Genomic DNA, 144,179 nt, shown 5'->3' on the forward strand with positions numbered 1-144,179 from the left:
CCTCATTTAAATTAATAAACTAGTTCTACCTGTATGCACAACATGGATATAACAATAATAATGTTTCATGAAAAAATATATGATACAATAGGACATCTTCACGAGACCATTTTTTAAAAGTATAAGTACTTGCAAAATAATATATTGTTTGTGGATATAGACTGATGAAGCTAAATTATGAAAATACAACTGAAAAGGTAAATATCCACTTCAGAGGAGTGGTTCTACCCCCACCCCCAACCCCCAACCCAGAGAGCAGAGAAATCTGCTGGACCCTCACAGGGGACCAAAGGAAGGATGCTCTACAATCAGGGAAAGGGGGCTATAGGCCCTGGGAAAGTTGGCTTGCCTACCTGCTGTTCTTCTCACAGAAATGCCTCTTAATTTTTTGGAGACTGAGTCTCGCTCTGTCACCCCAGGCTGGAGTGCAGTGGCACAATCTCAGTTCACTGCAACCTCTGCCTCCCAGTTTCAAGTGGTTCTCCTGTCTCAGCCTCCTGAGTAGCTGGGATTACAGGTGCCTGCCATCATGCCCGGCTAATTTTTGTATTTTTTTTTTTTTAGTAGAGAAGGGTTTTTTCATCATGTTGGCCAGGCTCAACTCGAACTCCTGACCTCAAGCAATCCACCCGTCTCAGCCTCCCAAAGATCAGCCACCACAACCGGCCAGAAATGCCTCTTTAAAAAGACATCTGATGAAATACTATAATTTCTAAGTGTTTGAATGTTGTTATAATTATTAATCATTGATACGTTAATCATTTCAATTTAGCTTCTTATCCATCACTACAATTCTTAAGAATAAAATGTCTGCCCAGAAATAAGAATGTGGAGTTGGAAGAAGCTTTATTACTAGAAATATTAAATCAAGATGAAATTGCAGAGTTGTTCCAAGACAAAAATGTAAAGGCACTTTCTGGCCCTTTCTATTGAAAACTAAAAGGAATTTGAAAGGGTAGTTATTGTTGTTAATGTTTCACTGCGCGACAATTTAAGGAATTTACTTCGTTATAATACATCTGACATTGCCTCAACTCCCGTTCCAATCACAGAAATGCCTCCAATAAAATACCTGCCAGGAATTAAAAACACTTTATTATTATCATTATTCCTTTAAAGGGGATATGGGGAGTTCTTTGCGCAGTCCTTGTGATTTTTCTCTAAGTTTGAAATTATTTCAAAATGAATTTTAATTTAAAAAAAAGGGGGTGGTTCTCTAGGGGTTCTCTGGATGGAGAGAAATGGAACACAGTGTGGAAGGGGAGACTTCAACTGTATTTGTGATGATTTATTAAGAAGGAAGAGGAGGAGAGGCAAAAGAAATTCTAAGACGAAAACTCAGGCAGTTAACAAATGACTACATGTCAGGAAGCCCCTTGCCTGAAGAACACCATTTGTTCAGCCTCTCTCTCCTGTTAGTTTTGAAGGAGCAAACCCATCCAGTGCAATTCTTTTTCTTTCTCTCTTTTTTTTTTTTCGAGACGGAGTTTTGCTCTTGTTCCCCAGGCTAGAGTGCAATATGGAGCAATCTCGGCTCAACACAACCCTGCCTCCTGGGTTCCAGTGATTCTCTTGCCTCAGCCTCCCGAGTAGCTGGGATTACAGGCATGTGCCACCACACCCAGCTAATTTTGTATTTTTAGTAGAGATGGGATTTCTCCATGTTGGTCAGGCTGGTCTCGAACTCCCAACCTCAGGTGATCCGCCCGCCTCGGTCTCCCAAAGTGCTGGGATTACAGGCGTGAGCCACCGCGCCCGGCCACAATTCTTAATCTATAGAGTTTCAGATAAGCTCCGAACCAAAAATCTGTTTTCAAAGGTAGCCCACCTTCCCACATGGCAAATCTGTCCTTCAACGACACTGGCTTGGAGAAGGTTCAAGAAGCACAAAGGGGTAATTGCTAAATATTGAACTTACTACCTAGACAAGTCTGGGAAGAAACAACTTTCTGAACCACCTAATAATTTAACTTAAATGGAGCATGAAAAGGAGTGCCTCCACAGTTTACTCAATCTGTAGGATTTCTACAGAGAGCTGTACCCAGAATAAGAAATTTTTAAGTAATTAATGCAAAGTCACTTGTCCTGCAGGCATTTGGATTTTAATACAGTGCTTACAGAGGATTTATTCCTAGACATCTTTTCTAATCAACATCTCCTAACCCATCTGTGCTTCTGCAGTGAGGTTTCTACTGCTGAAGTGCTATGACTATTTCCATTTGCTCCATTATAATTATGCAAAACCATGTGTTTTGTTCTGCCTGATCCCAGTTCAATTTAAACACTGATTAAATTGGAAATAAATTAATGTGGTGCAAGTGTTGATGGAATCATCATAAACTGGCACTTACCCCTGGAAACAAACCATCCTCTAATGAATTAATTGTACTCTTTATTTAGGGAGAACATTAGATGTAATCAAATGGAGTGCACACACATTCACAGGCCCAAATAAATGGGTATGTTACAAGTGTGATAGTAAATTAAGTTAATTTCAAGAGGCTCTCTAGCACAGGATACACAGGCTGTAATTGGAAAAATAAGGAGTCCAGTAAAAGAAAACATATGATCTGCCTTGCCCATTTGATAACACCTTGTCCTTCCAAGGTAATGTGACTTTCAATCAAAGAGAATGGGGATGATTAGTTCCTTGATTAATAACATGTACACATTCAAAGTAATGGAAATTCTAGATATTCACCAGAGAAAGTTTCTGTAGACACCACAGGAGTCTTCTACAAACCAGTGTAATGCCACCGGCCCTGGGTTCCTTGCAGATAAAATGTGGAAGCTCATTAAAGGTATTTTATGGCTAATCTTTATTTCCATGAGGGTCTTATAAAGAGCAGATAGCTAAATTAGCAAGTGCATTTTGACTCCTAGAAATCACAATATTCCAACCCAAACAGTGAGACAACTCTACCCCAGCTTTTCTGGAGATGAGCCTGCATTGGACCTGAAAGGGTGGAGTTCTCAGCAGTTGAGGCATTCTCTGGGCACCCTGCCTATCTTTGGGGACCCTTGCTGAAGGATGGAAGGAGTCCCTCTAGCTTCCTTCAATTAGAACCCATGAACTTCTAAGAACACGCTATTCAAAATAAGGAACACATTACTTTCCTGGATGGATAGAGCTCACAATTAAGTGGGCAAGTACAGCAACCCATGTTATGGGAGTAAACCAGGCCCAGGCATAACCCAGTTTCCATCCAAATAGAGGCATCACAGATACAGGCAATGAGGTATGCACACGTAAGGAGAGCAGTAGGAAAAGAAAAAAATGCCCGAACCTTTTTAGAAAAAAACCTTCTCAGGCTGAGATAGGTCCAAAAATTTAGCACCACTTTTTAAAATAGTTTTTGTTTTTAATTACAAAGTCAGTACTTCTCACTTAAGGCAACATCTGAATTAACACGCAAAGAAAAATAACATTTAAAACATCCATAATGCTATTTATTCAGAAAATATTTGTCCTTGCAATGGTATTTGTAATTGTTTAAAAGCAGGATTCCTAAATCTCAGTACTACTAACATTTTGAGCCAAATAATTACTTGTGGTAGGGGGCTGTCCTGTGCATTGCAGGATATTCAGTGGCATGCCTGACTGCTAATCACTAAAGGCCAGGAGCACCAACCTCCACACTGCTTGTAACAACCTAAAGTGTCTCCAGACATTCACAAATGGCCCCTCAGAGGCAAAAAATCACTCCTGCTTGAAAACCACTCTTTTAGAGGAATCATATCATACAATTTTGAAACCAGCAATTTTCATTTAATGTATTGTAAGCATCTATGTCATTAGAAACATGACTGCAGCATCTAATTTAACTAGCCCTTAATCAGTCCTTAACTTTATTTAACCGGTTCTTCTTTTCAATGTTGTGCTAAAAATATAGTGAATATTTTTGTATGTGCATATTTGGGCACATAATTATTTCCTTAGGATCTATTTCTTAAGTAGGATTTCTGAGTCAAGTTTTTGTATATTTTTTGTGTCATTTTTCTTTTAAAACCCTTGACACACCTTGTATCATTTTCCATTTGTGATTGGTGTCAGCCTCTGTGACTTTCTGTCCCTCACTATTCCATGAGTGCAAGGATTGCCATCTGTTCCATTTACTATAACATCCCCACCATGTCTAGAAGTGCCTGGCACATAGCAGCACCTCAATAATATTTATTGAATGGGTGAATGGATAAGTGAAAAAATAGCAGTTAAACTTTCAAACACTTTGCAGGTTGCTAGTTTTGTAACTCACTCATCTTATCCAAAAATAAACATTTGAAGTTGATCCCAAAGTAATAAATAGGCTATAAATATATCTTGCTTTTAGAGAAGAGGGAAGGGTATTAAGAAGAGGTAGATTGAAAGTCCAAAACCTAGATAGGAGCAGTGTCATGCCTGTAATCCCAGCACTTTGGGAGATTGAGGTGGGTGAATCACTTGAGCCTAGGAGTTCAAGACCAGCCTGAGCAACATGGTGAAACCCCATCTCTACTGAAAATACAAAAATTAGCTGGGCAGGTGGTGGCAGGAGCTTGTAGTCCCAGCTATACTCGGGAGGCTGAGGCAGGAGAATCACTTGAACCCAGGAGGCAGAGGTTGCAATGAGTCGAGATCGTGCCACTGCATTCCAACCTGGGCAAGAGTGAGGCTGTATCTCAAAAGAAAAAAGAAAAAAAAAAAGTTCAAACCCGAACACTTGGGTCTCAAGGCTGCAGTTAAGAGTGAAGAAATTTTGGTGGAGATAGGGAAGCAATGAACTATTTATTAAATCCCCATAGCTCCAGAGCTTCTTTAAAAAGTAATACTTATTTACTACCCTCATGACTGTAGAGCTCCCTCCTGGGAGGAAAATAATAAAGACAGAAAGTGGTTTATCTGTTTTTACAAGTCAGCTAAGAAATTCAGAAGATGCTGCTTTGACTAAATCATTTGTGTTTTATGATGGAAACCCTCCAAAATGAGACTGAATAGTTCATCCGCACTAACACACTGTACCTGTCCATATCTCACTAATGGAACTTGAACTCCAATGTCATTGGGGAAACACAAATCTGATGGTAGAATGTCTTAGTCCGTTTGCCGCTGCTAAACAGACTACCTGAGACTGGGTAATTTACAAGGAAAATAAATTTGTTTCTTACAGTTCTGGAAGCTGGAAGTCCAAGGCTGAGGGGCTCGCATCTGGTGAGGGCCTTCTAGCTGCAGCATTCCATGGCAGAAAAGCAAAGGGCAAGAAAGCGCATGGCAGAGACAGAGCCCACTCCCAGAGCCATTTTTTAAAGGCGTTAGACCCACCCACAAGGGTGGAGCCTTCATGGCCTAATCACCTGTTAAAGACCCTGTGTCTCAATACTATTACAATGGCAATCAAATTTCAACATGAGCTTTGGAGGGAACAAACATCCAAACTGTAGCAAAGAGGTTCTGATAAAATGCTTCAAGTAATATTCCACTTTCTGCTATTCCTGACCACAGATGGTACAACTCACTTATCTTGGAATAAAAACCCCAATGTCTTCCCTGCATATGCCCTCTTCACCTCCTTTTAAAGTTAGGTGAGTTTTAAAACTAACTTTAAAACTGTGTGTGTGTGATAAACCATGCACCAATGGAAGGGCAAGATTATGATGAGTGCCTCATTTAGGATCCAAGCAGAAGTCTTAGCCAGGCCTTCATAATTGGGAGAATTTAAGATAAAATATGTAGATCCTGGCAAATGGACCACGCAGTCCTCACTGTTTAATTCCAAGGTCACATCGACCCAGAGAGAATATTAATCAAACTCCAATAAAAAATGAAAATGATTGTCTTTGTACCCTGTTTTACAGCTCAAGGAACATCCAGCTAACTATCAGAATGCAGTCATATTAGGTATTTGGAAAATTATGTAACTGCTACTGTAGTTATCCAAGCATCAATCTAAAAATGTTCCCATTATTTTGGTGAGCCACTTGATAACATAAAGAAATACAGTGTTTCACAACATGCCTCTTGAAAAGGCACTATTTGAAAACACCTTTACATTAATTGCCTAAACTAAGAAATTCCAGCTATTACATAGATCAGTAGTTCTGAACCTTGGGAACACATTAGAATCACCTGGTGGCTTTTTAAAAATACCAGCACCTGGGCCCCAATCCCAGCGATTTTCATTTAATTCTTCTGGGAGAGGCCCAGGCACTGGTAATTATAAACCTGCCCCAGATAATTCTAATATGCAATCAGATTTGAGGCCTCTCTCTCAATGCTACTGTAGCTCATCCTCTGCTGCTTTGACCCAAATCTTCCTGGATACCTAATCTCCAATGGAGACTTCTCAACTCAAAGAAAGAAAACTTGTTCAGTAAGGTAAACTTTATTTCTGTGAGTCCATATAACTAACAGTGGGGATGAAATATTGTCATTTCTGTGGTGCAATGAGAGAACATCATCTGAGATTCTTTGCCACATCAGTTGTTAGAAAGACAATTCAAATGGCACACTAGTAGTCGGGAGGATAAGGCAGGAGGATTGCTCGAGCCCGGCAGTTTGAGTTTACAGTGAGCTGAGACTGCACCACTGCATTCCAGCCTGGGTAACAGAGCTAGACCCTGTCTCTAAAAAAAATAAAATTAATTTTTTTTTAAAGAAGAAATCAAGTAACACATCAGGCAACTTCAAAGCCTACTTCTCACCTTAGATGAACCCTGACACTTAGCATCCAAACTTTCATGCCCTGGAACAAAGACAATATTCTTATTGGCAATAATCTCAACAATTTGGAGAACTTGAAAACTGGCACAAGTGCAATAAATAACTATAGATTTAAACGGTCCTAAAAGACATGAACTATAACTAGAATACACTTCCCTATGATTCAAATTTCTCAAATATAACATGAACTAATTATTTTGTTGCTAAATGAGGCAAGCAATGCCTCGCACATAGCGGACACACAATAAACATTTTTAAATCTAATTAATGCTGAAATTGCTCATAAAGTGGGCATTGATAAAATTTAGAATTCTTATTTGATAACAAGATTAGCAGGCATTTCAGCGCTGACTGTAAGACAGTTCCTCCAACAATTATACTAGAATTAATGTCATTGCTGTACTAATTTTTTTAAGAACGGTAAATTTCAAAATTCATCATTTCATTAAACTTGCTGTCTTAATTATACTTAACCTCAAATGATATCCTGTCAGTCCTGAAAGAAATAGTAAGAAAAAGTATCCATTCTTGTCACAAGAAAAATTAAACTACTCCATAAAATCCATCATTTCCCCAAGACATTTTCTTTTACTGCTAGATTTTTTTCCTCCAACGAATAAAAAACGTATATTGAGGACCAACTATGTGCCACGCAGGCCCCATGCTAGATGCTGTTTAGGATATCGGCTAGTGACAGACCATGCTTGAATCTAAGCTCTGCTAGTTGTTAGTGACATAGATCAAGTTATTCAATTTCTCTAACTTTCCTGTTTCTCATCTGCACAATAAGAAGGGCCAACTTGAGGGGTTGTTGATATTGGGAGACAATATATGCAATGTACCTGGCCTTAATTATTGCTCTGTCACTGGAATCTCACAACTCTGGGACTAGGGGGTACTATATCCTGTTTGCAAATGTGTAATAAAAGGCACTAAGAAGTTGTGACCTAGATACTTTATCTTTTGAGATGCTTTCTCCCTACACTTTTTTTGGGGGGTTGGGGGCAGACAATGTCTCTCTGTTGTCACCCAGGCTGGAGTGCAGTGGCACAGTCATAGTTCACTGAAGCCTTAATCTCCTGGGTTCAAGCAATTCTCCTGCCTCAGGCTCCCAAGTAGCTAGGACTACAGGCATGTGCCACGGTGCCTGGCTATTTTTTTTTTTAAGAGTCAGGTTCTATGTTGCCCAAGCTTTGCCTTGAACTCCTGGCCTCAAGTGGCCCTTCCACCTTTGCGTCTCAAAGCACTGGGATTACAGGCGTGAGCCACCGTGCTATTTCCATTGTATATTTTTTTAATGCATCTTCTGGTAATTCTTGTGTCTTCTAGAAATGGAGAAATTGTATCTCTACAGAGTCAAAAGGCTTCTAGCTCTTGTGTTCTGGCAGCATGAAGAATCTGAGAATAGTGAAGAAAAACTCAGGGGATAGGATTGTATGCAACTGTAGCTTAACACAGCATGAACAAGCCTTTTGTATCCTCATCTGCTTTGGGATGGCATACCCTTTTCATCAGGTGAACTGCCTTTAATAGTTGCTTGCTGCCTGCATTGCATTTTCTGATACCAGAAAAGGAAATACGTGACAAAATCATGAAGTACAGACTAAGAAACTGTATGGGGCAACTGATTAGAATAGCATTCTCACTGGTGTTCCTCTTAAGATTCCACGGCTTGGTGTCAAACCAAATGTATAGACACTTTCTAAAATATAGTACACTAAACAAAACAAGTATGTAACAGTTGGCATTCTGAAAACAAGGAGTTTCTTACAATACTAAGGAGCCAATGTCCTATATTTTTGTCTTGAAGAAAAAAATCTGTTTCAACAGATTCTCCCTAATTCGTTCTCCTTATTTCTAATTTTATACTCTGGCTATTGAAGTAAAGGACTATTTCCATCAACAAAGCAAGTTCCAGACAAAAGTTCTTTAAGAAACTTGCCAAAAAAACAGCTCATGCTGTCTTTCCTGGGATTCTTCGACATGTGAATGCTCCAGCCAGACCCAGAAATGCAGCTTTGTTTTACTACCATCCGATAATGATCTAAGCAGCAAAATCAGGTATGTAACCCTAAAGCCAGCACCGCTCCCCAGCAAGCCTTCCCAACAGCAGATTTCATTAATGTCAGAGTCACACAGGCTGCTTCTGTTCTTGGTATATCTCTCTGTTGTTATTCTTTGTATCTTTCAAATTACTGGTTATTTTTAAAATAGACCAATGTAAACCTAGCATATGGCTACACACTCATTTTCCATGTAGTTGACATTGACTGAGCACCTTCTATGGTCCTGGTACCCAACACACGCCTGGGATAAGAAAGAAACAGTCCCTGTACTCTTGGAAATTATGATAGAAATGCATTACCTGGATATGTTGGAGGATGCCTTCCAGTTAAGATTTTGGGCTGCAAACTTTGATAAAAAGGAACTTATTAGCAGGATCATAGGGAGACACAGAATCAATCAGAGGCTAAGGAAAAAGGCCAGGTAACTGGTACCCCAGGGAAGATTATGTGGCAGAAGAATCACCTCTCCCACATGCTAGCTTCAATTGATTAAGACTGAAACGGGAGAGCTTAAATCAGAGGTCATCCTATAGCACCAGAAGGTAGACTCTTATTTAGCATAAGGAATACATTCTTCAAAAGAGGTAATTTCCCCTTTTATAGAAACGATTCATATAAACATGAAGACATGCAAGGTACAATTTGTGGATCTCCTGTTCAATCCTACAACATATTAATCAAGGAATATAGACTGGGAAATCCTTCCAGAGTCCTTGAAATTTAGTTTTTAAGTTTTTAATGTTGATGTTTTTCCCCTTGTCTTTTCAACACAATTCAGCAAGCTGCCATGTTAACTTTTACACAAAACTCTTCATTGGATATTAGAATTTACATTAAGCTGTGAGCAATTAAAGTCTGATGTCTTTTTCCAGATCTCCATTTAAAATGTAAATTAAAGGGCAGAGGGAAAAATAACTTCCCTTATGTCACTTAAATTATCCCTTAAGATTACGCGAAAACTATTCATTTTTTCAAACTAAGAGGAACCAAAAATGTATTTCCCCTTCCCAGTCTTCACAACAGAAAATGCTGAGGCAATGAGATGCTCTTCTTAGTAACAGAACTTTCTGGCTGACTTAAAGGCTAAAATTGACGTTTTAAACCATACATGTCCCTGTTTTTGTTGATTAAGTGGACTTCACTCAATTTAGCCACAGCTATCCCCAAACCTTAACACTCTCCACCTTTCTCCCAAGCCGAATCTCATTGCTGTTGTTTTGTGTGGCCACACACAACCAATCCTAATAGCTAACATTTTAACACTAGCTTACTATGGTGGTGACCTTTAAGTATTTTACATATTAACTGACTGAATCCTTGCAAAGAATTCCAGAGTTGGCTCTATTATTATCTTCATTTTTCAGATGAAGAAACCAAGTCACAGTCAAGTTGAGTGTCACTCTCTTAGCTGTTATCTGGACTTGTGAAGACTTGATACACAAGGCTCTGGATAAAATCCTACATAAATGCAGGGAAACAGACTTGTATAAACACAAATCACTAACACCTTGATATTCTAGTTGTGTGGTAAAGGAACAAGTTACCTAGTCCTCAAATTTTTCTACCTATATATTTAAATGGGAATAATGCTATCTACTTCATGAGATACTGTGAAATAAGCCAATCTTCTCAAACTCTTCTAAACTTACTCTTCTAAACTCTTCTCAGACTTTTATAGATACAGAAGTTTATCTACAAGATAAACTTCCTAAGGTTTCTATTTTTAAAAATAAGAATTTTCAAAAATAGTTTTTCTGTATTCTTACAAGGTATTGTAAGGTATACGTGTTAAGGATATTCCTTCCCATGATTTCCAATCCTGTATTGTTCCAACCTGGGCAAAATGGTGAAACCCTGTCTCTAAGAAAAAAAAAAATAAGACAAAAATCAACCAGGCAAGGTGGTGCAAGCCTTAGTACCAGCTACTTGGGAGGCTGAGGTGGGAGGATGACTTTAGCCAGGAAAGCAGGGGTTGCAGTAAGCCAAGATCATGCCACTGCACTCCAGTCTGTGCAACACAGCCAGACCCTGTCTCAAAAAACAAAAGTTCCCTGTAGTAAACATTATGCTTTGTTTCACTGCTAGCTACTCAGCACAGGCCTCTACCAAACAAGCTAAAACAAGGTAGCCTAAAAGTATTATACCATAACAACTTCTCAGGCAACATTTTCATGGGAAGTGATCCAAACAAGCTTAGAGGGTTATGGTGGGATGAAAAAAAAAAATTATGGCATTTGTATCCATATAGTTTATAATGAGATCTGGGTTCTCAAAATACTATGAAATCATGACAAGGAAGAGAACTGTTTGGATGCTAAACTTAAGATGCAACATCAGCTCTTCAATTCAGCCCAATTTCCCCCAAATTGATGGTTGCAAGGACAGCTTGCTCCTTTGCTGGCAAGGTAGGACACTTGTTTCCTAATAAAATGTAACTTTTAAAATGTTTCTTTCTTTAAAAAATGAATATGGTATGTAGTAAAAACTCAAGAAATTTTACAAATGTCTTTCCTCACATGTATCATTTCCCCTAATCTTCAATCAATAATATTGTTTACAAATAAGAATACCCAGGCAAAACCACACTGGAACTCAGGTCTCCTAACACTTGGTCCAGGGATTGGTCTACAGCCTTAGTTTTCCTATCTAATACTGAAACAAAAAATGAGCCATTACTTTATAATTATGTAAGGCTTAAGAATTAGTGATTTTAAACTCTACCCTAAAAAACCATTATGCAAACTGATAGTTACTTAATGTATTTAACATACTTAAAACTGTAAACAATGTAAAAACACAGAAACATTAAGTATTAAGTATCTATTTCTCTTTAATTAAATGTATCTCCTACTTAAATGGGATGTGTGGGGGAAGATTTCTTCTTCCAGGTAATCAGTATTTCATATCTTTGTTCAGTGCCTTTAATTAATAAATATCAGCATTACTTTTTAAATGGTTTTATTTTATGTACAAATAATGAACATATGTTGTACCCATAAATTCTACTTTCCAAAAACAGGAGCTTTTTAAAAGAAAACCACATAATAACTTTTAAAAGGCGCTGGGATTCCTCTGCTTCTAGATCATTGCTGGGCTAGAAAAATAAAGTTTGTTCTACCAGGAATCACAAGTTAGAACTGAGTATTCTCCAAAGTGGAAATTCTAGAGTGTAGTGTCACTCCAGGAAAAGATTATTCAGTTCTCATCCCCAACATCCACAACTACCTATCAGAAGGGTTAAACCAGGTCAAAACAGTCCAGCATAATTAGGCTTCATCAAACAATGTCAGTATGCTCTTCTAAGATGCAAATAAACCAAAACAGGAAATACTAAAATAAAAATAATATCTCACACTGCCTTACAAATTGTTAGTTCCTTTTTGTATCCCCCCTTCCATAACATTAACAAAGGGAATATTTTATTTTACTGCAAAGAATATTTTATTTTATACATCACTAGCCATGAATTTTTGCCATTAGTTACTATACAAATGCTGCCTAGTGCCATTATCCAAATAGCACAACCATTTTACGTCCACAATTCACTTCTATAAGTAGAATTTTCATGATTTACTTAAGTACATCTATCAGTAAAGATTTAACACTGAGATGCAATCTAACATCCGTAATATCTGATATTATGTAGATGGCAATGTAGGAAAGATGTATTTTAATCGCTTTTCATTTAAGTGACCTTATGTAAAAAATAAAATAATTTAGCAGTTCCAAGTATCCAAAGGGCATTTTCAAATGTACATAAAAGAAATGGTTACAGAGATTTTTAAGGAGCATCTTCCATGTCCACATCCTCTTGTAACTGCTGTACCATTTTCTCTTCCAGCTGCTTCCCTTTGCCTTTAATAAAAATAAGTAAAAAATAAACAACTTAATTCAATGTGACCTTACAGAATTCACATCAACACTTTATAAAGGATCTTGCATGTTTTCAAGTAACATTAGCCACTCCTAAGAAATTTAATAGTAGCTAAACTAACATAGGTCTTATGATATGCCATGCATCAAATAAACATTCTACATACATTTGCTCATTTCACCCTCATAACAACCCCCATTTTATATATGAGAAAACTGAGGCTTAAAGACAGATTAACTTGCTGAAGGTCACTCAACTAGAAAGTCATGTAAGTCAAAGCACTGGCATGTGAACCTCAGCCACCTGGATCCAAGGTGCCTGCTCTTAACACTGTTCTATCTACCTCAAAGAGGATTACCTAAAAAATTAGGTAACAATGGTTCATTTCTGGTGCTTTCTGACTATCAGTTTGTTATCACGTATATGTGAAACAAATGCTCCAGAATTTTGTCTATTTTAATAAAATTTGGTACAAAAATAATACAAGTAGATTTACACAAATGTACTCAACATGTGATTACAGAATTTGACCTTTACTAAGATTTCTTTCCCTTTAAGTGATCTACATAAGTAAATTGCATAAGAGACTGTACTGGTGTTAGCTGAGCAAAAGAAGCAGTAGTCCAAATTTTAGTATCAGAATCATCTGCAATGTTACTGAACAGTGGCCCAGACTCAAAGAGCCTGGGCCTATGTATTTATATACTAAGTTCCCCAAGTTGGTAATTCTGATGCCAACCAAAGTTTGAGAACCACTAATAAAAAATATTGTCCTTTAATCAATACAAGTGCAAGACAAAAATCATCTACAAAATTATTACTCAAATCATTTTGCATAACTTGGGGGGACATGGAACATAGAATTCAGTGAAGGGAAAAAAGAAACACCATATAAATAGATTGACTGCAACTGGGAAATACACTGAATAAATTACATTTTTATAGACTAAATCATATCATAAATTTACTATGAAAGATAATATTTAAAGGAAAAAATACTCAAAGTTAGTTGGCACCCAAATACACAGACCACAAAAATCTAGATGTGCAAAGTAGTACTCACCGGCAAGAGGGGCTCGGATAAGATGGATGTTTTGCTTGACTTCTTTGATATCCTGAACTTTCTGTAGCTCTTTATTTTTCTTCAATCTGCAACAAAACACATTAAAGCCAAAATTTCAGTTACTAATACTGCTTTAAGAGGCATCAATTCACAATACAGCTTCTAAATTTTGTTACTTAAGTTAGCCCCACAGATGGGGAATGGAAACATGATGGCTGCCCTTCTGTTCACTCCCCTTTCTTCTCCCCACAACGCCCCCATCCAGCAGGAGCATCAACACCAAGTGAACAGAGCCTCTCAGTTCTCTCACATTATTCCCAAATGGCAAGTGGTGAACTTAACCTAAAAGAGATATATACCTTACATTTATTCCCAAATCTAAGGTAAGGTCACCTGTTAAGCCCTCACAAATGTACCTTTTCTTCCCTAACAATTCAAACTCAAAGTGGTTTTTTAGTTCGTAATTAGCTCGAAATAGGATTCCTACCCTACCACAACACTTGTTCGTTCATTCATTCTTTGTACCTAGACTGGCACAAAATGAGAGCTCAATACATAATTGCTGAGTAAATGAAGGATGTGATTCATGAAAAGAAGTAGTGCTCTACTACATAAAACAACCTTTAACTGTTACAGTGCCTAGATCTTTTCTCCTCAAATAGGTAAGTCTCTGTTATATAATTTTTAAAAAACTATTGGGTAATTACAAGAGCACAAAACACATGATATTCAATAGAAATGCTAACAGACTAGTTTTCAAACATTTTTGTGAAATGCTTTAAAATTTTTAAGCCAGAAAGCTGCTGGCACGTGCTTCTTTTCCATGACATATTCCATAGCAATTAATTTAAAAGCTAATGGTCCTGCTCTGAAAAAAATAGCTGATTCCAAGCTGGGGAAGAGGAAACATCTTGTTAGCTATAAAACATGAATGCACTCAAAGAATGAGGAGAATTGTCAAAATGACATGACAGTCTGCCTGAAGGAACTCCCACAGGCCAAATTTGGGCCACTTAGAACATCAAAATAAATAATGACAATAAAGAATTATAACCCAATGTATACCATAAGAACCCATGAATACCACAGATGTAATATGAATAAAGGAATAAATCTTGAAATTGATGGAAAAGGGAAAGCTCTTTCTTACATGAGAAAACCAAAAAATGTAGAAGAAATGATGGAATTAGAAAAACCACCATTTGGCAACAATCACAACAATAGTAGTAAGTGATTCAGGCAAGGCTCTAATGAAAACCAAAACCAGTAGGTACAAGTTTGAGGAGTAATAGGCTTTTTATTGAATCTCTATGTATCTCCCCCAAGATATGTACTGATTATAAGGAAAACAAAATAGTAATCTTCCAGTGGAGAAACCTGACAGACATCACCTTAATCAAGTGATCAAAGTTAACATCACCAGCAAGGTGACATCATGTGCTTCCCGATATGATGCATGAGAAGGATACGCCATCATTTCTGAGACATCCCTGCCAAAGGTGCCTAGCCAAAATCTAATGAGAAAGATATCAGACAAACCCAAACTGAAGAACATGCTATACAATAACTTGACCTATAGTCTTCAAAACTATCAATGTCATGTAAAATAAAGATGAGAAACTGTCCAGATTAAAGGAGCCTGAAGAAATATGAAGGACTTTGTGTTGCTATGGGTGTAATCAGAATAACTGATGAGGTCTAAATAAGGTTTATAGCTCATATAATAGTATTACATCAATGTTAATTTCCTGACAGATAACCACACTGTGTTTATTTAAGAGAATGTTCTTATTTTTAGGTTACATACACAAGTATACTTAGAAGGAAAAAGCATTATGTCTTCAATACATTGTGACAAAGATAAAGTAAATGTAAAATGCTAGCAGAATATACAAGAGTTCTTCATATTATTCCTTGAAGTTTTTGGTAAGTCTGAAGTTATGTCAAAATAAAAAATTAAAAAAAAATACTAATGCCTCTAAATATCTACTAGTAATTATTTTCCAAAAGTTACTCCACACAAATACTCATACCTGTTCATTATAAATTTAGCTTGGCGCTTCTGTTTGATCTCTTCAACTCTCTTCATTGCATCAACTACAAAAAAATTCATAAGAGTTAGCAAATGTATGCACATTCAGGCGGTATGATCAACAAATGCATTAACAAACACTTCTTTATTATTCTGATTTAGAAATGAATTTACATGAAAAAAATTATTACAAAAAGGATCCCTACTCAAAAAGCTGAAGAAGGTATATACTCATGGCCATCATGACTCTCAACATTCTCTTTCACAAGTATCATTTCTCTAATTTTTATCTGACAAAAGTCTCTACTGCTGTTAAATTTTCCTTCCACTTTAAACCAATCCAATGCTTTTCAAATTTTACTATAAAGAGAACTTGGACTATTGACAACTAATCGCATTCTTAACTTGTAATTTCCATGAATAAAGACAGCATCTTTCTGGTTATGAACACTTAAAAGTGCCTGGGATATGGTCAGCACATGATATTGGCAGAATGAACCAAACAATCAATACTAATAAGTTCTCGACCACAAAAATCCAACTGTTTTAGAAAATGTCTACAGGAGTGTTGGCTAAAAGGGGGCTGAGTCCAACTATGCTCTAAAATCTCTATCAGTACTCTCCAATGAAAGACAAACCACATACGAAATTTTAAATTTTCTAGTAGCCATATTTTTTAAAGTAAAAAGGAACAGGAGGAAATTTAATGATACATTTTATTTAACCCAAATTTCCAAAATACTGTCATTCAATATGCAATCTATATAAAATTATTAGTGAAATACTTTATCCCTGTTTTCATATTAAGTCTTCAAAATCCAGCATTCATTTCACATTTACAGCACAACGCAATTTATACTGGCCACATTTCAAGTGCTCAGTAGCTCAGACACTTCTGATCTAGCTCTTTAAAGTGTAGTCTGTAGATCTAAAGAATAATAAGATATTTATATAGTCTTAAAATATCTCCCAAAAGTATACTTATTAATTAAAAAGAGTAAAACAGTAACTCTTCAGTGGAAAAACCTGGCAGACACCACCTTAACCAAATGATCAAAGTTAACACTGCTAGTAATGGAACTAATGGACAGCTTGTGTCTCCGGACAAAACACACTGAAAAAACTCGGCATCAAATCTCTGGTGCTCTTGCCAAATGTGCATTATCTAAACCTAATCTGAAGGAAACACCAAACAATCCAGTTAAGAAATTTTATACCAAACGCCTGGCCCATATTGTTCTAAACTGTCAATATCATGAAATATAAAGACAAACTCAGGAAATGTTCCAGATTACAAGAGATTAAAGAGACATGACATGTACTATTCTTACAAATTTTGCTATAAAGGATATTACTGGGACAATTGGAGAAATATGAATAGGACTAAGATTAGGTAATAATAGTCTATCAATGCTAATTTCTTGATTTTAATAATTGCAGTGTGGTTATGTAAGAGAATGCTCTTATTTCTGGAAATACATATTAAACTAGGGATCAAGAAGTATTTTGCATGCTTAAACAGTTCAGAAAAATATACACTAAAGGGAGAAAGGGAGAAAGAAGAGAGACAGAGAAAAAATTAATTTAACAAAATGTTAACATTCAGGGAGTCTGGATGAAGGATATCAGAGAACTCTACTCCTGCAACTTTTCTGTAATCTGAAATTAGGTCAAAATAAAAACTTTTAAAATGTAGCCTGGGACCAGTAACAGTGGCATCATTTGGGAGCTTGTTAGAAATGAAGGATTTCAGGCCCCACACAAACCTACTATATCTGAATCTACATTTTAACAAAAACCACCAGGACAATCTTTGAGACCTCTAGTATTAAAGTAAAGCAATGTTTGTATAAATAACTCTAAGAAAATGTCAACTATAAATCTGCATATGCTGTAGCTCAGAATTAATAATATGCTGGACATGTAACTTTTTTTCTTTGTCTTTCAGCAAAAATAAGGACAAGTTCTAGTACTCAAAAGCATTTCCACATTTTAAACTTATTTAGAAGGGAAATAAACACAAGTGGCAGGACGATCCTTTCCGAAGAATAATATGCTGTATTTCCAAATATTCCAGAATATTGAAATATTTTGAACCTAAGAAGCATCTAACTGTACAATTCACAACTGCAAAGATATGGAACCAACCTAAGTGCCCATCGAACAACAAGTGGGTAAAGAAAATGTGGTATTTATACATGATAGAATAGTACTCACCCAAAAAAAGGAACGAAATAATGTCTTTTGCAGCAACTTGGATGGAACTGGAGGCCACTATTCTAAATGAAGTAACCCAGGAATAGAAAAGCTAACACTGTATGTTCTCACTTGTAAGTAGGGGCTAAGCTATGGGCATGCAAAGGCATACAGAGTGGTATAATGGACTATGGGGACTCAGAAGGGGCAGTGGGGTGGGGTAAGGGGTAAAAACTACAGATTGGGTACAATGTGCACTACTCAGGTGATGGATGCACTAAAATCTGATTCTGACAACCTACAATTAATCCATGTAACCAAAAAAACCACTTGTACCCCAAAAGCTATTAAGATTTTAAAAAGTTCAACAAAAATAAAATATGTAAAAAGTTCAAATAAAAAATAAAAAAAAATCTGACAGACATTAAAAATTCACCTGCAACACAGACAGCCATGAGGGACAAAGTGCAAACTATTTTTCCTGGTATTTTTGAAATTCTAACATACTACTGTTTCTACAGACATCAGTAACTTAATAAAGGTTGTTTAATCCATATCCTCACATAATTTGATAATGTAAGTAATGAATATACAACTCTTGTCAACAGATTAGTTTGTAGACAAAATGATACTGAAATATGAGGGGTGTGGAGAATCAATAAATCTCTTAGAAGAATAATATATTTTTCTGGAACACTACTGAAAACAACTTTTATTAATTGTATAAAACACCAGGAAACAATCTTAAATTCCAAAGATTCTCATACTATATACCTAGCACTCATACTGTACACTTAGCAGATCTTCTTAGGAAAATCTATTTTTAGGATCCCAGTAAAAAGGAAAGCAGAATCAGTGCAGGAAAAAAAATCAATAGAGCAATGCTTCTTACAGAATTTACAGATGTATAAATGTGGGGGGCAAGAGAATGAGACTCTGTAATAAAACCTAACAGAAACAATAAAATAGGAGTACTCAGTAAGTGCACCAAGAGGGCAGAGACTGTGTGTGACCTGTTCATCTTTGTATGCCACAGGCAGTGCTTAATAAATGTGCACTGAATTAAAATAAATTAAGAACTGCAGAGAACATTACCATTACAGTATGTGAAGTCATACAGAACACAGCAGTATTTCTCTCAAGCAATGTAAATAACATGACACCAGCATGGAGGACCATGGAACTGATTATTCACGTATCGCTAAAACTGGATATGCACCTCTTTTCAACAACAACCTAAATACCCACTAAGTAAAAGTAGTTACAAAATATGTAAAAATGATCTGGAGCTGCTGTCTTCAAGTAATAACAACAACAACAAAGGTCAAAATGAAATAAAACCGAATGAAGTCCAGAAATGCCTCAGGACTGGCCGAGTGCGGTGGCTCACGCCTGTAATCCCAGCACTTTGGGAGGCCGAGGCGGGCGGATTGCCTGAGCTCAGAAGTTCACCACCAGCCTGGGAAACATGGTGAAACCCCGTCTCTAATAAAATACAAAAAAAATTAGCCGGGCGTGGCGGCGTGTGCCTGTAGTCCCAGCTACTCGGGAGGCTGAGGCAGGAAAATTGCTTGAACCCAGGAGGCAGAGATTGCAATGAGCCGAGATCGCACCACTGCACTCCAGCCCAGGTGACAGAGCAAGACTCCCATCTCAAAAAAAAAGAAATGCTTCAGGACTTTCCAATAATGTCGTGATAAGGGTGCCTTTTGAAATCAATTCAAGAATCCTGTAAGTTAATCTCTTTAGAAATCCTTGAGTTTGAATAAGTGTTACTTCCTTACCAAATAAACCCAATAAAAATCAACTGCTTTTCAGAAATTAACTCCTCCTCTAATTATAAAGCAGAAGGAAACGACCTTATTTTTTTAAAAGGGGCTGGGGGAGACCCAAAGGGTACAATAATTAGGACTAAGCATAGAAAAGGCAATTCCAAATCTAAACTCCAGTTTCTCCACATGGTCCAGGGTAAACAAAGCTTTAGAACAAGGTTGACCAACCCATAGCCCAATATAAATTGGTAAACTTTCTTAAAACATAAAGAGATTTTTTTGCAATTTTTTTTCCCTTAGCTCATCAGCTGTCATTAGTGTTAGTGTATTTTATGTGTGCCCGAAGACAATTCTTCTTCCAATGTGGCCCAGGGAAGCCAAAGATTGGATGCCCCTGGTTTAGAAGGTGTAAATACTACTACAAAAGTCCACAAATTTACAGTTCTTCCCCTGAAGTCTCATGACTGACTGGAGTACAGAAAGGGATGCCCTGCCTATAATCCATCAGCAGAGTAATAATGTTTGTGGAATTCTAAGCCTTACAGACTCTGGTTAACAAACCACATCACCCCACACCCAATACTAGAAATAGCTACAGGCTGCATAAAGGTAGCCATAGGAAGAAAAGGCAGGGCCGGTGCCAGGCATGGTGGCTCATGCCTGTAATCCCAGCACTTTGGGAGGCCAAGGTGGGAGGATCACTTGAGGTCAGGAGTTCAAGGCCACCCTGGCCAACATGGCGAAACCCTGTCTATTAAAAATACAAAAATTAGCCAGGTATAGTGGCATGTGCCTGTAATCCCAGCTACCTGGGAGGCTGAGGCAGGAGAATTGCTTGAACCTGGGAGGTAGTGATTGCAGTGAGCCAAGATTGCGCCACTGCACTCCAGCCGGTGGGACAAAGCTAGACTTTCCAACTCAAAAAAAAAAAAAAAAAAAAAAAAAAAAGGCAGGGCCAAGGGTCCCAAACATCCAAACATACACAAATGTGGTAGAATCTACAAGCTAGCTCAAGGGATTAACTTTTTCTACATATGAGACTTTTTTCATTAAAGTCTCTGCCTATTTCAGGGAAAACAAAACAAAACAAAACAAAACCAAAAAAAACAAAAACTAGATATTATTGCTTTGAATTTCAGAAGATTATAACTTCATTTTTTACCTAAGTCAAACACTTAGAAATTCTCTCAGAACATTTGTAATGATGACCTTAAGCACTACACTTTTTAAGAACAACTGAAGTTTATAAGGTATACAGAATACAAGTTTATATCCTAAACTACATGGTCTAAACATGTAAAGTGTGTTAGGTTTTGTGTGTATTTTAACTGTCCCACACTCACCCTAAAACAGTATTTTCTGTCTCTATTTTTTTCAGCCATTTTTATGTTTTTACATCTCTGTGTGGGCACTTCAAGTAGTACCAAAGTTAATAATTACATTATTTTAAAATGAACACACCAGCCAATTGCAAAAAAAAAAAAAAAATGAAAGATATGACTACAACAGAACCATTAAAATGAGGATAAAATAATAAAAGCCAAGGAATGATAAACAGAAAATTCAATATTTAAACAACAAACTGACACTTAAAGTTATAGTATTATCCCAAACCAGTCTCTCCTCAAAATTACTGGTATTTCTTTGTGACTTACTAGTTTTATTCCATAGCTCTCGCTGGTATTTGATAGGTTCATTTCTACGTTTTTCAAATTCAAATGAATTATCCTGTAAGAGGGAACAGAGGAGATAAAAATAAGGTTTTAAGAAAGGTAGAAAGGAAATATTTCTTAAAATGTCTTCTTTTCGTAAGTGTTCTGAATGAACATACAACTAGATTCACCCCTCAGGGTGATCTTAGAGAATATAAGTTTTCAAACTTTTTCTCCTTTACACACCTCCCTATTGAAACATCTCTCTATATACTAGTGATTCTCAAAGAGAAAGGAAGAGACAGTAACACCCCCATCCCTCAGAAGGGCATATAACAATTATCAGGATTACGAACTAAAAAACCTTCCCAATGTCCCATTCCCAGATAAGATTCAAAGCCAGAAAATTTTGAATTATGTTGAACCATATGAAACTGCCATTTTTTACAGATCAAAAAAAGTCAACATCAAGAATTCCATGTCCTTCCTGTAGGAGATGAAAAAAAAAAGAGAGAGAAAATTTCATGGGTTCAACCTAAATATCTATGTTATAGCAAAAAGGTATGAAAACTACATATATCTTCAAATAAATGAGGTGCTACTCTGCAAAATAAAAGTCAGGCCCTACATTTCTTCAGATCCCCTCCAAACATGGTTACCATTGCTAGTGGCTGGTATTTTTACAGTTAATGATCCTTTTAATCTTAAAACACACAAAACAATTTTGGAAAAGCTACAGGTATTTCTTGGTTCTCAAATCTATCTGACAGGCATATAAAACAGCACTACCTGTGGATTTAGCTACTATTTCTTTTATATATACACACCTTTATTCAGATCATAATAACCTCAACCACAAGGTAAATGGCAATCAGTAAATGACTGTAACTGGCAGTCTTTCCTCAGGCAGTTGCCACTTACATTTGGGCTGCTATGCTTCTTCTCATCCAGAATGAAAATTATTTTTGTGACAGTAATTATGATTTGGCCTTGCATCTGGTCAAACAATAGTCTTTATATTCATTGCAAAGCTCTGGTATTAAGGAGGTCAGGAAAGGGCTTCATGGAAAATGCTTGTAGATACTGCCCTTTAGCAATAAAAAGGTGGGAAAGGGGTCATAGGTTTGGTGGGTAAAGGAGGCCATGGACAGAGGCGACAGTTTAAAAGATCTTCCTCCCTCAAAGGTAGCCTGTACTGCATTTTCATCTCCTTCCTTTGCAGGGACTGAACGTGGACAGCTTCAAAATATCCTTTTATCAATTCAATATAACAATATAATGATGGAGGCTCACTCCATTAAATCCTCTTTCCCCCTGACTTCTCTCTAGTTCTCCTCACACCAACACTACTAATTTCTCTGCTCTCAGATACAAAATCCTGCTAAGGAAATCCAGAAACTGATAAATGAGTCTATTATAAACTTCACCTGAGCCTTGACTGCTGTTCAGAAATCCTTTATCTCTTAACTTCATCTCAAAATCTTTCAGCAGCAATTCCCAACTTCATCCCAAGCCATTTAAGTGATTTTCCTCTTTGTCTGCAAGAGCTAAAAATAGTAGCTCCACAGAATTACAGTTTTAAGGATCATATGAGAATGAGATTATTTCCACAGCCAAATACAAATAAGGCACTTATTAATCATGTTATAGGAGGCCTTGTTATGATTCATTAGATGACATACACCCTTCAAATACTAAAACTATGAAACGTGTAAAAACTATATTGATAGCTAACCATACTCACCACTGTAAGCTCTTTACCAGCTGCTTTCCGGAATGCTTTGGTCCACCTAACTTTGCGAGGATTGCGCCTCTTTTTAAAGTTTTTATGACATTTAGATTTGCAAAATCTGAACACCTACAAGAAAAGTTAAAATATTGAGAAGTCAACATTAAAAACTTTTCTAGCATAAGACGTTACCCCTACTAGACAAAAAATACTTTCCCTTCTAAACTGCCATTTAGAAATGTGTAAGAAATATCAGATTAAATGGAAACAACTATTTTTTGACTATCAAACATCATCCCAAGCAAAGGCTAAGGGGCCCTGAAAATATTATTTTAAATTACTAATCATTTATATAGAATAACAGTAAAATTATTTCAAATAAAGGGAACGGTTTTAAGTAAAGTCATTTATTTAAGTCCTTTCTTAATTCAGGATAATTTTCAAAATTCACTGTCTCTATACCTCAATGGGGATAAAAGTATCAAACAACCATTCTGAAATCTCCTTTGAGTCTTTCCATCTTCCTTGTTGAAAGCACAAAATAATTTCAAAAGCAACTAAAACTGGTGATACAACAGATTTGTTTTTGACTTACTCATAGATCTGCTAGCAAGATTCTTTACTACTTTAACTCTCCACCTTCATCCTAAAGGATTTAATCCTTTAATAGTGCTAACTTACAACTTGACGCTTCAACATGTTTCTGAAATGGCTTATTAGGACTCATTTTATAAATCTAACAGTATTATTTTGTTACTTTGTAATGCCTTAGAACACACTGCAATTTGTGTATGCCCTGGAGGAAATGGGAAGAGAAAAAGTAATTATTTGGGGTTTGTGGATCTTGGTAAAGAAAATTAAGTTGAATTATCACACCTAAAAGGTATGACAGATAATTAAATAGGTCAAAATAAACAGTACAAACACTTCAAACTAAATAAGCCTGTGTATGTATCACAAATCACAATACTTTTCACCTTTTATATATGTTGCCCTATAGGGAACTTCCAAATAGGTCACTACACACAGCAGGACAGTTTTCTTAGAAACTGTTGCTATTAGTTTAATCTGATCCAAGCCCATACCTCCTACAGAGCTTTCTCCTAAGAGACTAGAGTGAAAGCATGTCTATATCCTTGAGTTCATTTCAAATAGACTAGAAAATATAAGAACTACTAGTCTCCTGGAGTAGCCTACTATAAAATCATAAATAGAAAATGAATATATGAAAATCATTGTGAAATGAATTATATTTCAATTGAGTATTTGCAGCCCAAAATACTATTACTTTTTTAAGCAAAAGCCTTCCACATTTAATATCTACTAGATAACCCTTAGGCAAATTCCTTTTTCTACTATTTATCTAATGGGAGGACTAAACTTGTTTTGGCTCCTCTCAATTCCAAATAGACCCAATGAGGAATCTACTTGGTTCCTTATCTAATAGGTATTACCTGAAAGGCACAATGAAGGATCTAAAGAGACCTGGAACCAGAGGAGGTGCAAAGGAGATTCAATCAGCAAATAAAGAGCATCTATGTGCCTGATGTTGTACTAGTGCTAAGGACACAAGAACAATTAAAATTTGGTACTCTACCTTGAGAAGCTTAGTCTAGCAATGTGATAATCTCACTTTGCAATCAAGAAAGATCAAGATCTGACTAGGATATAAACAATGGGATAAAGCTATAATCATGTATAATGTAATATGTAAACACATATGAGGAAGTGGTTAAATCTGTGGTGGGGTAAGAGGTGGACGGCTTATGTGTCAGGCAAAGCTTTATGGTTTCAAGTTTCTCTTTTAATTTAGTCCCCCAAATGCTAACATGCTAACAAATGATGCCCCATACCTTGGACTCAAAGTTCTTCAAACCTTTCTTATTCCACTAATTCAACGTTTATTAAGCCCTCATTAAGACTGTATTTTCCCTGTTTGCAAAGTATGTGCAAATATGGAGAATTAGCATTAATTCTACCCTGAACCCATTTATGCCTAAGAAGAGTAAAAGGTGAAGTTTCTATTAAAAACAGTCTAGAAACTAAGAGAATAAAGGCAGAAAGACTAGTTAAAGCCTGGGAAACATAGCAAGCCCCTGTCTCTACACACCTATATACACACACACACACACACATACACACACACACACACACACAATGTTAATCTCCCCGTCTCTACAAAAATTTTTTTTAATGTTGGGCATGGTGGTGCACACCTGTAGTCCCAGCTACTCAGGATGCTGAGGAGGGAGGACTGCTTAAGTCCAGGAGACTGAGGCTGCAGAGAGCCATGATCACACCACTGCACTCCAGCCTGGGCAATAGACAGTGAGACCCTGTCTCAAAAAAAAAAAAAAAAAAAAAAAAAAGACTAGATAAGAGGCTATAAAAGTGGTAAGAGCCTAATCTGAACTAGGACAGGAAAGTAGAAAGAAGGCAAAGCCACCACTATCTTTGCAGAGGCAGGATAGGTAAGACTTGATAACTAGATATAAAAGGTGAAAAGATTCAGATGACTCTCATGTTTCTAGCAAAACTATCCGGGCACTTAAGAGTGGTATTAACTCACAGAGCAAAAAGATCTGAGGTACTAAGGAATGCTCTTTCAGTAGGCCCACTGTACCTACTGTTAGGTACATCCAATGGAAAATTCCGATTTGGAGCTCAAGAGATTTAGGTTTGGAAATCAAGAATAAAAAAAGATTAGATACTTGTTCTTTGTTAGTGCTTCAGGCCCTCTTTTATTTCCTCCAACAACTCTTCTGGATCCACTGGTGACTCCCAACCAACTCTACACTGTCCTTATTCTTCATCAACTTAATTTCCACTGTGTCTACCAAATCAATACCCAGGTCTTGACAGTTCTCACGATCTGTTGTTCTAATTCCAATATCCAGCCGACAAGCATCCTGGACGAAAATCACAAAATCGTAACGAGATCATGTATAAAACCATACTGCCTACTCTGAATTAGACCCCAACCTGGCAACCTTTTGGTTCATTTTTTTTAACTTATCATGTTCCTGAGAGCAAGTATTCAAAATCTTCTAGGTTCTTTTACGTTATCAAACATAGCTTTGGTCCCTCACTTTCAGCTGAATCCCCTGGATCTAATTAATGAGGTCAATATCTTTGATCTGTTACAGAGATATAAGGTGATGAAGTCAGACTTGTAATTATTTAGCATGTCAAATTTACCTTAATATACAGATTCTTAGACCCTCTTCCCCTCCCCCAAAGATTCCAACTCAATAGATTTGGTGAAAACCAGGAATCTGTAAACGCCCAGTAATTCAGAAGCAAACGTAAGAGATCAAATTCTGAGAAACAATGTGTTTCTCTGAGAAAGAGAGGAACGGGATTCATTCTGTAATGACAGGATAAATTCATGTACCATTCAAAACGTCTTTCACAACTAGGACTCATATTTATTATTTACGTTTACAGACTTATTATACTTGTGGCCCTACGCCCAAGGCTCTATCATCATTTACAATCCAGTCACTTCCTCAGACAAATGTATTTGCTCCGCTCTCTGCCTTTTCTCAAAATGTTCACTTTCCTTCCACTTAGAAGGCCCCCCTCCGCTTTCTTCCGCAAAATTCAGGATCCAAGATAAATATCACCTCCATGCTGAGTCTTTCCGTACAGGACCCTCCCCAACTCACCTGCAGTAACTTAATACATAACTCTACCATTAAGCAATACGGAACATTTCCATCAACCTCTACACTTTAGTATGGACCTTAGTACAATGCCTGACAGGGTATACACTCAACAAAGTTTACTGGATTCAAGAACGTGGCCCACGTACATGAGTGGCCAAACAGCCCTCACAGACATCTAAGATTCCTGGTAGGCGCTAGCTGGGATCGCTCCCGAAACTCCTCGCTGCCAACGCCACCCAAGGGTGGCCTGGTGGCCAGCGCCGCTCGGAAGACGGGAAAGGAGAAACTCCCGAAGCGGAACGTTGAGAACGGAGACCCAGTTAAGCCACCCTCCCAGGGGAACAACGGGAGAAAACCGGGCCAAACACGGCAGACGCAGAAGCACCCGGCACCGAGCCGCCGCGCCCAGGAACCACGGGAGCTAGGCTGAAGTAAGGACTGGTGTCGACCGCCTCACCTTGCAATCGTTGCGGACGAACATCATGCCGTGTCCAGGATAGATGGGCCCCGAACAGAAATAACACTTCTCGATACGCATGTTGATCCGGCGTGGGACCCACCAAACAAACGCCAAGCTTGAGAGGAAGTGATGCAACCCCGTCACCGGAAGTTACCTTCTTCCCTCTTCCCCGACCGGAAAAAGGCAAGCGTCCTTCGTTCTCGCGGGTCTGTTAGACCAGATGCGAACACGACTGTGCCTCCGGCGGTCGTGTGGTCAAAAGCGCTGCCGTTTGACGCAGGCGCAGAGCTGCAGACTAGACCTGTTCGCTGTTACTTTGGGGAAATGTGGTTCTGCGCCACCTTGTGAACTTGCTCTCACAGCGCCTAGTTTTTTCTCTCTGTGTGTCGGCATTTATGCACGTATTATGTATCTTTGATTTGTGCTTCGCCTCGGAGTGCTCTCGAGAGCACTCTCTTAACTCATTTGTCTGCTGCCTGCCTTAGACCAGCCCTCGATTTTCGTCCCACAGTGATTTGCAGGGTATAAGCGGCGAAGACCCTGCAATCCAGCGTTGCTTCGAACATTGCAATGAAAACGGTTGAGTAGCTGATGCTCCAAGGACTTTACCAGCAATTTTTTTAATATAAAATCGTGTTATCCGCCTCCCCCCCATTTTAATTAATATACATATGTAGTAAACAAATATTTTCGCCGGAAACTACGACTCCCTACCTAGACCTGCGGTCTTCCTCCCCAGGGGCAAAACAGTTCCATTTTTTACCTGCCAGAGCTTTTCTGTGCGTAGGCAAACATGTATATTTGTGTGTTTGCTTGTCTCTACGTCCTCTTCTTTATAATACTAGTTAATATGCTATTTACTCTTTTCTGCATCTTGCTGTTACCTTGTCTCCCTTCATTGGAATGTGAGCTCCATGAGGGGCAGGGATTTCAGTTCGTTTGGTTTACAACCGCATCCCAGTATCTAGAATAGTCCCTGGCACATAATAGGCATTTGATACATATTTTACTGTAAAAGGGTATTTAACATTCTTTTTCATATATATATGCCATTGTATGAAAGTATTTTAATTGGTTACTAATCGATGGGCATTCTTATCTTTTGATATAATAAGTATCTTTATTGGTACGCTTTTTCAAGAGAGGGTTTATGTAGAACTGCTGGATCAGAGGAGCTGGATATAGATATATAGTTTTAAAATTTGGCAGATAATACTAAATTGCCTTCCAGAAGTTTTTACCAATTAACACTCAGCATCAACAAATAAGATGTCTGTTTCACTACACCGCTGTGAAAAGTGATCTTTGCCAACCTGAGATGAAAATTTATCTTATTATTATTTCAACTTGAACTTAATTACAAATGATGTTAAGAATCTTTCACAATGTTTTTCAACTTTTTTCTGTGAATTGCCTGTTCAGGTCCTACGTAGTTTTCTATTCTTTCGTTGATTTTCAACAGCACTTTACACGTTAAGGTTAGTCCTTTGCTGACATGCATTTAGAAATTATTTCCCTATCAATGTTTTAAGCTTTGCTCATGGTATTTTTCCATGCAGAAATATGTTGTTTATATATTCAGATTTATCCAATTTTTTATGATTTTGGATTTGGTACTTTCCTTTAAACTGTACTTCTCACTCCAAAATTGTTTTTCAAAATGTTTTCTCTTATGTTTTGTAGTTTCATTTTTTTGCATTTGAATTTTCAACTCGTCTGGAATTTAAGTATAAATGATATAGGACTCCAGTGTCTTTCCCTCAGTGCTGTATGTTGATAAAGCATCCTTTCCCCCACTCACTCATAATGTCACATCTATGGCTCCATTTCTGGACTCGGTTTCATCATTTTATTTATTAATGTGCCACTGCCCAAATATTTAAATTATTGTCATTTTTTGAATAACTGGGTTTACCTCCTCTCCCTTTCTATTAGTTTTCATGCTGCTGATAAAGACATACCCTAGACTGGGCAACTTATACAGGAAAGAGGTTTAATGGACTCACAGTTCCATATGGCTGGGGACACCTCACAATCACAGCAGAAGCCAAGGAGGAGCAAGTCATGTCTTACATGGATGGCAGCAGGCAAAGAGAATGAAAACCAAATGAAAGGCAAAACCCCTTTAAAATAATCAGATCTCGTGAGACTTACGCACTATCATGAGAACAGTGTAGGGGAAACTGGCCCCATGATTCAATTATCTCCCACCAAGTCCCTCCCACAACACACAGGAATTATGGGAGCTATAATTCAAGATGAGATTTGGGTGGGGTCACAGCCAAACCATATCACCCTTCCTTCCTTGTCCTTTTATTCATTTTTTATCTGGTTATTCTTCAACATTTATCTTTTCATTTTAACTCTAGAATCAGTTTGTATAGTTATAATCTTCAAATACACACATTTTTCCTTTTATTGGATACTTTTTCTTGTCTAGTCATTCAACCAGTAATTCCAGAGTAATGTTAAATAACAAAGGCACATACCAGAAATTTTAGTAATAAACATCTGCCCAATACTTTATTGTCAACCAAGAGACTGAAAATTATTTTACTTGGCTTTATTCTTCCTCTCCTATCCTCCTCAACAATTATGGAAGAGCCTCACCAATCTTTGCAAACTTTACACAGTTCCTTCCCAACTCTCAGTTTGCTCCTACTACTTCAAGAAATTTTATACCCTTCCCATATACATGAACACCCAGGTTTACCCTCTTACCTTTGATGTCAGAGGCCACATCCTTTATCTGTGTTCTTAATTCCATACCTTAAGGCTTCATCTGAGACTTTGTTCCCTTCAGTCTATGAACACATTCAGTGCTTCACTTTAGAATGAGTGCGTGTATAGCCAGCCTTAGAAATTGTTCTTTTCTTTCCACCTATTTTAATGGAATGCAAGATTGAACTGAAATCTTGGAAATATGATTCTATTTATCCTTCTTAGGGTTTATGATTCCTAAATCTAAGGGTATGTGTCTTTTATCATTACTGGAAAATTCTCAGCTATTATCTTTTCATATACTGCCTCTTCCTTCAGTTTCTCTAATTTCTCCTTATAGAATTCCTACTAGATATAAGTTGGAGCTTTTTTTCTTCCCTCTGTGTCTTTTAACCCCTCCAGGACTTTCTCCTTATCTCTGTCTGCTGAATTATGGGTAATTTCCTCTGACCTGCCTTCTAGAATTTCCTCTTTAACTCTGTCAAACCTGTCATTTAACCTCTAACCATTAAGTTTTGAATATCAATGGCTATATTTTTCATTGTTGGAAGTTTTTGTTTTTTTTTTTTAATTCAAACCAGTCTGGTATCTTTAATATTGACTTCTTTTCAGGATTTTTTAGTTCCTTTCATGTTTGTGATTATCTTAAACACTTTGACTTTATGGTCTGCTTCTGATAAGTATATTATTTGAGGTTCTTAAATGCCAAATCCTGCTGGCTGTTTGGTCTGCTGGCCCTTGCTAATGATTGGAGGTAAGAATGAAGAAGAAATAGATTGTAATTTTTCATTGTAATCTCATCCATAGTAGGGTGTTTTTTGGCCTGTGCAGAAATGTTCCATCTGCAAACATTTTTGCTTTGCTTCCACCAAGTAATCCAGAACAAATCACTTCTTTAAAATGTTAATTTTTGTTAATTTCTTGATTGAACATACCCAGAAAAATTAGGTATTATACACTTTAACCTTAAACCTGTGTTCAAGCCGACTTGTGGTTGTAAATTTTCACAAGAGATTTAAGACATAGACTAGGTCAGCCGGGCATGGTGGCTCACGCCTGTAATCCCAGCACTTTGGGAGGCCAAAGTGGGTGGATCACCTGAGGTCAGGAGTTTAAGAGCAGCCTGGACAAGATGATGAAACCCCATCTCTATTAAAAATACAAAAATTAGCCGAGTGTGGTGGTGGGTGCCTGTAATCCCAGCTACTCGGGAGTCTGAGGCAGAGAATTGCTTGAACCCGGGAGGCAGAGGTTGCAGTGAGCCAAGATCGCATCACTGCACTCCAGCCTGGGCGACAGAGCAAGACTCCATCTCAAAAAGAAGAAGAAGAAAAAAAAAAAAAAACCATAGAGCAGGTCCTGGATTTCTGTGTGTTTGGGGACAGAGGGCTGCAGTTTCAGCACCCTATTCTCAAAAGGCCCAAAGTTTTCTTTACTAATTCTTTGTAGCTATTATAACAAAGCATCCTGATTACCGATACTGGCAAAACCAAACCAAAAGCAAACCACAATCAGCATCAGGTTGTTTTAAGTTCCATCTGTTGTCTGTTTTTAAGGGGAAGGAGGTGGTCTTAGGGCATTGCCCATATTTTTTTGAGAAATCATCGGTACATTTTTAAAAAATATGTTCATACTTTATCCAGCATTATCTAAGTATCTTATAATGGAAGAGCTTATTAGTTTTATAAATACCTATATTACCAATAACAGAAGAGCTGGAAATACCACCATAGAGATTTCCAATTTATAAAAATACCAAGTGAAACATGTCTTAAATAGATTGTTAGCCATCTTGACATCAACTTCAAAAGATCAGAAATTATTTCTCAGATTTCTTAATTTTTTTTTTTTTTTTTTTGAGACAAAGTCTTGCTTTGTCACCCAGGCTGGAGTTCAGTGGCATGATCTCGGCTCACTGCAACCTCTGCCTCCCAGGTTCAAGCGATTCTCCTGCCTCAGCCTCCCAGTAGCTGGGATTACAGGAATAAGCCACCACGCCCAGCTAATTTTGCAATTTTAGTAGAGACTGGGTTTTACCATGTTGGCCAGGCTGGTCTCCAACTCCTGATCTCAGGTGATCTACCCACCTCAGCTCCCAAAGTGCTGGGATTACAAGCATGAGCCACCACACCTGGCCTAAATTTCTTGATTTCTTACAATAAATTAGTATGGACTTACTATATGTGAACCTTTTTAAACATTTTTAACGCTGTTTTTATTTTCAAATTGTATTCTTCTGTCTTTTAACATTAACAGTGGCCCCTTTTGAAAACTCTTTCTCTTGACCCTGCTGCCTCTTTAAGTCCTTTACTCAGTCAATCAACAAACATTTGAGTACCTATTGTGTACCAGGCCTTTTTCTGAGTGACGGTAACAGTTTTGAAGAAAACTACCTAAATCCCTGTCCTTGTTTGTGGAGCTTATATCTTAATGGATGTAGACAAATATATAAATATGTCAAGTGAATCACTTGTCAGCCTCTTGGCTAAGAATAATTGTAAATACATCAAGTGGTGAAATATTTACATTGAGTGATATGAAGAAACGCAAAGCAGAACAACAGGTCAAGGAGTGACAATCTGGTTGGGGCCCATGAAGGGGAGTGACTGCTCTTTTTTATAAGGTGGTCAGTAAAGTTCTTTGGACAAAGTGGCATTTGAACAGTCTTAAAGGATAGGAGAGGTATACATGGAACACTAGCATTCCAGACAGAGGGAACTGCAAATGCAAGAGATCTGAGGCAGGAACATGCTTGACTGCTCCAAGGAGGCCAGTGTGCCTGAGAAGAGTGAGGTGGACAGTGGTAAGAAATAAGGTCAGAAGGTCAGAGAAGCCATCTCTCCACATATACCCTCCTCATCCAATCCATGACTGTACCCTCCCCAGCGTCTCTTGCATCATCTCTCACCCCTGCCTGATCTTAGTTCAGGCCTTAATCATCCTTGTTTTATCTGAGATTGTCTACTACAACACTTCCGAAATATAGGTGCTCAATACATGTTTGATAACTTTTTTTTTTTTTTTTTGAGACAGTTTCACTCTTGTTGCCCAGGCTGGAGTGCAACAGCACAATCTCGGCTCACTGCAACCTCCGCCTCCTGGGTTCAAGCAATTCTCCTGCCTCAGCCTCCCAGGTAGCTGGGATTACAGTCATGTGCCACCACACCCAACTAATTTTGTATTTTAAGTAGAGATGGGGTTTCTGCATGTTTGTCAGGCTGGTCTCAAACTCTCGACCTCAGGTGATCTGCCTGCCTTGGCCTCCCAAAGTGCTGGGATTACAGGCGTGAGCCACCGCGCCCAGCCTGATAACATTTTTAATTACTTTTCCAGAATATGTTGTCTTGGCTGGCCCCTCAGTGAGCACCTAATGGAATGTGTATCCCTGAATTTCATTTCCTTTGGCATTACAACCTCTGTTATAAAACTTTGTAATAATAAAGTTACATTCACACACAAATTTGACAGACTAGACCACTTTTTTATTACAGCTTAATTGGCACATGGTTCACTGAAGATACACTTCACTTTTACATAGGCTTGTAAATAGAAAAATACACTGATGCACAAAAAATATAGTACTTCAATACCAAACTTAAATGATTTCCAAAAAGAATACAGGTTATTTCAATAATTAAAGGTGGCTCTTGTGTGTGCGCTATATCATGTATACACTTAGTTGTATGTTTAAGGCCAGTGGAATCTATAGCTAATTACTCATTTGGTTCTTGAAAACTGAAACATGCAAACATTCTTATTTTTATGTTTAAAGACATTTAATGTGTTATTCTAACACAAATACACCATATAGACTATGCCCTGATATGTAGCTGTAAAATTATGTTGTACTCCACTGAAGTCTTATGGCAACTATATAAGGCACTGCTGTGTGATTATGACCCTGCTCTTTTTTTTTTTTTTTTTTTGAGATGGAGTCTTGCTCTGTCGCCCAGGCTGGAGTGCAGTGGCGCGATCTCAGCTCACTGCAAGCTCCACCTCCCAGGTTCACGCCATTTTCCTGCCTCAGCCTCCTGAGTAGCTGGGACTACAGGTGCCCGCCACCACACCCAACTCTTTTTTTTTTTTTTTTTTTTTTTTTTTTTTTTTAGTAGAGACCAGGTTTCACCATGTTAGCCAGGATGGTCTTGATCTCCTGACCTCGTGATCCACCCTCCTCAGCCTCCCAAAGTGCTGGGATTACAGGTGTGAGCCACCACGCCCAGCCAAACCTGCTCTTGAAATGTCTAAATCTTTTCCTCACTAGCATATACAATTCAAATGCACAGGCCTCCGTGACTTCTTTGGAATTTAAAAGAAGCCTTCATTTCAAGGATAGAAATATGTAAAATGTTACCAGCCATGGCTAAGTTTGTTATGGGAGTAGTGGAAGGACAGTGGAAAAAAAATAGGCTTTTTCATTATACTTATATTTTTCCTTTTTCAAAAATAAATTTAGGGGGTACAAGTACAGTTTAGAGACATGAATATATTGTGTAGTCATAAAGTCTGGGCTTCTAGTGTAACCATCACCCAAATATACTTGTATTTTTCTAATTACAGTTCTACCAAACATTTGCCACCACAAAATACATGTATTTTTATTCTTTATTTAAATTATGGTGAGTGATATTTCTTCCTAAATAGCCATTAAGATCTCTGGAAGTTTTGATCTACTTTATTCAAACCACTTTAATAAATAAGACTTTTCACCTAAATGAAATATCTTTGAATTTTATAAACAACTTCCATGAAACATATATTAAAACCACCTTTAATTTGGTATGAAGACACTTTGGCAATGCAGCAGAATACATGATCTTGGCAAGACCCAGCAAGTACAGTAAGTGCTCATGAGCTCTATGAAAAATACAAGCTACAGAATACTACATTTTTTTTTTATTGAACTACAGTACAAATGTAACTGCTTCAATGTGAACATCTATCTTCCACCAAATAGCAAACAGGCATCTTATGTAATTAAAAACTAATTATTTCAATTCCACCAATGGAAAAGCAAAACAAGTTGCAAATATCAACAATACAGAGCCTGCTGGTAAAGACAGAGACGAGTAATTTATAAGCTAATTAAGCTGCAGCCTGAGGATGCCACATCAACATTATAAATATGAAGAAAAAGAAACTAAATATTTACTCATCACAAGTAACTTGGCATAAGCACCAGCTATGTTCAGATGTGGCCAGCACACAGGCCAAGTATAAATGTACAATCACAGTGAACTAAAGCCATAAAATCTAGTTCCCTGACCCTTCAATCAACCATTCAGAGCAATGGGAATATAGCGGGGAGCCAGAAGTCCCACTTTGGTTGCTCATATTACATTAAGCCACCCTGCCCCACCCCAATCCCCTTCCCACCAACAAAAAAGTCACCATGAGTGTACAATTGGTCAATCCAGTTTATCCAAGGTCTATAGATATGGCCATGATTTCTCCTATATTCATGTTAAATAGAATGCTTACATAAAATTAATACTCAAAGACATTGAGCTGATGTGCATGTATATTAAGTGGCTTTAATGGTACTTTAGAATGTCACCTGTGGCATGAGTCTTTAAATCTGGATTGAAGACTGTGGCGGTTTTATAATTGCATGTAAGATCTTAAATGTAAGACTCTGGGCCTACCTACATTAAGGCAGGTGACAGTACCCTCATTCATTCCACATAATAAATACACCCTTCTGTGAACGCAAAATTCTGAGTCCTTGAATGATTTACTATAATAGGCTAAGGTTTTATAAGGCACTTTTGGCTCCGAAATATTTCTCCTAACAAGCTGAATCTTAAAGAAATATTTACAAAGCTGCAACAAATTAATTTTAGAACCGGATGCTTTATTCGTAGGTCTAATGGGGATGGTGAGAAGCAATTTGTACACAATGCCCATTAATCTCTCACTGTGCCATGTATCAATCACAGAGAAGATCCCAGGCATGGGCCACCTGAACTACTATGTCGCTTACTTGACTTCTCAACAGCCACATGCCCCTTTCTCCTTTTCTTCACTTAACTGATCCATAGAGGCATGACCATTTGATCGCACCACTCCTTCAGGAATCCAGGACTTGTCCACACACCGTTCCATTCGCTTCATTATCAGGTCCAGAAGCATCTCAATTGCTTGGCTTATGTTTGTCCCATTGGCAGCACTAGTTTCAAAGTAGGGGATTCTGGAAGACAGAGACAACTTAGGTAACAACATGTGGAGGGAAAGGACAGTGACCTTTGCTCTTGATAATTCAAATTAGAGAATCGATAGAATACAAATATACAAGACGACAAAACATTTTACCATCCCAGAGTACATTAAAAAGTGAAAAAGACAATAAAATACTCACACTGCGTTTCCAGTAGATATGCAAAACTGGAAATTTTAGACTCTTCAAAATATCAATTTTCGGCTAGGCGCAGTGGCTTACACCTCCCAGCACTCTGGGAGGCTCAGGTGGGCAGATCACCTGAAGTCAGGAGTTCAAGACCAGCCTGGCCAACATGTGGAAACCCCATCTCTACAAAAAATACAAAAATTAGCCAGGAATGGTGGCATACACCTGTAATCCCAGCTACTGGGGAGGCTGAGGCTCAAGAATCACTTCAACCCGGGAGGCAGAGTTTGCAGTGAGGCAATATTGTGCCACCGCACTCCAGCCTGGGCAATAGAGTTAGACTGTCTCAAAAAAAAATCAATTTTCTTTTTTTTTAAAGGAACATATTTATGCAATATATATTTTGGTAATACATATTGATTTACTATAAAAAATTTATAAAAAGATATAAGTAGGGGATTCTGGAAGACAGAGACAGAATTAAATCTTATTTGCTGTAAGTTTTTGGAGGGTTTTTTGTTTTGAGACAGAGTCTCTGTCACCCAGGCTGGAGTGCAATGGCACGATCTCAGTTCCCAGGTGACTTCCCAGGCATCGATCCTCCTACCTCAGCTTTCCCAGTAGCTGGGACCACAAGCGCACACCACCACGCCTGGCTAATTATTGTATTTTTTTGTAGAGACAGGGTTTTACCATGTTGACCAGGCTGGTTTCGAACTCCTGAGCTCAAGCTACCCACCTGCCTTGGCCTCCAAAGTGCTGGGACTACAGGTGTGAGTTGCTGCACCCGGCCTAGTTTTAAGAATTTAAAACTTGATTCTTGGTATGAAAGCTGTTTAAATTACTCTAAGTGAAAAGTAAAACTTGAAAACTTTTAGAAGAAAATATAACAGACTTATCTTTTTGACACTGGAATAAGAAAGGATTTCTTAATATAGCTATAAAAGCTCAAACCACAGAGAACAAGTTTGATAATCTTGACAATGTTAAAGTTTAAAACTTTGGTGCCACAACATATATCATAAGCAAAGTTAAAAGATGAGCGACAGGCCAAAATATATGGTGTTTCATATAACTTGCAAATGGGTTAGCATCCGAAAAAATAATTCCTCAAATGAATTAAAGTAATAAACAAGATAATACGAAACAGACTAAGGATATGCACAGGAAATTCTAAGAAATTACATTTATGAAAAAATGTTCAACCTCACCCAAAATAAGGGAAATGCAAGTTAAAATAATGGTATATTAAGTCACACCCATCAGATTGGCAAAAATATAAAAATCTCCCAATATCAAGTATTGCCAAGGAGAAGAAAAGAGGAACTTGCATTTACTGCTTATGTAAGTATAAACTGTTATAACTACTTTGGAAAATAAGACGGTAATATCTGGTAAAATTGAAACATGCATGCACTATGATCCAGCAACAGCACTCCTGGGTATACATCTAAAGCAGAGCCAAGGCATGTTGATGGGCAGGAAATGAGTTACAGGGATACCTGAGACATCAGCAATGCCTCAGTCCTTAGGGCAACTGAGAAGGTCTTCGGGCAGCCAGAGTTCCTGAACCAGTCTCCTCCAACCTTGAGCAGCCTTATCTATTTATCCCAGTGAGCTGTACCAATATTATCCTTTTCTGCAGGTGCCGTACTATGAAAAATATTCAGAAACCCTGTCCTGGAGCAGCACTATCCAACAGAACCTCCCACAGTGATAGGAACTTTCCATATGTATATCATCCAGTACAATAACTACTAGCCATATGTAGCTATTGAGCACTTAAAATGTGGCTAATGCAACCAAAAACGCGACTTTTTTGTTTTTGTTTTTGTTTTGTTTTGTTTTTTAGAGGCAGAGTCTCGCTCTGTTGCCCAGGCTGGAGTGTAATGGTGTGATCTTGGCTCACTGCAACCTCTGCCTCCCAAGTTCAAGTGATTCTCGTCCCTCAGCCTCCCAAGTAGCAGGGACTACAGGAACATGCCACCACTCCCAGCTAATTTTACCATGTTGGCCAGGCTGGTCTCAAACTCCTGACCTGGAGTGATCTGTCTGCCTCCCCTCCCAAAGTGCTGGGATAACAGGCGTGAGCCACCACACCTGGCCAAAAAACCTGAACTTTTAATTTTAACTTAAATAGCTACATGTGACTAGTGGCTATCATACTGGATAGTGCAGCCCTAAAGAAGCTCTCATATATGTACACGTGGCATCATCTAATGGAATAGATATTGCAGAACTATTTGTAATAGGGAAAAAATTAACCTAAATGTCCATCAATAAGCGCATGAATAGTGATATTTTTATACAATGAATTATACAATGCTTAAACTGTACCAACATGGCAAAAATTAAATGTTGAATTAAAAAACCAACTTGTATGATACAAGATCATTTGTGTGAAGAACACAAAATAATTACACATCATTATAAAAACATCTATGTAGTAAAAGTACAACTTCTTGGACTAGAAATATATCATTTTGACTGCTTTTAGCTAAAAGTAACTGAAAATTGTGGCTCAAATTGGCATGAATCACAAGTAGGAATTTATTGTCATGCATAATGAACACAGAACTAGAGAGTTTCCAGTGTTAATTCGGTCACCGAATAGTAGAAACAAAGAGCCTAGATTCATCTCATCCTTCTGTTCTGCCATCCTCCACATGTCAGCTTTGTCCACAGTCTGACTCCCTTCATGACCCCAGAAGTTAAAACATTCCAGGCATCACATCTCAACACACCAAAGTTCCAAGGAAAAAAGGACTCTTCCTCTGTGTGCCTGTCTCAGGAGAGAGGAAATCTTTCCCAGAAGTCCCTGGAAGACTTTCCCTCATGTCTCATTGGTCAAAACTGTATCACATGCCAATGCCTAAACCAAACTCTGGCAAGAGGAATGGTACACCACCATCATTGGCTTAAACCAATCAGTCTTCCTGGGCTGGTGGCTGGCACCTGCCTCTCTTAAGTAGCAGGTCCTCTAGAAGCAGAGTAGATAGCTAAAGAAAATTGAGATTCTATAAATAAAGGCATGAATATTGTCTAGGCAACCAACAACATCTGCTATAGGAAGCAGACATAGTGTGGTTCCCTCTGAGGAGGTAGGAAGGAGAATGGAATCAGCAAGGAATTTTAAAAGGAGCTTCAATTATATCTGTAAGAAAATTTTATTTTTTATGTATGCATAATATAGTTTCAGAGTAAATATGATCATTTAATACACTGATATAATCTGTAAAGATTAGTATACTTGGGATAGCCATAATCTTAAATATTTGTCTTTTCTTTATACTAGAACGATTTGAATTTTTCCCTCCTAGCTATTTCAAGATATACAATAGATTGTTGTAAACTATAGTCACCCTACTGATCCTTCTAACACTACATCTTATTTCTTCTATCAAACCATATATTTGTACCTATTAATCAATCTCTCTTCATCCTCCATTCCCTCCTACCCTTCCTGGCCTCTGGTATTCTCCAATCTACTCTCTATCTTCATGAGATCCACCTTTGTAGCTCCCACATATGAGTAAGAACATGCAACATTTGTCTTTCTGTGTTTGGCTATTTCACTTAACATAATGATCTCCAGTCCCATCCAAGCTGCTGCAAATGACGGGATTTCATTCTTTATGGTGGAATAATATTCCACTGTATATATAAACCATATTTTATTTATCCGTTCATCCATTGATGGGTACTTAGATTGATTTCATATCTTAGCTCTTGTGGATAGTGCTGCAATAAACATGGGAGTACAGACAGCAAATATCTTTTTGATATATCTGATATACATCTCTATATATCTTTTGGATATATATATATATCTCCAAAGAAAACTTATATAAAACTTTTAAGAAAACTTCCACTATTTTATATATATATATACATATATATATTAGTGGAATTGCTGGATCATATGGTAGTTCTATTTTTAGTTTTTTTTTTAAGAACATCCATACTTTTCTCCATAGTGCTTATATTAATTTACTTTCCCACCAACAATGTACAAGGGTTCAACTTTCTCTGCATCCTCACAGCATCCACTATTGCCTGTATTTGGGTTTTTTATTTTTGAAGGGGGGGGATTACTGCCTATATTTTGGATGAAAGTCATGTTAACTGGATGAGATGTTATCTCATTGTAGTTTTGCCTTTCTCTGAGTAGTGATGTTAAGCATTTTTTCATACACCTGTTTGCCATTTGCAGATCTTCTTTTGAGAAATGTCTACTCAGATATTTTGCCTATTTTTAAAACAGATTATTTGTTTTTGCTATTATTTGAGCTCCTTATATATTCTGGTTATTAATCCCTCATCAGATGGGTAGTTTGCAAATATTTTCTCCCATTCTGTGGGTTGTCTCTTCATTTTGTTGTTTCCTTTGCTGTGTAGAAGCTTTTTAGTTTGATATAAATCCCATATGTCTATTCTTGTGTTGGTTGCCTGTGTTTTGTGGTCTCATACAAAAAGTTTTTGTCCAGACCAATGACCTGGAGTGTTTCCCAAATGTTTTCTTCTAGTAGTTTCATAGTTTCAAGTCCGATATTTAAGTTTTTAATTCATTTTGAGTTGATTTTTACATATGGTGAGAGATAGGGGTCTAGTTACATTGTTCTGCATGTGAGTATCTGGTTTTCCCAGCATCATTTATTGAAGAGAATGTCCTTTCCCCATTGTTCTTGGCACTTTTGTCCAAGATGAGTTGTCTGTAAATGCATGGATTTATATCCGGGTTCTCTGTTCTGTTCCATTGGTCTATGTGTCTGTTTTATGCCAATACCATGCTGATTTGGTTCCTATAGCTTTGTAGTAAACTTTGAAGTCAAGCAGTGTGAAGTCTCCACCTTTGGGCTTTTTTCCTCAGGATTGTGTCAGTTATTGAGGGTCTTTTGTGGTTCCATATAAATTTTAGGATTTTTTTCGATATTTGTGAAGATTATTGGTATTTTGATAGGGATTGCATTGAGTCAGTAAATTGCTTTGGGAAGTGTTATCATTTTAACAATATTAATTTTTCCAGTCCAAAAGCATGGAATATTTTTCCATTTTTGGTGTCCTCTTCAATTTCTCTCATCTGTGTTTTATAGTTTTCCTTGTATAGATGCTTCACTTCTTTGGTTAAATTGATTTCTAGGTATTTTATATTCTTCGTAGCTATTTTAAATGAGATTGCTTTCTTGGTTTCTTTTTCAGATTGTTCCCTGTTGGTGTATATAAATGCTAATGATTTTTGTATGTTGATTTTGTATCCTAAAACTTTACTGAATTTGTTGATCAGTTCTAAATGTTTTTTGGTGTAATCTTCAGGTTAGAAAAAAACTCTTAAAGCAGGCCTGTGGCAAGAAGGCCCAGAAAAATTAAGCAGTCTGATCAATGCCATTCAGCTAATGAATGACAGAGAAGCAAGCAGGCTCTTCCTGTTTTCCTGTGCAGGTCCTCATATACTACACTACGCCTTGTAAAACAAAATAGGAAATGTCTTCTCAGTGTTTAGTTCATAGAATACTGATTTCCAAAACTACTAACTAGAAGAAAAAAAACTGGGTGAATTCAAATTTTTGCAACACGCTATTTCACTAAATGAGTTTTCTGGACTATAACTATTTTTTTTTTTTTAGCTTTTCCCCCTTTTTTGCTTTAGGGATTTCCTGTATATGCTCTTCAAAGTGTTCTGGTTTGCCTGAATTGAAACAAGCTGATATATATGAGTCATTTAAAATTGAAGAAAAAAATAACAAAAAAATTACAAAATAACAAAATTATAAAATTATAAAAAATAACAAAAATTATTTCTTGAGCTACCCAATACTATGTGTCTTACATGCATAATTCACTAAATATAACCACTACTGTATTCAGGTACACTATATTCCCATTTCACAAATGATTAAACTAAGGCTGAGAAAGATGAAAGGAACTTGCCCAATTCACAATGCTAGAAAGTAGCAGAGTTAGGATTTGGGTCCACAGCTAATTCCAATGCAGCCAGCTTAACCATAGGTTCTACTGGTTCCAAACTAGTATGAGGATTTTTTAAATAAATAAATCTTATGCACTGCACAAGAAAAAAACTCTGGCTTTGGGGAGTAATCAGAGGTCACTGGCCATGTTCATCAAAGGCTTTGCCACTTACCAACTCCAGACTATGTTTCTGGACCATACACTTGAAGACATTCTGAATTTTACAGCATCAAGTTGCTCAAGAGCATCAAATCTTTTTTTTTTTTTTTTTTTTTGAGACGGAGTCTCGCTCTGTTGCCCAGGCTGGAGCACAGTGGCGCCATCCTGGCTCACTGCAAGCTCCGCCTCACGGGCTCACGCCATTCTCCTGCCTCAGCCTCCCGAGTAACTGGGACTACAGGCGGCCGCCACCACACCTGTCTAATTTTTTGTATTTTTAGTAGAGACGGGGTTTCACCATGTTAGCCAGGATGGTCTCGATCTCCTGACCTCGTGATCCACCCGCCTCGGCCTCCCAAAGTGTGGGATTTACAGGCGTAAGCCACCACACCCGGCCCATCAAATCTTAAGTATATATTTGTTTTGTTATCCAAAGACCTGTGGTACAGGTATAATTTTTAAATAACTCACAAAACATTGCTTCAAAACCGTATGGCTGTTTTTCACATAATCTTAAGAAATCAGTCTTCTTGTCGAAGTCATCCTTTATACATTTGAGATGGTCTTTGCAACAGGATTAATCAACTGACAAATTCATCTTGCTTTTCAATAAAGCCATGAAAGTCGTGATAACATTGTATTTCCTTCAACTGTTGACTTCATTGCCGCCATTTGTGAGGAATCTAACCAACACGCTCTTAGAATTTCAAAACAACAAAGCAGTTATTTTATCATCTCAGGGAGTCCTGCAATTGAATTCAGTAAAGTATTTTTTAAATTTATTAGAACTTTAAAGTCCTCCATGATTACTTTTCTTGAAGAATGTTTTTGTTTTTCTATATTCCCATAGCATGTTAACAACTACATCAGTGACTCTGATTACAATTTACCTTACTCTTTTATTCTTTCTTGGCTAGTAACACCTTCTATATGAGAGCTTGGTAAAATTTTCTTTTTTAACTTCTTAATGCTTTTACAGATCTTTTCAGAACTTTTTCACTTCTGATGTTACTAAGAAGCATATTTAGATCAGGGGTTCCCAGTCCCCAGGCCACAGACTGGTACCAATCCACAGCCTGTTAGGAACCAGGCCACACAGCAGGAGGTAAGCAGGGGGCCAGTGAGCAAGCGAAGTTTCATCTGTATTTACAGCTGCTTCCCATCACTCACATTACCACCTGAGCTCTGTCTCCTGTCAGATTAGCAGCATCATTAGATTCTCATAGGAGGACAAGCCATACTGTGAACTGCACATGTGAGGGATCTAGGTTGCACTCTCCTATGAGAATCTAATGCCTGATGATCTGTCACTGTCTCCTACCACCCCCAGATGGGACTGTCCAGTCACAGGAAAACAAGCTCAAGGCTCCCACTGATTCTACATTATGGTGAGCTGTATAATTATTTCATTATATATTGCAATGTAATAATAATAGAAATAAAGTGCACAATAAATGTAATCTGTTTGAATCATTCCGAAACCACCCCCACCTCCACTGGTCCATGGAAAGATTGTCTTCCATGAAACCAGTTCCCAGTGCCAAAAAGGTTGGGGACCACTGATTTAGAGGATATATGTGTAGGGACATAAGGCTATTTTTCCATTATGATTCCTCAGTAATGCTGTCTTATTATTTGATAACTTCCTCCAGGAGGTGATAAGGCCTTGCAACTGAATCTCTGCAATTCTCTGTTTTAGCACAGCTATCAAAAACTGGTTGAGGCCAGGCACGATGGCTCACGCCTGTAATCCCAGCACTTTGGGAGGCCGAGGTGGGCGGATCACAAGATCGGGAGATCGAGACCATCCTGGCTAACACAGTGAAACCCCATCTCTACTATAAATACAAAAAATTAGCCAGGCGTGGTGGCAGACGCCTGTAGTCCCAACTACTTGGGAGGCTGAGGCAGGAGAATGGTGTGAACCCAGGAGGCGGAGCTTGCAGTGAGCCCAGATTGCACCACTGCACTCCAGCCTGGGCGACAGAGCGAGACTCCGTCTCAAAACAACAACAACAACAAAAACTGGTTGAGAAACTATCACCTCATTTGAGTGTTTATCCACCCACCTGTGAGTTCTGCAAGGCAGAGTTGCTCCACTAACTCCACCATGCTCATGTTCTATCATCCTTTTATTTGCTGACTCTAAAATATCTTAATCAGAAAAAAGTTTGTTGGGAAAAATGACATGGTCTTCGCAGTTTTTAAACCTCCTGCTTACCTCTTTGTTACTGTCAATCTTTTTTCCTCCATCTATCACCTTGCCCACAAAATGGAGATAATGCATCTCTGTCCCCCACTAGTCACATGTAATATTTGATTAACAATTTGAAGAGGCAATCCTTTGTGACTGGAGTCAATATGTGTTTATTTATCAAGAATCTATAACATCATTGAGCTAAAATCCTGGGGATAGCTTGTGATGCCATTGTTTCAAGAATAGAATTTTATAATGAGATTTTTCAAAATGTAAATAGTTACATTTTCTTCATTATGATCTTTCTCAATTATATCCATTAAAAATCAGTTAATGTCCACAGAACATTTCTCATACTTAAGGAGAGGGCTTGACCATTCTATCACCTTTCAGAAATACATTATAGGAAAAAGCAGTTGAAAAACTCAGATCTCCTGCAACAGAATAAATTGGAAAATTTTTTAAAAGTAGCTGAACAGTAAGCTTTTTTAAAATGCTAAATCACAATAATGTATACTTCATTTTAAACATTCTCTCAAAATCAGTTACAAATATCTTTCCAACTCCAGAGTCTCCAGCCTCATTTGATTCCTTAATTTTCCTCCACAGCTCCTGAAAATTACTTCACCATCATTTTTGAGGAACAAATGAGAAAACATAGTGAAAGTACTTTGAAAACTATAAAACCTACGCATGGAAGTTATCGACAACATGGATCAATGGTTAAGAGTCATAACCTCAGGCCGGGCGCGGTAGCTCACGCCTGTAATTCCAGCACTTTGGGAGGCTGAGACGGGTGGATCACCTGAGGTCAAGAGTTCAAGACCTGAAACCCCGTCTCTACTAAAAATACAAAAATTAGCCAGGCATGGTGGCAGGCGCCTATAATCCCAGCTATTCAGGAGGCTGAGGCAGGAGAATCACTTTAACCCAGGAGGTGGAGGTTGCAGTGAGCCGAGATCATGCCACAGCACTCCAGCCTGGGCAACAGAGGGAGATGCCGTCTCAAAAAAAAAAAAAAAGTCATAACCTCTGGAGTCATGCTGCCTGGCTTCAGATCCTAGTAGTACACCTTACCAACTGTGATTCTGACAAAAGTTTAACCTCTGTGCCTCCGCTGCTTCATCTGTAATACCAAATAACATCAGTGTCTTCTTGTAAGGATTAAATGAGTTAATATTTAAAGCACTTAGATCAGAACCTGACACAAAGTACAAACAATAAATGTTTCTTATTTCCAACACAGAATTGGGTTAGGTGATAAAAGCTTATTTGTAATGATGTTATTTAAAACTTAGAACACAGCCAGGCACAGTGGCTCACACCTGTAATTCCAGCACTTTGAGAGGCCAAGGCAGGGTCGGAGTTGAGGTCAGGAGTTCAAGATCAGCCTGGCCAACAAGGTGAAACCCCATCTCTACTAAAAATACAAAAATTAGCTGGGCATGGTGGCACGTGCCTGTAGTCCCAGCTACTAGGGAGGCTGAGATGGGAGGATCTCTTGAACCCGGGAGGCAGAGGTTGCAGTGGGCCAAGATGGTGCTACTGCACTCCAGCCTGAGCAACAGAGGGAGACTGTCTCAGAAAAGTAAAACAAAAACTCAGAATACATCATCCCAAAAAAGCAATGTCACTAGCAACATGGTAAACATTAAATTCTCAATCTGTATGTTGTATGAAAAAAAAAAAGAATAAAAAATAAAAATAAATTTGCAAACTAACCCACAAACTGGTTTAATCCACCATGTAGCTGATCTATAAAATCTACAATACTGCTCTAATTCTGGTACCTGGGACCATGCCTCCCTACATCAGAGATGCTGCACTCAGACCTGTCCTGGCCAAAGTGCTTTGTGCCCCAAAACATTTGCCTCCCTTACTCCTCATTAAACTCCTCACTTTCCAAGCAATCTTCATGAAATGCTGCAAGAAAATGGATCTCACTCTACTGATTAATACTGAGGTATAAATGATGCTTCTAGCAGAGCTGTGAGCTACTGTCCAATGTTTATTAACTTAAGCAAATATTTAATTGGTATAATTTCAACGTATAAGAGCTCTAACTTTTCAAGTTACTCATGCTAAAAGATGCACAATATTAACAAGACATAGTTTAGATTTGTAACTCCAAATTCAAGTAACAAATTTCTTTCAATTAAAAGTATATTCTCTTGCCATTTGTAAACCTCTAGGTCATGGGACCAGGAGTCAGGTTAACAACTTTAAAATCCTTAGACTAATCATTCAGAGTTTCCTGAGCAATTTGAGGCAGGAAGATTTTCATTTCTACAGGAATAAGTGAATAGAGTTCATTCCACTCTCAGCTCTGTGCCAGTAATTGGGCTGTAATCTCATCTAGCAAACTAGATGAGAGCCATAGAAAAGACCCTGAATTAAGACTTTCTTTCCATAAGTAAATGATGTTCCAGGCTGGACACGGTGGCTCACCTGTAATCCCAGCACTTTGGGAGGCCGAGATGTGTGGATCACTTGAGGCCAAAAGTTCAAGATCAACCTGGCCAACATGGTGAAACCTCATCTTTACTAAAAAATATATATAAAAATTAGCTGGGCACAGTGGTGCACACTTGTAGCCCCAGCTACTCAGGAGGCTGAGGCAGGAGAATCGCTTGAACCTGGGAGGCAGAGGTTACAGTGAGCTGAGATCGTGTCACTGTACTCCAGCTGGGTGACAGAGCTAGACTCCATCTCAAAAAAAAAAAAAAAAATTCAAGAGGATGTATTGTTCCCATTTTAACCAAAGAAAGATTGCTATTGTTCCTTTTCTCCACATGGTGGTGCTAATGTAGCACCACCATGGAGCCGTATTGCCAAAGACGAAAAAATTCAGTGCTGCTAGTCATATTATCAGTCTGTAAGTGGCCACTTAAAGGCCATTTGGAGTACATGCAGACCATTAATTATAATGCATTTTCCAAAAATAGATTAATCATAAATTTTAAAATAAAAAATTTAAGTAAACAGATTCAAATCAATGACAGGGGCATGAGCATTAGCAGTTTTTCACCAAGATCTTGCTTGTGGCGTAGGTCAGCATCCTGATTTCTTTTCCATTATTTATTCTCACAAAACTAGAAGATCCTAAATCTCAGTTAGAGGTTGCCAGGAATAACAGCAAGTATGTTTGGTGGTTCTGTCAAATGGCTCTAGACATTTGGCTCACATGTGGATCTAGAAATTATGAACAAATGTCTCACTAAAGTGAGAAGTGAGTTTCACACTACTTTTCATAGTCTGTTGGATGCTAATTGAACAACATTTACAGGAAATGGCTGGTGTGCTGACTGTTTGAACCTGGGAGATTGCAGCAAATGAAATCCAGATCCTCTGCTGAGTTAAATGGAGCTCTGCAAATCAGTCTTGTACGTTTGATTATGACATTTGTGTACTTTTCAAACATGCCCAATGCTACATCGCTATTTCTCAAATCAAGAAAAGATGTAATCAAGTTTGTAAAGAATTAAACTATTAGAGATCAAGCTATTTGTACCACATTTCATCTAGTTCAAACTGGAGAAGACATGAGCATGCTGTTGAACTAAGCTACTTGAAATCCCTGAAATGATCCATACTGATATTATTAATGTTGTAAATAAATATTTTTAATTCCTCTTTCATTCCAGAAACTCTTGAACATCTTCCTCAGCAATAACCAGCAGCCTTCAGTAGGGAGAACATCATCTTAAATTTGTTGCCCATTTCTTTGCATCGTACACAAAATACATACATTCAGTTGTCATTCTTAGTTCATTTTTTTTTTTTTTTTAAAAGATGGAGTCTCACTCTGTTGCCCAGGCTGGAGTGCAATGGTATGATCTTGGCTCACTGCAACCTCTGCCTCCTGGGTTCAAGCGATTCTCCTGCCTCAGCCTCCCAGGTAGCTGGGATTACAGGCACCCACCATCATACCCAGCTAATTTTTATATTTTTGTAGAGACGGAGTTTCACCATGTTGGCCAGGCTGGTCTCGAACTCCTGAGCTCAGGTGATCCACCCACCTCAACCTCCCAAAGTGCTGGGATTACAGGCATGAGCCACCATGCCCGGCTTTAGATAATATTCACATTTTTCTCTATTTTCCTCAACTCTGAATCAAGAACAAAGGCTTATTATGACCACCAACTATCCTTTGTGAATAAAGTATGGACAGACATTTCAGTGCAACCATATTTAGTCACAGAGTGAAGCCCTTGTCCACTCACTTGTGGTTGGTGCTCCCTCACTACCAATGCCAAGGTCCCTTCCCAGCCTATATCATAGGTGATGTAATTAACTGGGTGAGAAAAAAAACTTCCTCTCTTTAGCATGGATTTTCCAATGAGAAGTCATTGAGCATATTTCACTCACTCATGCATGGCACAAGTAGACAACTGGTTCATATCCTGTACAAGAATGACTTTGTCCAAAGAAAATATCTGCTAGCATGCTCACCTGTCAAGCAAAATGTCTGCTAGCATGCGTATTTGATAGGAACTCAAAGTGTTGTCTTGAACCAGCAGCACCAACATCTGGAAACTGATCATCAGTATACATTTGTGGGCTCCAACCCAGACCTACTGAATCAGAAACTGTGGGACCCAGTGTTCAGGTGATTGATTCTGATGCACACTGAAGCTTGAGATCTAATAGTGTCTTCCAAAAGAGGAATGTTGCCAATATTTCATTCTGCTTTCTCTTCTATTTGTCACTGACTTCGTAGCTATCTTTTTAAAGTGTTTCAGCAATCATGTGAACTATAATCACTTGGCTGGCAGGAGTGCAAATTTGAACAACTTTCTGTTTTATTCTCTTCTCTAACTTCATTGACAATGTCACTCAATATAATATATTGGAAACGATTAGGTTGCATTTGTTCCAAGAAAATTCAATTGGTTTACCATAGAGATCACTTCGATTTGTTAGAAGTGAACTAAGAGCTTCATATTACAATTTAACCAAGTTTCACAGCAAAAACAAACAAACAACAACAAAAAAAAAAACCATGGAAAATTAGGGGTAGACTCTTAGGCCACTACAAATTTTTTTTTCTGATATTCATTATCATGCATACAATTTGCCCTTTACATTTTTGTCTGTTGTATGAAGTCCTCATTCTCAAATTTACTTGTCTCAGCACACACAGATTAATATTCCATATTCGCACTGTAGTGTTCTTTTTTTTTTTTTTTTAGACGGAGTCTCGCTGTATCGCCCAGGCTGGAGTGCAGGGGCGCGATCTCGGCTCACTGCAAACTCCACCTCCCGGGTTCACACCATTCTCCTGCCTCAGCCTCCTGAATAGCTGGGATTACAGGCACCCGCCACCGCGCCCGGCTAATGTTTTATATTTTTAGTAGAGACGGGGTTTCACTGTGTTAGCCAGGATGGTCTCGATCTCCTGACCTCATGATCCACCCGCCTCGGCCTCCCAAAGTGCTGGGATTACAGGCGTGAGCCACCGCGCCCGGCCTGTAGTGTTCTTTATTAGGCTTACAAAGTTCTTCTGAGACATGGTGTTTGATTCTTTGAATGTATGTCTATTCTAGAGAACCACTTGTAAACCAACGATCTGGGGTTTTTTTGTTTATTTTTGTTAGTTTTTTTTTGTTAGGTTTTTTTTTTTTTTTTTTTTTTTTGAGACAGAGTTTTGCTCTTGTTGCCCAGGCTGGAGTGCAATGGTACGATCTTGGCTCACTGCAACCTCTGCCTCACCAGGGTTCAAGCGATTCTCCTGCCTCAGCCTCCCAAGTAGCTGGGATTACAGGTGCCCGCCACCACACCAGGCTAATTTTTTGTATTTTTAGTAGAGATGCGGTTTCACCATGTTGGCCAGGCTGGTCTAGAACTCCTGACCTCAGGTGATCCACCTGCCTTGGCCTCCCAAAGTGCTGGCATTGCAGGCATGAGCCACCGCACCTGGCCCCAATGATCTGTTTTTATGAATTGAGAACAGAAGACAGCATAATAGTAACAAAAAATGTAAATTTATCAAACAACATACAAATTATATGAAGATATGCCATAAACTTTATCCTGTTTTCTGATTGTTAGCACATGGATAAACTAAACAATATAGTCCTTTAGTGCATGTGCAACCAGTGTAAATGTTCTAAGAATGAAACAAAACATCTGTGAAAATAATCATTAAAGTTATATGCCGTATTTGTGAAATGCATGTGAACCAAATTGTTCCAACATATTTTCCTCTAAAAGTGTCAAACAGCCTACCGAACTACATGTTATGCTCTCTGTATCCTAAGGGACTCTGTTTCCAGCCCTTTCCTTTCTTCAAGAGTTTCAATCATTATCTGCTAAATCTTCTTTCCTCATTTTAAGTCAATTCGAAAACTATAGATTGAGCTCCTCTCTATGAAATACTCCATAACCATCATGACCTGGGCACAGGTGAAAGATAGTCCCCTACATCCCTCAGATACCCCATATGACAGAAGGCAGGGTTAGGCTCTGTGATACCAGACAGGCTGTAGAATCCTAAGAACCAGGGCACAGGAAACAAGAAAAGGGCTGAAAAAGCCCACAGGGGCAAGAAATCAAGCCTGACCCTCCCCCAGTACTTAAGAATATACTTGAATGTGCTTGTTTGATCTAGCTAACTCCTCTAACTGCCTTTTTCTTTTTTTTTTCTTTGCATTTACTGACATTCTCTCAAAAGAATGCTCTAGATCCATGGTTTCCATTGCTTCATCACTTACTTCCTCCTTACCCATTGCAACATACCTCACAGTTTCAACACTTCAGTATTCTCTGTGGTATTTGATCTCTCCCTGTTTCTTTTCCACTACATTACATGAGTGCCTCTCAGGGGAGCAGGGGGGCATTTCAGAATGGCCAGTAAGGCTCTGTCAACCTCCACCTCAGAATCACCTAAGTCACTGGTTCTCAACCATTTTAAAAGATTTTAAAAGATACCAATGCCCAGGCTTTGTAATGAGTCAGCTTGGCTAGGCTAAACGACATTTTCCAGAATGCCCTTTCTGGTTAGGGTGGGCCACAAAAGAGATTTGGGGGCAATTTTGGGGGTGGGAAGTGAAGCAACATCCATTTCATAGCCCTCATATATTGTCGCTTATCTGCTGGCTCATCTTGTTGGCATAAACCTGCAACTAGACCTGCACCTGGACCAGGTGAATGTTGTTAGCCCTGTGACAAAGGGCCCCAGTTTCTGCAGGACACCCACACCAGCCAGGTCAGAGGCAACAGGAAGTGACATGGGTTTTAGTCCCTCATCATGGGCACCAGCTGGTTCTCACTTTTTCCATCCATTCCCTTCTCCCCCTTCACATCCTTCTCCCCTTCCTGTCTGCCTGTCCTTTCCTTCAAGCTTCAGCATCAGACACAAAGCCAACACCTTACAGAGACTACTTACCCAGCTCCCACAATTGCATATGCTCAAATTCCTGTAACAGATCCCTTCATGTATAGGTATGCTTCTTCAGTTGAACCCTGCCTGAGAAACTCCTCCAGACCAATTATGTCTGATGGTCAGAGGTGAAGCCCAGACATGAGAATGTGTTAAAAGTTCTCTGGATGTTTCTAACATGGTTAAACACCATCTGCCCTAGGGTAAAAACCTCTACGTGCAATTGCAAATGCTTGCCAGAGTAAGCCTATAGTGGATGGGAATCCTTCCGCTAAGCTAGTCTTGAGAAAAACCTAAAATCCTGCCCTACTCTATGTGTTTTTCCTGATTTATTCTTCCTTTTCCTTTTTCACAAAGCTAGCCTCTGCCCACCTCACAGACCACTGCAATCTATCAATCTCTAGTCTTTCCTCCCTCCCCACCTATAGCCTCTAGACTGATCTGGAAATGTAAACATAACATCCCTCCATGCTCAAAGGCTTTCAGCAACTCCCTGTCCCCCAGGGATCAAATCTAATCTCCTTACCTGGTATTCAAACCTCTCCAGAGTCTGGCTTCTTCCTACCTGGCCAATCTATCCTCCCCCTCTTTTCCCAGTATAAACCCTACCAGCTTTCTGAACCTCCATCAACCAAAGAAAGAATAAAGCAGTGATCACACAATAAAAAGTGAAAGGTTTTCCCTTGGCCTCCTTGGATTCTGCTAACCACCAAGGCCAAAAGCTGGGTAACATCCCCTACACCATCTACACCATCTCTATTTCCCTCCCCTCCCTTCTCAACCCACTTGCTTCCTTCCTCTTTTAATGCTAGTAAGGGTATGAATTTACATATGGGTTCTCATTGTGTGAGAGGCAGAAAAAAAGTAAAGTAAAAATTCCTTTTAGAGGCACCCTTAACGCTTTAATACTTTAATAAGCAGCAGCTGACCACTTCTTTCATGTCCAATTCATGCTGCTGCTGCTGCTGCTGCTATGATCCTATTCCCAGAACTCAAGGAGAACAACAGTATTTTGCCGACCCTCCACCACAAGACCATAGACTAAGCTGAAAGAGATCTCACACTCCTCTCCCAGAATAGAAATTTCAAAACCAGCACCTAGTCTGCAATAACCAATAAGCCCTTCTTATATGCTAGCATTCTCTACAATAGTACATGAAGTGGCTTTGAAATTTCCTTGCTGAGGCTGGGTGTGGTGGCTCATACCTCTAATCCCAGCACTTTGGGAGGCTGAGGCGGGTGGGTCACAAGGTCAGGAGTTGGAGATCAGCCTGGCCAATATGATGAAACCCTGTCTCTACTAAAAATACAAAAATTAGCTGGGCATGGTGGTAGACTCCTGTAGTCCTACGTACTTGGGAGGCTGAGGTAGGAGAATCGCTTGAACCCGGAAGGCAGAGGTTGCAGTGAGCCGAGATTGTGCCACTGCACTCCAGCCTGGGTGACAGTGTGAGACTCTGTCTCAAAAAAATAAATAAATAAATAAATAAGAAAGGAAGAGAAAAGAAATTTCCTTGCTCAACATGGAGGATTTCTTTACCCCAGGAGTCTCCTATTTGCATCTTGGAAAGAAGGCCTTACATACTTAAGGTGCCTCTGAGACAACTCAAAGTTGTCTCTCTGCAAATGCCAAGAGTTTGAGAAAATGGGACCAAAGCACTGAAGGAAGTCCTTGCCACATGCATTTTCAATGGATCCTACTATCATATCGTATAAAAAGGACACATTCAACATGCCCCAAGGCCTATGGCTGAGGTTTTGCTTTAATTTTCCACTTCTGTCTTTTTCATTACCATTCACCTGCTAATGTTTATATTGAAAATGTTTTCTCTAGACTTCTCCACAAAAATACTCACCCATATTTCTCTGCAAGTGCTATGGCTTCCTCCTCTTTCACTACTCTCTGGTCCTCCAGATCACTCTTGTTTCCACACAGCACTATATCTGGGTTTTCACAATATGCATGCATCTGTAGCTGGCCTATTAATATAAGAAAGTTTATTATATAAGTAAATAATAATATAAGTGTATGATCAGTGAACAAACACATGCAAAAGTGCTTTGAAGACTATAATGTATATATAGATATTGGGAATTGACATAATGCTTTCAAAGCATCAGTAATCTTATCTGTAAAGCTGAATAGTTGGGGCAGAAATATAAAACCATTCTTTTTTTTTTTTTTTGAGATGGTGTCTTGCTTTGTCGCCCAGGCTAGAGTGCAGTGGCATGATCTCGGCTCACTGCAACCTCCGCCTCCCGGGTTCAAGCGATTCTCCTGCCTCAGCCTCCTGAGTAACTGGGATTACAGGTGCCCGCCACCACGCCCGGCTAATTTTTAGATTTTTAGTAGAGACGGGGTTTCACGATATTGGCCAGGCTGGTCTTGAACTCCTGACCTCATGATCCACCCGCCTTGGCCTCCCAAAGTGCTGGGATTACAGGAGTGAGCCACCATGCACAGCCTATAAAACCATTCTTAAGCACATACCCCAGTTTATCGGAGAATTCATAGGAGAATGTGCTACCTCTCAAGTGTGAGGGCCCACATGTGCACACGCACACACATGCACACACACACATACAAAACACCTTTCTTTTTTATGAAGGCTATTTGAAAAGAAAGTTGGAGGAGTTCCTAGGGTTTACTGCTAATCTTAAAACTGTTTTTACGTGTTTTTTTCTCCATAGCAATGACATTTCTAAAAGAATTGTTTTTCTCCAAACTAATCTATTTCTGTCCAAAATGTTTTTCACATTTTTCTATTATCCTAGGGCAGAATCAATTCATTTAAAACAAACAAGATACAGCCTTCAATGAGAAGAAAAGACCCAGAATAAACAGTAAGTGATTCTGTCACCAAAACCAAGTGGAAGCAGAGGACTATAATTCTTATTCCGCAGGATTTATTTCACCTGAAAACCTGCAAATAGGCACAATTATAAAAAGCAATTGACTCAAACCAAAGAGCTTCACTAAGCTAAATAGTTCAATCTTTCAAAGTAGGAAAATAACACCTCATTTCTTACCCATCACACCCCAGAATAAAATTAAGGCCTAAACGTTCACAGTAAGACATACTTCAAAGTTTATGGCCTAATTTATTTTTTCATCATGGTTAACCAGAAAAGTGTGGACATTTTAGTTCCTCATTATGAAGTCGTGTTCATTATATCTTATCATGAGAAAGTCAAGTAGGCAGGTGTTTACTGAGCATTAGCACAGGCCTGATACTCTGCATGGAATTTCACAACAGTTCTTTGCCCTCATGGGGCAACTGGGGTAATAAGACCTACAGAGGAGAGACTAAACTGTGTACCATTTCATGAAAAGCCATGCCCTTTCTTTCCTCCAGGTTGTTACACACGCTGTTCCCACATCGTTGAATACTTAACCACAACCTTCCTTCAAGACTTGCTTCATGGTTACCTCATTATCTTTCTGGTCTCCAGAGTGGCTCTGTGCTCTGTTAATGCCTTATAAGGTGTTATAGGTCTATGCCCGGTGTCATGCTATGAGCACGGACTCAGGATCCAGTGTACCTAGGGTTGAATCCTGGCTCTGCCATTTACTAGCTGTGTAACCCCGATGAAGTATTTTACTGCCTCAATTTCCCCATCTGTAAATGGTGATAATGATACTACTTACTTTATACAGTCAAGGTAGGATTAAAATGAATTAATCCAACGATTCTGCAGGTAAAGACTGTGAGCCACCAGCCTTAGCATAACCTAAGAATTTGTTGACATGCAAGTCTCAGGTCCCACTCCAGCTCTACTGAATCAGGAATGCTGGAAATGGGGCTAGAAATCTGTGTTTTAAAATGTCCTCCAGGTGACTGAGATGCACATTCACATTTGAGAACTACTAAGTTAATATATTAAAGCATTTAGAAGAGCATGTAAGTATCACCAGTAATTATGGTTAACAGTATTTATTTTGGGCAGTCTAGGAAGCGTGATTATTGGTGGTTTCTTCCTTTTGTCTCATTTTTCCTAATTTTTCTACTAAGATTGTGCTTATCTAAAAAGCAAATTAATCAGTTATTTTAAAAACTTCACTAAGAAAAAAGTCACCTACATAAACAACTACAATCTGATACTGGATGTGGTAAGGACCCTATACACAGTATAAAATGTAACAGGGGTTAAAAGGATGGAAAACATCTAACACAACTAAGTTTATTACAGAAAATCTCACAGAGGCCATCTTTGCTAAGTTTTAAAGAATAAGCAGAACTCCAGTTGGTTAAAAAATGGGGGCAGGTATGGAAAGGGTTTTTCAGACAGAGAGAATAATGGGAATAAAAAATAAAGAGGTAAAAATATGTAAAATATATACTGTTGGGTTCTTGCACCACTTATGTGACTCTACAGAAGAAAGTTTAGAAATGTAGGCTACTTTAAAGTTTCCTTAGGAAACACACTAGCACTGGATGAAGAGTGACTCTGGGCATGACTTGCTTACTCCTCTGAACTCCAGGAAGACAGGACAGTGACTACCACACTACCAAATTCCTTTCAGATTTCAATCCAGGCCCAGAGGACTCAGACTCTGTTCTGTCTCCTCAACTGAGTGGGGCTTACTTTAGACTTTTGTCACCCTTCTCAAGAGGGCATGGAGAAATTGAGTGAGAGGGAAGGGTCTGCAAGGAGCAAAGGGAAAGGGGAGGGTATATAGACCTGCTCTCCTCTCCCAGGCCAATTAGGGCCAACGAGTCAGCTACTTCTTTAATGCAACACTGTGTTCTGACACTCACCACTGATTTTTATATATTTGTGTGTGTGTGAGTGTGTATTTGTGTGTATTAAGCTATTATTTTTATTAAAAGATAAGAAATGGGCCGGGCATTGTGGCTCACGCCTGTAATCCCAGCACTTTGGGAGGCTGAGGCGGGCGGATCACCTGAGGTCAGGAGTTGGAGACCAGCCTGGCCAACATGGTGAAACCCCATCTCTACAAAAATACAAAAATTAGCTGGGCGTGTTGGTGTGCGCCTGTAATCCCAGCTACTCAGGAGGCTGAGGCAGGAGAATTGCTTGAACCCAGGAGGCGGAGGTTGCAGTGAGCCGAGACTGCACCATTGCACTCCAGCAAGGGCAACAAGAGTAGAAACTCCATCTCAAAAAAAAAAAAAAAGGTAAGAAATGAATGATCGTTGTAATACTCAAAAGGCTGACAGGAAGAAGAAAAAATAAAAGTACAGATAATTAACAAATGTTTATTCCTAATTAAGATTTGATATTACCACTTCTGACCCTGAACATTATACCTTTTTGTTTAAATGGTAGGGGGTGGAGAATACTTTCTATTAAAGATATAAAATCTTCAATACATATAAGAGTTCTTTACCTAATTGAGCAATAAGGGTTCTTTTACTCTCTAAGGAAAACAAAACAAAATACATACATATGTATACATATTTTCACATAATTTTGTTCTTTATCCAACTAGTTAGCCAGGATAGGCAATATTTATCTAATGTCTCAGAGTTTTAGTGTCTACCTATGAAAAACAGGTGGGTTATTTTTTGATGCTAAGATTCTATGAGCACTCTCTAGTGATCCTTATAAAATAGTTGATTTTAAAAAGCCCCAGAACTTGTTCTGATGATGCAAAGGAGGGATGATGAACACGGGCTGAAAGTAAGGGACCATAAATAGCCACTGTCATTCAGCTACAAGGGAAATAACGAGGTATGCAACTTAGCCAGGCATCTAGCGAAGTGAAGCCCCAGTAAGCATTACTATATTTGGGGAACTCATATTTAAAGCAATTAATAGCTCCTCAACTCTTAGTGGCCAACTGACATGAGAACGGGCAAAAAAAGGCCATTAAACTGAAAGCCAAAGCTTCATATCCTTGGATAAGTCTATTACTTTTTAAGGATCAATGTCCTTCTCCTGAAATAAGGACACAACACTGACCCGAATCTTTGCCCAGGGTGATTGTGAGGATCAGATACAAAGTATGTGAAAACCACAGTGCACTAAATTATTTTTAAACTCATTTTTAAACTAAGGTTTTCTACTATCAAAACTACAGCCAATTACCCTTTCATAATCCCAAAACAGTAAGTAATGTTTAAGTAGCAGATCTTTTTAAATCAGTGTTTTAAAGATTTAGATGTTAAGAATTTAATATTACAGCCTTCCCTAATAGATTCTCTAGGGTTACACTAACATGACCAAACAGAGAAAATATACATTTGAAAGCTGTTATGCAGTCAAGTGGCAGAATTCTAAATGGCTACGAACCAATCATTCAGGAGGTTAAAATCTCTCCAAAATAAAGGTTGACATATACTGCACTGGTGACCACTTTTACCAATGCAGATGTAGAGTTTTCCATGGCAGAATCCTCCTGAAAGATGCTCTAACCCTAAAAGCTAGAAGGGTACTCTAAGCACAGAAAAGACATGAAGCCAGGGGTATGATCCATTAAGTCTTTAAAAGCTATCTGCATCTATGCAATATCCATTTAATGCCCAGAGATGATAGAAGAATTGATAGCATACAATAGACAAGCAGATACTTAGAGATTTAACTTCTCTAGGCTTCTACTTCCTCATCTATGAAATGGGAATAAGAGTCTCTTCTGTGGGACAGACTGAAGAGGAGAGCACACATAAAGTGCTGCCTTGTACCTGGAGCACAGGAAGTACTCAACAAATTAAAGTTATCAGTACCAGGGAGAAGCAGAGAATTTCAATTATCTTTGTCCCTAAACTAAAAACCTTGCTCCTTAAAATAGTATTTGCACTAAGATCTCCTCCAAAACAATTTGTCACAGAAGTAGAGCATAAGAGGGCATTCTATAAATAAGAGGGGAGTGTGTAGCAGGACACTGGGGAACAATAACACTTACTTATCCAGTTTCTGACATTGAGGAAACTTTGCTCATTTGTCAGATCAAAAAGTAGAAGAAAACCCATAGCATCTCTGAAGAACGCTGTTGTTAAGCTACGAAACCTAGGAACATAAAAGCAGAATGGTCAGTTAAACCATGGCCCCACTCCTGAAATATAAAGCTACAAGCAATGCCTTCAGCCTCTTACAAAAGTTTACCAATAACAAGCTACATGGTGATATTTCAAAAGTGTATAGGATAGTTATTTATCACTTATATCAGTTTAAGTGTTAACAGACCATGTGATTTGAAAATCCAGCCTGCTGGAGAGGGATGACAAGAACCAGCTTGTAATCTTAGTCTCAGCCAAGAATTTATTGTACAATTATGAGTTAATTTGGCCAAAAGCAATATAGTGTATGTTTTCCTATTGTGAAAGCTTGACTTGACACTACAATGTGTTCCATGATCTTTTAATTTCAGAATATGCAGAGATCTCTTATCTCTGACAGCCATTTGTTTGGCTTGAAGGTAAGAATCTCTTGACTCAGACCTTATTCTGTCTTGGTACTCTGCCTTCCAAGGCTTTATCCTCCTGTCTTCCCTGTCTTCTCTCTCTCTCTCCCCACCCCCAACCCCACCCTATCACCAGTCAGTTTCCTCTCGTCTTTGCCTATATGTAAAACCTGTAACTGACAGGCAGGCTCCAGGGAAGAAAATATTGGTATGAATTTGTCATCTAATCAGCAATATTAGGTTTTTCTCAAATACTTTTAATCAATGCTTTTATTAAAAAGAGTTCTTGGCCAGGGGCCATGGCTCACACCTGTAATCCCAGCACTTTGGGAGGCCAAGGCGGGCAGATCACCTGAAGTCAGGAGTTAGAGACCAGCCTGACCAACATGGAGAAACCCCATCTCTACTAAAAATACAAAATTAGCTGTGTGTGGTGGTGCACACCTGTAATCCCAGCTAATCGGGAGGCTGAGGCAGGAGAATCACTTGAACCAGCAAGGTAGAGGTTGTGGTGAGCTGAGATCACGCCAGCCTGGGCAACAAGAATGAAACTCCACCCCAAAAAAAAAACAAAAAAGAGTTCTTATCTTTTAGAGCTACATACCACAAGTATTAAAAATGAAATAATATAATGTCTGGAATTTGCTTCCAAATTATATGGTAAGGGGGTGGGGGTGAGAAGAGGTAAGGGGTATAAATGAAATTCTGTTGGCCACAATTTCATAATTGTTGAAGCTGAGTAATGGGTACATGGGTTTATCATATAATCCTTCCACTTTTGAATATCCTTGAAGTTTTCCATAATAAAAAGTTAAAAAACAAAATCCTTCAAGGTGGCTGTGAAAGAAAACAGAAGTTTTAGCTAACTGAAAGCAACTTTATATCAAGATTTCATGTGGCTTATTTCGGTCAAGTAACCACTGGTCATATGAATTAATGCCAACCAGATATCCCACTAGGTTTCAACAATCAGGTAAGAATAATGCATGTAACTTGGCCGCTTTCTTGTGGTTGAGTAAATAGCAAAAGGAAATGGAGCAAAGTATCTAAGTAAAAAAAATTAAAAGAAGGAAAAGAAAAAAGTCCACAAGTAAGAATCCTAACCTCTCCTTTGACCTTGTATGAAATAAGGCCACCATTCTCATCTCAGACTGACAAATTTCCTGCTAATTTGGCAGCATTCAAGTGCAAACCAACGAATTGGCTGGCTTTTTCCCGCTCAGGTCACTGTTTGAAGAATGTAACTATTTTTCCCTTTCCTTCAGTAAGGAGCACATAACTGAAGATCTCATACCTCTCCTGCCCTGCTGTGTCCCATAACTGCAGGTGGATTCTCTGGCCTCTGCCAATGGCTCCATCCGGCCCATTGGCTCTGTACACCTAAAACAGCAAAGTGAAAGAGAAAACAAAAGAGAACTTCTAACACCAGTGAACCCTTCTCACTTTTTGTTCAATACAAATCCCTAAGGCATCTAAACTTTCAAAGAGAATGCCATCTGGAATACAACCATGTTTGTATTTATGTCAAATAATTATATCCAGGTAATGTAATAAGTTATATTGAAATATATACATATATATTTTATAAATATATTGTAAAATATGAATACAAAACAACTTGTATAAAATATAATAATTAGTTTAACTTTCCTCAAAGTTCTCTTGGGTCAATAGTTTCAGGAAATATTACATTTCTATGGCTTTTCCCAATCTCATCTTTTTTGTTTGTTTAACCAGGGGGTACATGTACAGGCTTGTTACGTAGATAGATTGCATAATGCTGGGGTTTGAGCATCTATTGAACTCATCACCCAAACAATGAACGTAGTACCCAATAAGTAGTTTTTCAGCCCCTGTCCCACTCCCTTCCCCCTTTTGGAGTCCCTAGTGTCTTCTGTTTCTGTCTTTATGTCCATGCATACCCATTGTTTAGTTCCCACTTATAAGTGAGAATGCATGTGGCATTTGATTTTCTGTTTCTGCATTAACTCACTGAGGATAATGGCCCCCAGCTCTATCCATGTTGCTGCAAAAGACATAATTTCACTTCACTTTTTTATGGCTGCATAGTATTCTATGATGTATATGTACATTTTCTCTATCCAATCCAGCACTGATAAGCACCTAGGTTAGTTCCATGACTTTGCTATTGTGAATAGTGCTGCAATAAACGTTTGAGTGCAGGTGTATTTTTGGTAGAACAATTTTCCCTTGTCCCATCCCAAATTTTAAAAGTGCTCTTAAAATAATTTTATAGACAACACTCCTAGAACAGCAGAGAAAGGACCATCAAAAATTTCTTCCTCCACAATAGCAACAAAAACAGTGGTAAAAATTGTCCAAATCAACTTTTTCAGTACTCTAGAAATTAACAAAGACTTGCAACATTCCAAGGAGCATTTATTCAAGAAAAACAGCTGAATATCAGTAAAAACAGTAAGCTTTGAGGTGTTTTTTACCTTGCCCTATTCCCATCCCCCTCACTCAAGCTTTTAGTAGACTTAAAAACCATTTGCACAAATGTGGTAGTTGTGAAAACATCAGCCTAGCCACCACTGTGGACAGCGGAGGAACAACAGGTTTGGAGCTCCCTAAAAGTCCCATACTGAGAAAAATTGTCAGGAAGCCCCTGGAAAGCTCCATGTCCCAGCTTTGTCTTTATTTGACCTCACTCAAAGCTTGCTCTTTGAGAACAGCCCTATCCCGAGGGCATTTGTTGAAAACTATCAGCAGTAATTATTTAACATCACAGCTACCAGAGGTAGCAATGCCAGTTAGGGCTAACAAAAGTCTAACAACAACAAAAAAAAATTTAAAGAAAAAAATAGGAAATGAGATTTCTATAATGCTCCCAAATATTCCTTGGAACCTAAAAGGCCATGTTCATGGGCAGGGCTCTACAAATGCCCAGGAAGGATCTAAAAAGGTCCTAATCTCTCACTTCTGACTGACTTTGAGGTTCTTCTCAGGCAGAAAATAAAAGCTAAGGCAGAGTTGTAAACTGCCTGCAATAGTATTAAACACATACCCCAACAAACACACAGAGACTCTCAGAAAAAGCTAAGAGACTTATTAGTTCAAGGAATTTAATAAACTCTCTCCACTCATTAGCTGTCCACTAAGTTGACTGAGCAGAGACTTCAGTAGCTGCATACAAAGAATACAGATTTTGCAGAATTATCCCAGAAACATAATTAAGCAAACAGCAACAATGAAAATAAATAAATATGCAGTAAAAACAAGAAACCCAGGTAGGGGAAAGAATCTGAGTTTCTAGAATAGACACATTATTGTAAATGTCCAGTTTTCAGCAAAACTTACAAGACACACAAAGAAACAGGAAAGTATGGCTCACGTGGAGGAGAAAAACAACTAATAGAAATTATTCCTGAGGAGGCCCAGATGTTAAACTTGTTAGACAAAGACTTTACATCAGGAATTATAAATATATTCAAAGAACTTAAAAATCAGTAACATAGCTGTCCTCTAAAATTAAAGGATAAATTAAGACAAAACTGAGAAAAGTCATCTCTAGCAGACCTATCCTACAAGAAATACTACAGACAACTCTCAAGACTAAGCTGAAAGGACACTAGACAGTAACTTAAATCCACACAAAGAAATAATAAGCACCAGTAAAAATGTAACTGCATAGTAAATATAAAAAAACAGTATAAACGTGTTTTTCTTTGTAGCCCTTTTCCTTCACCAGATTAAAATTTAACTGCAGGCTGGGAGTGGTGGCTCATGCCTGTAATCCCCCAGCACTTTGGGAGGCTAAGATGGGTGGATCACTTGAGGCCAGGAGTTCGAGACCAGCCTGGCCAACATGGCGAAACCCCATTACTACTAAAAATATAAACAATTAGCCGGGTGTGGTGGCGGGTGCCTGTAATCCTAGCTACTTGGGAGACTGAGGCAGGAGAATCGCTTGAACCTGGGAGGCAGAGGTTGCAGTGAGCCGAGATCTCACCACTGCACTCCAGCCTGAGCGACAGAGAGAGACCCTGTCTCAAAAAGAAAAAAGAAAAAAAAATTAACTGCATACAGCAATAATTGTAAAGCTGTATTGATGATGGCACACAAGGTAGAAAGATGTCATTTGTGTAGCAATAATGGCACAAAAAGAGGGGAGAAAACAGAGCCACATAAGAGCAAAGTTTTACACAGTATTAAAATTATGTTGCTGTTAATCAAAATTAGATTGTGAAAAATTAAGATAATTGTAATCCCCAAGGGAATTATTAAAAAAGAACTCAAAAACATATAACAAAAAAAGGGAATTAAAATGATGCACTAGAAAATAGAAAAAGAAACAACACAATATCTATCAACAGACAAATGGATAAACAAAATGGTATATCAATACAATAGAATATTATGTAGCTATAATGAGTAATGAAGTCCTGATACATGCTACAACATGGAAGATCCTTGAAAACATCAGGTTGAGTGTAAGAAGCCAGACACAAAAGGCCATATATTATTCCATTTATATGGTGTGTGCAGAAGCCATTGATAGAAAATTCATGGTGGCTAAGGGGAGGTAGAAAAAGGAATGCCTGCTAATAGGTATGAGGTTTCTTTTTAAAGTGATGAAACTATTCTAAAACTGAATGGCTGTGATGGCCACACAACTCCGAATATATTAAAAACCACTGAATTTTATACTTTAGATGGATGGATTTCCTTTTTGTGTGAATTATATCTCAACAAATCTATTTTTTAAGTTATACAATAAGTAACCAACAAAAACAATCACATACATATATATATAGATTCTATCAACTACACGTCAATACTAAAAATTTCATTAGGGCCCTATTGTTATTCCGTGGGTCTTAATCTCTATAAGCCTCTCTGGTAGTAGAATAAAATACTAGAATGGGCAAAAGGGAATGTTCTTCTGTCTTAAAAGCCAGGGACCTTTCCCCCTGACAGAATATGATCCATTAAAGGACCTTTGTCATTAATTTCCTGACCACTTGTCTACCTGCTTCAGGCTAACAATGGATTTTTCAGCAAGAAATGTAGTCTAAGGAGAAAGCCATCTTTCCTCATCTGCAACTGTGACACCATGACCTTCTGCCTTCCCCTCCAACGCTAGAATAACTTTCAGTCTCAAAGTCCTTAAAAAAATAAATAAATAAAAGTTTCTCCCTTCAACATTCTGCAGAACATCACATTAAGTACTGGCATTCCCCACTCCTACTCCAACCTCACCCTCCTGGCAGCAGTGATAAGTTCTGCCAGTTAGTGTTCCATGTGGAACTGCTGAGACTTTATTAGGAGAAATGCCATTAAAAATAATAAGATACCAAAGGTGGAAGACACAGCCCATAAAACAAGAGTATGAGGGGCAAGGTGATTGGCAGGCTTCAAGACAAACGTAGACAAATAACTTTTGGAGTTCAGAGGGAAGATACAAGCCAAAAGAGTACCAAGGTGACATTTTAAAGAACTGTCCACTTCCACTTTGTCTGCCTGGTTTTATATGATGTGCTGTCAGCACAGCCTTTTCAATCATGTTGCCTGGATGGAACATAACTCACTTTCATATGTACCTTTAATTTCAGATCCCAACCTTTGTCCTCCTAATTCCTACAAAGTAAACTAAACAGACCAGCAAATGTTGACTCAACGATTACATTTTTACATAGAAGGATATAGAACTTACCACTCTCTTTTCCCTGAAATCAATGCCCACTGTTGTGATAAATTTGGAGTTAAATTTACCATCTGTATATTGGTAAAGTACACTGGTCTTCCCTACACCAGAGTCTCCCAAAGCTAAAAACTTGATGAGGTAATCATAATCTCCATCAGACATAATGAAGAACTCAGTAGTTCACCTGTAAAATACACAGAAATTTTTTTAATTAAAATCCATTAGAAAACAATAATTATCCATTAAAAAAGTGACAACAATATTCAGTTTAACACCTAATGTTAACCTGTATATCTACGGGTTGTATGAAAAGAGAGTTACATACATATTGTTTACCATCCTTGAAGTCCTAATAACTAGCTAGATGAGAAGCTATTGAAATAGTAATTAACAGTGTAGTTTTAATTTAACACAGGTAATCCCAGCACTTTGGGAGGCCAAGGCAGGCAGATCACCTAAGGTCGGGAATTCGAGACCAGCCTGACCAACATGGAGAACCCCCATCTCTACTGAAAATACAAAAATTAGCCAGGCGTGGTGGTGCATGCCTATAATCCCAGCTACTCGGGAGGCTGAGGCAGGAGAATCACTTGAACCTGGGAGGTGGAGGTTGCAGTGAGCCAAGATCACGCCATTGCACTCCAGCCTGGGCAACAAGAGCAAAACTCCGTCTCAAAATAAAAAAATAAATAAAAATAAAAATAAAAACATACATATTATAGTACCATTAGGACAAAAATTCCAAGCGGGAATGATAATCAACAAGAAGGTAACAGTCACTAAGTCTTATCTGTAGACCGTATAGAACAAAAACTAATACAAGAAAAACAGAGGAAGGAGACTGTTATAAGGAATAACAGTAATCATTAGAGTGCAAGTGGTTCCAATTTCCCCTCCTTTTTCAAAGTCTCCTAGTGCTAAAATTTGCAATTGCAAACATAAGGAACCAGTCCAAATGCTCACCAATCAATGAGTAGATAAAGAAATTGTGGTATACCACAATTTCTTTATCTATATATATACACACACACCATGGAATACTACTCAGCCACAAAAAGGAACGAAATAATGGCATTCACAGCATCTGGATGGAATTGAAGACCATTATTCTAAGTGAAGTAAGTCAGGAATGGAAAACCAAACATCATATGTTCTCACTCATAAGTGGGAGTGAAGCTATGAGGAAGCAAAGGCATAAGAATGATACAATGGACTTTGGGGACTCAGTGGGAAAGGGTGGGGGGGGGGTGAGGGATAAAAGACTACAGATTGAATACAGTGTACACTGCTTGGGTGATGGGTGCACCAAAATCTCAGAAATCACCACTAAATAACTTATCCACGTAACCAAACACCACCTGTTCCCCAAAAACCTATGGAAATTTAAAAAAATAAAGTCTCCTAGTGCTACAACCTTGCCTTTTCTCTCTTTTTACATGGACATCTAGGCAATTTCATTTATTCTATTCATTTTCACATGTTATTACGGTTCCTTCAAAGACACTGTTATTTCACAAGTAAATTTAGTCCCTGCTTCCTTACATATTACTATTAATATGTACCACATATTAAGTCAGTCTTCTCTGGAGTATCACTGCTCACTTGGGAACTGAGTTCCGGATTTGAACAGTCACTGCTCAGAGACCATAGTGCCACAACCAAGGGCTCGCTTACCTATATTTACCTGGGTATTCTATCAAGAACTGTTAAAAATTCAGCTCTTCAATACAGACTAAAACAAAAGTCCACCTTAAAGAAGAAAAATTCATTTATATCAGCAATACCTAACCATGGCTATTTTTGGTTCTTTGCAATCAGCACTTTTCATGATTTGTATTTACCTTCTAAATAGATTCAAACCCAAAATATCAGCCCAACTAGAAATGGGATCTCTCTCCAGGGGAGGTTTACTTTTTTATTAAAATTTTATTGATACATAATATTTGTATATTTTTATGGGGCACATGTAATATTTTGTTACATGCATAGAATGTAATGATCACATCAAGGTATTTAGGGTATTTATTACCTCGAGTATTTATCATTTCTATGCATTGAGAACATTTCAAGTCCTCTCTTCTAGCTATTTTAAAATACACAATACATTTTTGCTAACTATAGTCACCCTAGTCTACTGTTGAACATTAGAACTTATTCTTTCCATCTAACCATATGCTTGTACACATTAACCAGCCTCTCTCCATTCCCCCCGCCAATGCCAATAAACTCTCCTGAAAATCATAAAAATAACTAGCTATCTCATTGACACTGACGACTCTACATGACTATTCAAACATACATATTTATCCATCTATACACATGCCAGATGTCCTACATTAGATGCTACTGACTCCCGGCGTTATCCCCTTTTTACCCAGCCCCATATCCAGAAACTTGGCTGCCATACTCAGTGCTTCCTGTAGGACTATTTCTATGTATCCATAAAATTAATAAAAACTCAGACAAGAATATTTACTGGTTTTCAGTGTTGCCTCCCTCACCCCATCCTCAACTTGGGGACTCACCTTATGCTGAAAATTCCTGAATGCTGAGCCCCAAGAGCCACTGCAGTGTGTTTCCTCAGAGTGCTTCAGTGCAGATCTGCAACCTCACGTTTCAGGTATGGCTAGCCCATGAATAAGGGCAGAGCCTCTACAAACATTCAAAATTCTATTTGCACACTATAAAGAGTGACACTTCACAGATGATGCCTTACCTATCTTTATAGCTTGGATATTTGCAAGTGTAGGTCACCAGTATTAATGACATATAACAGAATTCCTCTCCAAAAAACGACAACTTGGACATCAACATTACAGCATGTCACATCACAGCATCACACCTGGCTCTAAGTTATTGGAAATAAGAGCTAAGAATTGAAAAGCAAATCCAGATAATGTTGACTCATTTGAGGGCTTCACCTCAAACTGAATGGAGCAGCAGAAAACAATACCGATCCTGCAGTGAGAATGATGCAAGAAGACACTATGGCTACCTTATTTCCTATTTATTTTTAATTTGAAAAAAAAAGCTGGTATAACTATGTTTTTTACATCACTTAAGGTACAGGAAAAAATGCTGTCACCAATGGCATCATATTCTAGAATTCTCTAAACTCACAAGTGAAATTCAAAGACTTAAATGAAACTATCTCTAATGTGTTTCATTTCCATGGGTAATCACACACGTAAGTCTACAAATGATCTTCGTGAGTTTTGTTTTCTATTCACAATAGCAATACTGACCAAGTAATCATAAAGGGACTGTTAACAAACCAAATACCGCAAACTGAAGGTATAGACACCACCATCAATATTAATCATAGTTTGCACTTTTCAGATTGTATCTTTAAGACAATTATCTGCTTTCTTGATCTGAAAATAAATGTTCAGACCTTCCACTCTCTGGGTTCAGTTTTCTAAAGGATAAAACAGAACCCAGAGAGGTAGACTGATTTGCACGATCTAGAATCTAGATCTCCTAGCTCCAAGTCCAATGCCTATTCTACCCCAAGTTTCATATCCATTACTCATTTTTGTTATAAATGCACATTGGGCTTTAAAGTGACCAGTAGTATGGTATCTTACAAGGTAACCTAATAGGAAACTACCAAGTCAAGCAGAGCTGGGTTTGAATCCCAAATCTCCCAGATACCAATTACTTGGATGTCTTTGAGCCTTAGATTTCCAGGTTTCTGTTCTATAAAAAAGAATATACACTACCTCACACCATTGTTCTGAGGATTCAATGAGATACTATTTATGGAGTGCCCAGCACAATGGTTGGCATATACTGGGTACTTAACTGTTAGCTCACTTTATTCTCCCCATTGTGGACGTTCAGACTGGGTCTGAAGATCTAGAACAAATTTCATATTGACTCTGGCCAGCTTAAAACATGTCTTTCTAGCACAAACGATTGCTAACTAGCTCAAAGTGGTCGGCTGAGTCAACAAAGATCACTTTCAAATAATTCTGATCCTTTTTGGCTGGTTCTAACCATTTGCAATTCATTTAATACAGATATGTTTACTTCAAAAGAGTTCTGATCAACTTAAAAACTGGTTCAAATCCGTATAAAATATACCCATCCATTTTAGCAAGTTCATAGTTGTTCAAAAGAATCTGGTTCATATTATTTTACGGTGAGTTAAAAGAGGTTCTCCTACAAAACTACTTTCTGACTTTGGCTAAAACCTGATGTATCTAACCAAAATTATTGGAGTCTCATTCTAATTAGGGTTAATTGCTTCAGACTGGTTTTAGCTAGCTCAAATAGGCTCTGACTTGGACATGCAGGTTCTGACAGGCTTCTGTAAGTTTTAGTTGGTTCTGAGTATATTTTACTGAATCAAACTGTGCTGACAAATTAAATCTACTTTCAATTGAGTCACACTGGTTCTAACTCTATTAAACTGCTGGAAACTAGTTTGATAACTATAGTTATCTATAAAATTGTTTTTACTGGTTTAGACTGATATAGACTGGTTCAAAACAGTCTGAAATGTTTCCAGTTAATTTCAGATGTTCAAACAATTCAAAACTAGAAATGTAAAATGACAATCAGAAGCACCAAAAACAACAGTTTGGTGTTTAAAACTTGTGCCAAACCAACAAACTTAAAATTTTATTTTTAAATTACCTCATTTGTAGATATTCTGTATCCAAAAATTTATCTCCACCATTATATACTGTATCATCACACTTGAACAGCATGTATGTGTTCGAGTACAGTAAAGGATTGGGAGAAAGGGGCACTGGCATAGGAGAAGATGACAGATAACAGGGAAAGATGTGATGAGTGACACAGGCTTCCTGGATTGAGAATTCACCTCCCATTTTACCTGAAAGACCTGGCAGCAAAACATTCACCCATGACCCAACAATGAAGATTTTGATTGGGGAAAACCTTTAGCAAATTTGGAGGCTGTCTAGAGTTTGTTCAAAACTGATCACGCTGACCAGGCTGGTCTGGGTTAACAGAGACCAGAATTCCAAAGAATAAGAAAATTTCAGAGAAATAAAGGGAGTTGGGGGCAGGCAGGTTTTAAAAATAACAGATCTTTCAAGGTTTGGGCATGGTGTTGAGGGTGACAGCCTTCTTATCTGAGCTTGCAGTCCAATTAGTGAAAGCCTGGAGTTAGTGGAATTACCCCCTCTTTCAGACGAAAATCATTCTAGTCTATAGTAGACTATACTCCCACCTCCATCCTGCAAGTCCATACGTGGTTTTCTCATCACTACTTATCACTACTAGGTGAAGACAACTTAATGTTAAGTCTCAATTGATGGTATATTTTCATATAAATAATTTTTGTTCTCTTATTTATTACTCAGGTCCTGAGTAGTACTCCTAGGGCCTGTTTTCCAGAAAGAAAATACTCCACTCCTCAAATACAGAAATCTAATAACATAAATGATTTTTGTGTTGGCATTTCATTTCAGGAAGGAGTAAACTGTGAGAACGCACAGTACCAGAATTTGACATTTGGGGCACCCAAACAACGTTGTATGCTCACCATTTCCTGCTCGTACTCCAGCCTACTGAGGTTTGGGAAGCCGGTTCACAAGGGTTTCCCTCTGACACTCTCTTGCTGAAAATGGGTCTGAAACCTAGGTCAGATGCCCACATGTCAAGCACTTTACACACATTAGCACAACAATCCTCATCACTGCCCTATACATAGCATATACACTGTCTCCCTTAGAAAGATCTGGGGCTGTTCTATCATAAGTGCTTCAATGAGGGCATAAGTAACTGGGTCTTGGCCAGTCTACCCACATATTAGCATGGGTGCAATTCCAATGTATTGTTGAGAGACAGGAAAAAAAATGGAGGTTAAAGGCAGAAACTCTACAACCAAGCCACCTGTATTCAAGTCCAGTCATGTAACTTTGGAAAATTTATTTAGTCTCTTTTGCCTTGGGCTCCTCATCTGTAAAACAGGAAAGAGATTCTATTTTATCAATTCTAACATGCTTTCTTATTTTAACTTCTTTAAAATTGGGGTGCATCTTACATTTCAGTCTTACAATCCAAGACATCTTGCAATTGCTATTATAAATCAGGTGTCACTAGAGATACAGTTGTGTAAAAGCTTTTTGTTAGCATCTTCTAGCAAGGTCAAGAATGCATCATCAATATATTTTAGACTCAATGAAGCACAATAATAAAGCTATTTCTGAGGGCTATTGTGAGGACTGAGCTAGTGTATACACACAAAGTTTGGAACAGTGCACAGGACATAGTAAGTCCTATGTAAGTATTAGCTGTTATTAGCAGCAGCATCCAGAAATCTGGCTTCCAAGGGTCAATATGCAGGCAATGTTCTTTTCTTTCCTAGAAGTATAAGAAAGTACATTGAGCCCCTAAAACAAAAATTAATTTTTAAAAATAAGGATCTGCTAAGAGTATTTGAAGCCAAGGTTATATATTTAAATTCTGTACCGCCTTGAGAAAAGTGCTATCTACCTCAAGGAAATATCTTCTAAAAAGTCAAGAATTACCTTAATTTGGGATATGCAAAAGACTTTCTTATTCAGCTCACTTCTCTCTCTCCTCCTTATACAAATATTTTTTCAAAGTGCTCTCCACCCTCACTATCATCAGATTAACAATAGAAAGCAAGGAACACCCATTTCCTCAACATGTACTATGTGGTGTTAATTGCCTGGTGAGAGAAAGTCTATCATCTTCCTTATTTTTAAAATAAAACATATTTTCACCTGTAATACCACTGACTGAGGAGGCTGAGGCAGAAGGATGTCTTGAGGTCAGGAGTTCAAGACTAGCTCAGGCAACTAGCAAGACCTATCTCTTAAAATATATATATATATATATATATATATTTTTTTTTTTTTTTTAATTAGGCAGGTGTGGTGGCATTAGCCTGTAGTCCTAGCTACTTGGGAGGCTGAGGCAGGAGGATTGCTTAAGCCCAGGAGTTCAAGGCCGCAGTAAGATATGATCACATCACTACATTGTAGACTGGGCAACAGATTAACATCCCATCTTTAAATAAATTTATTTAATAAATAAAAATAACTGCACATGTACCCCTGAACTTAAGTTGAAGGAAAAAACACTTAAAGGTTTTTAAATGTTTTTAAAAATACTTTTTAAGTGTTTTTTAGGAAATAAGATAGAAGAGAGTAGATTTAGTCAAGAGCAAAGGGAAAAGATCTAGTTCTATTTCTCTCTCTCTGTCTCACACACAGACATATCACAGCCCAGATTTTCCATGAAGTGTCATATTAAAGTGAATCATAGACTCCAACCTTAGGATCCCCCACTATTAGGCAGAATCATTCTAAAACTACTCTAGATAGGTCAGCCATTTTCTGAAAGCCAAATTTTCCCTCTATTACTCATATCTAGTACAGAGCAAAAGAAAGGGGAGGAATAATACTAACTGAACAGCTACATGTAATAAATATACTTGATTTTATTTTATCTGCTCATCATCCTTAAAAAGAACTTCATGTCTGGACAAGACTCATACCATATAGAGAGTGATGTTTTCTCACTGTGATGGCAAATAGGCTTGAGTTCAAATTCTGACTTTTTTACTTTGTATGATCTGATCCAAGTTTTTTAAACTAAGCCTTATTCTTTAAACTGTAAAATGGAGATAATAACAGTACTAATCTCATTGAGTTGTTTTAAGGACTAAGTGAGATAACCCACAGAAAGCTTTTAGCACATTGTTTGCCCTGTGCTAAGTGTTCAATAATTGAGACTTATTAAAAACACTATTATTAATAGTTTCACCAAGTTCTTCATTAGCAAGGCATGTAATTTTATAGCCTATTCTTAATGTAACCAGTACCTGAACCTTCAGAAAAATCATAGAAAGAAATTCAATTTAAGTACAATGATTTTGGGGTGCCCTGTCCATCACAAAATCTATCTTGGCATTCCAATCTAAGAATGAGTTGTATCTGGGTGATTTTTGGTAATTTCAGACCTAGGAGTACCCATCAGTTGAATGCTCTAATTTCCAGAAGAGGAAACTGAAACCCAGAGAAGGCGGATGAATAGTCTGAAATAAACCAGCTAGTTAGACATGGGGCTAATCTACATCTCAAGTCTCCTAAATTCTAGTCATGTATGCATACTTTTCTTCTGTCTGTATTCCTTCCTTCAGAGCGAGAAACCTCACTTATAGCTGCTTGAATTCAAGAATCAAAAGTTTTCTTCAGTGCCAGCTGTTATAGCAGTGATAAAATGCTTTACAATTAAGGCTTGGGCTCTCAGAGAACTTGGGTTGAGGGATCTGTAATTCTGTCCTCAGAGCCCGTCTATCAAGAAGCCCTTCATCCTGATGGGCTCTGCCAAGGACAGAAGTCATAAATTGGGAGCTTGTCTGCTTCTTGTTGGTCACTGCAAATCCAAGAAAAAAAAAATAACTCTTCTTAATACTTGTACCATATACCATAAATCATCTTTCTTTCCTATGGTTTCAAAATGAAAAGCAAGCAGAGCAATCATGAAATTTTTCATTTACCTGTAGAATTGCTCAGCCCTTTCTCTCTCAAATAAGTATTTTCCTCTCAAATAAGATTATTTGAGGCCAGGTACAGCGGCTCATACCTGTAATCCCAGCACTTTGGGAGGCCGAGGAAGGTGGATCACCTGAAGTAAGGAGTTCAAGACCAGCCTGGCCAACATGGTGAAACCCTGTCTGTACTAAAAATACAAGAAATTAGCTGGGCATGGTGGCAGGCACCTGTAATCCCAGCTTCTTGGGAGGCTAAGGCAGGAGAATAACATCAAGATCGCACCACTGCACTACAGCCTGGGCGACATAGCAAGACTCCATCTCAAAAAAAAAAAAAAAAACATTATTTTCTCTGACATCATGTCTCTGTAAGGACACTTCTGGCCTGTTCTCTTTTTCCTTCATTCAATAAATATTGATTGAATACTTATTATATGCTGGGTGCCAGGGTACAATGGGGATCCAACTCAGTTATATTCAATGTGGAAAATCTCTTACTCTTGCCTACCTTAGACCTTATAGTTTTAGCCATGTCCCAGTCTAACTTCTCCCAACAACTATACCTGCCTTTGGGTTTTCAAATAAGTCAATCTTTCTGAACATTTTAAGCTTCTCTCTTAAACATAACACAATATGACATCAAAATTCATATCCTAAGTCACATGTTTGACAAAGATGCAGAAGGAATAAACATGCAAAAGGAATAAAAGTGTGAAGCTTGGGCGGGCACAGTGGCTCACACCTGTAATCCCAGCACTTTGGGAGGCTGAGGAGGGTGGATCACTTGACGTCAGGAGTTCGAGACCAGCCTGGCTGACATGGTGAAACCCCATCTCTGCTAAAAATACAAAAATACAAAAATACAAAAATACAAATGGCTAGGTGTGGTGTTGGGCGCCTGTAATCCCAGCTACTCAGCGGGGTTGAGGCAGGAGAATCACTTGAACCTGGGAGGTGGAGGCTGCAGTGAGCAGAGATGGCACCACTGCATTCCAGCCTGGGAGACAGAGGGAGACTCCATCTCAAAAAAACAAACAAACAAAACAAAAAAAACACATAAAGCTCAGTAGAGAAGAAAGAGACAGCCTCAACCTCCTGGGCTCATGTGATCCTCCAGTCTCAGCCTCCCAAGCAGCCGGGATCACAACAGTGCACAACACCATACACCATGCCCAGCTTTTTTTTTTTTTTTGTCAGGGGGAGATGAGGTCTCCCTATGTTGCCCAGGCTGGTCTCAAACTCCCGAGCTCAAGAGGAGAAATTTTTATAAAGAGAAACATAAGGTATATTATAAAGAATTTTTTATCTGAAAATATTTTGAATTTTTTAGAATGGTTAAATATTTGAGTGTTCCTATGTAGCTTATGGACTTAACTTCTTGCAGCACAAAATTATTTTTGCAGAGAAACAGGAGTAGGTGAATATAACTATTACTTTTCAGATAGCACAGAACATCAGCATTTATGTGAATTATAACATCACATGTTCTTTCATGTAATTTAACATCCCCTTGTTCAGTGATTCATTTGGAGAAAATGTTCATATACAGATGACTGGCATAGAAATATAAAGCTTATCAGTGCTTTTATGTTTAACATTAAAAAGCAGTAGGCCTTTCTTCCTTTTTTTGTTTTATTTTGTTTTTGTTTTAATAATTCCACTGTGGACCCATACCCGGCATTCTGGAAGGAAACACATAACAGAGACACGAAAAGCAAGGAAGAGAAGTCACACGGCATGAGGCAGGCTAGAAGAGGCATTTTATAATGTACCAAGATACATGAGTAGAGACACTTGTATTTACCAAATGAGCCCTGGCCACAACTCTCATAGACCGTTACAATTCCTGCACCCTGAGGTGAAACACAGCTACTTTCACTTCAAAAGCAAGATGCATACTGCCCAATAGCAGGAACCCCATTTCCATAAGTGGAGCCAGCCTATGTCTTCCGTGCAGTTTACTCATCTCAACTTCTGGTCTAGATGTGCGTAGATATGGTTGTGCCCTCCCTAATATGTCAAGAGTGGAAAAAATGACGTTATAAACAAAGAGCTCGTCTTGTTTGTGCAAAATCTCAGGTGGAGAGAAACGGAAATCTAACACCTTTGAAAAGTAGAAGGAAACAGGAATATATTCTTTCTTGTTTCTTATTAAAAGATGAGTTTGATTTTATCTAAATTCAGAATTTTAGATAACTGCATTTTATATTCACCTATAACCTAAGATTCATAAGTGCATTCCTATCAGTACAGTGTTTTATAATAATAACATAAGTCCATCCTTAACAGTGATGTTGAGGCAGCAGAGAAGTTCATGGCTAGAAACTGTTGAGATCTTAAGTTGTATAGCATTTGGCTTAATATTTATAAATGCACCTGCTATATAGGAATATTCCATTTCCCTCACCAACTGCTAGAAAACTGCTAGATCGACTTCTAGCAGATGGTGATATTCCAGTATAGCGAGTTCTTCAGACAAAAAATAAAATTATCTGTAAATACTGTTGAATTAAATATACATTTCCAGGCCAGGCATGGTGGCTCATGCCAGTAACCCCAGCACTTTGGGAGGCCAAGGCAGGCGGATCACTTGAGGTCAGGAGTTCAAAACCAACATAGTGAAACCCTGACTTTACTAACAATACAAAACAATTAGCCTGTAGTCCCAGCTATTCGGGAGGGTAAGGCAGGAGAATTACTTGAATCTGGGAGGTTCACGGGCGATAATGCCACTGCACTCCAGCCTGGGCAACAGAGTGAGACTTCGTCTAAGATATATATATGATATAGATATGATATAGATATATATATAATACATATGTATATACATTTATAAATGCTTCCAAAACACCAAAACATACCTCATTTTTAACAGCATCTTCCAGATGTTCATAATTTTTCTTAAAGAGAAAGACCAGAATGAAGAAAAAAATAAGCAGTCATAGCCCAGAAATCCATGAACTATTTCTGAAATGTTACCATCACCTCAGTGGGTGACCAACATAACCCAGTAGGCAAATAACACAAACAACTATATGTTAGGAAACAAGAGAGCATTGAAATGATTCCTGAAAGCAGCAAAGGTTCTGGAAGACCAATGTCAATAACTCAAATGAGATATCGGCTTTTTTTTTTTTAATTTATGGAAACCACTGACTTCATTTACCCAAAAGACATTATTTGTTGCCCAAGGCTCTTCCAGGATCAGAATATGAATGTTTATAGAGATTTATGGAAGGTAAATTCACCAAAACACTGGGTCTTATAGTACTTATAGCTTGTGACAAGTACCTCTTGCTTCATAGATATAGCGTAATAGAAAAAAAAAGCACACATAGAATATATGTCATTGGTAAAACATAGGCAATACAGTGGAAACAGGTGTGGCTGTTTGATTTGCTTAGTAATATCTCAAATAATTTGACAGCAGTCTCAGAATGGACACAACCACTCGACACTCCAATAGTCTGCTCAACCCATAGCTAAACATGCCTCTTAACACCACCAAGAAGCAAGCAGTCTCCAAGAATTTGGAATGAGTGCAAAACCTATAAAGTATGCTCCCACTGAGTGGTTGCTTTTTGTGAGCACATAGAAAACAGTGAAACACAGACTTCGGAGTCAAGTTCTCCTAAATTCAAATAATAGTATACCACCTCCTACCTGTACAAAGTGAACAGCAAAATGCCTGATGAAGATCAATGAATCATACCTATTCTTATGATTATGACAGATTAAGGCTTAAATCAGGCTTGAGCACTGAGCCTGGTGCTTTTTCCACTCTACCTTCAGGATGACACTGAGACTTCATAAAGCTATCAAAGAATGGAGTGGAACTATTTCCTGAAAATGAAAAAGCAGGAACAACTTAAGCTACCTGGAAGGTAGAACATCTGCAAGTCCAACTGGTAAGTACAGGGAATTCTGGTATTAACAAGCTCTGAAGAGGTAAAATGAAAAGCTTTGGTTATCTCAGAGTGCCGCCAAACTTGTGGGCCCAAGGCTCAAAGGCAGAAAAAAATAGAAATGACAGCACTGCTACCACAGCCAGGACTGAGAGAATTACAAATCAGATAGCACTCAAAACAAAACAAAAAAAAAATCAGATAGCACTCAAAGGACTTCACATTGCAAAGAGAATTTCCAAGTTGCAAACCACAGACCTAAAAACAGTGTCAAGGAATCTGCCAAGACTCATCTTCCTACAACATGAAACATGCATGGAAAGCCTTTGACCAACACAGACTGACTACTCTTGCATCTCACCTTCCTCAGGTTTTCTGTTTGCTGCAACACAGGAAAGATGTTAATCTTTTAGGGAAATGCACCAATTCAAAAAGCAAACCCTTTGCTTTCTGAAGGAGCAATGATACTTCTTTCCTTCCAAGAAAAATGATGAATTAGCAGCAGCCAGACATGTTAAAGATGACTGTCCAAATAATAAAAACAATTAGACAAATATCCATGAGTTGGCAGTAACTGGGGAAGAGAGGGGCGCATTTATCATTGACTTTGTAAAAAATGAGAATGTGAGTACCATCAGTTTGACACATAGATACTTACAAAGACTACTAAGAGGCACCAGGTATGGCTTCATGCCTCCCTTGTCCTGCCTACCCAACAACCTCTTCCTCACTAACCACATTTTTTTTTTTTTTTTTTTTGAGACTCTCACTCTGTGGCCCAGGCTGGAGTGCAGTGGCGCAATCTCTGCTCACTGCAAGCTCCGCCTCCGGGGTTCACGCCATCTCCTGCCTCAGCCTCCCAAGCAGCTGGGACTCCAGGCACCCGCCACCTCACCCGGACTACAGGCACTAACCACATTTAAGCAGCTACATTCTCTGCCCACAGGAATATGTTCTTCAGGTACACGGTGGCATGCTAAAGCACACAGGACTTCCATCTCTTCACAGCTGATTTTCATTTCCATAGTCAAACATCCACTCTACCACACCCCATGCTGTATTCCAACAGCCTCACTTCCAACCATCATCTGGGTGCCATAGCCTCTCTACAGTCTTCTTCCTCTTCTAGCTTTCCTGTCCCTCATCTCCACGTACTGTTGCCAAACTCCAGTTTGCATGTGCAAAAAGTGACATGAAACTAACAATACTAGTGCTTTTCTCGTAACACACTGAGTTGCTATATCAACTTCAAGGTGTTCAACCCTCCTCAATAAATTCATAATGCTGCTGTGTCTTCAGGGACTCCCACTTTTCCAATCAGGAAGAGTTTTTCCCCTGCAAAGTCTGGGAAAAGAGCCACTCTGGAAAACCAAGTGTTTCTTAATACTATGCCAGTTTGGGTTTCACCATAATGTTAATGAAAAGGTAGCATTCTGATACAAATAGGTCACGTGTTTAAAATATTAGTATCTATAAATATGTTTATTATATACCAACTTAGTTCTTTTAAAAACATTAAACTAGGCTCAGAAAAATCAAGGCTTTTCCTGATGTTTTCATACCACTAAATCAATGATGCCAGGATTCTTAGCTTCTTCCATTTGTTGTCAATAAGCTGTAGACAGCCAGCTATATATAGATCTTTTTGGTATTTGTCAAGTCTACTGTCTCCATTAATATATATTTACAACACATGTTTAAATGTTCCCTAAATATCATATTCTTTAACTGAACAAAAAAAAAAAGAAAGGAAACTCACCTAATGGACAAGGTCAAATCAGATATACTTCTTATTGCTTCTCAAAGTCTTTCCTTATTTCACCTATTATTCAGTATGCAGTCTCAGAACTGACTGTTTGCATTTCTATCAGCAGCTGTTTATAGAATGGGGTGTGACTTGCGTTTGCTTATGCAAAATGACTGAGGAACAACAATGCACAGCCATCCAGCCAGTTTCTAACTCAGCCTGTCAGATTACAGTTGGCTTTTTTGCTATTATTGTTGTCCATCTCTAATTTTATTGCATTGTGATCACTAAATGTGGTCTGCATAACATCAAATTTGGTGGAATTTAAGAGGAATTAAGTGTATTTATTTAGAGACAGGGTCTCACTCTGTCACCCAGGCTGGAGTGCACTGGCGCAATTATGTCTCACCGCAGCCTTGACCTCCCCAGCTTAAGCAATCCTCCCACCTCAGCCTCCTAAGTAGCTGGGATCACAGGTATGCACCACCAAAAATGGATAATTCTTTTTAATTCTTTTTGGAAGACAAGGTGTCACTATGTTGCTGCCCAGGCTGGTCTTGAATTCCTGGGCTCAAGTGATCCTCCTGTCTCAGCCTCCCAAAGTGGTGAAATTACAGGCATGAGCCACCATGCCCGGGCTGAAACCACCACCTCCCGGGTTTAAGCAATTCTCATGCCTCAGCCTCCCGAGTGGCCGCGACTAAAGGCCTGCGCAACCACGCCCAGCTAATTTTTGTATTTTTTAGTAGAGATGGCGTTTCACCATGTTGGCCAGGCTGGTCTCAAACTCCTGACCTCAAGTGATCTGCCTACCTCAGCCTTCCAAGGTGCTGGGATTACAGACGTGAGCCACCACGCCTGGACTCCTTCTATTATGTTTTTTAAAAACTGGAATAAAAAGAAGTATATAGTCAAATAAATTATATACCAAATTTAGAGACTTCCAAGTTATTTACTTATGCTACTTTGTTAAGCTATTTATGGCTGCCTTTAATGTATACATGTTATTTGGAATTCCTATAATTATTAGTTGAGAAGACCGTACTTTGTACTAGACTTCTCTCCTTTTCTTAATCAGAATGGATTAATTTGTCTATTGTGAAATTATTTAAGGAAGCACACGTGAACTACATTCAATAAACGGCAGTCAAGGCTCAGGCACATGTTTCAGCAGATGTTTGCTTTCATCCTGTTACAACAGTCAATTGAGCAATAAAGAATGAACACAACATGTTGCATCATAACATTTTATTACAGATCACTATAGAGATTATTCTTTGGGAAGCTTGTTGTCTGACTTCTAGAAGCATGAAAGGGCTATTCTAGGTTTCGGCTACTTCTTTTTCATAGCAGATCAGTGTCTTCACAGTCAGTTCCTGCATAGGAAACCTACATAATGTCATTGCAACAAACCTTTCATTGCCTCAGAAAACTGCTCTGGCCCAGCTGGTTGCAAACTTTCTTTAGCAATAAAACTGTGTCTTCAAATAAAATCTTACATGGCACCCCAACATATAAAATAGATGGCAGCAGAATGATTCTAATGAAAGGAGTGAAGGTTAAGACACCAACGCCCATAGACCCAACAAGGACATAAGAAGAATCTCACTGTACACATTTGGAAAATCATTGCAGAAAGGTCTACCTACAATGCAGCTCTGAATCATCTCATTTGCCTTTGGCTTTGTCCCTAAACACTTCCTCTCTGCCTAACCACTTCAGTTGACAGCTCATTTGTAAGGTCTGCCACACTCTTTTATTCAGTGTCTCCTAAAGATGCCACCTCTCAGATATCACCTTAACACACTTCTTATCTGGGAGGCATTTGAAATGCTTTGGGTGTCCCTGGTGAGAACTGCAAGAGGAGCTATTTAAAGCTTGAGAAAATGAAACGAGACCATAGGAAGAGTCTTGAGAACAACCATCACTGGGTCTTTCCTGGGGAAAGGGTCCTGGAAATGAGTCCTGGAAAAATCAAGGCCAAACTGCCCAAAAGGGAACCAAAGAAGCAGCATCGACCATGGGATAGGAAACTGGTGTCCTTAAAGGGGCAAGAGAGAAAACTTCAGGGAGGATATTTGTAACCAGCTACATTGGTGATCCTTTCTTGTATCTAAATGGACACTTTGAGGCCATCAGAAAATATGACCAGATTAGTCCTGATGGGCTCAAAAATCTATATCTGGATGGAACCCTCAAAAGTCAAGATATGGTTTGAAGAACACAATGAAATGTTGGTATAGCCACTTTAAGATAACTGAGAATATATTATTTTGTGCTGGATCAGAAGCCACTTCATACTAAATTATAGCACAAGAGAGAATAAAGAGGTACAAAAATTTTTTTAAATACTGATCTAAGTAAAAGTTCAGATTTTCTCTTCTAACTTCATTTTCTTTCTATGAATTCAGAAGAAATTTCTAGTATTAGGCTCAGCTAATGGCTGCGTCACGAGGAGTGTTTTATATGAAAGTACCCTTGCTTAAAACCATTACAAAGTTCCAGGGAAGGAGAAAGCAGCATGAGGTAGAGGGGACAGAGAAACCCCTAGCATTCCCTACCTGGCTTCATGTCAAGGCAGCACAAAATCAACTCCAACCCACAGGGATTAAGTACAAAGGGAGTTTTCAGACAGGTGTTCAAAGTCATATCAAGGTCAAACACCAAGAGACTAAGGAGCAGGTCAACAAAGGGGAAGAGTAGTTTATGGATCTGGGAGTCTTGGAGGTCAGCATTCCAAGAATTCAAGAGGACATCTGGGCAGACAACACAGTTCATTAGATCCCAAAGTAACAGTAGCTGGAAAAGACCGGGGGAGGGTGGTGAGGGATATAAAAACTACATATTGGGTACAATGTACACTATTCAGGTGATGGGTGCACTAAAATCTCAGAATTTACCACTATATTATTCATCCAAGTGGCTGGGCACAGTGGCTCACACTTGTAATCCCAGCACTTTAGGAGGCCAAGGCGGGCGGATCACGAGGTCAAGAGATCGAGACCAGCTGGCCAACATGGTGAAACCCCAGCTCTACTAAAATTACAAAAATTAGCTGGGCATGGTGGCGTGTGCCTGTAATCCCAGCTACTCAGGAGGCTGAGGCAGTAGAATCGCTTGAACCCAGGAGGTGGAGGTTGCAGTGAGCCAAGATTGTGCCACTGTACTCCAGCCTGGGTGACAGAGCGAGACTCTGTCTCTCAAAAAAAAAAAAAAAAAAAAAGAAAGAAAGGCTCCCTAATGGCCAGGCATGGTGGCTCATGCCTATAATCCCAGCACTTTGGAAAGCCAAGGCTGACAGATCACCTGAGGTCAGGTATTCAAGACCAGCCTGGCCAACATGGTGAAACCCGTCTCTACTAAAAATACAAAAATTAGCCAGGCATGGTGGTGGGCGCCTATAATCCCAGCTACCCCGGAGGCTAAGGCAGGAGAATCACTTGAACTGGGGAGGCAGAGGTTGCAGTGAGCCAAGATCGTGCCACCGTACTCCAGCCTGGGTGACAGAGCGAGACTCCATCTCAAAGGAAAAAAAAAGAAAGGCTCCCTAACTATTCCAACTAGGTTCCTTCACTAGGTTTCCTTTTCCTGCCTAGGCAGATGGAAAGCCAAGCATCCAGGTTAGAACTTAGTCCCCCAAGGCCATACCTTGTCTCTGTCCTCAGCTAAGCCCAGGATAAGGCCATCTATGGAAACAAAGCTCCTATTTTCTTAACATGCCTCTGAGAAAGATATTTGAAGCCTAGAGGTTAAGAACATAAGGGCTAAAATAAGCAGGCAAGAGGGTGACTCAGAAAGAACAAGAGCCTTGTTTAAAAAAAAAAAAAAAAGACTCGGGGAATAAACCTCAATACAGATTTACTAACACAGAAATAAAGACTTTGTGTTAGCAAAGAGACTATGAATCACCAAGAGAACAACACAAGAGGATAAAGGAAATTGTAGACAAGAGGAGCATAAACCATGAAGATGTAAGTATCCACATGTTTATAACATGGATAATTGATAAGTGATAAGTAAGTCTTTAGAAACTACGTTTGAGTGTTCAGGGGAAATCACAAAAACAAGTAACATTACACTTAATTTTTTAAATGAGGGTGAAATGAGATTCTGCATGAGAGATAACTGTAAAGTAGTAAAAAAGGTTTCAGAAGCCACACATGAAAATCAATCTCATAATTCTACAATCACATTTTAGTATGTCCCCATTTTAAAGTATAAAGTTAGACTTTATTTACCAACAAATTTGGCTGCAAGGTTTGTAAGTTGAGTTTTGACCTCGAGAAATACCTTCCTATTTTATAAAGAAAGAAATATTAAAATGATATTCCTTTTATTACTTTCCTATATATACTAGCTTATCACATAAAAAATATAATTGCTATATAGCCATCAAGCATTAAAAATAAACCAACACATCTAACAATAGGCCTCATGGTACTAATCTATTTTCCTAGATATATCACTTTAAAACCATATATGAATGTCCAAGAAATAAAAGTTTTTTATTTTTCTTTTAGAATCTAAAGCATACAACATGATAAAATTATTCTGCATAAAAATTATAATTTTTAATTAATTTGAAATAATTTCCATTAATTTCTGATGCTTGTAAGCATTTTAGATATACATTCCTTTAGCTCTTATAATATACTTATAAACTGTGAAAAATTCTGACACAGGAAGGAACAGATATTAAAATTCTATTACTTCTAATCTAAAAGCCCTCCATCTTATGTTCTCTGTAGGAGACAGAAACTCACAAAAGAAAATGTTTGGCTTCTACTATTAAGAAATTGGACATTTTTCACATATATTACAGTGGAAGGGGTTTTACATTTCTTTCAGGCACAAAATATTTATGAACTCAGGAGCAGCCCAAACATAAAGATAAAATGCAGCATGACTTTCCAAACCAAAATATGGGGCTTATGTCTATGGATTTTTGTGACCCTTTTGGGAAAAGGCAGAGTTGGAAACACAATTTAGTTGTCCAAGTATTAGAACTTTTAAAGCATCTCTTTGATTTATGAAGAAAATGCACAAAAATATGTTAAAGGAGGCAGTACCAGAAAATCCAACAAGTTGCTCATCACTACACACCTCTATGCACAGATGACATGAGCAATTATTTGTCTTTCCTTCACTTCTGACTGCCGGGGCTCAGGGCTGAGGTCCTATTGACTGCACATAGTAGAAGAAAGGGAAGAGAAGTTATTTCAACGGCAACATCCTCACCTACTTATGTCTCTTTTCTCATGGCTCCAGTAATTAACAGAATGGTCATAAACTGAAACCAAACTGCACCTTTATCCCTTCCACTCTCACGCTGGAAGCCTGTTCTCATAAATCCATCCTCCTCGGGGTATTCCTTTAATCAATGTTTATTAATATGAATGAATGCTTTGGCTAACTCGTACAGGTCACCTGCCACTTTTAAGTACCCCATTCCCACCTCATGGGTGTGCTTCATCTCTTTGGTACAGTTGCATATTTCCTGAAGAGTCTCATTTTGTGTATTGCTTCTCCACTACCCCTCACCACTGGACAGACAACTGGCCAGCTGTCACTCAAATGCTAATTGTGTCTACCATCTGCTTTCTCTAATAGCCTTTTCCTTCCGCTGGTTCCCTCTATTCCCTGCCAATTTTATTTAGGAGTGATTCAAAAAGTGTTTGGGGACTCCACTGATAGCTGTGCTTTTTTGATAATTAAACCATATTTACATCCAATTCAACAGTATTTGGTAAGCAATTACTACCTTTCCAGTACTGTGCTAGCAACTACGAATGGCATGAAAGAAACACATGATCCAACTGCTCCCTTCAAGAAGTTGGTAATCAGGGTGAGGTGGAATGATGTACTCATTTACAAAAAAGGACGGATAAGACATATTATCAGGGAGAAAAACGTCTGGTACACCATGTGCACCAGCCAGCACAAGAAATCAAAAGTGAAAGGGGCTTCAAGTCAAAATACCTGAACTCTGCTACTTCCTTCCTAGCTATGTGTCCTGTGGTGAGCCAGACAGCTTTCTCACACTGTTTCCTCAATATGGGAATATTTATCTAGCAAGATTATTGGAAGGATTAAAGGGTACATTATGTGAAATGCATTTTATAAACTGTAAACTACCGGGTACATGTAAGATCATTGTTTTAGAAGTCAAGTAGAGCCTGGGACGTCAGAAAAGGGGAGCAATCTGTCGGGCATGGTGACTCATACCTGTAATCCCACCTATTCAAGAGACTGAGGTAGGAGGATCACTTGAGCCCAAGAGATCAAAACCAACCTGGGCAACATAATGAGATGCTGTTGTACAAAAATTATTTTAATTAGCAAGGTGAGGTGGCCTGTGCCAGTAGTCCCAGCTACTCAGAAGGCTGAGGTGGGAGGATCACTTGAGCCCAAGGGTTCAAGGCTGCAGTGAGCCATGACTGTGTCACCACACTGCAGCCTGGGTGACAGAGTGAGACCCTGTCTCAAAAAAAGAAAGAAAGAGGGAGCAATCTGACCATGACTCAAAGCAAGAGCCAGGACCTGAGCTGAGCACCTTCTTCAAAGCCAGGCAAGATTTAGCTAGATAGTGAAGAATAGGATACACAGCATGTTTCACGCAAAGGCATGTTTTGACTTCAATTTAACGAGTATTAAGGAGGCTTGCTAATCATTTCAAAGGATACAAACGTGCCTAAGATATAATCCTCTAAGTACAAAACTGGCTGTAAACTCAAAGGAATGCTTATGAGGTAATGTGGCAAGTTGAGGAGAGCAGGACGACTAATCCATTGGTATATGGGGTTCCTCTGCCACCATCTGTGTAGACCCAGGATAGGTCACCATCCCTCTGCAGGCCTTGTTTTATCAAATATGAAATAAGAGGTTTGACCTCAATGGTCTCTTTCCAACACAGACATTCTATGCTGTATGATTCCAGGTTCAAAGTTCAAAGCTTAGCCATGAGAAATTTAAGTGGAGTCATGGTGACAGTTGTCCCTTCTATCACCTCTCACTCCTTGCAGATGAGAGCCTAGATGAGGGCAGCCGCATAGGAATGGGAACAAGGGGATCCAAGATACACTAATTTTAAAATAATAGAACAGAGTTCCACATCAGGTGGAAAAGGACACAGCAAAGAGAACACCAAAGAATAAAGCCTAGGGGGCCAGGAGGCCAAACTAATGTTGCCAACAGAAGCAGGACATTTGAAGTGGGGAAGGGAAAGAGTTGGAATGGGCATAAGGTGTTTGTGGGTGGTATCAGATTTTTGGAAGGGAAGGATGATGAGATTGGATCGGGGCAGGTTCAGTGTGAGAGATCATCAAAGCCACATGAACGAGAAATGCTTGAAAATCATCCCCATTCCCTGTGGCCCACATTTACCTCTGTCCTTGAGACAGAGGCAGAGTGGCCAACAGTGAAAGCTCCAAAAAGAGGGCCATGACTGTACGAGCCACAGAAGAGGGAACATGCTGTTAGTTCAGGATGAACAAGACCAAGGATAACAGCAGGGTGCTCTCAGCCAAACTCAATTACACAGGACATGATGGGCAGTCCCTGCTGCTCTGATTAAACGTGGTTTCCAGATACTATCTCACTGTTGTAAAGTTCTTTATATGGCAGTGAGTAAAAAGGAAATGTCAGGGAAGACAGCTAGATGTCCTGCACAGCATTCACTCCTCCTAGGAGCCTGCAATAGGCACCTCAGATTCCAAACTTAAGCCTTGCCCATCATCATCCACCACCCACCTGAATGTATCTCAATGAAAACACACACTGGCTGGGCATGGTGGCTCACGCCTGTAATCCCAGCACTTTGGCAGGCCAAAGCTGGCAGATCACCTGAGGTCAAGAGATCGAGACCAGCCTGGCCAACATGGTGAAACCCTGTCTCTACTAAAAATACAAAAGTTAGCCAGGTGTGCAGGTGGGCACCTATAATCCCAGCTACTCAGGAGGCTAAGGCACGAGAATTGCTTGAACCTGGGAGGCAGAGGTTACAGTGAACTGAGATCATGCCACTGCACTCCAGGCTGAGGCACGAGAATTGCTCGAACCTGGGAGGCGGAGGTTGCAGTGAGCTGAGATTGTGCCACTGCACTCCAGCCTGGGTGATACAGCGAGACTCAGTATAAAAAAAAAAAAAAGGAAACACACAGTGAAGAGGAGTTGTAGTATCATTTTCCTCCAGCTCCTTTTCTGCCCCTCTCACTCTCCTTGAAACCACTGACGCTAAGAAATAAGAGGTTAGAACCCTTCTCTTATTACCCTTATCTAATTACTTAATGTCTCTGTGTTTTCCTAGAAGGAGAATTCACTACCTATACCAGGTCTATCCTGTTTTTGGTCTCACTTAACACTGCTATATGTATGTGCATGTCTACTAATGCACGCCAGCAAGAGTTTCTCTAGAAAATTGCTTTCCAACCTTGTTCATGATATTTGTATGACCTACCAGGGCATATGCTCTTGATCAAAGGCAATAGGTTTGAGGGCCCCAGAAAGGCCAGGCCCTGTCCAGCCACCCTGAGGGACAAAGGGTGCAACATCTCAACACATCTGAATCAATTCAGTGCACACCAGGGGGGAGATCACCTCCTCTAGGGTAGGCGTCAAAGCATGAAATTCCTGGGCTATACCTATGCACACATATTCAGTAATACAAGATAATGTCAAATTGCTGTCCAATATAGTTGTTTTACACTCCCAACTTCATATCTTCACCAACATTTGGTGCTTGTTGTCAGACTTCTCAAAATGGTAACACATTGTGATCTAAATTCACATTTCTCTGAGTGCTAATGAGTGTGAGCATCTTTTATTAGTTTCTTGGCCATCTAGTTTCCTCTTATTAAAATGCACATTTTTATCTTTCTCCTATTTTTCTATTGGGTTCTTTTTCTTTAAGACAGAGTCTCGCTCCGTTGCCCAGGCTGGTGTGCAATGGCACAATCTCATCTCACTGCAACCTCCGCCTCCTGCATTCAAGTGATTCTCATCCCTCAGCCTCCCAAGTAGCTGGGGCTACAAGCACGCACCACCATACCTGGCTAATTTTTGTAGAGATGGGGTTTTCCCATGTTGGCCAGGCTGGTCTCGAACTCCTAGCGGCAAGTGATCCGCCCACCTTGGCCATCCAAAGTGCTGGGATTATAGACATAAGCCACCACGCCCAGCCAGGTTCTTTTTCTATGGATGTGCAGTTCTTCATATATTCTGGATATTATTTATCAGTTACGTAAGTTGCAAATATATTTTTACTGTTTTTGGTTTGTCTTTTCACTTTTTTAGTGGCTCTTAATCTTAAAATAGTCAAATTTATTCTTTTTTATAGTTATTTATTTTATATCATATCAAGAAAGTCTCTTTTTTAATGGAGACAGGGTCTCACTCCAGTGCAATGGCACAATGCACAATGCATAGCTCACTACAGCCTCAACTTCTCAGGCTCAAGTGATCCTCCCACCTCAGCCTCCCAAGTAACTGAGACTACAGGCATGAGTCGCCATGCCCAGCTAATTTTCTTTTTTGTAGAGATGGGGGTCTCACTATGTTGCCCAAGCTAGTCTTGAACTCCTAGTCTCAAGTGATCCTCCCACCTCAGCCTCCCAAAGTGCTAGGATTACAGGTGTGAGCCACCATGCCCAGCCAAAAAATTCTTATCTAAAGCAATAAAGATATTATTTTATATTATGTTTATAAAGATACTGCCTTTTTATTTAAGTCTTTAATACACCGAGAATTCAAGGTATATGAGGGATCCAATTTCATTATTTTTCCCTTAAGTATATACAATTGTCATAGCACCATGTATTGTGTAAAATTATCTTTTGCTGAGTGATATGCAATAAATGAATGGATCTGTTTCAGGGCTTTACATTTGGTTTCATTGGTCATTTTGACCATCCCTGGGCCAGTGCCACAATGCCTTAATCACTATGACCCTAAAATATAACTTCATATCTGGTAAGACTGGTACCCACCTTACCAAGGACATGGACCCTTCACATTTCCATCTGAGTTCCTCAAAAACCATATGGGGATTTTTATTGGAATTGCATTGCATTGGGATTGCATGAATCTATAGATCAAATTAAGAAGATTGACATGTTCATGATGTTTAATTTACCTACCTAAGTACATGCATATTTCTCCATCTATTTATGTATTTTTAGTGCCTTTAAAAATATTCTCAAATCTCACAAAAGAAGATACACAAATGGCAAATAAGCATATGAGAAGATGTTCAACATCATATGTTATTAGAGAACTGCAAATTAAAACAAGAATGAGATATCACTATATACCTATCAAAATGACCAAAATCCAAAACACTGACAACATCAAATGCTGGTGAGGATGTGGAAACCCGGAACTCTCCTTCATTGCTGGTAGGAATGCAAAATGGTACAAGCCCTTTGTTATAGACAGTTTGGCAGTTGTTTACAAAGCTAAACTTACTCTTACCGTACAATCCAATCACATTCTTTGGTATTTACCCAAATGAAGGGAGAACTCATGCCCACACAAAAACCTGCACACTGATATTTATTATAGCAGCTTTATCCATAATTGCCAGAACTCAGGAGCAACAAGATGTTCTTCAGTAGGTGAATGGATAAATAAACTGTGGTACATCCAGACAATGGAAAATTATTTTTTTCTTTATTTATTATTATTATACTTTAGGTTTTAGGGTACATGTGCGCAATGTGCAGGTTAGTTACATACGTATACATGTGCCATGCTGGTGCGCTGCACCCACTAACTCGTCATCTAGCATTAGGTATCTCTCCCAATGCTATCCCTCCCCACCTCCCCCCACCCCACCACAGTCCCCAGAGTGTGATGTTCCCCTTCCTGTGGACAATGGAAAATTATTCAGCACTAAAAAGAAATGAGCTATCAAGCCATGAAAAAACATGGAAGAACCTTAAATGCATATTACTATCTGAAAGAAGCCAATCTGTATGATTCCAACCACGTGGCATTCTAGGAAAGGCTAAACTATGGAGATAGTACAAAGATCAGTGGTTATTAGGGGTTGGAGTGGGGGAAGTGAAAGAGATGAATAGGCAGAGAACAGACGATTTTTAGGGCAGTGAAACTATTTTGTGTGACACTATAACATAGATGTCATTATACATTTGTATACATACCCACAGAATGTACAACACCAAGAGTGAACTCCAATCTAAACTATGGACTTTGGATGATAATGTGTCAACAGAGGTTCATCATGTGTAACAAACGTACCATGCTGGTATGGGATGTTGATAGTGGGGGAGGCTGTGCATGTTGGGGGGTTTGAGAGGGAAGGGAATATATGAAAACTGTACTTTCTACTCAGTATTACTGTGAACCTAAAACTGCTCTAAAAAATAAACTCGGCCAGGCATGGTGGCTCATGGTGGCCTGTAATCCCAGCACTTTGGGAGGCAGAGGCAGGTGGATCACAAAGTCAGGAGTTCAAAACCAGCTTGGCCAAGAAGTTGAAACTCCCGTCTCTACTAAAATATAAAAATCAGCCAGGCACGGTGGCAGACACCTGTAATCCCAGCTACTCAGGAGGCTGAGGCAGAATTGCTGGAACCCGGGGAGCAGAGGTTTCAGTGAGTCAAGATCGTGCCACTGTACTCCAGCCTGGGTGACAGAGTGAGACTCTGTCTCAAAAAAAATTAAAATAATAAATAAACTCTAAGAAAAGCATATTTTTGGCTGGGTGCTGTGGCTTACACCTGTAATCCCAGCACTTTGGGAAGCCAAGGCAGCCAGATTATGAGGTCAGGAGTTCAAGACCAGCCTGGCCAACACGGTGAAACCCGTCTCTCCTAAAAATACCAAAAAAAAAAAAAAAAAAAGTTAGCTAGGCTTGGGGGCGTGTGCCCATAGTCCCAGCTACTTGGGAGGCTAAGGTAGAAGAATAGCTTGAACCCAGGAGGCGGAGGTTGCAGTGAGCCGAGATCGCTCACTGTGTCTCAAAAAAAACAAAGAGAAAAGCATCTTTTTGAAAAGTTTTCGGGCCAGGCGCGGTGGCTTATGCCTGTAATCCCAGCACTTTGGAAGGCTGAGGTGGGTGGATCATGAGGTCAGGAGTTCGAAACCAGCCTGGCCAACATGGTGAAATCCCATCTCTACTAAAGATACAAAATTAGCTGGGCATGGTGGCATGCACCTGTAATCCCAGCTACTCAGGAGGCTGAGGCAGAAGAATTGCTTGAACTCAGCAGACAGAGGTTGCAGTGAGCCAAAAATGCCCAATTGCACTCCGGCCTGGGTGACAGGGCGAGACTCCATCCCCCCCAAAAAAAAAAAAAGTTTTCAATAAACTCTTTTCATGAAGATCTTGTACATCTTTCAACTTATTGATACTTTGTTTTTGTCACTACTGTGATAACTTTTAAACATGTATCTTCTATTTCTTACATAGCCATATTAATTCCAGCAATTTGTTAAACATATTAGGTAAAAATAAATTACTTCTTCCTTTCTAATCTTACCTTTTAGTCTAATTATAAAAAGTCAGCCAGGCGCGGTGTCTCATGCATGTAATCCTAGCAATTTGGGAGGCCAAGGTGGGCGAATCACAATGTCAGGAGATCCAGACCATCCTGGCTAACACAGTGAAACCTCGTCTCTACTCAAAATACAAAAAAATTAGCTGGGCGTGGTGGTAGGCGCCTGTAGTCTCAGGTACTCGGGAGGCTGAGGCAGGAGAATGGCGTGAACCTGGGAGGTGGAGCTTGCAGTGAGCCGAGATCGCGCCACGGCACTCCAGACTGGGCGACAGAGTGAGACTCCGACTCAAAGAAAAAAAAAAAAAGGTCAAAAAAAAAAAAAAAAACAGTGAATAGACATGGTGATACAGGTAGTCTTATCTCTTTTTTTTCTTTTTTTTTGTTTTTTTTTTTTTGAGACAAGATCTCACTCTGTTGTCCATGCTGGAGCGCAATGGCACAATCACAGCTCACTGCAGCCTCGGCCTCCCAGGCTCAGGTGACTGTCCCGCCCCAGCCTCCCTTGTCCAAGCTGGTCTGGAACTCCTGGGCTCAAGCCACCCACCTGCCTCAGCCTTCCAAAGTGCTGGGATTATAGGTGTGAGCCACCACGCCCAGCCCAGTCTCGTCACGTCTTGATTCTAACGTTTCACTGTTAAGAATAACATTTGCTGTAGATTTTTGGTACATATTTTTATCAGGTTAAGGAAGTTCATCTATCCTAGTTTGCTAAATATGAGTATTATGAATGGGGGTCAACTTTATCACATTTTGTTTCAGCATGTATCAGGGAGACTGCTACTTTTTCCCCTTAATCTGTTAATTTACCAGCTTTTATATTTATTCCGCCTTTGATATTTTTCTTTCCTTTCTTCTAGCTTCTTCTCTCACTTTCCTGGTTTCTGCTCTTTTCTCATACTTTCTACCTAGAATTTCTCTTTCAAAGTAATTCTGTTTCTTCCTTTTGTATTCACCGGGGGTAGGGGAGATCAAAGGGAGGTAGTTCTCAGGGTAATCAATAAATATTTGAATGGCTAAAAAGTAAAATACCTAACAGGTGCCAGGTCCTTGAGGTGACCTTACCCAAAACCAGTCTTCAAATGTGCCATATTACATTTATATAAGTCGTTCCTGTCTTGGGCTTAAAAAAAAAAAAAAAAAGTTACTTAAGATGCAGTCACTAGAGGAAGAATTATAGTAGAATGCTTTAAACAGAAATGGTGTTTCATCCTCTAGAGAAACATGGAAAATGCATTAGCTATCATCCGAATTTTCTTTTGAACACAGTACTATATTTAACTACTAGCACTTGGGTTCCCCCATTTAATACCTAGAAAGTAGGGTACTAGATTATAAAAATGCCAAGTATCTTAAGAGAGACAAGGAATAACGTTTATGCATTCTGTAATTCAACACTGTATGTTAAAGAGGCCAGCCCATGTCTCTTCTTAATTTTAAAATTAAAGAAGCCGAACCCAAATTTCTGAATTCTAGCTAATAATTTAGGACCCACTTAAAAAAACTTTGCCAAGTTTTTTTCATTAGTCTATATTTAATTGTCCTAAAGTCTGTACTTCATTTAATTCCATAAAATGCATATATTTGAGGGAAGATGTTAGAGTAACTATGATCTAGAAATGAAAAGGGCACTTACACAAAAGAAACAAATCAGCAAACAACTCTGTAACAGAATTCTGGAGTCTTTAGTCTTACAAAAAACCATATTAAACATCATAAGAGAATACAACATTTAGTCCATACCTGACTCTAAAGAGTCCCTCAACTATAGCCAGGGTTACTTTTTTTTTTCTTGTTTTGAGACAAGAGTCTTGCTCTGTTGCCCAGGCTGGAGTTGGAGTGCAGTGGTACGATCTCGGCTCATTGCAACCTCTGCTTACTGGATTCAGGTGATTCTTGTGCCTCAGCCTCCCAAGTAGCTGGGAGTACAGGCATGCACCACCATATCCGGCTAATTTTTCTATTTTTAGTATAGACAGGGTTTCGCCATGTTGCCCAGGCTGGTCTCAAACTCTTGACTTTAGGTGACCAGCCGGCCTTGGCCTCCCAAAGTACTGGGATTACAGGTGTGAGCCACTGTGCCCGGCCAAAATCTTTATTTTGTGATTTCTACAAACCTTTAATCACTTTTAGATTTTAAACATTTTTCCAACATCTATAAGCTAGAATAGATGGGGATCTGTTTTTTAACAGAAATTTTAAGCTGTTTTAGAGAAAAATAAACTTGGCTCAAATGACAAATGTGAAATTATCAAAATTACGAAGCATAGAAGGATGTGGGAAAGGGCTGTAGTGTTCACAACACACAGGAAACTATTTCTCAAAAAATATATATTAAATGTACTTCAAATATAACAGAAGTTAAATGCAGAATAGCATACATATACCTCTCCAAAATCTGTTAATAATTTTAAATGAGGTTTGATAAGTAAATTGGCCTCCACCAATAATCCAAAGATATACTAGTAAAGCTTGATGCCACTGAGGAGGGAGACAGCCTGGTTTAAATGACTGAAATTCATTCAGTCATTTAAGCAGTAGCTTATGAGCACATCAATTAAACATCTAACAAACGAGAATTGTGGATGTGCCACTATGTTAAGCACCAAGAATGTGGCTCTAGAAGAGCAACAGTCTAATGGGTAAGCTGTTTGTGGAAATGCCCAAGGAAAATGCATGGAAAGAACTATAGGGCCCGGCATGGTGGCTCATGCCTGTAATCCTAGCACTTTGGGAGGCCGAGGTGGGCGGATCACCTGAGGTTGAGAGTTCAAGACCAGCCTGACCAACATGGAGAAATCCTGTCTCTACTAAAAATACAAAATTAGCTGGGTGTGATGGCGCATGCCTGTAATCCCAGCTACTTGGGAGGCTGAAGCAGGAGAAACATTTGAACCCAGGAGGTGGAGGTTGCAGTCAGCTGAGATCGCGCATTGCACTCCAGCCTGGACGACAAGAGTGAAACTCTGTCTCAAAAAAAAAAAAAAAAAAGAAGAACTCTAACAGAAGTATACGCAAGCCGTTGGGGAGATGGGAGGGCTGGGGAGATAGCACAAGAGGGAGGAGAAGGAGCCCACGATGTCTAAGGAGAGAATCAGGAAAACTTCACATAGGAGCATCTGAGCCAAGGACTAAAGTCAGAATGTGAGTGTCCAGGCACACAGAAGGACAAGTGACAAATGTGAATGGACAAAAATTACACAGTGCACTAGATAATGTGGGGAACGACTTTACCTCACATGTCAGCCAAATAAGCATTATCCTTTCAAGCTAACAGAAACTATAAGCAAATAATTCTTGATGCCAATCCAAAACATGTAACTGAGTTTTGATGGAATTTGGTAAGGAATGCCTGAGGCTCAAAATTAAAAAAAAAAAAATAGACCAGGTTTAAATCCGTCAGGAGGGAACACACCTTGGGCTAACTGATGCGGGCAGGTAAGGGTTTGAGGGTTTGCATTTGCAAAGGTATAAGGGGCTAAGGTTACTTAGGATGCATTAAAGGCCTTCAGCAGTGGACGTGGCTGAAGGGATGCATGGAGGTAGGGGAGAATGTATCCAGAACAGAGGCTGAAAACATGGGAAAGTGTTTGAGACCTGGGCCTAAAAGGACTGTGACATGGCATTAAAAAGTTTGTGTGTTATCCTGTGGGCAACGGAAGGCCACCACGGGCTCTTTATGCAGGAGAGGACCATGAGATGTGTGCCTTAGAAAGATCTCTATGGCAGCCACATGGAGACTGGAAATACACAGAGCATCAGGAGGCTCTAATGTTACCGACTGAATGTTTGTGCCTCCCCAAAATTTGTATGTTGAAATCTAACCCCCAGTGTGATGGTATAAGGAGGCAGGTCTTTGGGAAGTAATTAGGTTTTGAGGATAGATCCTTCATGAAGGGGATTAGTGCCCCTATAAGAAGAGGCCAGAGAGCTACCTTTCTGCGTTGTGAGAATACAGTGAAAAGTCAAGTGTCTGCAACCTGGAAGAGAGCTCTCACCAAAATCTGAGCATGCTGACACCCTGATCTCAGACTTTCAGCCTCTAGAACAGTGAGGAATAAATTTCTGTTGTTTGCAAGCTATCCGGTCTATGGTACTTTGTTATAACAGTTTGAACTGGCTAAGACATATGGAGAGAGATTTTGAGGGTTTGAATTGTGTTGGTGACAGTAGGGATGAAAAAGAAGTGATTAATTTGAGATATATTTAGAAGGTAGAAATCAATATAACTTCTTAAAAGACTAGTATAGAAATTAAAGATAACCGAAACTTTTAGTTTGGTAAATAAATGGTATATCATTAACTGAAAAAGGAAAAGATGGTTTGAGAAGGTGATAATTATTATAACTAACACTGAGCACTATACTAAATCCTTTAAAGCACTAACTCATTTAGTCTTCACAACAACTGTATAAGGTCCCTAAATCTACAGATGAAAAAAACCAATGCACAGAAAGGTTAATAAATTTGCCGAAGGTCACACAGCCAGAAATGGCAGAACCAAGATGTGAACTCAGACACACTCTCAACTACCACATTACACTGTATGGTACACAACCAGTTAAACATCTCTCATGTCTGAGGGACATCAAGGGAGTTGTGTTTAATTTGCATTTGGAAAACAGACCTAGGGCTCACAAGAAGAATATGGCTATGAATTTTAGTGTCATCAACATAATTGTATTTCTTGAGGCCATGGGAAAAATGAGATGGACATTTAGAGTGAAGAGAGAACAAAAATGTAAGGAGCAGCAAGACAGATACAAGAAGGACACTAGGAAGGAGATTTTTCAAGCAGTGATTGTCCACAGGCTGGCTCAGTTGCCACACCACAGAGGTACAAACTTGAAGTGGTCTGGACCTTCTCCATGTGAAAATGGCAAATCCATTCACTGTCTGCTGGATGAATGGACTTATCATCGAGCTATTTGCTGGATTTACCATCTAGCTAAAAGATAGCTAAAAGACTCCAGCTTAGACTATGTCATCAAGAAAGGAGGCCTGATAGAGCATGAAATGGGGAAAACAAGAAAAACAAACAAAAATGGATGCTCTCAGCTCTTGAAAGGATGATTTATACCAGTGTTTGAGCAAAGCAGATTCTGCCTTCAGAGAAGCAGCAGCAAAGCTAGCTGATTTCTCAAGCAGCACCCCATCTCATCCATCACCCACTTCCCCTACCTGCCCCCCCAGCCTACACCATGGGACCTCTGCTCTGCCAAGAGGGCAGGGCTCCAGCCACGCTGCAGCAACACCAGAAGCGCACAGGAAAACATGCTGTTGCATAGACAGCGCAAATAAATAATGGCTCTTGTGATAATCAGCTTTTGTTTTTAATGGGCTTCACATGACTCATCAGCTATCATGTATGCTATAGCCTGAGCTCTGGCTCTAAATCAAACAAGTTCAAAGGGAGGAAGAAAGGAATAATAGCAAAAGATGAGCAGATAGCTCAAGAAGCCTTAATCCTACTGAGGAAAAACAGAAATGGAGGCAGGAAGAAGACAGTTTCCCCTTTGAGCACTCAGGTACCGAGGGTCCAGAGAGGGCGGAAGCTGAAACAGCCACAGAGAGAGGCAGCCTAGTTACCATGGTGCCATCCTGCCAGCCAGCAAGGTTTCACCAGACCGTTCCCTTTCTGCCACAGTTCCTGTCTTGTGGGCAGCAGAAGCACCAAGAAAGAAGAAAAATGGTTGTTTGTATTCTTATGGCTGCAGGGTCATATCTCTGTGACTTAACTATTTCTACAAGTGACAAGGAGAAAGTGGTAAGAGACAGAGAAAGCAGCCAAGATGGGGGTAAACTCCTTTGCAATGTATTAAATCCAACTTCATTCTATGGATAAAATGCCCTCATGAATAAACACTCATCCCCAAAACATCTTTTTTTTGTTGTTTTGGTATTTATAATCCAAGAACCTTGACAGAGAATGTCAGCTTTTTCTCAAGGCTCTTTCCCACAGTGACTTCTGATAATGGGGGTTGGGGTTCATTCCCAGGTGAAAAGCATGAGTTTGTGGCAAAGAAAACAGTATTGTTTGGTCACCACACTGGAATGGAAGCCAGGATATTCTGAAGGATGCCTTGGCACTAATACAAATTAGCAAATGACTTTAGCACTTCTGAGCCTCAATTTCTTCATCTGTAAAATGAGAAGAATGGACTGGGTGAATATGAAGTCCTTCCACTCTCTTAACCTATGCTTATGGGTGCTCAGAGCATGGGAACCCTTCCAGGTGTCTCTTGTGGTTAGGCTGTCCATGTGTCAGGACCCTGATTGTGCCCCCAGAGACACACAAGTGTGAGAGTGGCTACAACTCAATGGAAGCAATAAGTAAACACATACACACTCACAAAGTTAGATCCCTATATTTAATTAAACCATGGGTTAGTAGACAGGAACCATATCTTATGCATCTTCACACACTCAAAATCCAGCCCAGTCCAGGCACTGGGCTTAACAAATGTTTACTGCATGCATTTTGAGGCAAATCTTTAAAATGTCATATTATGAAGCTTTTCAGACATGTCGGTTATGGATTGAATTGTGTCCCCCTAAAATTCACGTGTTGAAGCCCTAACTCCCAGTACCTCAGAATACAATGTTTTTTGGAGCTAGGACCTTTATAGAGGGAATCAAGTTAAAAAGAGGTCATTAGGGTGGGTCCTAATCCACCCTCATGGTCTCTTTACAAGAAAGGAACTGGGATCACAGATATGAACACAGGGAGGATGGCATGAAGAGACATAGGGAGAAGACAGCCATCCACAGCTAAGCAGAAAGGCCTGGAACGGATTCTCCCTCACAGTCCTCAAAAGGGACCAACCCCGCTGACATCTTGATCTTAGACTTTCAGGCTCCAGAACTGTGAGGCAATAAATTTCTGTTTTTGAAATCACACAGTTTTAAAGCCACCCAGTTTATGGTACTTTGTTACGGCAGCTCTAGTAAACTAATACAATATCCAGAAGTAGAATTATATAATGAAATCTCCCATCACACTCAACACCCAGATCTTTCACTCTGGCATACTTCATTTTGTATTTCTAAAATATATGGACATTTCCTTACATAACAATACCCTTATCAAACCTAACAGAATTAACACTAATTTAAAAGCAGATTTAATTCCCAGAAGAAATAAACCTTATACTAAAACACACACTTACATTCCTCTATTAAAACTATTAACACTATTAGGCCGGGCACGGTGACTCATGCCTGTAATCCCAGCACTTTGGGACGCCCAGGCGGGAAGATCACTTGGGGTCAGGAGTTAGAGAGCAGGCTGGCTAACATGGTGAAACCCCATCTCTACTAAAAATACAAAAATTAGCCAGGCATGGTAGCATGGGGTCCCAGCTACTCAGGACGCTGAGGCAGGAGAATCACTTGATCCTGGGAGGCAGAGGTTGCAGTGACCCGAGATTGCACCACTGCACTCAAGCCTGGGCGACAGAGCAAGACTCTGTCTCAAATTAAAAAAAAAAAAAAAAGCTATTAACACTATCAAAAACAAAACACCAATAAGCTTGAATTTTCTCAAACAACCCTCAGAGGATAAGCAAGACTCTCAGAATAATTCAATTTCCTAATCAGCTCTCATATTCAACAATTTCCTGAAAGTAAACACCTATGTTTCTTTATTCAAGTACAGAAAAGAAAGGAAGAATGGAGTCAGTATTCATACCCACTCCCTGGTCACTGAAAATGCACTTTTCAAACTAATCCCAAGAAATTTAGTAGACATCATTAAGTCTTTAGTTTAAAAACAGTACGTGCAATGGTATTGTATGTTATATTGCACATAATTTAAGTGCATGAAAATTGACATGACAGAGCTCAAAACCACTACCAAAAAAAAAAAAAAAAAAGATAAATACAAAACCATACCTTTACAGGGCAGAGAACCGCTTGTTATTATTTTCTAAAACGTTAGAGACTGGAGTTACCAATGCTTCAACAATTGAAAACTTCCAATCACATGTCCTCTTCGGGAAGGTTACTTTTTGTCTAATGTTAAGACAAAGAGAAATGTTAAAGTCAGAATGGCCTACTTAAAAAGTTTTTCAAGAGTCTTTGGAAAAGCAGTTCGCTCCATCAACTTTCAAAACAGGCATCGCTGTAAAAACCCACAATCCAGCTAATTAGTCTCAGCTGTTTGTCATATGGCACTGCAGACCAGTCAAGTGATTTTTGCCCCTTTCAAGCTTACCAAGTTCCAATTCGACTGGCCACTCAGAGGGTGGCTTTATTAACCTCTTCTGGTGTTAGAAGACTCGCACTTCAGCTCTTTCTTCCGCCCACCTACCCCGTGAATCAAAAAAGTAGGACATTTGTTTTCTTGAGAAAACATTTAGAAAAGTATTATATTCTCAAGGCCCTTAAAGGTTATATTCGTATTGTTGCTTACAAATACAATGCCTGATCCAAACAAACAATATGGGAGATCAAATGGAAGTGGCAGGAGGGATGGGGCTAGATTACTTACCAGACCTTGCAGCTGGCCTCCAATTTCATAAGTAAAACTGCCTACAAGGGAGTCCACCCAGATATCTTTCTGGCATCTCAAATCCAACATGTCCTGTACTCACCTCCTTTGCTTTTCTCCACAACCTTGCTTCAAACCCACTTCTCTTCCTGTGTCTTGAATCACACAATCCCAACACAGCCAGAAATCTGATGGTTCTCATTAACTCCTCCCTCTCTGCCCCTCCCACTGCCAATTGACCACCAAGTCCTAAGGATATTCATCTTCTTGCTCTTACTCCAAGTTTTCATTATTTCTTGGATGGCTATAATAAACCACTTATTTGGTTTTCTGGTCCCCACGTATTCTTGACTCTGATCCATTCTCCACACCACACCCAAAGTGATCTTTCCAAAAGGCAAATGAGAGTCCATTACTCTCCTGTTAATGGCTCCCCACAATCTCCACAATAAAATCCCTACTCCTTAAGCTTCTGCCTTCAGTATCACCTGCCTCCTTCCTATTAGCTGCTAGAGTCCAGCCATCAGTACTTTTTATAATTCTCTAAGTTAAGCGGTTCTCAAACTGTGGTTCCAAGACCAGTATTATCAGCATCTTCTAGGAACTTATTAGATTTGCACATTCTTGGGCCCACCCCACTGAATCAGAAATTCTGAGGACAGGGCACAGCTGTCTGTGGTTCAACAAGCACTCCAGGTGATTCTGATAAACACTAAAGTGTGGGAGCTGCTGCTCTAAATCCACCAAGCTCTGTTTACTAAGAGAATCAGCTCCTTAGCTCCTTGTGCCAGCAATGCTGAGCTGGATACACCTTCCCTGTGCTTACTGTTTCTAGAACTGGTCACCCCGTATGCTAATTATTCAATTTATTTCTTGGTCTTTGTTGTTGTTTTGTGACAATCTTGAAGACAGCGGTTGTATCTTGTTTTTTATTCATTCACCCCACAATCACTTATTGAGCACTTATGAATTATTGGGTGAAATGTTGGACATAGAACTAATCAATCTAACCCTTGCCTCTAGGAGAAGCTACGCTTTCATTTTGGCAGCTCAAAGTGTGACTGAAGACTCAGTCTGTCCAATCTAAAAAAACCACCACTGGCCTCAAGAACTGTGGGCAACTAAGAAAAGTCTGAGCACAACCAGTCTGACATCTCTTCTCACGGTAAATGAAATGGAATTTTTGTTTCACACTTGACGAAAATCTCATGAAAATGCACCCCTTTCTCTTGTATATCACACAGCAACCTCGAGAATTTTGAGAACAATTTAGTAAGAAAATGTATCAAGATTTTTAAATCCCAGATTAAAATTCATCAGAGTTAGCTTCCTTTAATTACAAGTTCATATTAGCACTTCTCAACCCTCAGGATATATAGGAATCTCCTAGGGATCTTTCAAAATGCTAATTCTGATCCAATATTCATGTAGGGGGAGATTGAGACCATCCTGGCTAACACGGTGAAACCCCGTCTCTACTAAAAATACAAAAAATTAGCCGGGTGTGGTGGCGGGCGCCTGTAGTCCCAGCTACCCGGGAGGCTGAGGCAGGAGAATGGCGTGAACCCAGGAGGCAGAGCTTGCAGTGGGCCGAGATCGCGCCACTGCACTCTAGCTTGGGTGACAGAGCAAGACTCCGTCTCAAAAAACAAAAACAAACAAAAAAATCCTGTAGGGGGCTCAGGAGTCTGTATTTCTCCTAGTAAGCACCCAGGTGATGCCCAGGTAATACTAACATTCCTAACTCTGGAACTATAATTTGAATGGCAAGTAAAATTATGACAATACCATTTTTCACAGTCGGCTTAAAGCAACAAAACCTTTTTTGGATGCTTTTGTATTGAAAGCTTTCTAAAATATCTTTCAGACTTCAGAATAAAGATGGCATGCTCAACATGTACATGTGGTTCTGCTGCCTCCCAAAATCTCACTAATATAACAATAAAGAATGTTTTATTTCTTTTAGACATAAACTCACAAGGACAAAGATCAGGTAGTGGAAGCAACAGAATGGTAGAAGCTAGAGAGTAGATGGACTAGAGGTAACTGATTAGCAGACCTCGGAAAGCTGACTCTTCATCTGCCAGTAGGGAAATCCAAGAAGGAACTCATCACAGAATCTCCAGAAAGTCTCAGGGATTCAGAACCCCAAAACTTCTGGAATTTGGGGGACAGTAAAATAGGGACTCAAAACAGACAGAATGGTGGTCATCTGCTTAAAAAGCAGCTCAGCACACCAAGAGAAGAAGAAAAGAAAGAACGAACTACCAAATAGAAAATAATGAACAAAATGGCATAGTAAGTCCGTATCTATCGATAATTACTTTAAATGTAAATGTATTACATTCTCCAATTAAAAGACATAGAGGTTGGGCACGGTGGCTCACGCCTGTAATCCTAGCACTTTGGGAGGCCAAGGCGGGCAGATCACTTGAGGTCAGAAGTTCAAAACCAGCCTAGTCAACATGGTGAAACTCCATCTCTACTAAAAATACAAAAAAATTATCCAGGCGTGGTGGAGAGCACCTGTAATCCCAGCCACTAGGGAGGCTGAGGCATGAGAATTTCTTGAACCCGGGAGGCAGAGGTTGCAGTGAACAGAGGTTGTGCCACTGAACTCCAGCCAGGTGACAGAATGACACTCCACCTCAAAAAAAAAAAAAGAAAGAAAAGGCAACCTATAGAGGGAAAAAAATGTAAATCTGATAAGGGGTTAATATCCAAAATATACAAGAACCTCATACTACTGAATACCAATAAAACACCCCCCAAAAGAAAAAAAAATTTAATGGGCAAAAGACCTGAATAGACATTTTTTCAAAGAATATATAAAAAATGGTCAACAAGTATATGAAAAAGTCCTCCACATCACTAATCATCAGAGAAATGCAAATCAAAACCACAATGATTTTGATTACCTCACATCTGCTGGGATGGCTAATTTAAAAAAACAAAAACAAGAGATAAGTGTTGGCAAGGATATGGAGAAACGGGAACCTTGTACACTGTTGGTGGGAATACAAATTGGTACAGCCACTATGAAAAACATTATGGAGCTTCTTTAAAAAAATGTTTTCAAAAATTTTAAAATAGAATACCATAGGATTTGGCAATCCTACTTCTGGGTATAATACATCTGAAAGAATTGAAATCAGGACTTCTGAGTGATATCTGTACTCCCACATTCACTGCAGCATTATTCACAATAGCCAAGACTTAGAAACAACCTCAATGTCCATTGACAATGAATGAATGAAGAAAATGTGGTCTATACATACAATGAAAAAGTATTCAGCCTTAAAAAAGAAAGAAATCCTGCCACCTGTGACAATACGGATAGGTGGAAGATATTATACTAAGTTAAATAAGCCAGACACATAAAAATACTATGTGATCTCCCATATATTTAATATATAGAATCTAAAATGTCAAACTCTCCAAGCATGGTGGCCACTCCTGTAGCCCCAGCTACTCAAGAGGCTGAGGCATGACAATTGCTTGAGCCCATGACTTCAAGGCTGCAGTGAGCTATGATCACGTCACTGCACTCCAGCCTGGGCAGCAGAGCAAGATCTTGTTTCTAAAAGAAAAAATTTTAATTTAAAAAAAAGTACTCAAACTCCCAGAAGCAGAGAGCAGAATGCTGGTTGCCAGGGACTGGGAGGAGGGGGAAATGGGAAGGTCATAGTTAAAGAGAACAAGTTTCAGTTATGCAAAATAAATAAGTTCTGAAAAGCTATTATACAGTATAGTGTCTATAGCTAATAATACTGTATTATTATATACTGAAAATCTGCTAAGAAGATAGAACCAGTGTTAATTGTTCTTACTACACACACAGAAAAGTGCAATAATAATAATAAAGGAAGCAGGATAAAACTTTGGGAGGTGATGGATACGTTTATGGCCTTGATGGTGGCGATGGTTTCATGGGTGAATATCCCCAGATTCATCCAGATGTATACATTAAACATGTACAGCCTTTTATCTGTCAATAATACCTCCCATAAAGTAGTTTTTTAAAAATAAATTGTTAAGTAGGGGAAGGAAAGAACGAACAAACAAACATAGGAACAAATGAACAAACTCAGGTAAGAAAAAGGAGATGAAAATGGCATACTTGTGGCAGGGGTGGATGGAGGAATGAGCTAAATTCTCTTCTTCTGTAATAAAGTATCAATAGATAATGACTAAAACTGAAAAACTGACCACAGAAATATAAATGTGTCATTTAGAGACTAGATGTGTAAACTACTGCAAGACTTCAGTGGTTAACTCTGGGGAGCAGGAAGTGGGCTGGGGGAGAGGAGTCTACTGGTTTTTTGTAACAGCCCTTGTAGAACAATGTCCACATATAACTTTGGTAAATTTGGCGGGGCATGATGGCTCATACTTGTAATCCCAGAACTTTGGGAGGCAGAGGCGGGCAGGTCACTTGAGGCCAGGAATTCGAGACCAGCCTGTTTGCCTCCATAATAAATGGCTCCTGACCGCTGTATTGATTTCGTGTCTTTTGTTAATTTATATTTCCTTCTCCCTCCCCTCACCTTTGCTGTCAGGCAGCTATCCCTCACCACAGTAATCAGTGTGCCTTCCTGCGACAACCCCCTACCCCTTCCGATGCACTGTTTTTAATTGACAAGGCACCTGGAAACCAAATAACCAAGCTTATTAGAACTATGTATAAAATGAAGAAAAATGGGCACCAAAAAATGTTCTGAAAGTTGCTCTGTGATGCAGGTTGGCAATTTTCAATACATTAACCATCTGTCCAACTCAGAACCCTTTGGCCTTACTATCAACTATGGGTCAGTAGGCTGGGTGACACTTAGTGGGACCAACCATCCCAGTTTAGTGGGGACTGAGTTATAGCGCTGAAAGTCATGCATCCCTGGAAACCATATCCCAGCATTGGGCAAATTACTTCATCTTCTTCAACTTGTTTCATCATCTGTAAAATGAAAGATAATATCTGCTTTGAAAGATTGTTGAGGATTAAATGAGAAAATGTTTATATAATTCTTGACACATATGGTAGCTGTAGCTATTGTAGTCACTTGCATATTGTTATTATCAACCCTAATATCAGGTAGAAAAAGAAAGTATTCTTAGAAACATAACCTGTAATTTGCTTTATATATAGTAGACTTCAGGAAGCTGCAATGTTTGCTTTTATGAATTTCCTTCCCATTTCATTACACACATTTTGTTTCAGGGACTAAAACATATTAAAGAAATTTAATAGTTCAACATTTCTGATTTCTCTACTGGACAAATGCCTGGCAGGTTTCCACTATATTTTCATAGCCATGACCCTTTTACACTATGGGAGCCCTGGGGTATTTATGTCAGTAGCCGCTTCTAAACTTGTGAACAGAAATCAGCCTGCCACCTCACAAAGAAGAGGCATCATATCTGAAATTTGTTTTTAATTTCCATTTCACTTATTTCCTTCATAATAGCACCAGATTATTCAGTCTTCTAATTATTATTATTTTTTTTTTTTTTTTTGAGATGGAGTCGCACTCTGCCACCCAGGCTGGAGTGCAGTGGCACGATCTCAGCTCACTGCAAGCTCCGCCTCCCGGGTTCACGCCATTCTTCTGCCTCAGCCTCCCAAGTAGCTAGGACTATAGGCGCCTGCCACCACGTCTGGCTAATTTTTTGTATTTTTAGTAGAGACAGGGTTTCACCATGTTAGCCAGGATGGTCTCGATCTCCTGACCTCGTGATCTGCCCGCCTCGGCCTCCCAAAGTGCTGGGATTACAGGCGTAAGCCACCGCACCTGACCCAGTCTTCTAATTATTTAGTGAATTCAGTATGTTGGTGTGGGGCTGAAAATCTGCATTTCTAAGTTCTAAACCAAGTCATTCACTAAATATGTCAATTATATCCCTGAAAAATAAGGGCTTTTATCACCAAACAGATGAAATACCATTTCTGAACTCAAAAGCTGAAGCAACTCCCTACTCCACAGTTATTAATTACAGCCTGAAGGAAATTGCTCACATCTATGCACCCCACAGACAAAAGGGCACAATTGCTAAAAGAACAGTTCCAAACTTTGGGATAGATAATGGAAAGAATCACAAGTTACTCAAAGCCAAAATATGGCCTAGGAACCCTCTAAGAAGCAGTAGAGACAGCAGAAAGAGCCAGACAGGTAAGACTCTTAATAAAGGCTCCCATGGCCTGTCCTCCCATACTCATATTTCTTCTCCACCCAGTGTCCAAGGCCTGTGACCACAAAACACAGGAGAACACAGAACCTCAGAGAAGCCTTGAGGGGCAACTGGTCAACCAATTAGGGCAGGTGAAAATGGATCCAGGACTGGCAGCAGAATCACCTAGGGTATGTGATGAAAATGCAAAATTCTGGGTCCCATTCAGGCCTCTGAATTAGGATCTCTGCAAGGCAGGCCTAGGGAATTTGCATTTATAACAAGCTTCCCAGGGGCTTTCTGGTTATACACAATCAAGTTTGTAAGCCACTGTTCTAGGGAGACAACAGATGGCAAAAATGTACAACTATAGTTAGGCAAATAGCCTGTACATCAAGATCATATTTAACTTCTACTAGCCTCAGATACCAAATCTGTAAAATAGGGATAATAATACTGACCTAGCAAGGTGGTTGTGAGAATCAAATGAAATAAGTAATAGCCTCACACACACTGTCTCACATACAGCAGGTGCTCAATAAAAGTCTATTCCCTCGCTTGTGTATGGCATTCTAATGAAGACTTACAACAATAATTTTTGAATAAATATCACCCGTTTTGAATAAATATCACCAAGGAAAGCAGATGGCTAGGAAAGTTAAGGCCTCAATGTTAATGACTCATCAACTACAAAGGCCGAGGTCAGCAGCCTTAACCAGCGATTGAGTCATGAAATGTACTTGTAGACAGTGGTTCTCAAGCTTTGGGGTGCATCAGAGTCACCTAGATGGTTTTAAAACACAGACTCTAGGCCCCACCAGAGTTTCAGATTCAGTATGTCTGGAGTGGGGCTGAAAATCTGCATTTCTAAGTTCCCAGGTGGTGCTGATGTTACTGGTCCTAATCTGACACTTTGCAATAAAAAAAGAAAAACTATGCTGTGTATATTTCCTGTTTGCCACTAGACTGGTTAGTTTCATGTAAATAGAGAAAAAAACCAAGAAACCAACAATTTCTGAGGCTGTGCTGCCTCTGTCCCTGAGAATCTTACTATGTTGTTTGAACAATGCATAGAGAGGACAGGGAGATTTGAGTTCTATCTTCCCACTCACTTGCTGTGTGACTCTGTATGAGACATATGATCTCTTCCAGCCTGAGTTTACTCAGGCTGGGAGTAAAGGTGAGCTAGGCACTGGTTCCCAAACCAGGTTGTCCACCAACAATCACTAGAGCAGTATTTAAAATAAAATATAGATTCCCAAGCCCTAGCCACAAACCTAATAAATTAGAATCACCAAAGGAGAGACTGAAAAATGTGTTGTTGTTTCCTGTGGGTGTGGTTTTTTTTATATATATATATATACTTTAAGTTCTAGGGTACATGTGCACAATGTGCAGGCTTCATACACAGGTATACATGTGCCATGTTGGTTTGCTGCACCCATCAACTCATAATTTACATTAGGTATTTCTCCTAATGCTATCCCTCCCCCAGCCCCTGCCCCCTTAGAGGCCCCAGTGTGTGATGTTCCCCTTCCTGTATCCAAGTAATCTCATTGTTCAGTTCCCACCTATGAGTCAGAACATGTGGTGTTTGGTTTTCTGTCCTTGCGATAGTTTGCTCAGAATGATGGTTTCCAGCTTCATCCATGTCCCTGCAAAGGACATGAACTCATCCTTTTTTATGGCTGCATAGTATTCCATGGTGTATATGTGCCACATTTTCTTAATCCAGTCTATCATTGATGGACATTTGGGTTGGTTCCAAGTCTTTGCTATTGTGAACAGTGCCGCAATAAACATACGTGTGCATGTGTCTTTATAGTAGCATGATTTATAATCCTTTGGGCATATACCCAGTAATGGGATTGCTGGGTCAAATGGTAATTCTAGTTCTAGATCCTTGAGGAATCGCCACACTGTCTTCCACAATGGTTGAACCAATTTACACTCTCTTGTGAGCATGTTTTAAACAAAAGCTCCCTGTGTGATTTTCATGTATAGCCAGTTTTGAGGAAGCATTAACATGGTAATCTTTCTCCAGCATTAAAGCTCTTGGGTCTTTTTGATTTCCAATTCACAGAGTCCTGAGTCTATACTTATCCAGTAGCCTTCTCCTTTTATATTTGCTTCACCTGGCTATTCTTCCTAAAGGAAGCATACACTGTCCTCAAAGAAAGGAATCTACTCTGCTTAGCAGTTCCATTTCTCATATATCAATAAACTGGCATTCTGGTTTCATTTAAAAAATAAAGTCCAGGATAGGCACAGTGGCTCACGCCTGTAATCTCAGCACTTTGGGAGGCCAAGGCAGGCAGATCACTTGAGGTCAGGAGTTCGAGACCAGCCTGGCCAACATAGTAAAACCCCATCTCTACTAAAAATACAAAAATTAACCCAGCATGGTGACACGCTCCTGTGGTCCTAGTTACTTGGGAGGCTGAGGTAGGAGGATCCACTTGAGCCCAGGATGTTGAGGTTGCAGTGAGCTGGGTGACAAAGACAAGAAAGAAGGGAAGGGAAGGAAGAAGAGAAAGGAAGGGGGAATGGAAGGGAGAAAGGAAGGTAGGAAAGGAAAGGAGAAGGAAAAAAAAAGAAACCAGAGGCCCTTACAGACCACAGCTACATATTTGGATCTTATACCTATTACAATGAAAGCAACTAGGGGATTTTAAGCAGAAAGATATGATCTGAATTCCTTTAATTTTTAAAATTTTGTCTCATGCTCCTCAAGAGTGTGAATTCCTTTTTTTGGACATCACTGGCTTTGTGTGAAGAATGGGCTATGGCGGGGAGGGGCAAGAATTGGAACAGAAAAGTAGCAGTACAGGCCTTTAACCAGCAGCTGGCACAGAGCAGGCACTTGGATATTTCTGCACTGCTTTAACATAGGGAAATCATAATATACTTGTTTCACCTCCTAATGTATTTCAGAGGAGTTCAAGGAAGAGACTCTGGGTGTTAGCAAAGTTCCATCTAGATGTCACTTCTTTTGAACAACACATACAATTTTGGATTGTCCACAGTACAACTGGCTCCAATCAAGAAGTATTAGAATAAGAACATAAAAAGAACACACCAGGGAACCATCAGACCGGGTTTCTGGAACCATCCCTGCCATCAATTAGCTATGTGACCTGAGGCACAGCTCTGGATTTCTGGGAGGGGAGCCTGGGCTACAATTTCCAAGGTCCCTACTAGCTCTTAAATTACACAATTCTGTAAGTGTAACAAATGTGGTTTCCTTATCTGGGTGGCAAAATGGGCTGATGACTCAGGGTAAGGTTTTTTGTTACAGATTTTCAACCTCCCAGAGAAGCTCTAGTGAAGCTAGAATCAGGGTGTTAATAAAGAAACTGTCCAGTTTTATTATTTCCTTTCCAGGGTATGGTGGTCAGCTGGAAATCTGGGAAGTAGATATTCCTGGCAGCTGAGAGCTTATCGTGCAGAGACTGAGAACCCAAGTCCCTGTGTAACCCTTCAGGTACACGTTCTCTGTGGTCCCCTGCTCTCATGTGGAAGCACACAAGAGACAGGCACTGAAGACCAGCCTGTCACTTCCTCCTGCTGGTAGGCTGTTCCCAAAGGGTCCACTCCTCTCCTATGGCCAACCTCGCACCTCCACGAGAACCCCATTTCGCATGATCCCTGGGGGCAGTGGTTCTCAGCCTCAACTGCAACTGCCCATCAGAATCCCGTGTGGAGACAATAAATAAATAAATAAATAAATAACAGCCTGAGCCCTACCCCACATTTACTGACTTAGAATTGGGGTGAGGGAGAGGTTAGAAAGACAACAGTGGTAGAGTTAGGCTTAGTTAGTTTTACATGATGGAGAGAACATGTCACTTGGGAAACTGCAAGCCAAAGAGGTTGAATGAGTTGTCTAATGCAGGGTTTCTTAGCCTCGGCACTGTTGACATTTTAGGCAGGACAATCCTTTGTTGGGGGCTGTCCTGTGTACTGAGAATGTTTTGCAGCATCCCTGGCCTCCACCCACTAAATGCCAGGAGTAACTCCCCAGTTGTGACAGTCAAAAATGTCTCCAGGCATTGCTAAATGTCCTATGTGGGGTGGGGCAGGGAAGAAAATCACCCCCAACTGACATACACTGGTGTGATATCACATAGTTAATAATCAGGAATATGGAGACTAAAAACCGACCTACTGATTCCTGACTGTGTTGATTCTTCCACATTCAAGCAGGAGCTCTGGAACACAGGAATGAGCCACCGCCTGAGGAAATACCACAACCCACTTCACTACACAACCCACTTCACTACACAGCCTAGGGCAGACGTGGGACCTGGGACAGCTGACCTTGTCCCTAATGAGAAAAGCCACATTAGGTCTCCAGTATTTGACTGTGAGGACAATGTCTTATCTTTTCAAGGAATGTTACACCTCTTCACTCATTCTTGGAGTTGTTTCCTTGTAATGATGAGATTTATTATGAAAATCACTATTTTCATAATGATTTCTTAGCAAGAAACAAAGAAATCCTGACCACAATCATAGGTTATATTTTAAAATTCTTTAGTTTTGCAAATGAACATTTAAGTCATGACCTATTTCTGTATGTTTCATTTCCCCCCTTATTAGGGCTAGTACAGCAAGAATAAAAGTATCCTATTATTGTGTTCAACTAGCTGATTTAGACCTTGACTTTGCTTTTAACGATACAAATACACAGCAGATTAGTATTTAGCCATACCCTGATAGGACTTGACCAGCCTCCCAGGTGGTGGGATCAGGCCAAGGTAGATAAACTGTAGCAAATAAGAATGAACAGACTTTTCAGTCTCTTGGCAACCAATTTTATTATTATGCTTTGACCTGGCAGCTGGTAAGACTTTATATGAATTAACCAATGAGACTATGAAAAAACAAGATTAGTGGTTCTGAAATATGGTATTCAAACAGCAGTTAGAGAAAGCAGTTCATTTTCAAGGCTGCTTTCTTTTAAATAGGTACAAATAATTACGATAAAAAATAATAAAATCTTGTTTAAAAAGAACAGATCTCTAGTGAGCAAGTCACATACACCTGTCTATCTACCTTGGTCCTTGTCATATGTATATCTTCCATATTTGTTCTACCAAAATAAAAAGGGGTGAGGAATTTTGTGGGAATAGGCCACTCAAAGCAAGCAGGCTTTCCATAAGACAACACTTAGTTGTTGTGGAATTATACTCAGTAAGACCACCTTAATCAAAGCACCTTACAATAAATACTCCAGAGAGTCAAAAGTGTTAACAAAACCATAAAAAAAAAAAACCACATTGAACTACAGGCTTTCTGGCATAACAGCAGGGACAAGAACCACATGCGGCTTTCAACAGTCATGCGGCTCTCAGAGAAAAGTCAAGGTGTCTCATGAGAATGGCTTTGGCTGCCACATGTTGGATCTGGGGACTGAAGGACAGTATGATAATGAGGTGATCTTGAGTGGATGGCTAGAGATGTGACTAAAGGTCAACATGAAAACATAAGCAACTTTTTCATGACCTCTTAAGGGAAGGGATTATGCAGCAGAACAACCGCTGGTCCCAGAGTCCCACTTCCAGCTCTGCCACTAACTCAATGTGACTTTGACAAAGTGACTTAACCTCTCTGGAGTAAATTCCCTTAACTATAAAAGACTAGAGTAAAATGAAATGTTCTCTAACTTCCTTCTAATTCTAATACTCCTTGGGTTTACAAATCCTCTCTTTTGGATACATGCACAATCACCAAAAATCAGCCATGGCTCAATCATTCTTTCAACATTTTCACAATCGATGCATTTCCTATGCATAAGCATAACCTCCAGCTAGGGCTGCCAGACACAAAACAAGACACCCAGTTAAATGTGCATTTTGGATAAAGAACAATTTTTTAGTAAAAGTATGTCCCAAATAATGCATAAGATATAGGAAACAATTATTCAGTGTTTATCTGCAATGCAAATTTAACTTTTTTTTAGTTTGCTAAATCTGGCACCCCACCTCCATCCCCACATTAGAATCAAAACTCTCACTCCACACACATGGGAGGTTGGCTGACTAAAGCACTACACAGTAAACTTCTGTTTAAGGGCAACATATACAGAGGAAAAAACAAACAAACAAACAAATGAAAACAGGAAAGGAGGAACAAAACTTCCAGCATTCCTCTTGAGTAAGAGAGGCATCTAATTTTACTTGACACTAAATAAAATATGAGTGTTACTAGACCTCAATCATACAAGTACCTGCACAACCAGAGAGTCCAAACAGAGCTGAATGCTCTCTACTCTACACACCTTACCCTACGAACATGGTAAATTACAAACCTTTATCTCTGCCTCCAGCTCAGGGCTCATGTCTGCACCTAGCTTAAGGGAAACCAAATCATAAACTCAAACTTCCTGACCAAGAGGCAGAAGAACAAATATGGCCCAAGCAAAATCTCTAAGCGGCATAAAAAGTGAAGGCTATAGAAGGGAAAAATTACTCTCTTTAAGAACCAATCTTGTTTTAGCAATGGCAAGACAATTTCCCTTCTTAGGGGCCTGGCCAACATGGTGAAACCCCGTTTCTATTGAATAAATAAATAAGAAATGAATTTCCAGTTTCTTAAATTCCCAAAAAACATCACTCTTCTTAAAGCAGCACAAGAGGCCAACACCCTGGAGATAGGCACTGAATGGCCCTGTCCAGTTTTCCCAGGATACAGACAGAGGGCTCCGGTCTGCCACTGTGGGAAGGACCAAAAGCCTCACCTTTCTACTTATTTGACCTTTCCCTTTTTAAGGAAGATAAGACTATTATTTTTGGGAAAGTAGGACAGAAGATGAGAGACTTAGGAGATGTTGGTGTATCTATAGACATTGCTTCTCTTAGAAAAAAATGGATGGAATAGTGGGAAAGAAATAGCAGAACACTCTACAGACATACCATCCTGAATGTGCCCGATCTCCTCTGATCTTGGAAGCTAAGCAGGGTTGGGCCTGGTTAGTACTTGGATGGGAGAAATGGCAGAATGATCCCTATTGCTCCATCTTCCATTCCCTTTTCATTAGTTCAACACATATCTTTTTGAGTGCTTAATATATGTCAGAAACCATTCTATGTGCTATGGACATCACAGTGAACAAGGCAGATTACTGGCCATCTTGGAGCTTGTCTTCTACCAGTGAAAGACAAATGTTGTGTGTGTGTGCTGGTTTGTGTATGACAGTTCTATAAATACTCTAAAGAAAACAAGGCAAGGTAAGGGGGCAGAAAATGATGGAATGGGTGAGGGATACTATTTTAGATGGGGTGGTCAAAGAAGGCCTCTCCAGAAAAATAACTTTTCACCTGAATGAAATAAATAAGAAAGCCATGCAGACATCTGAGGGGAAACACATTCCAGGCAGAGGAAACAAGTGCAAAGGTCCTGAGGTATGGCTGGAGCAGAGTCAAAAAAGGAAGAGTGATAGCAGATGAAGCCACACTCCATGCAAGGGCTGTATAGACCATGGTGAGGACTCCGTCTCTTCTGAGATAAAAAGTTATTGGAGAGTTTCAAGCAGAGTGACATAATAGACTCTGGCTGCTGTGTTAAGAATAGAGTGTGGAGCAATAAGGGTGGAAGCAGGGAAGCCCTTCAGGAGGCTTTTGCAGTAATCCAGGTGATGGAGATGATAGAACTTGGTGGAAGCAGTACAAGTGGTGAGAAATGGTTATCATCCTAGATGTATTCTCTCTTTTTTTTTTTTTTTTGAGACAGACTCTCACTCTGTCGACCAGGCTGGAGTGCATGGCACGATCTTAGCTCACTGCAACCTCCGCCTCCTGGGTTCAAGCCATTCTCCTGCCTCAGCCTCCTGAGTAGCTGTGATTACAGGCACACACGACCACAAATGGCTAATTTTTGTATTTTTAGTAGAGACAGGGTTTCACCATATTGGCCAGCCTGGTCTTGAACTCCTGACCTCAGGTGATCCACCTGTCTCGGCCTCCCAAAGTGCTGGGATTACAGACATGAGCCACCGCGCCCAGCCAGATATATTCTTAAAGTAGAATCAGTGAGATTTGCTGAGGAATTTCTTTTTTTTTTTTTTTTGAGATGGAGTCTCACTAGGTTGCCAAGGCTAGAGTGCAGCGGCGTGATCTCAGCTCACTGCAACCTCTGCCTCCTGGCTGCAAGCAATTCTCCTACCTCAGCCTCCCAAGTAGCTGGGACTACAGGCACGTACCACCACACCCGGCTAATTTTTTGTATTTTAGTAGAGATGGGATTTCACCGTGTTAGCCAGATGGTCTTGATCTCCTGACCTTGTGATCCACCCGCCTGTCTCCCAAAGTGCTGGGATTACAGGCATGAGCCACCGCACCCGGCCTGCTGAGGAATTTAATGTGGGGTATAAGAGAAAGAATCAAGAATGATTTCAGGGTGTTTGGTGTGAGCATCTGGAAGAGTGAAGTTGCCATTCACTAAGATGGAGAAGATTAGGGAAAAGCAGCTTTGGGAGGGAAAAGCAGCTTTGGGAGAGAAAACTCAAATGTCTGGCTCCTAGAGATTGTTGCTCACTTCAAAACCCTTACATCTTTCTAGAACCAAAACAACAGAAATTGAGAAGCTGACTTTAAATTTCATGTGGAAGGCCAGGCGCGGTGGCTCATGCCTATGATCGCAGCACTTTGGGAGGCTGAGGCAGACAGATCACCTGAGATCAGGAGTCCGAGACCAGCCTGACCAACGCGGAGAAACCCTGTCTCTACTAAAAATATAAAATTAGCCAGGCGTGGTGGCACCATGCCTGTAATCCCAGCTTCTCAGGAGGATGAGGCAGGAGAATCACTTGAACCTGGGAGGCGGAGGTTGCAGTGAGCTGAGATCGTGCCATTGCACTCCAGCCTGGGAAATAAGAGCAAAACTCCGTCTCAAAAAAAAAAAAAAAAAAAAAAAAAAAAAAAAAAAAAATTCATATGGAAATTCAAGGGACTAGATAGTCAAAACAATCTTGAAAAAGAACAAGGTTGGAGGACTCACATATCCTGATTTCAAAACACTATGTAGCTACAATAATCAAGGTAGTATGATACTAGCCTGAGGACAGACATACAGATCAGTGGAATAGAATTGACAGTCCAGAAATAAACCTTTACATTCATGGTCAATTTATCTCAACAGAGGTGCCAAAACTATTCAAAGAGGAACAGTGTTTTAAACAAATGGTGCTGAGAGAACTGGATATCCACACACAAAAGGTTGAAGTTAGACCCCCTACCTCACACCATATTTAAAAATTAACTTAAAATGGGTCAAAGAATGAAATGTAAGAGCTAAAACTATAAAACTTTTAGAAGAAAACATAAGTATAAATCTTCATGATCTTGAATTTGACAATGTTTTCTTAAATTTGAAATCAAAAGCACAAACAACAAAAGGAAAAATAGGCTGGGTGCGGTGGCTCAAGCCTATAATCCCAGCACTTTGGGAGGCTGACACAGGTTGATCACTTGAGGTCAGGAGTTCGAGACCAGCCCCGCCTCTACTAAAAATACAAAAATTAGCCAAGCATGGGGGCACATGCCTGTAATTCCAACTACTCTGGAGTCTGAAGCAAAAGAATCACTTCAACTCAGCAAGCAGAGGTTGCTGTGAGCCAAGATCATGCCACTGCACTCCAATCTGGGCGACAGAGTGAGACTCTGTCTCAAAAAAAAAAAAAAAAAAAGGAAAAATGGATTAAATATACTTCAACAAAATTTAAAATCAAGGCAGGTCACAGAAATTAAGGAAGGAAAAAAGGGAGGGAGGGAGGAAGAGAGAATGGTAGGAAGGAAGGAAGAAAAAAGTAGGAATGAAAACATAAAACAACATCAACCAACATAAAATACAGAAAATAATGATCATCAGTCAAGTTCCTTCAGCATTATGTTAATCTTTCTTCACTTCTAACCATCTGCAGAAACTGTTTTCCAGATTGTGTTTTCCCTCTAAAGCAAGTTTTTAAGAAGGCCGAAAAAAAAAAAAAAAAAAAGAACAAGAACAGTGAGTGGAGAATCAACAAATTTAATTAGCAATGATTACAGAAAACTTACATAGCACAACTCTATAATCCCTCTACCCCCAACTCCAACATCTGACTGATCAACCAACCATAAAAAGTGAGAATCCATCCAGAAGGAAAGAACAGCTGTTAAGCTGTAGGGGTAAGGAAGAGGACCCTGTGGCATAAGACCCTGAGGCCATGTGGGCCCAGGTGGCCAGCAGGAGCAGAAAGGCTGGGAAGGCTCCTCAGTCCAGGGCTCATAAGATTCCCTTCGCTTCAGGCCTGACTTTGCTGAACTGGTGATCTATTGGGACAGAGACAGGCTTTGGCAATAGTTACCAAAGCCTGTCATCATATCTGCCCCACCACCAGTCCCGACCGGAGGGCCTGGCTGCCGGGTAGAGTTTTCAGTCTGACAGGAGAAGGGAGAGCCCCTCCCTCGCAGCTAGTCTGCAGTCCAGACCCTCACCAACCGGAGGGCAACCAGGTTAAACAGTTAAACTGAAAGCAAGAGAGGGAGGAATGAACCGGGGGGCGTGCGGGAGGTCGGAGACTTTCCTCCTTTCCCTCCTGGAAAGTTTCCTAACACTGATGGGCACCCTCGCACCTGGATGCAACCCGGAGGCGACCTGAGACCCTGGCCGGACCTGGGACCGCACCTGGCCAGCACCAGGCAGTTGCCATCACTGGGGTCTGCGCTGAGGGCATGGGAGAGAAGCCACTTTTCAGGCGGGCTCGGGCGCCAGGAGGCGGGGAGGAAGGGCGGCGCAGCCTCCGACCCCAACCCTAGGACGGCCCCAAGGGGACGCCTCGCTCAGCCCTCCCGGAGGGACCGGATCCGCTGCGCGCCTCCCGCTTCTCAGGCCCCCTCACCTGGCTCGCCCCGCCGTCCTGTCCCCGCCTGGCTCGGGTCCCCGCGCGCCGCGTCCACCCGCCGCCGGCCTTTTTTGGGTCGTTGGCGGGTATTTTCCGCCTGGCCCCACATCACTTCCCGTAAAGGAGAGCGAGGTGGGGCGGGACCTTCTCTCCTCCACCTCCCGCCGCCTCCTGTCACCTCGGGAGCGGCTCCTACCCGGCTGGCGGGGGGCGGGGTGCTGTCGCGCTCCCCCCGGCGGCCGCGCCTCCGAGGGGTCCTCTGTGAGCCCTGAAAAGGCCCCACTCGCCTCCTTTGTCCCCACACTAGTTTCCACTGCCCCATTCTGGAAGGCCCTAGAAGATAAAGGAGTGTTTTCGTTTTGGAACACAGGAGGGACATTTACAAACTGCACCAAGGACCGGTACGCGGCGAGGTGTCGTTTGGGGACTCTCCCCAAAAAGCCATGTTCTAAAGGTGTTTTCCAGGGCATCAGTTCACGGTCGCCACCGTAGCAGCCGGAGGTGTCGGGCGCACTCACGCCGGCCCCGCCCGAGGTTCCCGAGTCCGCGCGGCTCTTGAGGCGGCGTCCCAGGCCTGGCCCTGCCCCCGGCTTCCCGCCCCTGCGGCTCCTGGCTTAGGTCGGCCTGGACACGGCCTTTCCGGGGCAAGGGAAAGTCCAGGATTCCTGGAAATAATATGGAGAAAAATAAGTAAAAAATTTCGCAGAAAAAAAATCACTGTAATTCTGAGAGGAAATGGCAAACGGAGTCTCTGCTCACACTGTCTAATTCAAGAATATAAAACCACTGTAAATTTCTAAGAGTGTTAGAGCAAGGAGTTCAAAAAGAAGAAAACTACAGTATGTTAAGGAACCGCCTCTGTCGGAAGAAACCTGCGCGCCTTTGCTGCCACCCAGCGGCTCTCTTCTCCCAACGCCGACGGTGTCGCTCGGGCCTTCGAGGTAGTGAACCTGGGACTGCCTAGGGGGTCAGGCCTCGTGGTTCCCACTCAGAGGCAGCCAAGTTCATCCATCTCAGTGGCCAGGAGGTGTGAACAGCAGCCTTTGGGAATGCCCCTGAGTCTAAGGCAAAGGCCTTTTGAACCAAATGTTTCCACTTCTAAGCAGAGTAAAATGTTGAGAGGCCTTAGTTCAGCTTCTCTTCTGCCTTCTAAGCCGTCTCGCTAACTTGTGTCTACCTCCACCGCAAATTCCAGCTGTCGCAGGCCCCCCGGGCCAACTCCATCACCTTTCCAGTCTGTAGCTACTCACAGTTTGCATTACAGCAGTTAGCTTCTCAGGTGGGTCCAATTTACAAAATCACATATAGGATGAACCATATGAAATTACCAACAGTGGGCAATTTCATACATTTCATATAATATTTCCAGGCAAACATAACACAGTAAACTCGGGTTTAGAGATAACAGATGTCATAACAGGTTGATAACTTCAAGAGCTGTTCCTGTGTGAGAGAAGGGCCATCAGACTGTTGGTGAGGTTAAGAGAGAAAAAGGCCGGGTTAGGTGGCTCACGCCTGTTATCCCAGCACTTTGGGAGCCCGAGGCGGGCAGATCACGAAGTCAGGAGATCGAGACCATCCTGGCTAACACGGTGAAACCCCGTCTCTACTAAAAATACAAAAAATTAGCCGGGCATGGTGGCACGCGCCTGTAGTCTCAGCTACTTAGGAGGCTGAGGGCAGGAAAATCGCTTGAACCCGAGAGGTGGAGGTTGCAGTGAGCCGAGATGGCGCCACTGCACTCCAGCCTGGGCGACAGAGCGAGACTCTGTCTCAAAAAAAAAAAAAAGGGAAAAAGTAGCCTCATGTTCATGTCCAGAGGAATAGTCCTGGGAATCACTGATGAGCTAAAATCTGGGAAACCAATAATGTAGTAATTGCTAACGGCTGATATGGCACAGGGAAAGCCCCCCTTCAGCTTTCCCCACTCCTGTGGCCAGGCAGGGCTCCCACCAGGAGTATACCAGACAGGAGATCAGAAAACCTAGGATGGTGCTATGGCCCATTCATCACCTATTCATTCACTCATTCATCAAGTCAGGCACCTTATTAGTAAACAAGGTAAACTGGTCCCTGACCTCCGGACTTACTTGAGAGACCAACGAATAAGTAGGCAACTCCAGTAGTGAGATAAGAGCCTCAATAAAGGAAGTTAAAGAGTGTTATTGGAGCACAGATAAATGACACCAAATCAAGAGAAAGTTACGGATAAACTTAGAATGAATGAGGGCAAGGGGCAAAGGAGAAGAGAATTCCAAGAAAAGGGAGCAGAGGGAAGGCCTGGAAGCAAAAGATAGCATTCAACACTGGAGCAACAGGAAGAGGTTCAGAAAAGCTGAAAGACTGAAAGCAATCAGAAAAGAAATTGGAGAAATAACAGAGGCTGTGCGGTGAATAACCCTGCAATGATGATCATGATAATAACTAACATTTCTTGATCATTTACTATGAGTCAGCCAATATGCTAATAGTTTTGACTACATCACCTCATATGTGTCTTACAACTACTTTATGAAGTAGGTACTATTCTTGCCTCTGTATTACAGATGAGGAAACTGAGTCCTAAAGCGATTAAGCAGTCTGACCAAGATCATGTAGCTAATAAGTGGCACAGCCAGGCCTAAAACTCAGAACTCATGTTGTTAATTGTTCTAAGACTAAGAATGGGTTTGAGAGGTCAATTAGCACGCTGTAATCCAAGTGAGGGATAATAGCGATCTGATTACGGCAGTGGCCATAAGGATGGAGATGAATGGACATATTTGACATATTTAGGAGAGTGAATCAAGAGGACTGGGATGTGGGGGTGTGAAAGAGAGGCAGGAGTCCATGGGGATGCCCAGTTTCTGGTTTAGGCAACAAGAAACCATTAAGCAATAGGAAGAAAACCTAGTTGCAACCAGGAGGAAGGGTGAAACAGGCCATAGTGATGAGTTTAGGACATTTCCATTTTGACACACTAGCACCAACAGAATATCCAAGTGAAGCTGTTTAGTATATAGTCAAACAGGCCTATCTGAGGCACAGAAAACATGTGCTGTAGCTATTACCGAAAAGGTACTGGAAGGCATTAGAATCAATGAGCTAATCTAGAAAGTGAGCTGAGAGGGCAATAGGCTTGTTACAGAACCCAGATGAACACCCAGCATTTAAGGCATGAGCAACAGAAGTTCAAAAAGGAATCCAAAAAAAGAGTATCCAGAGAGGTAGGAAGAAAACAAGGAGAGTGTTATTACAGAAACTAAGTATACTGAACACATCTCCTGTGCCAGTTCAAAGTCATCTCTACGCCACTTCTTACTCCAGCCACAGAATCGATCACAGTATACCTCTTGCTTCCCACCCTGGGGCTTTTCTGACACTGCTACTTGCAACATGGAGAGTTCCGCCTCCAGTTTTCCTAATAGAATTAAAGTTGGCCGAATCAGTAAGAATTCATGGATTTTAATATATAAAAATAGATATAAGTATGTGTATATGTATGTATTATCTAGCTCTGTCTGCTAAGAGGTCCTAGAAGCAATTATATCAAAGTAGCTATGAGTACACTTAGCACCTGGATCTTGATTTCTTAATATCCCTTTCCAACAAAAGGAACCAATTACATGATATTATATATGGAAAATCCTAAATAAAAAAAAACTATTAGTGCTAATAAATGAAATAAGCAAAGATGCAAGATACTAGATCAACACACAAAAATCAGTTGCATTTCAACATATTAGAAATGAACAATTGAAAAGGAAACTTTAAAAGTTCCGTTTACAATAATATCAAAAAGAATAAAATACCTAGGCATAAATTTAACCAAGAAGGTGCAGGATTTATAGATTGAAAACCACAAACCACTACTGGAAAAAAATTAAAGAAAATCTAAATAAATGAAAAGACATGGCCAGGTGCAGTGGCTCACACTTGTAATCCCAGCACTTTGGGAGGCTGAGGCGGGTGGATTACCTGAGGTCAGGAGTTTGAGACCAGCCTGGCCAACCTAGCGAAACCCTGTCTCTACTAAAAATACAAAACTTAGCTGGGCATGGTGGTGGGTGCCTGTAATCCCAGCTACTCGGGTGGTCGACGCCGGAGAATTGCTTGAACCCGGGAGGTGGAGGTTGCAGTGAGCCGAGATCGCGCCGCTGCACTCCAGCTTGGGGGATGAGTGAAACTCCTCAGACAAAAACAAAAAAAGAAAAGAAAAGACATTTAATGTTCACGGATTCAAACACATAATATTGTGAAGGTGGCTATATTTCCCAGATAGCCATCTGGGAAATTTTTGAATCAACAACATTTTCGAAGAAATGGAAAAGCATATGCTAAAATGCATATGAAATTGCACAGGACTCAAAAATTTAAAAAGCTCATGCTTCCCGATTTCAAAATGTACTACAAAGGTACAGTAATTTTAAAACAAAAAAAAAAACCTATGGTATTTATATAAAGACATATAGATGAGTGGAATAGACTTGAGAGTCTAGAAATAAAATTATGCATCTATAGTCAAGATCTTTCAATGGAGACAGAAGTTTCCTCAGCAAATGGTACTGGGAGAACTGGATATCTACATGCAAAAGAATGAAACTGAGGCCTGGAGCGGTAGCTCATGCCTATAATTTCAATACTTCGGGAGGCCAACATAGGTAGATCACTTGAGCTCAGGAATTCCAGACCCAACTGGGCAACATGGTGAAACCCCGTCTCTACTAAAAATAGAAAAATTAGCCAGATGTGGTGGCTTGCACCTGTAGTCTCAACTACGCGGGAAGCTGAGATGGGAGGATCGCTTGAGCCCAGGAGGCGGAGGTTGCAGTGAGCTGAGATCACGCCACTACACACCAGCCTGGGCGACAGAGCAAAACCCTGTCTCCAAAAAAAAAAAAAGGAAGAAGAATAAGAAATTGGACTCTTACCAATACCATATACAAAATTACATGATACACAAAAATTAACTCAAAATGAATCAAACAGCTGAATATAAGAACTAAAACTCTAAAACTTTTAGAGGAAAACACAGGCATCAATCTTTATGACCCTGGGTTTGGCAATGATATTTCTTAGATTTGACACCAAAAACACAAGCAACGGAAGAAAAGAGTAGATTAATTAGACTTCACCAAATTTTTTGTAAATGGTGCATAAAAGTACACTATCAACAGAGTGAAAACACAACCTACAGAATGAGAGAAAATATTTGCAAATCAAAAATATCTGACAAAATTATAGTGCCAGAATATATAAAGAGCTGTAACGACTCAACAACAAAAAGACATAACCCAATTAAAAAGTGGGCATATGAATACAATTGAATATACATTTCTCCAAAGAAGACATAAAAATGGCCAACTTCAAATGAAAAGATGTTTAATGTCATTAGTCATTAAGAAAATGTGAATCAAAATCACAATGAGCTGCCACTTCAAACTCACTAGGTTGGAAAGAAAGAAAGAGCAAGAGAAAGAGAAAGAGAAAAAGGGAAGGAGAAGGAAAGGGAGGGAGGAAGGAAGGGTGATTTGGCAAGGACATGGAGAAACTGGGAATGTAAAATAGTGCAATCACTTTGGAAAAGTTTGGTGAGTCTTCAAAAAGTTAAACAGATGACCTAGCAAGCCTATTCCTAGAACTGTGACTAAAAGAACTGAAAACAGGCATCCAAACAAATATTTAATACTTGTACATAAGTGTTCATAGCAGCATTTTTTACAACAGCCCAGAACTGGAGACAAATGGCCACCAAGGAATGAATAAACAAAATGTGGCACATCCATATAATGAGATTTTATTCAGCCATAAAGAGGAATAAAGTACTGATACATGTTACAACATGGATGAACTTCAAAAACATTACACTAAGTGAAAGAAGTCAAACACAGAAGGTCACACATTGTATAATTCCATGTATATGAAACATCCACAGCAGGTAAATCCTTAGAGACAGAAAGCAGACTAGTGGTTTCCAGAGGCCAGGGAGAGGGAGAAATGAGGTGTTGACTGCTTATTGCACACGAGGTTTCCTTCTGGGGTGATGAAAATGTCTTGGAACTAGATAGAAGCGGTATTTGCACAACATTGTGAATGTATGAAATGTCACAGAATTGTACACTTTAAAATGGCCAAGATTAATTTTTTGCGATGCAGATTTTGCTTCAGTTTAAAAAAAAAAAAAAAAGAACCAATACTTTTTTTTTTCTTTTGAGATAGAGTTTCACTTTCACCCAGGCTAGAGTGCAGTGGTGTGATCTCGGCTCACTGCAACCTCCGCCTTCCAGTTTCAAGCGATTCTCCTGCCTCAGCTTCTCGAGTAGCTGGGACTACAGGCGCCCGCCACCATGCCCAGTTGTTTTTGTATTTTTAGTACAGACAGAGTTCCACTATGTTGGCCAGGCTGGTCTCGAACTCCTGACCTCGGGATCCACCCACCTTGGCCTCCCAAAGTGCTGGGATTACAGGTGTGAGCCACCGTGCCCAGCCCCAGTACTTCTTGATTCAAAACTTGGTGTGGGGCCTGACGTGGTGGCTCACACCTGTAAGCCCAGCACTTTGGGAGGCCGAGGTGGACAGTCAGGAGTTCCAGACCAGCCTGGCCAACAGGGTGAAAACCCGTCTCTACTAAAAATACAAAAATTAGCTGGGCCTGGTGGCACATGCCTGTGGTCCCAGCTACTTGAGAGGCTGAGGCATGAGAATCACTTGAACCCGGGAGGCGGAGGTTCCAGTGAGCCTAAATGCCTAGATCATGCCACTGCACTCCAGCTTAGGCAATAGAGTGAAACTCCATCTCAAAAACAAAGAAACAAAGAAAAACAAAACTTGGTCTGGGAAGGAAAAAGATGAGCCGGAAAGTAAAAGAGTGCTCAGAAAATGACAGTGACATGCAAAGGACACAGGATCCATCCTGAGGGAGGACTATTCTTCAGTTAAAGACTTATTTATTTTTAATGAGACTATAATTTTGCTTTTTTTGGCACAATGGAGCATGCTGGGAGCCTGGAGCCTCTGATGACATATGGGTCTGAGGACTGCTGCTGCCTATTCCCTACCCCCGGTCCCATGGTCCCTGCCCAGCGTTGCATTCCCTGCCTTGCTTCAGAGCAGTGACTGGGTCACCTTGGCTGGGGGAGGCCCACATTTTGTCATCACCTTCCACCCTGGCAGAAACCTAGGCATGGATAGGTGCAGGAGGGTTCAGGGTTGGGCCCATATCCCAGGACACTGTCAACCTAAAAAAAAAGACATCGGAAAAAAAATATTTCATAGTATAATTATTTTATCTGGGAGTAAGCAAAAAGGATTATAACCTGGGATGCACAGTTATAGCAAGCCACAAATGCATCCAAAGAGGGGAGGGTAAAGGGAAGCCTTTATCAGTAAAACAGAGAAGTTCATGTAAGCTACTTAGAAACAGTTTATTGGTACCAGATGCTCAAAGCCAGAGTTAGTAGTAGATCACTGGTAGAGAAGCCATTATCAGGCAAGCCTTCTTTTGAGATCATCTTATCTGAATTGCTGCAGTCCTAAAAAATGTCTAGTAAGAAATCGTGTCAAAGAAATATGTGCATGTGTGTGAAACGTGCAAGCCGTGCAAAGCATAAGACGCATGAAGGACATGAGAGAATTTCTTGTGGGTTATTGCCTGGAAACAGCTTTTAGCTTTAGACATGCAAGCATGAGTTCCTCCCCTTTGTGCTCTCCTAGCTCCAATTTGTCTGGGTCTGAGTAGAGCGGACTTTATCCTGTATCTGCAACTTTCATAGCACCATGGGGTGATCAAGAAGGCGGTTGTCCCCTCCCTAATCTGACAGCGGCACAGCACATTCTGCAGGCCATTCAGCTGGGGCCTCTTACCAGTGCCATCCAACAATCGAGAACAAACCAGCATGGAGGGTACAGTTCCCTGGGCATTGTCCATTTGCATCGACTGGAGCAGCCAGTTTATGAGAAGAGGAAATTGGCTTCCTTGTCCCCACCCCGATCCCTGCATTTTCATTTGTGCTGGGCCCCACAAATTACGCAGCCAGCCCTGATAGTAATAATGGATTGTAACCCACGAAATAGGAATCCATGAATCATGCTAGTACATCATTTCTGTATATTTCTACCAAACTGAATCTATCAAATAATAAAAAAACCATCAACAAACCCAATTTAATAGACATTCTACAAAACAGCAGGCCAGCATTCTTAAAAAATGTCAGTTGTGGCCAGGCACAGTGGCTCACACCTGTAATCCCAGCACTTTGGGAGGCCAAGGCGGGCATATCAGGAGGTCAGGAGATCGAGACCATCCTGGCTAACACAGTGAAACCCTGTCTCTACTAACAAAAAAACACAAAAATCAGCCGGGTATGGTGGCAGGCACCTGTAGTCCCAGCTACTTGAGAGGCTCAGGCAGGAGAATGGTGTGAACCCAGGAGGCGGAGCTTGCTGTCAGCCAAGATTGCGCCACTGCACTCCAGACTGGATGACAGAGCGAGACTCCGTCTCAACAAAAAAATGTCAGTTGTGGGCCGTATCGGGGAACCTGCCCTGATAGTCACGTAGGTTCTTTTCTATTTTCCCTAAGCATCAGCCAGCTTGAGAAATAAAGGGACAGAGTACAAAAGAGAGAAATTTTAAAGCTGGGCGTCTGGGGGAGACATCACATGTCAGTAGGTTCCGTGATGCCCCACAAGCCGCAAAAACCAGCAAGTTTTTATTAGGGATTTTCAAAAGGGGAGGGAGTGTGTGAATAGGTGTGGGTCACAGACATCGAGTACTTCACAAAGTAATAGAATATCACAAGGCAAGTGGAGGCAGGGCGAGATCACAGGACCACAGAACCAGGGTAAAACTAAAATTGCTAATGAAGTTTCGGGCACCATTGTCACTGATAACATCTTATCAGGAGACAGGGTTCTGAGAGCAACCCATCTGACCAAAATTATTAGGCGGGAATTTCTTCTTCCTAATAAGCCTGGGAGCACTATGGGAGACTGGGGTCTATTTCACCCCTACAGTCTACAGGCCATAAAAGACGGGCACACCCAGGGGGGGCCATCTACAGACCTATACCCCCAGGCACGTATTCTCTTTCCCAGGGTGTTCCTTGCTGAGAAAAAGAATTTGGTGATATTTCTCCCATTTGCTTTTGAAAGAAGAGAAATATGGCTCTGTTCCGCCCGGCTCACTGGTGGTCAGAGTTGAAGGTTATCTCTCTTATTCCCTGAACAATTGCTGTTATCCTGTTCTTTTTTCAAGGTGCCCAGATTTCATATTGTTCAAACACATATGCTGTACAACTTGTGCAGTTAATGCAATTATTACAGGGTCCTGAGGTGACATACATCCTCCTCAGCTGACAGGATTAAGAGATTAAAGTAAAGACAGGCATAGGAAATCACAACGGTATTGATTGGGGAAGTGATAAGTGTCCATGAAATCTTCACAATTTATGTTTACAGATTGCAGTAAAGACAGACATAAGAAATTATAAAAGTATTAATTTGGGGAACTAATAAATGTCCATAAAATCTTCACAATCCACGTTCTTCTGCCATGGCTTCAGCCGGTCCCTCCATTTCCCGCAACAGGGCCGGCCACGGTGGCTCATGTCTGTAATCCCAGCACTCTGGGAGGCCAAGGTGGGTGAATCACCTGAGGTCAGGAGTTCAAGACCAGCCTGGCCAACATGGCAAAACCCCATCTCTACTAAAAATACAAAAATTAGCTGGGCATGGTGGCTCACACCTGTAATCCCAGCTACTCAGAAGGCTGAGGCAGGAGAATTGCTCCAACCCAGGAGGCAGCATTGCAGTGAGCCAAGATAATGCCACTGCACTCCAGCCTGGGTGACACAGTGGGAATCTGTCTCAAAAATCCAAAAAAAAAAAAAAACATGTCAGTCATGAAAGGCAGTGACTGAGAAACTGGCTCCAGAATAAAGGAAACAAGAGACATGACAACTAAATTCAAATATGATTCTGGATTAGTTCTGGGACCAGAAAAAAACAAGTTTGTCTTGTTCTAAAGGACATTAATGGGACTTCGGAGAATTTGGATGATACATGAAATTAGATAATAATGTTATATCAATCCTAATATCTTTTTTTTTTTGAGACGGAGTCTCATTCTGTCACCCAGGCTGGAGTGCAGTGGCACGATCTCAGCTCACTGCAAGCTCCACCTCCTGGGTTCACGCCATTTTGCTGCCTCAGCCTCCCGAGTAGCTGGGACTACAGGCGCCCGCCACCACACCTGGCTAATTTTTTGTATTTTTAGTAGAGATGGGGTTTTACCATGTTAGCCAGGATGGTCTCGATCTCCTGACCTCGTGATCTGCCCGCCTCAGCCTCCCAAAGTGCTGGGATTACAGGCGTGAGCCGCCACACCCAGCCAATCCTAATTTCTTGATCATTATATTGTGATTATGAAAGAGAGTATCTTTGTATTTAGGAATGAAATATTCAGGAATAAAAGGGCATCCTGCGTATGACTTACTCTCAAAGGATTCATGGAAATTATAATATGCTTCAGTGTTTGTATATATAAGTATACATACACTGTCATGGGAAGCAAGTCAGTAGTGCAACCAGGGTGTCTTGACCCAGAGAGATCTGTGGTGATGGCAAAGAGATATGGTATTCTGAAAGGAAAGATAAAAGGGGTGTTTCTTGGCCAGGCATGGTGGCTCACACCTGTAATTCCAGCACTTTGGGAGGCTGAGGCGGGCGGATCACCTGAGGTCGGGAGTTTGAGACCAGCCTGACCAACATGGAGAAATCCCGTCTCTACTAAAAATACAAAATTAGCCAGGCATGGTGGTGCATGCCTGTAATCCCAGCTACTCAGGAGGCTGAGGCAAGAGAATTGCTTGAACCCGGGAGGTGGAGGTTGCGGTGAGCCGAGAATGCGCCATTGCACCCCAGTCTGGGCAACAAGAGCGAAACTCTGTCTCCAAAAAAAAAATGGGGGAGGGGGGTGTTTCTTGACTTACATATATTTTTCAAAAAGGCAGGGGGCGAGGGTGGGATGGGTAGGAAATCAAGAACTAGTGGATAGAAGGCTGATGTCAGTCTCTACAATGGAAATCATGGTCCCTCACAAGTTTACTGATCTAAGTCATTTCATAGACTTCATAGACTTAGAGCCCAATGATTTAAATAGCTGTATCCACCCCTGGGAAAGGACTCTTCAATGCCACAAAAATATGCAATAACCATTCTCTTGCTCCTTTTCTCGAGACCCAAAGCCATTAACCAAATGTGCACTGGGGAAAGAAATATTCTCAGACTTTGATGGCCACTGGACACAGGCCCTAAGTTGACACTGGTACAAGCAGACTAGAAAACGCCACCATGACCTTTCAATTAAGAGTGGGAGTTCCTGGAGGTTAAAGGATGAATGCAGCTTTGGACCAAACTAATCTAACAGGACCTACTTTGCAGGATTTTTTTTCTCCTGGGTTCAAGCGATTCTCCTGCCTTAGCCTCTCGAATAGCTGGGATCACAGGCACAAACTATCACGCTTGGCTAATTTTTCTATTTTTGGTAGAGACAGGGGTTCACCATATTGGCCATTAAAATGTCATTTAAATGTCATTTTAAATGACAATTTAAAAAATAGATGGACTGTAGACTACCACAAGAGCAAAAAAACACTGGACTGCCTTAACTGCACCTGCTAGTTTGGATGCAGTATTGTATTTTAATGACAGCTTTGAGATATAACTCACACACAATAAAGTTCACCCTTAAAAGTGTACAATTCAGCGGTTTGCATGCAGTATCTTTGTGACAGCTTTGAGATATAATTCAAACACAATAAAGTTCACCCTTTAAAAGTGTACGATTCGGTGGTTTTTAATATATTCACAAAGTTATACATTGATCACCACTATTTACTTCCAGAATATTTTCATCACCCTAAAAATCTTCTTTTCTTTTTTTTTGAGGCGGAGTCTCACTCTGTTTCCCAGGTTGGAGTGCAGTGGCATGATCTTGGCTCACTGCATCCTCCAGCCCCCTGGGTTCAAGCAATTCTCCTCCCTCAACCTCCTGAGTAGCTGGGACTACAGGCGTGTGCCACCATACCTCGCTAATTTTTGTATTTTCAGTAGAGATAGGGTTTCAACGTGTTGGCCAGGCTGGTCTCGAACTCCTGACCTCATGTGATCCGCCCACCTTGGCCTCCCAAAGCATTGGGATTACAGACATGAGCCACCATGCCCAGTTCATCACCCTAAAAATAATCCCCATGGCCAGGGGCAGTGGCCTGGCCAATATGGTGAACTTGTCTCTACCAAAAATAGAACTATTAGCCTAGCATGGTAGTTTGTGCCTGTGATCCCACCTATTCGGGAGGCTAAGGCAGGAGAATCGCTTGAACCCGGGAGGCAAAGGTTGCCGAGTCAAGATCACACCACTGCACTCCAGCCTGGGTGACAGAGGCAGACTCTGTCTCAAAAAAAAAAAAAGTCATCTCCACTAGTAATCATTCTCCATACCCCCTTCATTCAACCCATTAGCCACTAATCTACTTTCTGTCTCTAGACATTTACCTGTTCTAGACATGTCATACAAATGAAAACATACCAATAGGTGCCATCTTGTGCATGGCTTATTTGGTAATGTATTCTAATTTTTTCCATGTTATAGCACATACTTCATTTATCTTTTTGGCTGAATAATATTCCATTATACAGATATACCACTTATTTATCCATTCATCAGTTAATGGACACTTGGGTTGTTTCCACTTTTTGGCTATTATGAATAATGCGATGAACATTCATTTATCAGCTTTAGTGTGAACATTATATATATATATATATATATAGTGTGTGTGTGTTTTGTTTGGTTTTGTTTTTGCAGTTGCGAGATTTCATAGAGTGAAAACAGAGCTCCCATACAAAGGGAGGGGACCCAAAGAGGGTAGCAGTTGCCGGCTGGAATGCCTGAGTTTATATCCCGATCATTGTCCTTCCCACTGTGCTCTCAGGCAATAGATGATTGGCTATTTCTTTTCCTCCTGTTTTTGCCTAATTAGCATTTTAGTGAGATCTGTTTACTACCTGATTGGTCGGGTGTGAACTAAGTTGCAAGCCCCATGCTTAAAGATGGATGTGGTCACCTTCCCAGCTAGGTTTAGGGATTCTTAGTTGGCCTAGGAAATCCAGCTAGTCCTGTCTCTCAGTCCCCACTCCACAGGAAAACCCAAGTGCTTTTGGGGAGGTTGGCCGACGACCGTTCTGACTGCTTCCTGCTGAATTGGGGCATAGTAGGGGTTGTGCAGTTGAGATTTCCTCGAGAGAGGTGACTTTGATGTCATTAACATCAGAGCATGGGCTAGCAGGCTGGTCCAGGGGTTCGCGGTAGATCTTAGTCATGGACTGCATGTGGGGCTCCATTTGAAGAAACATTTGTAGCTTTACAGCTTCAATTCTGGAAGAGACAAACTTAACAAGGAGGTTAAAGATACAGGGTCCAAAGAGGAGTAACAATATTATACCTGCTAGAGGTCCTAAGAAGGGGAGAATCCAGGGCATCCATTGGCTGAGGAAGCCCCAAGGTCCGGTGTTTTGAAGCTCCTCTGCTGTACGTTGTATTTGATCTTGAATTTCTTTAACTTTCTTGGTGACAATTCCAGATTGATTAACATAATAACAGCATTCTTCCCCTAAAAATAAACAGGTTCCCCCTCTTTCAGCAGTTAGCAAGTCTAAAACTCTTCAAGTTTGAAGGACTACTGCTGCTAGGGAGTTAAGTTGATCTTGCACGGTGACCAGGGAGTTGGCGACCTGTTCCATGTCATCATTTATTTCTTGAAATAGTTTGTAGTAGAACTAAGTACAGCTTGTGATACCGCCAATGCCAGTACCTAGTCCGCCCAGCACTCCTGTTCCAATAACAAACAGAAGAATGGGTACTCTTTTGTTGTGGGGGTTAGGTATGACATGATTGTATGAATCTTGTTCAGTGTAGATGGTCATGGGGGGCACTAAGAATGAGAGGAAGCACATAGATTCTGAAGAGCCATTCAAACAACAATAGGCCGAGGTACCACAGACAAAAAATATTCCTGAGGGTAGGCAGACTATTCGTGTGGGAGGAGTTACCCACCTGATGCATTGGGAGTTGGTTGTGTCTATAGTATTGCTAAATTTTACACAGGTGAGTTTTGAGGTATGAGTTATTTCGATTGGAAAAAAGAGGTCCTACTAAAATGGAAGTGGTGTTTATTTCTGTGCTGAAGTTGTTCCATTGTTCAGGTATAGGGGTTGAAATGTATGGCCTGAAGTGCAGGGGGAGGCACATCCAACAGTTAGTAGGGTTTTGGGCTGAGACCTAATGAAGCCCAGTGAGGGTGGTATTAAATAGGCTTACCAGGCAAGTATGGGCATGGAAGGTTTCATGTATTTTTGAGAGACCTAGTCCTTTGTAGGGGCTAGGTGTGCTATGTACTCAGGTCGGTTGGGAGATTACTTCCTTTACGTGTTTTTCTCTTGCCTGATCTTGAACTCCACCCCTATCAGACATACCAGTATGGGTGAACTAAGTCCAACAGACAGTGGCTCCAAGTCCTCCAGGACAACTAGGTTTAATCATTTTCCCTGTCCAATAATGAGTATTTGCATGCGTGCAAAGAGTGGCGGAGTTATAGCAGTTGCGGGGCATATGGGTGTGGGCGGTGAAGGTGGGGTTTCCCTTAGACAAACTCCTATACGATGGGGCATCAATATTTCCGGGACGCCACATTCTCCATAGAAACGCTTGGTAAGGGGAGCTACTGGTCGTACAGCGGCATGGAGGGGGTGCAGTGAGAGTGAAAGGGGGTGAGAGAACAGTAAAGAGAAAAATACGATAAGGGAGGGCCATGGGGATTTACGATTTTACTTTCCTCATGGTTGTTGCTTGAAGAGCAGGCACAGATCCTCTAGAGGTTCAAAGGAATAGCTAGCGTCGTCTCCTGGATTTTTGGGTTCCTTCAGCAGTATCCAGGGTTTGACTCGAGTGTGATGTATCCAAGACTCCACTCCAGCCACTTTAACCGCAGTTGGGATAGATAAAATGACTGGGTAGGGTCCTCCCCAGGATGTGTCTAGGGATGGGGAATTAGAGGGAAGGGACTTGATTAATACCATGTCACCAGGGTGGAATATTTCTTTTCCCTCCTCTTGGGGACAGGCTGCTTGTAATGTTTTAAGAACTTGTTGATATTTGGCCAAGGAGGTGATGTCTGCAACTAAGTTGGCCGTCTCTCAGTCAAGCACAAGGTCATTGGTTAGGAAGGACCGTCCATACAGCATTTTCTATGGGCTAAGTCCTGCTTTTTGGGGAGAGTTTTGGATTCTTAGTAAGGCTACAGGCAACACAGCAGGCCATGCAAGATGGGTTTCCTGGGTTAGCTTTTTTGGATGTCGCTTGAGTACTTCATTCATTTTCTCAACCTTCCCTGAGGATTGTGGCCTCCAGGTGCAGTGTAAGTGATATTCTATACCTAACGCCTGGGATACTCCCTGGGTTACTGTGGCCTTGAAAGCAGGACCATTGTCACTCTGTAAGCCTCATGGAAGTCCGAATCTGGGAATTACTTCATGAACTAGTGCCTTTATTACCTCTTGGACCTTTTCTGTCCTACAGGGGAAGGCCTCTGCCCAACCAGTGAAAGTATCTACCCAGACTAGCAGACATTGAAATTCCTGCGATTTTGGCATGTGGATAAAATCTAGTTGCCAGTCTTCTCTTGGGTAATTGCCTGTTCTTTGTTCTCCTGAAGGAGCTTGGTGATAAGGCAGGGGATTATTTCTTTGGTACAATTCACAGGCCCTGACTAGCTGCTTGATAGTTTTGAAAAGGCCTGGTCCAGTAAATAATGATTTGGCCATCTGACGGGTGCTATCAATGCCTAAGTGAAAGGTTTGGTGAAGGGTTTTAAGTAATTTCCATTGGTTAGCTGCTGGCAAAAGTATTTTTCCTTCTTCGGTAGCTAGCCATCCTGAGGGGAGGAAACTATGTCCTCGTGAGGTTCCCCATTCTATTTCTTCTTCAGAGTACTGGGGCTTGGTTTCCCGGAGGGGATTACCCCATACTAGAGGTCCTTTTATAAGCATTTCTAACGGAGGGTCCTGCCTTGCAGCTCTTTTGGCTTCAATATCTGCTTGGCGGTTCCCTTCTGTTTCCCTTTCCTTTCCTTTCCGATGACCCCGGCAGTGTAAGACTGTCACTTCTTTAGGTTTCTGTACAGCCAATAATAATCTCCTAATGGCTTCCTGATGTTTGACAGGTGTTCCCTTGGAAATTAGGAATTCCCTTTCTCTCCATATTGCTGCATGGGCATGGAGGACTAGGTAAGCATACTTAGAATCTGTATATTTACCCTTTTTCCTTCTCCTAATTCTAGTGCGCGAGTGAGGGCTATTAGTTCTGCCAGCTGAGCACTAGTTCCTGGAGTGAGGGGATTACTTTCAAGTATTCCATTATCACTGACCACTGCATACCCTGCTTTTCGAAGTCCTTTTTCTACAAAGGAACTTCCATCAGCATACAAGTTGAGGTCAGGATCAGTCAAGGGAACCTCTAAAAGGTCACCTTCAAGTGGCGTACATTTGAGCAATTACTTGTTGACAGTTATGTTCTATCTTTTCTTCATTGTCTGGAAGAAATGGGGCCGGGTTAAGAGTTGCACAAGCGCGCAGTCACAGCACTGGCCCTTCAAGTAATAGAGCCTGATATTTAAGTAAACAGTTGTCTGACAGCCACAAGTCTCCTTTAGCAGTGAGTATGCCGTTCACATCATGAGATGTCCACACAGTAAGATCTCTTCCCTGTATTATTTTAACTGCTTCAGATACTAAGACTGCTACTGCCACCACTACCCGTAAACAATGAGGCCAACCCTTTGCCACTACATCGATTTCCTTATTCAGGTATGCCACGGGTTGCAAGCTCATCCCTCAGACCTGTGTAAGGACTCCTAGAGCTATTCCTGTTTTTTTTATGACATATAAAGAAAAGTCTTGCCCCATTGGGAAGCTTAACACTAGGGCTTGGGTTAGGGCCTTCTCTAGGGCCTGGAAAGCCGCTTCTGCTTCAGGTGTCCATCTTACTAAATGGGTATTGCTTTTCTGAGTTTTCTTAATTAGTGTATATAATGGTCTGGCTATTTCACCGTACCTGGGAATCCATATCTGACAGAAACCTGTTATGCCAAGGAACCCTCTTAGTTGCTTTAGGGTTTTGGGATGAGGATAAGCCAGTATAGGCTGGATACGTTCCTCACTGAGGGCCCTGGTGCCTTTGGATAATTTTAGCCCTAAGTATTAAACCTGCTGTGAGCAGAGCTGAACTTTTGGTTTGGAAACCTTGTAGCCACAGGCAGCAAGGAAATTTAAGAGCGCTTGGGTCGCTTGATGGCATAAGGTTTCTGAACAGGCAGCTAAAAGTAAATCATCCATGTACCAAAGGACAAGAGTGTCCAGGTATGAGAACTGGCCTAAGTCTTGGGTTAACGCCTGGCTAAATAGATGGGGGCTATCCCTGAATCCTTGGGGTAAAACAGTCCAGGTGAGTTGAGATGTTGGGTTCGAAGGATCTTCAAAGGCAAACAAGAATTGAGAGTCAGGATGTACAGGGATACAGTAAAAGGCATCCTTAAGGTCCAGGACTGTAAACCACTCTGCTTCCTCTGGTATTTGGGAAAGCAGAGTATAAGGGTTAGGTACAGCTGGGTATAGTCGGACAATGGCCTCATTGATAATCCTGAGATCTTGCACTAACCTCCACTGTCCATTGGGTTTCTGTACTTCTGAAATTGGAGTATTGCAGGGGCTACTGCACGGTTTTACTAGGCCTTGGGATTTTAGGTCCTTAACAATTTTTTGGAGTCCTTGTTGGGCCTCGGGTCTAAGGGGGTACTGCCTTTGGTAGGGAAAGGAGGCAGAATCCTTTAGTTTAACTTGAACAGGACAGGCATTCTTTGCTTGTCCATATTGTCCTTCTGTTGCCCAGACTTCAAGCAGGGGACAACAAACAGGTGTTCCTTCTCCTATGTTCAAGTGTATAATGGCCCCTGCTTTTGCTCGAATGTCTCTCCCTAACAAGGGTGTGGCGATTTCAGGCATAATTAGCAAAGCATGTGAAAAGAGTAAAGTTCCCCAGTCACAACTTAGTGGCTGGGAGAAGTATCTACTGACTGGCTGTCCTGGGACCTCTCAGATAGTGACAGATCTGGAGGACGGTTGTCCGGGACAGAAGACGAAGACTGAGAAGGCCGTGCCAGTGTCCAGGAGACAGTTAACCTCCTGGCCTTCAATGGTCAAGCATACCTGGGGCTCTGTGAGGGTGATGGCACAGCCTGGCGCTTGCCCCAGGCACCCTCAGTCCTGCAGCTGGATCATCTGGCTAGTGGCTTCTGACTCAGAGGACCTTCATCCCCTGGGGCAGTGGGCCTTCCAGTGATTCCCTTGACATAAGGGGCATGGACGAGGGGACGGCTTATTTCTATTTGGACAATCTTTTTTAAAGTGTCCTTGTAGACCGCACTGGAAGCAAGCCCTATTAGGCATTCAATTTGCCCAGCTTTTCCCTTTTCCAGAGCCTCCAAAGTCCGCTTGCCTGAGGGCCATGACTAAAGCAGTGGCCTTTTTTTTAATCCCATTTGTCCCATTCCACCTGCTCCTCCTGATCTCTATTATAAAAAACCAAGGTTGCCAAGTTCAATAGGTTTTCTAAGTTTTGCTCCTGGCCTAAGGCGGACTTTTGAAGTTTCTTTCTAATGTCTGCAGCTGATTGAGTGACAAACTTATCCTCCAAGATTAGTTGGCCTTCAATATAATCAGGTGACAGGTATGCTTCCTCAGTGCCTCCCTTAGTCTCTCCAGAAAGGCGGTAGGATTTTCTTCCTTTCCCTGTGTTATAGTGGACATCATTGCCAGTAATTCATAGGCTTCTTCCTAGTTTTCCTTAGACCTTCTAACACGCAGGTTAGCAAATGTCTGCGGCACCAATCTCCATGTCCTGATTCTGTGTCCCAGTGAGGGTCTACACTGGGAACTGCCTGCTGGCCTGTGGGGAATTTTTCTCTTTCCTCTGTTGTCATCCTATCATTGACCTGACTGAGATACCAGAGATCGCCAAACTCTCGGGCTGCAGTTATGGCGGCACTTCTCTCATTTGGGGTTAGTATCTGATTTAGCAGTAACATTGTATCTCTCCATGTCAGATCAAAGGATTGTCCTAACCCTTGTAAAACATCAATATACCCATCAGGGTTATCTGAGAATTTACCTAGGTCTATTTTAATTTACTTTAAGTCTGAGAGAGAAAAAAGTACACACACTCTGGCTGGGCTGAATTCTCCTCCTCCCACTGCTTGGAGTGGGCATAATAAGGGAATATTGGCACTCTTTGGTTCGTTGTTTACCCCTCTGTCTATCTCCTTTTGGACAGTTTGGGTTGAAGGGGGGTCCTTATTAGTTGGGGAAGGAGTCGGGGGAACGCCGGGGTAGGGAGGTAGACTCTGAGGGCTTCCTGTAGGGCATAGATCACACTTTTTACATAATTGTGAGTTGTCTCTTAATGAAAACAAAGTTTGTACATATGGCACTTCACTCCATATGCCTTCTTTTCTACAAAAGAGGTCTAGCTGTAAGATAGTGTTATAATTTATACTTCCCTCAGGAGGCCAGGTTTCTCCCCCTTGAAGAGGATATCGCGGCCAGGTGGTACTGCAGAAGAATATAAGTCATTTCTTTCTTAGCGTCTGAGAGTCCAATTGGTCCCAATTCTCCAGAATACATCTCAGGGGCGTTTCTGCCTTGGGAGGAACATTTCCCATTGCTTTGGAGGTCCCTTCGTGGTCACCAAATGTTACTGGGGGTCCTTACTCCCAGAGCTCCCAAGATGGTTGTGGGCCACTTTCAAGATGGTGGCGGGCCACCTCCAAGATGGTGGCAAGCCTCGTGTTCTCTGATCTGGGGTTCTTGGCCTCACAGATTCCAAGGAATGGAATCTTGGGCCATGCGGTGAGTGTTATAGCTCTATTAGAAGCCATGGGTCACGGAAGAGAACCGTGGAACCCAGTGACTAGCGTTCAGCTCAAATAGGATGAACCCAGGCTCTCAGCCGTGCAGGAACAATGGCAAGCCTTTAGCCCCATCAGGAGCGGCCATGGGCGCCTCGCTGGATCAGGAGCACAGCAGACACCCTGCCGGATCCGGAGGGATGGAAGTCAGCAGCAGGTCTGCGACAGGGGCAAACAACAGGGGTGGACGGTGAGCAAAAGCTCAGCTAGAGCTGTAACAAATATGGACCAGAAGAGTGCAGTTGCAAGATTTAATAGAGTGAAAACAGAGCTCCCATACAAAGGGAGGGGACCCAAAGAGGGTAGCCCTGAACATATATTTTCAATTATCTTGGGCATATGCCTGTAAGGGGAATTGCTAGGCCATATAGTAACTCTACATTTAACCATCTGAAGAACTGCCAAACCTTCCCAAAGTGACTGCACCATTTTATTTTCCAACCAGTAGTGTATGAAGCTTCCAATTGTTCCACATCCTCACCAGCACTTGTAATTTTCCATCTTTTTGACTGCAGTCATCCTAGTGAACATGAAATGGTAACTCAGTGTGGTTTTGATTTCAATGAATGCAGTATCTTCACTGGGGGAAAAAAAACAGCCTCTGGCACTTGGTATGTAACAACTAAACTGGCATCCTTTTCAAAAGGAGGATCAAAAGCAGCTTACTTTAACTTGATGTGTTAGGATTATTCCTTGAATGTAATAACATTATGTATTCCTGTCACGTGACTTGACTGTGATCCTATGGGAAGGGTCCATGTCCCTTGCCTTGATGACTTTAGGCTTGAGCATGTGACATGCTCTAAGACAAAATATGAGAAGGTGTGATAATGTGCCACAATTGAGCAGAAACTTACAACTGCTCTCCATCTCTCTCTCTCCTACACTCTGTCATAGCCCTGACAGAGGCTGCTCCTTGAGCCCCGGTCCCAGAATGAGAAGACACAAAGAACAGAATTCCAGTCTAGAGCTAAGCAAAGCCAAACCTGTTACCCAGCAGACACTTGGTATTTAAATTAAAATTTTTATAACTACTTTTAAATGCATAGGAAAAAATCTTGCCAAGCACAGTGGCTGACGCCTAGAATCCTAGTGCTTTGGGAGGCCAAGGGAAGAAGATCGCTTGAGTCCAGAGGATTGAGACCAGACTAGGCAACAGAGTGAGACCCCATTTCTACAAAGATTTGTTTTAAATGAGCCAGATGTAGTTGTGTACACCTGTAGTCCTAGCTGCTGTAGAAGATGAGACGGGCGGAATCACTTGAGCCCAGGAGTTCAAGGTTATAGCGAGCAATGATGATACTACACTCAAGCCTGGGTGACAGAGCGAGACCCTATCTCTTTAAAAACAAAAAACAAAAAGAAAACCTCAAAAGATCACACTAAATTGTTAAAGGTACTGAATAAATCCATTTATACAACGATTTTCACTTTTCACTTTGTTCATTTTGTAATATTAGAATGCTTTAAGGAGCATATGCTACTTTTGTAATTTCTTCATTTTCTTTTTTTAAAAATTACCTATGCTAGGCCAGGCGCAGTGGCTCACGCTTGTAATCTCAGCACTTTGGGAGGCCAAGGCAGGGGTGTCACTTCAGGTCAGGAGTTGAAGAGCAGCCTGGCCAATAGGGTGAAACCCCGTCTCCACTAAAAATACAAAAATTACTTCGGGAAGTCGAGGCAGGCAGATCACGAGGTCAGGAGATCGAGACCATCCTGGCTGACATGGTGAAGCCCCATCTCTACTAAAAATACAAAAACTTAGCTGGGAATGGTGGCAGGCACCTGTGGTCCCAGCTACTCAGGAGGCTGAGGCAGGAGAATGACGTGAACCCAGAAGGTGGAGGTTGCAGTGAGCTGAGATTGCGCCACTGCACTCCAGCTTGGGCGACAGAGCGAGACTCCGTCTCAGTAAATAAATAAATAAATAAATAAATAAGCTGGGTGTGGTAGCAGGCACCTGTAATCCTAGCTGCTCAGGAGGCTGAGGCAGGAGAATCGCTTGAACCTGGGTGGGGGAGGTTGCAGTGAGCCAAAATCACGCCATTGCACTCCAGCCTGGGCATCACAGCGAGACTGCATCTCAAAAAAAAAAAAAAAAAAAAAAAAAAAATTACCTATGCTGGTCTCCACCTAACATAGCTGAGATTAAATTATAATGAATTTACATTTTAAGAAAAAGGACATCAATATAAAAACATGCTGATTTAGATAAAGAACTTTGTATATATGTGATTACATTTATAGATCTCATTGAAAATACAAGCTTAATGGAAGCATTCCCTTTGAAAACCGGCATAAGGATGCCCTCTGTCACCATTCATATTCAACACAGTATTGGAAGTACTGGACAGGGAATCAGGCAAGAGAAAGAAAGAAAGAGTATTCAAATAGGAATAGAGGAAGTTAACTTGTCTCTGTTTGCAGATGACATGATTGTGTATTTAGAAAACCCCATTGTCTCCGCCCAAAAACTCCTTAAGCTGATAAGCAACTTCAGCAAAGTCTCAGGATACAAAATCAATGTGCAAAAATCACAAGCGTTCCTATACACCCTTAACAGACAAACAGCCAAATCATGAGTGAACTCCTATTCACAATTGCTACAAACAGAATAAAATGCTTAGGAATACAACTTACAAGGGATGTGAAGGACCTCTTCAAGGAGAACTACAAACCACTGCTCAAGGAAATAAGAGAGGACACAAACAAATGGAAAAACATTCCATGCTCATGGATAGAAAGAATCAGTCATGACAATGGCCATACTGCCCAAAGTAATTTATAGATTCAATGCTATTACCATCAAGCTACCAATGACTTTCTTCACAGAATTAGAAAAAAATACTTTAAATTTCATTTAGAACCAAAAAAGAGCCCATATAGCCAAGGCAATCCTAAGCAAAAAGAACAAAGCTGGAGGCATCATGCTACCTGACTTCAAACTATACAAAAAGGCTACGGTAACCAAAACAGCATGGTACTGGTACCAAAACAGAGACATAGACGAATGGAACAGAACAGACCTCAGAAATAACACCACACATCTACACAAATGGAACAGAACAGACCTCAGAAATAACACCACACATCTACAACCATCTGATCTTCGACAAACCTGAGAAAAACAAGCAATGGGGAAAGGATTCCCTATTTAATAAATGGTGCTGGGAAAACTGGCTAGCCATATGCAGAAAACAGAAACTGGACCCCTTCCTTACACCTTATATAAAAATTAACTCAAGATGGCCTAATAACTTAAATGGAAACCTAAAACCATAAAAACTCTAGCAGGAAACCTAGGCAATACCATTCAGGACATAGGCACGGGCAAAGACTTCATGACAAGGCCACCAAAAAGCAATTGCAACAAAAGACAAAATCAACAAATGGGATCTATCTAATTAAACTAAAGAGCTTCTGCCTAGCAAAAGAAACTATCATCAGAGTGAACAGGCAACCTACAGAATGGGAGAAAATTTCTGCCATCTAAGCATCTGACAAAGGGCTAATATCCAGAATCTACAAGGGACTTAAACAAATTTACAAGAAAAAAACAACCCCATCAAAAAGTGAGTGAAGGATATGAACAGACACTTCTCAAAAGAAGACATTTACGCAGCCAACAAACTCATGAAAAAAAGCTCATCATCACTTGTCATTAGAGAAATGCAAATCAAAACCACAATGAGATACCATCTCATGCCAGTTAGAATGGTGATCATTAAAAAGTCAAGAAACAACAGATGCTGGTGAGGCTGTGGAGAAATACGAACGCTTTTACACTGTTGGTGGCAGTGTAAATTAGTTCAACCATTGTGGAAGACAGTGTGGTGATTCCTCAAGGATCTAGAACCAGAAATGCCATTTGACCCAGCAATCCCATTACTGGGTATATACCCAAAGGATTATAAATCATTCTACTATAAAGACACATGCACGGCCAGGCGTGGTGGCTCATGCCTATAATCCCAGCACTTTGGGAGGCCGAAGCGGGCGGACCACAAGGTCAGCAGATTGAAACCATCCTGGCCAAAATGGTGAAACCCCATCTCTACTAAAAATACAAACATTAGCTAGGTGTGGTGGTGCACACATGTAGTCCCAGCTACTCGGTAGGCTGAGGCAGGAGAATTGCTTGAACCTGGGAGGCGGAGGCAGAGGTTGCAGTGAGCCTATATCGCACCACTGCGCTCCAGCCTGAGCAACAGAGCCAGACTCCATCTCAAAAAAAAAAAAAAAATGAGTTTATGTCCTTTGTAGGGAACATGGATGAAGCTGGAAATCATCATTCTCAGCAAACTAACACAGGAACAGAAAACCAAACACCACATGTTCTCACTCATAAGTGAGAGTTGAACACTGAGAACACATGGACACAGGGAGAGGAACATCACACACGGGGGCCTGTCGGGGTTGGGGGTGGGGGGCAAGGGGAGGGAGAGCATTAGGACAAATACCTAATGCATGCAGGGCTTAAAACCTAGATGACGGGTTGACAGGTGCAGCAAACCAACACGGCACATGTATATCTATGTAACAAACCTGCACATTCAGCACATGTATCCCAGAACTTAAAAAAAAAAAAAAAAAAGGAGAAAAAAAAGAAAATACAAACTTAACATTAGGGTAAAAAGTAATACCAATTCTTAGTAACTTCAAAAAAAATTTTAACTATATGAATAATAGCTTCATAATAAATTAACTACTCCCTTAACACCATTATTAATGCAAATTCGCTTAGCAGATTAAAAAACATCTGTGTCATATCTGCCATTCTCTCAAACAACATATACCTTCTCTAAAACCTCAATTTGATCTGAGTCATCCCAGTTCTCAACTACTCCTCCACACTGCTTGAGATGTAAAACGGCTGGGATTGAATGACTGCCAAAATATATTAAACCAATCTAACTGCAGGGTAACGGAGTGGATTTCTGCCTGAGGTAGTTTAAGTTGGTTCACATATCTACAAACACTATTGCAAACACCCTTCCCAATTATTATATACACAATGAGACTGACACCCCATGATACTGCATATGCTGAATTCCTAGAAAAAATAAACCTCAAGTAGAAAATATTCCTAAAATATTCACTTCTGTTTGAAAGGAAATTACCTATCTGTCCTGGTAAAAAGACATAAAATGACAAATATACAATAAATATTAAAATTAACAGTGTTAGGTTAAAAAATCATTATCCATGATTTATTTTTAAGTACATCTATGTTTTTGCTAGATTATTTAGAGTTAACATAATTAAATGGAACTTTAAGCAATTATTATGGTTCATCTCCATGAGGTATTTGTTTCTTTTGTGTGTTTTGTGTTTTTAGATGGAGTCTCGCTCTGTCACCCAGGCTGGAGTGCAGCAGCATGATCTCGACTCACTGCCACCTCTGCCTCCCAGGTTCAAGTGATGCTCCTGCCTCAGCCTCCTGAGTAGCTGGGATTACAGGCGCATGCCACCAAGCCTGGCTGATTTTTGTGTTTTTAGTAGAGACAGGGTTTCACCATGTTGGTCAGGCTGGTCTTGAACTCCTGACCTTCTGATCCACCCGCCTCGGCCTCCCAAAGTGCTGGGATTACAGGCGTGAGCCACTGCGCCCAGCCTAACTCCATGTAGTATTAACTTTTCTTCTCTTCTGATTCTTGTACCAACTGCATCTTTTCTTTTAATTCCTTCTGATCTTTGGCATACTGTTCAAATACTGGTTGAAAAATATATACTCCTCCAGCAATTCCAAGGACAGTGGCAAAAAGCAGCTGTGCAAAAGTCAATCTCCTAAACATTGCTGCAACAAATACAGCTCAAGGAAAAGGTGGTTTTGGAAAGTCACACTCCACACCGAGGAAATCTCTTCAAATCTGTGTACAAAAATGGAAAGCAAAGCCATCACTTAGTACAATGTACTTTTAAAAGATTTAATGTCACTACTTTGCACTGGAGTGAACAATATTTTTATAATATGTTACTAATTAAAACAAGAATATAAATACATAAGGAGTACACGAAGTGAATTAGGGAAGGGTATAAGACAAAGCTAAAACCTTTTATATTACAGAATGTTCTCAATGGTTTTAAACGCATACTTTTTTTTTTTTTTTTTTTTTTTTGAGACGGAGTCTCGCTCTGTCGCCCTGGCTGGAGTGCAATGGCGCAATCTCGGCTCACTGCAAGCTCCGCCTCCTGGGTTAACGCCATTCTCCTGCCTCAGCCTCCCGAGAAGTTGGGACTACAGGCACGTGCCACCACACCCAGCTAATTTTTTGTATTTTTTGTAGAGACGGGGTTTCACCGTGTTAGCCAGGATGGTCTCGATCCTCTGACCTCCTGATCCGCCTGCCTTGGCCTCCCAAAGTGCTGGGAATACAGGCGTGAGCCACCGCGCCCGGCCTGGTTTTACTTTTAACAAGAGGAGTGGGCCGCACGCGGTGGCTCACACCCGTAATCCCAACACTCTGGGAGGCCGAGGCGGGCGGATCACGAGGTCAGGAGTTCCAGACCAGCCTGACCAATATGGTGAAACCCCGTCTCTACAAAAAAATACAAAAATTGGCCAGGCGTGGTGGCGCGCCTGTAATCCCAGCTACTTGGGAGCTGAGGCAGGAAAATCACCGGAACCCGGGACGCAGAAGTTGCAGTGAGCCGAGATCGCGCCAAGAGCGAAACTCCGTCTCAAAAAAAAAAAAAAAAAAAACCCTAACAACAGCAACAACAAAAAAAACAAGAACCATTCAGCCTGTTTCCACATCTGTACAACAAGCTAAATCATCCCTACTCTGCCTACCTCGTTAAACAGGCATTTTTTGTGAGAGCAACGAACCTGAAATGTTAACACCAACACTGACGTCTATAATTATCGTTACCGTTTTTAATAACCACTCAGGCACCTCCGACTGTT

The 144,179-nt window shown here is 40.3% G+C and overlaps 3 protein-coding genes across 11 annotated transcripts in view; all 3 read right to left on the minus strand.

The window, feature by feature from the left end:
• Positions 1 to 11,704: 11,704 nt before the first annotated feature.
• On the minus strand, positions 11,705 to 27,487 carry RSL24D1 (ribosomal L24 domain containing 1). The gene is made up of 6 exons (XM_054451947.1): positions 27,207 to 27,487; positions 23,097 to 23,210; positions 21,356 to 21,428; positions 15,734 to 15,797; positions 13,701 to 13,786; positions 11,705 to 12,618 (listed from the first exon to the last, which is right to left on the minus strand). The coding sequence occupies exons 1-6, from the start codon at positions 27,285 to 27,287 to the stop codon at positions 12,545 to 12,547; spliced, it is 492 nt and encodes a 163-aa protein (XP_054307922.1). The 5' UTR covers positions 27,288 to 27,487; the 3' UTR covers positions 11,705 to 12,544.
• A 5,903-nt stretch (positions 27,488 to 33,390) lies between these two features.
• On the minus strand, positions 33,391 to 118,362 carry RAB27A (RAB27A, member RAS oncogene family). Of its 6 annotated transcripts, none has more exons than XM_054451950.1 (8): positions 117,214 to 118,362; positions 99,575 to 99,694; positions 68,625 to 68,713; positions 65,024 to 65,198; positions 60,641 to 60,726; positions 58,849 to 58,952; positions 53,837 to 53,960; positions 33,391 to 36,120 (listed from the first exon to the last, which is right to left on the minus strand). In XM_054451950.1, exons 4-8 carry the CDS (start codon positions 65,174 to 65,176, stop codon positions 35,922 to 35,924), a joined length of 666 nt encoding a protein of 221 aa, XP_054307925.1. In that variant the 5' UTR covers positions 65,177 to 65,198; positions 68,625 to 68,713; positions 99,575 to 99,694; positions 117,214 to 118,362; the 3' UTR covers positions 33,391 to 35,921. The 6 variants fall into 6 exon arrangements, with proteins under 6 accessions (XP_054307925.1, XP_054307924.1, XP_054307923.1 ...); XM_054451949.1 differs by lacking the exon at positions 68,625 to 68,713 and adding an exon at positions 84,270 to 84,350; XM_054451948.1 differs by lacking the exon at positions 68,625 to 68,713.
• A 24,093-nt stretch (positions 118,363 to 142,455) lies between these two features.
• Positions 142,456 to 144,179, minus strand: part of PIGBOS1 (PIGB opposite strand 1) — a 39,196-nt gene continuing 37,472 nt past the window's right edge. The window contains exons 1-2 of one of the 4 annotated variants that reach the window (XM_054451969.2): positions 144,169 to 144,179; positions 142,456 to 143,142 (exon numbers count right to left, since the gene is read on the minus strand). The exon at positions 144,169 to 144,179 is cut by the window's right edge and continues 187 nt beyond it. In XM_054451969.2, the coding sequence (XP_054307944.1) occupies positions 142,903 to 143,067 (165 nt within the window). In that variant the 5' untranslated portion in view covers positions 143,068 to 143,142; positions 144,169 to 144,179 and the 3' untranslated portion in view covers positions 142,456 to 142,902. Of the gene's footprint in view, positions 143,143 to 144,101 lie in introns of all 4 variants that reach the window. The other 3 variants (XM_054451968.2, XM_054451967.2, XM_054451971.2) reach the window with 3 other exon arrangements.

This window comes from Pongo pygmaeus, chromosome 16 (genome assembly GCF_028885625.2).
Source record: "Pongo pygmaeus isolate AG05252 chromosome 16, NHGRI_mPonPyg2-v2.0_pri, whole genome shotgun sequence".
Taxonomy (NCBI): domain Eukaryota; kingdom Metazoa; phylum Chordata; class Mammalia; order Primates; family Hominidae; genus Pongo; species Pongo pygmaeus.

Coding starts and splice junctions, on each gene's coding strand:
- RAB27A (XM_054451951.1), bottom strand. CDS start 65,176: ATGTCTGATGGAGATTATGATTACCTCATCAAGTTTTTAGCTTTGGGA. Junction 60,727..65,023: donor ATTTCAGGGAAAAGAGAGTG/GTAAGTTCTATA, acceptor TTGCTGTTTTAG/GTGTACAGAGCCAATGGGCC. Junction 58,953..60,640: donor GACACAGCAGGGCAGGAGAG/GTATGAGATCTT, acceptor TTATGTTCCTAG/GTTTCGTAGCTTAACAACAG.
- RSL24D1 (XM_054451947.1), bottom strand. CDS start 27,287: ATGCGTATCGAGAAGTGTTATTTCTGTTCGGGGCCCATCTATCCTGGA. Junction 23,211..27,206: donor TCGTCCGCAACGATTGCAAG/GTGAGGCGGTCG, acceptor CTTTTCTTGTAG/GTGTTCAGATTTTGCAAATC. Junction 12,619..13,700: donor TATCCGAGCCCCTCTTGCCG/GTGAGTACTACT, acceptor TTTTTATTAAAG/GCAAAGGGAAGCAGCTGGAA.